The sequence below is a fragment of the Coloeus monedula genome (genome assembly GCF_965178545.1).
Source record: "Coloeus monedula genome assembly, chromosome: 4".
Classification (NCBI taxonomy): domain Eukaryota; kingdom Metazoa; phylum Chordata; class Aves; order Passeriformes; family Corvidae; genus Coloeus; species Coloeus monedula.
The window spans coordinates 38,574,475-38,715,745 of NC_138784.1; the positions used below are offsets into that span (position 1 = coordinate 38,574,475).

At 39.9% G+C, this 141,271-nt stretch overlaps 2 protein-coding genes across 2 annotated transcripts; one reads left to right on the forward strand and one right to left on the reverse strand.

The window, feature by feature from the left end:
• The first annotated feature begins 33,588 nt into the window (after positions 1-33,588).
• CSRP2 (cysteine and glycine rich protein 2) lies at positions 33,589-42,284 on the forward strand. Its single transcript, XM_082280030.1, has 6 exons — positions 33,589-33,686; positions 37,270-37,397; positions 39,323-39,491; positions 40,486-40,618; positions 41,282-41,375; positions 41,976-42,284. The coding sequence occupies exons 2-6, from the start codon at positions 37,286-37,288 to the stop codon at positions 42,050-42,052; spliced, it is 585 nt and encodes a 194-aa protein (XP_082136156.1). The 5' UTR covers positions 33,589-33,686; positions 37,270-37,285; the 3' UTR covers positions 42,053-42,284.
• Positions 42,285-44,222: 1,938 nt separating this feature from the next.
• On the reverse strand, positions 44,223-111,963 carry ZDHHC17 (zDHHC palmitoyltransferase 17). The gene is made up of 17 exons (XM_082280072.1): positions 111,880-111,963; positions 94,363-94,466; positions 85,809-85,931; positions 82,525-82,602; positions 81,023-81,167; positions 74,752-74,816; positions 73,277-73,439; positions 68,550-68,675; positions 67,138-67,280; positions 64,778-64,846; positions 57,379-57,460; positions 55,316-55,378; positions 54,083-54,176; positions 50,748-50,831; positions 50,197-50,354; positions 49,281-49,375; positions 44,223-47,330 (listed from the first exon to the last, which is right to left on the reverse strand). Exons 1-17 carry the CDS (start codon positions 111,940-111,942, stop codon positions 47,192-47,194), a joined length of 1,794 nt encoding a protein of 597 aa, XP_082136198.1. The 5' UTR covers positions 111,943-111,963; the 3' UTR covers positions 44,223-47,191.
• Between the last annotated feature and the right edge of the window lie 29,308 nt (positions 111,964-141,271).

Consider the following 141,271-nt stretch of genomic DNA (forward strand, 5'->3'; position numbering starts at 1 on the left):
TTCCTTCCACTTTTTCAAAATTTCCCTTTTTGTTTACACAAATGGATCACACGTCCAATAGATGCACAATGAAAGGAAGAAGGATTTCCTACACTTAGAGATACTTTTATACAGACACGGAGTGTACACTTTGAAACAAGGAAAGAAGGAAACTAACACTCAGCATGTGCTTGCAACTTCAAACAAGTGGGTAGCTGTATGAAACAAAAGCTAAATGTGTATTTAGACATCTGAACAGGAAAGCCAGCATCTTTTATGGGTACCAACATCTTCATAGAAACAACTCTTGAGCCTTGGGATGTGTTTTCTACATTGACAGCAGGAAAGAGGATTTCCAGGATGCAGACGACCTCCTTTAGCACTTCAGGAGTCATGGCGCAGTCCAGCCCTGATCTGGGGAAGGTGAACTGTGGAGAAAGATGGACATTTTTTGATGGAACCTGAGGCAAGCTAAAAAATACCAACTGCTGTGTCGAATTAGCTTGATTTACTGGACTCTTCAGTATAGTATTAATAAAATCTTCCCTGATGTCATTACAAAAGCTTGTGTCTGTGGTGTCCCTTTCTGTTTCTGTCCATACACTGGCAATAAATACTTTTCTTAAAGTATGACACAACTAGTATGTCCAGAAAAATTCCTGGTGAGTGTGATGAATAGAAGAGGAGACATCACTGCTTTCCTTGGAATGGGAGAAGAAAGACTGTGCCATCTTTCAGAAGTATTTGGAGATGGTGCTGAGAAATAATGATTGAATCAGCTCAGGTCCAAGATGAGTCCACGTGAGCTGCTGGTAAAGAAACCTTTAGCAGGAGGCAATCCAACCCTAACGAAAACTAAATGTTATTATCCTCAACACACTTACTGTACAAAATGCTGCACTGAAGGATGTTACCCTCACCATCTCACACCCCTTCTGAAAGAGCCAGCTGACAGGGGGCACAGGGCCAGGGAGCTGCCCATCAGCTCACACTTGGGTTGAGAAATACACGTGGTGCGGGCAGCTCGCTGCAGGTGGAGATGCAGGCTGAGGTGCAGGTTGAGCTCTGGGTGGGAGCCTAAGAAAAGAGGCCATGAACTGCCAAACCTTTGGATAACAAGGTGCTCAAAGACCAGAGGAGTCAGCCAAGTGGATGGACACTGAGGGAGAGAGCAGGAGCGCAGGTCTCAGGAGAAGAGCAAGACTTGTGCACAAGTAGACTGAGAGTATAAAAGCCATGGGGTTCCTTGGTTGGGGGGGTCTCTCTTTGGAGACACCAGCTCAGGCTGTTTCTGTGTTACTATGCCATGAATAAATGGCTTTATGGAATGAGACATCTGAGATGCTGCTGTGGGAAACCCGGGGTCGAACCGGTCAGGAAACCTGGTCTGAGTGTAAATGGGGTGTGCAGGGAGCCAAGCAGGGCACCTGTGGGCTCATTGAAGCTGCCCCCTGTGAAGAGGCTTCAGTCCCAGCAGTGAAAATCTGTCGTGTTGGGAGTGTGATGGTCAGAGAGCCATGTGCATGGTCAGACTAGGAAGTTTCCTTAACACTTGCATGTCCAGTGGGATTGGATCATCCAGAGACTGAAAGAAGACATAAGTAAAAGAAAGAGGTGGAGAAGCAAGAAGGTAAGTGCTACTAGATCTCTACGGCAGGTCTTTTCCCACGTAATTTATGTCTGAGTCTCAAACAGCTGGCAATGGAGTCATTGTATATGTATGTACAAAGAAGCTCATGGAAATCTTGGAAGTCTGTTCCCTCAATACATGCAGACCGATGCAACAAACCATACTGCTCTCACAGCCTGTCTGACACCTCCAAGAAGGAAAGAGAGGGAAGAAAATGAAGTGGGGACAGCTGCAGCATGTTGACAGTATTAGGCTGCTGTGCAGGCTCAGCTGTGGAACTATTTTCAAGTTCAGATCTTACCCTAAGCTAATCTCTTGCCTATCTGTCCAGAGCAGAGTCACTGAGGTTACTGACTCCTTCATTTCCTCTGTAACATCCTCTAGAATGGAGAGAGTAAATCAGCAGTGTGTCAGCCCTGGGCGGGCTCATAGCATCAAACCATACAACCAACAGGATTAACCACAGCTTGCAATCTTTCCATAGAAAAATAGCTAGATCCTGGCTTTCATACCAAACTGAAAGTTTTGGAGTGTCTCCCTGAGTCATCCAAGGCTTCCTGAGCATCCAGCAAGAGACAAACAGTCTGAAAGAGTAATTCAGGTTGTACGAGAACTAAATTGCATTCCAGAGTCCCTTAACGATAGGAATAAGAGAACTTAAAGCATTTAGACTCTTAATTTAGATGCCTCCTTAAGTGCCTATGATGTGATGGGGTGAATTCGGGCAAAGGTGTTCATGCCACTGCAACAACAGGACCCTGAGAGGATTTCTGTTGTGTTTTTATTTGGAGAAAGGCTAGCCCATCATTTTCCCACGAGCTTTGATCTCATCTCAGTGGCTCTGCTCAAGTCACTAATCCCCAAAAGCACAAAGCATTCATTCCATTTTCAATTTAGAAAGAGAGTGGGCGTATAAATGAGTATACCAAAATGGGTTTTGGGTGACCAGAGCAAGACGGAGAAAATAATTTCAAAACCCTGTTCTCAGCAAGGGATGTGCTCCTTTACCATCTCCCATGATTCAGAGGAGAACATCAGACTTTGTGCTGCTGCTGTAAAGGCTCAGTGTTTAACAAGACATAGTGTTCTGTTGTCTGAGGATACCTGCAATACACAGAGTGCATTTTAAGGAATCATTGCTTTTATTAACTGCAGTTATACAGGCCAGTAATGAAAACTAGAAAGGACTAATACCCAGTCCCTCCCAGCTATCAAGACTCATAACAACCAACATCAATTAACTAAGCTATAAAGCAAATGGTTTTAAGACAACCAGAAATATCCAGGGTAGGAGTGTAACCGGCCCAACTCCCAACTTTCACACACCACAGTCATAACCTTCTGCCTACCTTATGATTTCATGGTAAATGTTCTTGCCTGGGAAGGGAGATGACTCTGTGTGGAGAATTGAAGTACTGTCTAAATTCCACACTGATGTATACCTAGAGAGTGGACTCTTTCATACATATTTCCTGGGAAAAAAATTAAGTTCTTTAAAGACTAAGCTGCTGTTGATATTGAAGCTATAGGATCATGGATAAGTGGATTTAAATATACCTTTAAATGTCATCTACCCCAGTTTTCTGCTCCAAGCAGGACCGTTGCCATCCCAAGACTCTTCTTAATGGAAAGCTACATTAGGTCTTGTCTTATTTGCAAGTGAGATAGGGGTTGACTTATCTGCAATGAGAGTGCCTGGTCAGCACCCATCCCCCATAACACCCAGGACTTTTTGAGCAGGACTACCACTAGTCAGTCACTTCCCAGCCTGTGCTGATACATGGGGTTATTCTGCAGCAGATGCAAAGCTCTGCATTTCTTCTTGTCAAACTATTTGAGCTGTTTAGGTTGGCCTAGTCCTTATGTTTAGCAAAGGTGTTTTAGATTGAAGCTCTGCCACTCATCTTGTCAAATGTTTATTTTAATAAAATATCTTGTATAAATTCACTGAGGGTTCATTCTGTGTAATCATTCAGGCTTCTGATGAAAATGTTAAGCAACACCTGCAGTACTCCTCTCATAAGTGACCACCAACCATATGTGAGCCACCCTTTGTGCCCAGAAGTTCAGCTGCTCTTCAGTCCGCCAAGCATTTTGTTTCTCTAGCCCTTATTTCTTCAGCTTCCGAATGAGAATGCTGTGGATGATGGCACCAAAATCATTAATAAAGTCACGGTGTATTGCAGGCATGGCTCTCTCCTTCTCCACACAGTCACACTGTTGTAGAAGGCAAACCATGTTGGCTATTTCTGAGTAGTACCTTCTTGCCCATCTCATGTTTGTAAATGGATTCCAAGAAGACATTTCCCATAATCTTTTCAGCAACAAAAGTGAAGCTGGCCTTCACACAGTGAGGTTTCCTAGGTAATTTCTTCCCTTTTCCACTTCTTAATGATTTACTACAAGTTTTTTTGCTGTTGTCCTAGGCCTCTCCCAATCACCAGATTTGTCAGAGAGAACAGACAACATACTGTGAAATCATGTAAGCCAATTCTTTCAGCACTCAGGAAAATTTCATCCAGCCCCTCAGGTCTGGATACACCCAGGTTCTCCAGGCAGTACCGACTGTGTTGTTACCCCACTTCTGCCTGCCCTTCCAGTCTCCAAGTTGTGCTGATGTACACAGTGGTCTGGGAGCAGGTTTTTCTTGTGAAAACCAAAGCAAAAAGTTGTTTGAGTTTCTCAGCCTTTTCCATATTGTCCAAAACTAACTTGTCTCCTCCAACAGACCTGCATCCATTCTTGTAACAAGCATGCTTGTAGGATTCCTGGTATCCTTAAGATCCCTCACTAATATCAGCTCTAATATCCAGGACTTTGACCTTCCTGATTTTGTGTGTACATACTCAAGCAATGGTTTCATACAACTTCTTTGCTACCTGCCCTTCTATTGGCACCCGGTATATTCCATTTTGTGTGCAAAGAACATATTTTATTGGCTTTCATCCTGAATGCTGACATGGAACCGCTTCTAAAGCATACCCTTTTTTAATAACATAATCTGTTTGTTATCTAAACAAGCCCATTGTACCTTCATGGGTAGGATGAATACCCCAAGGAGAAGTTGTCTGCTTCTGTCTTCTGATGCTGTCTCAAGAAGGTATGACCCACGAAGATGTAACATTGTCATCTTATTACACTGCAGCTTTTGGTGCCTTGCACATTCTGTAGCCACTTATGCTTGTGCAAAGCTGACCAAATAAATGAATAAAAAAGCTGACAAACCCAAGGAGTCATTGCAGTTGTTTATTCATTTTTGTTTCTCTCTGATTTCAGTCACTGAGTAGTGCAGAATCAGGCCTCCTGTGTTAAATCTCATTCCTAAAGGATACTTATAAGGATTGATGATTTACTTGTAGAGCATACGAGAAAAATTTCTCCAGTGTAAAAAGGAGCAAGAACTTATCCTGTCTTGGGAGGGGAAGGCCATAACTATCTAGGCCTTGTGTGCAAAGACTTGGTGTGATTATAAAACAGATACAACCTTAGAGAACTCACAGAGTTTTACCAGAATCTGAAACTATCGGTATCCTGGCAGTGTCGACGTCCATCTTCCGTCTTGGTAGTTCACTCTTTCATCTTTACATAATCTGTAAAGATACAAAATACTTGCTGCTTTTTTTTTATTTTTCTTTTCTTTTTTCTATTGTGTGTGTGTGTGTGAGAGAGAGAGAGAGAGAGATTCTCAAAGAAATGTCTGGGAGGACTTACTCTGTCCTATTGTCCTACTCCTTCCCAAAAGCATATGCTTTAGCCAGAAAAATGACAGAGTATAATAGAAGTAAGGGTGTAAAGGCTCTGCCTCTGGTTACTTTTTCATTGAGAATAAAATCTTTTTTTCCTGCTTGTATCCTGCACCTCAGATTGTGAAAATCAGAATCCTGTCACCCTTGGAAGTAGGGTCTCCTGCAGTCTTAACAGCTTTTTAGATCTTCCTCCTGTCTCTTAAATCACTCTGAACACCTTTAACAGTGCTGTGTTTGTTGGCCTCTTGCCTTATCTTATACACACACAGAGTTTCTTTAACTCCTTTCAAATGGGCTTTTGAGGTTTTCTTTAGCACTTTGGGTATCAAGTTATCCATTAATACCCTTTGCTGAAGCTAAGCACTCAATGGTTATACTTAGCGTTGTTTCTCCAGCCTCCCTCCCTAACCAGGATGTTTATTTTCTGTAAGACTCTTACAAGTTTAATCTCCTCACTGGAATTTGCATTTGTGTAGTGAACACAGATTCCCTGCCACTGGCACCTGCTAGCCTCTAACAAGGTAAGCCGTTCTTACAGGATGTCAAGCTCCCCAGCAATAAACAAAATCTCTTCTACCCAAGATCCCTTCGGCTTTTGCAATATGCTGGCTCTGAAAACATATTGATGGGGGTGCTTTCTGAAGGGCCTTGAGGGTGCTTAGTTTGAAGAAACAGTACCAGCTATGTTAGCCTGCTTCAGCCAACTGGCCATGACTCTTGCCAAGTGGAACTGCTGTTTACCAAGATTTACCCTTCTTAGCAGAATTTTTGTAAGGACTTACCAATAATGGGGATTAGTCCTGATTTAAGCTCTCAGGAGACCAGACATCAGTACAGGCACATCCATGCAGTCCCCAGTGCACAGGAAGAACCAGCTCCTTCTGCACCCAAAGCTTGTCCCTGTTTGAAGGTGCAACCTGCTCCACCAGTGGGAACCACAGGTTTCTGGGGCTGTGCTCTGGACAGCGGCAGCAGCAGCCACCATCCCCTGGCAGGTGTGCTGGCCCCAGTTCAGAGACAATAACTCCTCCTCCAAGGCCTCAGCTCTGCAGCTTGCACAGGAGGTTCTAGTTCAATTCCCCAAACAGATGCCAAGCACTGGACAGGGAGTCTGTGGCTGTTATACCTTGTATGCACTGTGCTGGCAGGAGCACTTGTGTTAGCATGCCTGCCTCTACACTACAGCCGCTGCTGGCACTGATCTTCTGTATAAAACACATGCCTCTGCCCCAGCCAACATTCCTACTGCAGCCAACATTTCCAGGGTAAGCTGGAGCTCCCAGGAGGCTGCAATCATACGCAACTGGCAGCGTCTGTCTGCTCTTTGGTGGAAGCTTCGTCCTGGAGCACGACGTGCTACCAACAGCTCAGCAGTAATGCTTAACCAGGCAAGGGAATGCCTCTGGGTTTTTCCATCTTTCAGCCTATAGAAATGATCTCAGAGCAATGGTAGATTTACACTCATTATATCACTATGAGGATTCCTGCCTCACTGTAAACCTTTCCTGGACCTCAGAGAGAATGGAAAGTTTGGAGGAGAGTTGATTTTAAAGCAAAACCATTCCAAAATACCCACCTCCAGCCCAACAATAGAGGTTTGGCACCATCTGTCACAGTAACCAGCTTCCAGCTGCATCTGAGCATGCTTGTGAGAAAGAGCCATGCTGAGAGACAGATACTGTCACATACAGCTAAGGAAAATGAAATACAGCGAAACGCTCTGCTTCTCACCTCCCACTGATTCCCCCATGATAAATACTTCCAGAAAATTAATTAAAGTTCTTTGTGTTTTGAATTCTATATTTGGCTGAATTCTTTGCACTTGACATATTCTCTAAGTGCCACAGGGAAGAAAAGTGTTACAAATTGTTGCATGTTAAGTTGCAGAAACCATTTCTTCCCAAGGCAGTAAAATACGCTCGCTTGAGCCTAATCAAGCTATCTCCTAGGGCTTGCACAAACAGAAAACTTCCTGAGGCTAAGCAAATGTTCTAAAGAGATTAAATATGTGCTGCAGTGATGGTTATAGACAGTCAGTGTGAACAAGTCCAGCTACCTGAAGCTCAAGGACACCCCTCTGAGGGGGTGCCCACTTCAGATGACAAGGACAAGCAGATAGATCAAGCAACAGCAACTCCCAACACAGTCAGGCCAGGAGTAAGAAAGACTGGGAACTACCTGTCTTAGAAGGTCTCCAGCTGCTCCACTCATGCCGGCCTCAAGGCAGGTCTTCTCCAAGTGAAGATGATAACTTTTGGGGGCCAGTCTTTAAACCAAGTGCACGAGAGCTCAGCCTAAGTTGTAATTTATGGCTGCTTTATGTTATTGCCAAAGAGCTGCCACCAAATTCACAGGTGCAAGGACAAACTGTTGTACACGTCCATAGGAAGGAAGACTTTGTGATGAAGAGGAAGCACAGGTGCTAAATGGCAGTGATGTCCATGGAAAATGGAAGGGAACCCATCCATTTATCGCTCAGGATATAAGACAATAAATCCCCTAAGGGAATTTTGCTTCACATCCCCAGGATTTTCTCAGCTTTTTCTTTTTAGATAGTCTCTTAGTTCCTGCCCAGTGATAGTGTGCATAACACCATTCACCTAATTCTGGCAAGGATTTAGCTTTTTTCAAAAAAACTGGGCTTGTGGGCCACAGTACATAGAGCAGAGCTGCCAGTAGTGTCTTCTGAACAGGCAAACAGACCTAAAACCACAACAAGCTGCTGCAGTAGTGACCAGCTTTCAGCTGGCTGCCTTCCCAAGAGGGATTTACAGCCCTTGACTATGCCAGCATTGGAGGTTAAGAGGCAGAAACCTGAGCTAGCCAAAAGGAAATGCTTAAAGGAAGGGTGTAATATAACCTAACCCTGTCACACTCATCCTCAGCCTGGATGTTTTCCTGCAAACTCCTGGAGCTGGACTTCCAGCCGAAGCCCCTCCTGGCCTGCTGTCTGGCCAGGAGTGTGTACCCTTCTCTCAGACACACTGCTTGCTGTGCACCAGGGATGTTACCTCCTCTTTCCGAACCATGGCCAAGTAACTCATGCATTCAGCTCTGACCTTCTTTTCATTTCTTCTGCACCTACTGCTCACAATTGGTACTTTGTTCTCCCCTCCTTGGTAGCACTCTGGTGATGCACTTTTGGGAGAAGCTGCTCCATGCTTGGGGTGGTACTTCAGAGGAATCACGACCCACATCAGGGCAGGGACACTCCTGCAGCTGGTGAACCAATGAAAAAAGTAAGAAGGAACTAGTAGCTGAAAGAAACTCTTATGCACAGGTCCACCTTCCAGTGGTGCCTATCACCTCACTACAGGAGCTGGAAGGGGCTGGGTGTGAGGGCTGGCAGAAACAAAGGAATCTGAGGCTTGGAAGGTTTCTGGCTTCAGCTGAGTTAGGAGAATGGGGAGGAAAGGTGTTTCCCTGTTTGTTAAATCATCTTCATTTCCTCAAAATACAAATCAGTAATAAAAAATTTATGTTAATGTGCCAAAAATTCACTAATTTCCAAAGTCAAAGCTATTTTGTCAGTGTCACATTGAAAACTGCCCTTGGACTTGAGACAGATTTGAAAAACAGTTACAAGACCCTCATGCAACTTAATTCCTCCAAAAAGCCCTTTATCCCCTTTACCTACTTCTCCTCTCTAGAGACCTTTCAGTTTCTGAGTCCATAAATATTCCCCTTGAAATGTATAGTTCACTTTCTTTGATATTGCATGCTGCCTCAATCTTAACAGCTTGAGGCACAGAGTTTGGAGTCAGCTCAGCCTACACACACATCCACATGCTCAGTGACTGCAGTAGCAGGTCTTTTCTTATTCTCTTTTTTGGGGAAAAAGCTATCTGGCTGTTGGACAGACCAAACCCCATCACTTCCAATGGACATCTTTGCATGTTAAAGCTTGTTGCCTTCTACATGTTCACTCCTCCCATACCCTCACCTGTTGCAGAGCGCTGGATGTACAGCCCAGCCAGGCAGGTTTTCTAGTGTGTGCAAAGAACAGCATCACCATGTACAGCAATGCTTCATTTTATGCAGCAAACGGGGAAATAGTTGTGCAAACCAGTCATACATATGGAAACTATCATACCCAAACCTTGGCTAGCTTCACTGGAATTCCAAAAGTCTTGTCACCTCTCCAAGGACTATTTTCCTATACTATTTCAGTCTTTACTTGCTCCAACCCATTTTGACACCAAAGCTGTTCTAAACAATCTATCACTTTCTTCTTTTTTCCTTCAGATGACGGGGGATTTTCCCTGCCTACACGAATAGCTGTTCTTTGTTAACTACACATCTAAATGAAATTAAACTGAGGTAGAAACCTGGCCTGGAAATCTTAAGGTCAGAGGCCCAAATTTTCAGCAGGTAATTATCATCTGAAAATAGAGCTGTTAAACAGGAACAAACATACATCCCAATTAAGAATGCGGGGAAGAAGCACTCTGTTCCAGGCTGAGCACAGATACCTATCCCAGTGGAGAACTGGGGGGAAGGGGAGTCTCTAGTGAATAATGCCACTTTATTGTAAGTCCAAGCCTGGGGAAGGACTGTGCCAGCAACAGATCCGGCAGTCCTTAGTTGGTGGATCTTAAGTACTTCTTGCCTTTCATTTCTACTGTTGAACCACTCCTCCCTCTTCAGCATACTTAGCATATCTGAAGCAGAAAGTATTTTTTCCCCCTTCAAAGATAGAGCACTCTATGACAGGAATACTGAGATGCGAACCCTCAAAGGTATTTTGGTTCCTAATTCCAAGGAGATTCAACAACTCAAATGCATGTAAAGGTTTGGGATTAACTAACCTTCAAAGGCTGTGTACCCACTGCATGGCCCCAAATCACAATGAGTTTCCTGAGTCCTGGGAACACCTAGAGATGTTTTGTTGTGTTACAACAACTGTTCCTGAGTTCAGAATGCTTTCCGGATAAATAAGGGAGTGGGACCAGTGCACACACGATGTGGACAGACGGCACAAGGAACTGCTCCACTGCAGGTTTCTGTACTTGATGCTTTGACCATGACCCTGTATCAACTCCTCATGCAACGTCTCTTTGCCCGGGAAACAGGGGCAAGCAGGTGGACACAGACCCTGCCTTCACCCTGCTGGTGAGGTGGTGTTGTTCTTGCCTGACCATAACCTCACATCACAAATAAAATTTGGCATTCATTCCTCAAACCTTCTTCTTCCTCCCTGTGAGGCCCAAAAACAGAGGAAAGAGCTGTACTTCATGAGAGCTATTTTATGAAAGCCTTCAGCAACCACAGTTAGACCCAATGGCAGCAGGTTTTCAGAGAATTAGTTCAGGTGTTTTGGAGCTGAGCCCTTTGTAGATATTGAAACTCCACAGATTCATTCCTAAAGTTGGTTCCTGAAAATCACACCTTCAACCTCCAAAGTGCAAAAATGTCTCTTTTGTTAGAGGATTTAACTAATGCTTAGATTCATTAGTGAAGGTAATTTTGGCCTAATTAGTCTTCTAATTTCTGTGTTATCCCTTGTAGGAATATGCCTTCAAAAACTAATAAAATTACTTATAATATATGCTAATCACCATAATCTGATTTGTCTTTAATTATACATGTAATGGGGAAACTAATTGGAAGATAAAGGGTATTTGGAAGGGCCAAAACATGTAAATCAGGAAAAGGATAGAATGTTATCATTAAGCAACAAAAAAAATATGCTTTTGAGTATGTGGAAGACTATTTGTTTCCTATAGCAGAAATATCAGATTGCTTCACTTCTTTTAGAGCTCCTTACTGTAGCAAAAACTGATTCATAAATCTAATGACAGCTGAGGTTTTGGCCTTACAACATCTGTCTGGCCTCAAATGGAACACCTAATACAAGGACAAAAACAGGGAAAACTTATTTGCAGAGTAGAAGGCAAAGTATAAATAAACTTACAATTTATATTAGTGGTTTCTAAATGAAATTTTCTTAGTTCTAGAATTTCCTGCTTGCAGAAAACATCACTGAAGTTTCCTCTGTGTTTAAAAACCAGATTGAGCTGGTGGGTCTTTTACCAACTTCGCAGTGTATTTTTCACCCTTTCCATGGATTTAATGGACAATAACAGTAAAAATAGCAATTTCCTGGGCATTTATTATTTTTGTTCCTGAAAAGTACATTTGGTATGAAGTACTGTCAAATTCTGTCCATGGTTCAAATGTTGCAGTGTAATGTGACTTTACAAAGCACAGCAAAATAGGGAGAAAAGAAATTATAGCTCTTCAATAAATTTATCAAAAGGGTATCATTTAAAGATATCTTCTTACACAAAAGGACATAAATCAGCAAAAATGAAGATACTAGAGCTATCCATGTCCTTTTGCATAAATATTTGAAAGGATAAGCATTTTGTCATCTTAGTGCTTTCTGACTATAGAAGAATTGAGACGCAGATTTGTAATTTGGCTTGATGAAAACCAGTTTTTTGTTTAATAGTGGGTGTTATTATGGCATATTGTTTGGCTGTTTTTCCCCTGTTGTTAGACTAAAGTTGACAAATTGCACTTTGACTATTCCAGTTCAATAAATATGCCAGTGACTACTGTCTTTTGAAGCAGAGCCTACTCAGAGGCTGAGATTGAAGGGGGGAAGCCGATGTACATGCTCTGACCCTCTCAGCCCTTTGCCAGGACTTGTCTCACGGTCCTACCTGTGCATCTTTACTTTGTGCCTGCCCCAGAATTGTATCCATAATAGATTTTCTATTTAAAAAGACCAGCTGCAAACATTTGCAATTCAGTCCTTTTTTTTGCTGATCCCATGGGTAAGATACACACGTTTGATCAAGTATGTGGAAAGCATCCACACCAGATTTTTAGGAAGCTTGATTTATCATTTAATTGAATGTACAAGTGCACAGTTAAATCCAGCACATCCTTTTAGGAAGAAGCTTCCAGAAACCAGACAGACACCCTGGCTCTTCAGCTGTACCCCACAAACCAGCTTCTGTAACTTAATGCAGAGGGAAAACTGCTGTCCCCAGGAAAAGCACACTGTCCTCTCTTGGTACAGCCTGCTGCTCTGCCTGGTCACATTCTCATCAACAAAAAATATAGACCAACATGTCACAGCAAAGTGTCAGTGCTTTGCTTGGGTACAAGCCATTTTCTTTCACACAAAAGTTCTTGAGGAGGCTTCATTGAATAGCAAGCTGCATGTTATTTTTCAGGAAAAAAATACATCAGCATCTAACAGTGTTCTACATTTTAAATCAGAGTACATTTAAATTATAAGAGACTCATACAAAATTTCTCTTTGGTATCTTCAGACTGACAAATAGCTGGCAAGAGTGGCGGCCACATAAAGTCACGAGTGGGAGAGGAAACCTTAAAGCAGAACACAGACAAGAAATCTTACCTACGTGCTCAGCAAGAGCAACGTATCATACAAAGAATCTCATCTGCACTGGCCCTTAGTATTTAAACCAAAATGATGATAGCTCGTATTTTTATTTTGAAATAAAAAGCTTTGTGCTAAAGGTCTTTCTAGATCTTTAGAGTCAGTTGCATCTCTTTCTGTGGCTTTATGTCAGCAAAGAATTTGAACTAATGACTATCATGCATATCTCCCCGTTTAGGCAATATCAGAATCTCTGATAATTTAGGCAACTTACAATATCAACAACTATGTTTTTTAATGACTTGTGCATCCCAACCTTTCAGCCACGGGCAGTTGGGATCACAGCACAGCTAGAATTGTCTGCTAATCTTCTTAGGAGAACTAACCACACAGCAGGATGTGCCTTAAAGCTTGTTTTTAATTTTTTAATAAGTTATATTAAATAGGGAATTGGGGAATCAGAACACATTCATACATTTTTTACTTCCTCTATCAATAGAACAAAACCAGGCCAGCTACACAGAAGAAATAAAACATGAGTCAGTTGAAATATTAATTTAAAATAATATTCTGCATAGACATAGATCTTTCATTATGACACAATATTCAAATGTTCTATTTGTCCGAGAACTTGCAGTATTTGCGGAATAATTTGAACAATTAACTTTCCCATGAGGTATTACAAATTGTTTCAACCATCCATCAGTCTTCTTGTTTGGCTGGTAACTTAAGTCATCTAGTATTGATTACTGCTATTGGAAGTTTAAATGGCAACAAGCCTAAGCAGAACCAACCTGTACCTTGTACCAAGCTCACAACAATGAAACAGCATTACTAGAACTGGGAAGCCTTCAGCACAGCCTCACAGATAGCTGGCAATTTTCTGAACATTTACAGCAATCAAACAATATCAGCAGCACTAGCCAAGCATATCAGCAGCACTAGCCAAGCATGAAGAGGTCTGGGGTTTTTCTCAACAAGCATGTCCTGTTATTTAGCACGCCCTCGCACAGTGCTGCAGACAGTGCCACAAAGCCATCCCTGCGCGGTTCACCGTGCCATCAAATGCCATCGCTGCTCGTGACTTTGTTCATGTCAAGGAAATATCGACTGCGCCTTCATGTGGGGAGAGGTCCATGCAGATGCAATCTGTCTACAAATGAAGCCACAGGCTAGAAGGTAACTTTGGTACTTTTAAAGAAGAGTCAAATGGGAAAGATAATCACCATCCCTGTGGGCTACCTTTGACCTTAATCTGATGTTTTTCCCTGGGTCTATAACTGAGCGACCCCAAATGTGGCCGCACATCATAAATTATGAGAATGTGCCTAGAAAAGATGCAGTGCAGAGGAGAATGATATGAACAAATCTGGATGACATTTAACATACAAGTTAATGGTCATATTGTTTTTGGGTTTTACTGAAAGTTACCAGGCAGCCTCTGGAAAATGTGTGCTGTTGGGAATCTGTTCAGAGTTTTTATCAAAGATTCTTTGCAATTAGTGGTAAATAATTGTTCATTCCTCTGGAATTCCTTGAAATAAGATCACCCTGATTTCAGCCTTTTACTTTTCACAGCCTTGCAATCTGCAGCTCTATAGGAAATGTGTTTTCATAATAAATGTAATAGCAAGTATTTGTGCAGCAAGCAGCAGCGATAAAGGGTTAGCGCAATTCAATAGCATTTTCACTGTCAAGGGACTTGACTTGCCAACCTCAGTCTTTGCAGCTCCTAGTGAGGCGAGTGTGTGATCAGTTTATCTCAGTAACTACAGTGATAGGAGTGGCTAATCTCTCCATCCCAAGGCTGGTGGGTCACACCCTGTCCGGCAGCTCGCTCTGGCGTCGTGGAGGTAGGCTCGGCTGGATTTAGGTGCTGTTCAAATATGCTGCTCTCTTCTTGTTCAAGTACTTCACAGCCCTGTGAGTTAAATATTAACATTTCTGGCCTGAGTGAAGGCACACAGATGGGAGTTGCTTGCCTAAAGCCGAGGTGTTAGAGCTAATCCAGTCGCCAGTTTAGGAAGCCGCCGTCTTTTTCCTCCCAGTGCTTGCAAAGGTTCCACTGTTAACCTGACAGCTTCTGGGCTGCTTCTCTATCGTGCCTCAGAAAGGGGAAATATTTGACTCTAAGTCCAGTTTCTCCCACGTGGTCACCCTAAGTTCTAGGTGGGACTGGAAGTACAGGAATGGTTTAGTACAGCCTGGCCAAGCTACAGAGGGTGAAGGTCCTTTATGGAGATGTGGTGTATCCCAGCTGCAGCTCTGCTCAACCCTTACTCCTTTCTTCCCACCACCATTGCTATCCAGGCTGGCAGGCAAACGTGTGGAGAAAGGAAAGCAGAGATACCTGGCCAGCCTTTCTCCCCAAGGGAAGGTTTCCGTCCCATGTCATCCATGGGTTGTCTTTCTAAGGGGACACTGCAAAGTCACTTCAGTGGAAGAGAAAATTGGAATTAAACATTCCTCTACTGAGGAGCTGCACAAAGTCTTGATGAAGCAACATCTACCTCATCTACAGGCATGGTGGTGATGGGCCACAAGGGTACAATAATAGAAAAATAGATTATTATTAGCTACACCACTGAGAAAAAGCTGGCATTAAAAGTACTATTAATATCTGGGTTTTTTTCTTTTTTTCAAAGCCATGAGGTAAGAGGCAAAGAAAATTAACCATGAGGGAAATAGTTGGAGTGGTGTCACTACTTTCATGTTTATTCCTAGCAGCATAATTGCCAATAGCATGAACAATGGGAGAGCATTGTTAATTTAAACTGAAAAATATTTTCAAGCAATTTATGCAACAAAAAAGCAGCCAGAGTGAAGGCATGCAAGGATTTTAAAGGCAAAGATGCAACTAAGAGTTCTGTTAAAAACATACTGTTTCTTTTTCTCAAATGACAAAAAATGTTACTAATTTGATTAATTAGGAACTTTCAGAAATAAAAAATGCAGTATGAAAATCTTGATTAGCAATCATTGCTACCCAAAGTTAATGACTGCTAATGATTAATTAACAATTGCTCAAATGAGTTCCTGCAGCAGTTGGATGAAATTATATAGGAAATTACTGTGCCATGGTACACTAGACAAATGATTCCCCTAGTGTGTATTTATAGAAGTAAATTGCACAAAGCAAGCAGCAGAACAATTATGAAAACTAATCACTCCTGGAACTTCTGATGTTGTTTATCCTTTATCTGGGGCTGTGAAACAGTCAGATAATAACCATGAAAGCCATATCACCTGTGGCAAGACTTAGCATCTGGTGATGAATGCTCACCCAGAGCACAAGCATTACAACAACATACGTTTTTCATGTCCCCTTGTAACCTTCTAGTTTTGAAGGAAAGTAAAAAAAAATTGTGGAGATTTCTTCAGGGATCAGGGTCAGGAACTGTAATGATGGCTTTGTTTCTCTTTAAGGGCTTTATCCAGCAGAGAAATGCAGTCAGGCAACTTCATATACAGCTGTGTGACCATTGGTTTCAAGGAACACTACAGTCCAATTTGCATTCATCTTGCTGCAGGATCAGTTCTTGGTCACTGATTTTACTGAGCTGTGCTTGCAACAAAGCGAGGCTGGAAACTGCTTTATATTACATTGAAAAGAAAAGGAGGAGGGGTAAAGAGGAAAAATAATGCAATCATCAGAAAATTATTTGAAGCAGCAAAAAAATATTGATAAGCTAATGAAAAGGAGAGAGAAACCTACAAAACTTGTCACATGATTGTATTTTGTTTAATAAGAGAATTTATTTTTAAGTGAATGCATGATTCACATGGAAAAATATGTCCTAAGTATCCATCATCTGTGGGAGAGTACTGTTACAACATGCATAATGCGGTTTCAGAGAGAACAGTTTGGCTTTGTAATAAAGATGTGGGTTTCAGTGGTAAGAAATGTCTATGTAACTTTAAAAATCTGTCAAAGTTCCAGAAATTAAACTTTTGTTAATGGAAAAAAGTACCAGCATTATTCCTAAGCTGTTATTACAACTTAGTCTTGTCATGCAGAGAAATCTGCAGTTAGTTATCCATGCTACTGGATCATTTGATATCTCCTTGAAAGATACCGTCCCATCCATTTTATAACATTACAGCAACACAGCTATGGTTAATCATCTTCCCTTTCACGATATAAGAGAGTTGTAACAGTGTGGAAAAACCCCCACATCCTAAAACTTTCATTGCTCCTTCTGGGCTATTAACTCCTTAGCTACATCTGCTGTTGTACTTAGTTCTCCTTACTTCCTGCATTCATTTGTTCAGCATGGAAATCTACTGGCAAATAAGCTTCTTAGTCAGTTTTCCAAAATCAAAAGCTGGTTTCATGGATACAAAGGGAGGCCCAAGTTCATCGCCCCATCCAAAACCAGTTCTGTCAATGACTGCATTTGATTGGAACCCTTGGGCCGGTGTTTATTCACCACAGAGTGCTTGTACACAGTACATGGGGAATACTACGTGTGGTCCTGGGCATAAATCAACATACTCATATGGTATAACCCCCCCGTTGCCTTCAGCTGAGGTGACTTGATGAAATGGGTACCAGAGACACAAGTAGGATGCAATTTCTGCATATCTCAGAACAGAATCCAGGTAAGTACTCAATTGAAAATAAATTTATGAATTCTTTTTTTAACAGCCCTTTCTGAGGAAAAAAACTATAAAAGGATCACATTTATCACTTTGGTTGCTCATTCATTCAAAACATTGCAAATGAAGTGATTTTCTGTAGCAGAAGTACACTTACTGCTTGTACAGCATAACCTGGGCCAATCTGAATTTCCATTCCTAAATATACTACTATCTGGAAACAAACAACTTCTCCGTTTTTCAATTAAACCTAGTTACAAGGACTTAGAGAAATTGACAGATATATTTGAAACAAATAGGTGAGCTGGGAAAAGGAAAAAAGAGAGAAGGAATCTGTTACTGCAAAACAGCCATTACTAGATCCATGCATTTCAGGCTGCCAGAGCCCAGGACAGGAGAAAATAACTTGTTTAATTCATTAAGAAAAAAAGCAAAGATGAAGCATCATTTCTGCTTTTTGATCCTAACTTCCTGAGCAGTGTGCTGGTTTTGGCTGGGGTAGAGCTAATTATTTTCACAGCAGCTGGTATGGGGCCGTGTTTTGGATTTGTGCTGAACACAGAGTTGATAACATAGAGATGTTTTTGTTATTGCCAGGCAGGGCTTACACAGAGCCAAGGCCTTTCCTGCTTTTCGTACTGCCACGCTGGTGAGGGGACTGGGGGTGCGTGGGAGGCTGGGAGGAGACACAGCCAGGACAGGTGACCCCAGCTGACCAAAGGGATATTCCAGACCATAGGACATCATGCTCAGTTATAGAAAATGAGGGGGGAAGAAGAAAGAAGGGGGGGATATTTGGAGTGATGGTGTTTGTCTTCCCAAGTCACTGTTACACCTGATGGGGCTCTCCTGGAGATGGCTGAACACCTGCCTGCCCATGGGAAGTCATGAATTCATTCCTTGTTTTGCTTTGCTTGTGTGCACAGCTTTTGCTTTCCCTATTAAACTTTCTTTATCTCAATCCATGGGTTTTCTGGCTTTCACCCTTCCAATTCTCTCCCCAGTCCTGCTGGTGGGGGAATGAATGAGCGGTTATGTGGAGTTCAGCTCCTGGCTGGGGTAACTGCAATTAAAATGTCCATGTACCTCTCTTCTCAGCTAAAAATCTAATATGTTTCATTTCCTCACATGAGATGTGATGCTAAAAAATCTTCCAAGTAGGAGAATGCATCCACTGCCAGGTACTGTAGGATGGTGACTATATTTCCTCAATATTACTTTCCTGTCCAAAGATGTTAGGAATGCACACTTGCAATTTTGCAGTGCTTTTGACCCAGGCTGTAGCTTTGTTCAATAAACTTCACTGACCACACCATAAAATATCTATCTAGCCAAATACACATTAATTGTGTATTTTTAGTAAGTAACAGTCAGGAAAAAAATATGAAACTGAAAACTCCAGAGCACTAGAAGCCATGCTAAAGGAGAAAAATGAACCTTTTAGTAATGTTTATATTAGTGAATTGTATCAACAATCCTGATGCAAACTGAAGTAAAATCTCAGCAGCCAAGTCTAATACATGCTGCATAGAATTTGGAAAGATCAATATTTTGCCACCTTTCCTTTGGCTAAACTCAAATTAAGACCCAAACCCTATGCCTTACAAAATGTTCTCATACCCTATGGAGTGCTCCCAGTAATTCAAAGGCCCCTTTATGGCAGATGTTTGTGCAGACCTATTTAAAATAAAAGAAACATGGGTTCCAGTTCCCTCTTGGGTATCATTCTAGGCCTGGGGAAATTCAAGTCAGGTAGAAAACTTTTCTTCTGCTGACAGGAGAAATCCCAGCTCCACAAAATGAAGCTGCACACAAGTCCCCAAACATGGGATAGCTGCACCAGATCTGGCAAGTAACCAGAATGCACAAACTGAGCACTGTCTCTAATGATGAAGTTCAAGGAAATGGCCTTAATTGGTCCCTTTGAAAATGCCAAAGAATTGAGTAAAGCTGAAGAGCCAACAATGACCATGGGAACAAGCCACTACAGCCACTCAACCAAAAACAAGCAAAGCGATGAGTTGGCCAAAACACTGCATCAAAAAGCAGCTGAGTCTTCTCATACTTGCAATTCTCTTCTGTGTTAAAACCCATTCTAGCTATAAGCCAAGAGACATGCCTTCCTGTCCAACCCCTCACCCTCCTTTTGCCCTTCAAATTGTTTTTTAAAGCATATTCTTTACTTGTGGAGTTTTACAGTTCCCTCCCTCACTGTAAGACATCAAATACTGATGCTCTTACTCTGTTTATACCTCATGTCATACAGACAGTCTCTCTGATGATAACAGCCTGATGGAGCAAATAGTAGTATGAGGACTTCAGGGTCTGGCCAGCAATAGCACACTTGTACCTTTCAAGCCCTCATCACTGCTGCTCACCAGCCTGCCCCCATCAGCTAAGCGCTGCTCTCTTTGGATGACCTCCCTTCTTGGCATCCAGCACTCCCTGTCCTGTCACTTCACATGAATTACAAAAACCAGCTGACATTTCTGAGACTTCAAAGCCTTGATTCCAGATGTAGGAGGCTATATACAAGGATGTTGGGGCATGTCCTTCCTCTCAGGCCCCCTAAAAAGTGGCGGTACAGCCAGAAGCCCAGGTCTCAGGAAAACAGGGACATTGGGGGTGCTGCACATACATGTGACACAGCACTGTCCACATCAGCTCCTCCAGCTGAGTTTCAGAAGATCCAGATGCCTAAGCCTCAAGTAACCACTGAAAGACTATGAAGTACAGCCCTACATTTTAAGCAACACTGCAAGCTGACATTTAACCATCTAAATTGTGCAGACCGGGCATGTGTTGGATAAAAATTAACCAAGTGTTGAAACATTTTTTCATCCCCTAAAAATAATTTAAAGTGTTGTTATCAGAGCACGTGCAGCACAGGGCATCAGTGACACCCACCTGCTGCTCTCCTGAGGGCTGGAGTGAGATCCACACACTACTGGAGTGACATTTCCAAATAAATGCTGTCAAACCATCATAAATATTTCCAATATCTGGTCTCTGTGTTCAGACTTTTCAAACACATGCTAATGCAAGCCAGAATTGTACCCAGCAAGGTTCCCTTGGGACATAAGGTAAATTTGTGGGTTTATGTTTGCTGAATCGGGCTTTTTGCAGTGTAACTTGGAACTCATGATGGATGAGGAGCCGTCTCCTGGAAAACTGAATTCCTGGAGATATTTTCACTGATTGGCATTTTAATAAGTGCCCTGAGAAAATATGGAAGTGCTTCAATTCAAAAGGCTGAGGAGTGAAAGATATTTTATGAGCCTCAAATGAAAAAATGTTTTAAGTGTACCACCTCTCCTGAACTCTCTAGAAAACATGCTGCGGCAGGAGAGTACAGAAAGACAGCACAGTGCCATTTCTGTGCTATACATCCAAAGGGGTGGTCATGTCTTCTACTAAGAATCAAAGCCTGAAACCCTCACTTATCTCCAAGACCTGAGCCATGGCATGGCAATACCAGGCCCTTCATCCCACCAACTACAATGCCTGAGCAGGGACAGTGAAATCGGGTCCCGTGGGTCACAGCTCTGTTCTGCAAAGAAACTATAGGGAGCCTACTTAAGATTCACTCAAGCACTTAAGTATGTCCTTAAGTGGGCATTTTATCAGGGAGCTTACTTCATCCCCCTCCAAACAAAAGGCATTGCTAGGAAGTTCTGCAATAAAAATAGCGTAAGTACAGAGCCTGAATCCAGCAAACTGCTCTGGACTGTAAATCAGTGGAGCCCACTGACCTCCCAAGCTTCACAAGGGTCTGTCTCAACTGTGTAACAGGATGAAAGCATCAGCTGGGATCAAGCCCACAGACCTGGGAGCAGAACAGATGCTCAGACCCCTACAGATGCTCTTCCAGGGTGCAGTCCCTTAGTGATGAACTAAAGCAGCCCTGGGCATAAGGAAGAGCAGGGTGGATAAGCCCTTTTTCCAACAGCGTGGGCCCCTTCTGCACCCACAAGTGACAGTCCTACTCCCACAGAGCAGCTCGGAGCCTGGCAAGGGGACTTCTGGCATCTTTTCTGTCTGGAAAGAGAACTAAATCCAGGTTTCCCAGACTCTTGTTAACTGCTCTAATTGCAAGGTTGTCGCACACAATAGCACCACAAGCTGCCTTCAGGGAAGCTGGCAATGGTATTTCTGTGAGAACAATCCTGCCTGTGTACTAAGCACGGCAATGGCTGCGGGGCAGGAACATTTTGCTTAGGATCCCAGCTAGTCTCAGGTATCCTCCACCCCCCAAGGTAACATCTGTGCCAGAGCTGGAGCAGGTCTGGGTCTGTGTAAACATGCAGGTCCAGCCATCTTAAAATCAGGAACTGAGGAAGTTTTGCCATTAGGTAAAAATCCCCACACTTTAACTGTGCAAGTCCTCTACTGGATTTGACTCCAAATTGTACACAATGAGGTAGCACTTATATGTGGAAAAAAATATGATTCAACTTCCCCAGGTGCTATTGTATAATATAAAAATCATATCTGACATCTAGTGAACGTCAGCAACGATAGCTGCTGGTTTTAGACAAATGCTGGAGTGCTGACACTGCAACGTACAAGTACAGTATTGTACAGTATCTGCTCGTGTTCCTCTCCCACCCACCTGAAACTGAGCCTTCTGGGAAGACATCCAAGAAAGAGTACACCTAATACTCAGGCCTCTTGTCTCCTTTGACAAAACCCCATAGACCAGAGTAGATTTAAGAGGAACAGAAAACCTTAGCAAAACAAAGAAAACCATTTTTAAGATCTGCACTGAGTGCCAGAAGGCTAAACAAAGTCTTTATCTACTCCCAAAATAACAAATTGGTCTAGTGCCATGAGTATCCTAGCAGTTCTAGAAAGCATATCACTTAATGCCAACAATAACAGACACCTTCGGTCAAATATGACCCCTTTAGAGAAATTTACCATATATGACTAATTCAGACAGACAGTAGTAAATCAAGTCTGTTCCCCATCTATACATGAAATTATTTATAGCACAGTGAAATTCAAACATTAGAGTATATTGCATGATATATTCATATATTAGTGGTATATTGCACAATAATTTTATTTCATATATATTTATTTCTTCCAACCTTTCTTCCCTGAAGTACAGTTGAACTACAGAAAAAAGACTCAGACTATAAAATACTATATAAATTCAACTGCAAACTTGCTACTAAGACAAACTAAAATAACACTGAAACTTCACATGAGTTATTTGAAAAGGTCAGGGCAACAGACATGAAGTGATGTAAACCATGTTGTCCTCCCAGCCCACATGAAAATAAGACATTTGTATATAGATATGTGTACATGTGCACATGCATCTGGGCACGTGTGTGCATTCCGTACCAACTGGAGGGCTGCTCTCAGGCAAGGAGGAGTAAAAGAAGTCAGATGAAGGCTTTGGGCTAAAGGTGGCAAAAAAAGACTGCCAGGCAAAGGGGAAAATAAAGGATTAGGCAAAATGGTATGTCCTGCATTTTCCATACAAAGAGAGCAGGAAGAGCAAAAAGGCAATGAAAGCAAAATGAATATCAGGAAATGTTTGTATAAGTTAGTGAATACACATTACTAAGGTGATTAGCATGGAAAACACAAGGATTACATTCACACAGATTTGAATATCATATGAAGTCACAGTAGCTAAAATAAACAGCTCCAAGAATCACTGGCTTTCCTTATTTAAGAAGGACTTTGGTTGTACAAGCCTGAAACAACAAGAGCAGTGTCCTGATGGCAGGCAAGCTGTCAGTGGTCTCCACTTGCATGACCAGGCAACCCACTATTTCCTCATTTATACAAATTCATTTCAAACAAGGCCCCAGTGATGTGCTGACCCCCACAAACATCCACAGGCAAGTGCAGGGTCTCCATCCTCAGCGGTGAAAGCCTCACTGAGCTGGCACAGGCTTGAGCACATATAATCGGATCCCAGCACAATGAACAAAACATGGTCAAACAGGCTAAAAAATGTCTGGCTGGTGCCATGCCAGCCTTGTGCTTATTGCTGGGCTGTGGAACAGTGGGCTGGAAGCAAGGAAAGAAACTGATAGAAATCTCCAACACCTTCAAGTCTCCAAGGCAGCCAGGTACCCTATAGTAAATAGGATTTGGTGTCTAATCTGCATGACGAAAAACTGGTTTAGTATCTAGCCAGCCTCCCTGCCATCTCTCCAAACAAGAGGTGTTCTCCTGAAGCTCACCTGAAGCTCTTGGGGAATATTTTCCTGAAATACCAAATGGGTATTTCACCAGGTGGGGTGAGAGAGGAGGCAATATGTGCATGAGAGGTCTTCTGCTGTGTGCCCTAAATTTGGGAAGTCCTCTGCTCAAGCAAAATGGCTGGTAGAAACTACCAGCATTGGGTACCCCAAATTATCAGCAAGAGTCTCTCCAATGGTTAAATGCTCATCTCTCAGCTGATTTCCATACTGGCTTTGGCACCACACTCCAAATGCACCACAGGCAATGAAATTGCTCCATTCCCTTCTCTGATTTTTAAAGAGCATCAAAAGTATCACCAAACAGTAAAAATTGTGCTAACCTGCAAAGCAGTTTTATTTCACCTTATATCTTCCGCAAAAATAAAAATCCTCTTCTGTTTGGCATAAAATGGCTTCTTTTTTAGGAGACCTAATTACTTTTGATTTCTGTTAACCCTCTTGCTTGGAACATAATGCCTAATTGAAAACAGTATCTGGTTGCCTGACAACAATTACATGTAAACAAATCAAAACAAATTTTAGCTGTGAATTTCGGGCCTGCATAATTACTCTTAAAACACTAAAAGCCAGGTTTGGAACAATGCATACAATGCCAAGGGGCCTTTACAAGGCCTAATTCACACCAAATAATCATGGGCTGGAAACAAAAGTCTTTTATTTCTCTTGTAAAGCAAACACAACAGTTAGATTTTGGAGTGAAAAATTAATAAGCTTTTAATGCTGCAATACCTGCTGAAATTTTTCAGTGTTTGTTGCATTTTTGTTGCACTGCTGTTTCTGCAGGGTTTGGCCTGAATTGTGCTGAAAATTTGCTGTTGGACAAAGAGAAGTTGTGGCTCACTGCAGGACCAAGACTGAAACCATGTATAGTGTAGGAGAGACAGACAGCAGGCTGCTTGCTAAATGACAAGCACCATAACAGTATTGCCTAATGTTTCATCTTCAGGCTACTATGTTGACCTTTAATTAGTGACCTTTAACTGTAGTTGCAACCAGCTGTGATAGGGATATGGCTCTTTAAAACTTACTGCCCCTGCTCAGTGATCACAATGTTAGCTGCCATCCTCACTTGACAGGGGTAAGATGGCCAAGGAAAAGGAGTGAAAAACCATCCAAAACTTACTGAAATCCATGGGCCTCTTATAGCTACCACAGGAGGGGGGTTGGAACTAGGTGAACTTCCAATCCAAACCATTCTATGATTCTGTGATTAGTGGTTTCTTTATTTGGCCTCAGCCTTGGCTAGACAAGGGCATCGCCTACTCTTAGGAGGGTTTTGCAGCCCAGCACAGCCAACAGCCAGCAGCCAGTGCTGCTCTAGCATGGCCTACACCAGCCCCTGGGAGACAGAAATGCCAAAAACCTTTTGCTGTTCCTCCCACTCTGAACCATGTCACCAAGGCTGTTATGTGCACACAAAGCATAGTGTTAAACTGCAGGGTACAACATGATAACTTACTGGTTTTCAATTGAGAACAGAAATTTTTAAGTGATTTACATTGAACTGATTGTCTGTTCTCAATGTGTATAGCTTAGGATGAAGAGAACCCAGAGACATCACTACTATAGAATCATAGAATAGTTTGAGTTGGAATGAACCTTTAAAGGCCATCTAGTCCAACATCCCTTGCAGTGAGTAGCGACATCTTTTACTAGACCAGGTTGCTCAAAGCCCCAGCCAATATGACCTTGAACACTTCCAGGGATGAGGCATCCACTTCTCTTGCAACCTGTTCCAGTGCATCGCCACCCTCATAGTAAAGAATTTCTTTCTAATACCTAAACTAAGCCTATCTTCTTTCAGTTTGAGGCCATTCCCCTTGTCCTATCACCACATGCCCTTGCAAAAAGTCCCTCTCCAGCTTTCTTGTCAGCCCCCTTTAGGCACTGAAAAGTGCTACAAGGTGTCCCTGGAGTCTTCTCCTCTCTAGGCTGAACAACCACAACTCTCTCAGCCTGCCTTCATAGAAGAGGTGCTCCAGACCACTGACATTGTTGTGGCTTCCTCTGGACCCATTCCAGCAGGTATACATCTGTATCCTGATAGATAGATAGATAGATAGATAGATAGATAGATAGATAGACAGATAGACAGATAGATATGGTTATATATATTTCTGACTTAAAATTCAGTCTCTGACAAAATGTGGAAATTATTTTCAGTTAAGAGAACAAGACTTTTAAATTCCAATTAATGTGTTGTTTATTAAAGCTCTTGAACATCTGGACTGCTGCAGAAAAAAAATCTTAGGACAAAAAAATAAATCAGAGATAAATCTAACTGTACAAGCAGTAACATAACTTGCAAGGAATACAGAAAATACACATATTCCTGCATCTCATAGCCAGTTTGGAGTTAATAAACTTCTGAATTTCAAAATATTTTTTTAACCTAATACTTAAACCTCTCTCATGCTGATGACTGTCTCCCTAGGTCAGTCTTCAGTCTCAAACAGCATTAAATGTTGGTTCTTTGTCCTCCTCCAGAATGTTTTCCACTAGGATCTTGCATGTTATCTTCCTACCTATCTCTGTTCCAGTTCCCTTAATACCAGTCATCTTGTTTCCCCTATTTACACATTTACCCTGTTTACTCTCTTTGCTTCCTATGCTCACTCCAAGCTTGACACTTTCTCTTCTGCCTGACACAGTCTCCCCCCTTATGCCTATTAAACAATCTCCAGAACATTCCTTTTTTAAATCCTTTTTTAATCCCTACAGTTTAGATATTAAATCTCAGCCACCTCCCCTTCAATCTTTGTTAGTACATCTTCTCTTGGGGTTGGGTTAAGCAGCTTGTCTTCCTAACCCCCATACCATCTCTTTTATGGTGTAATGTGTCTTTTAATTAAATATGCAAGAATATAGACCACAAGGAAGACCAGAAATGACTCTGTGGTAGACAATGGCAATTCTTTACTTTTTAAAGTTTGTGCAGATAGTTATCTCATCTGTGCTAGAAAAGAAAACTGTTTACTGTGGCCTAACATCTAGAAAGATAAACTGACTTCGAACACAAAGCAGAATCAATAAGAAACACACCAGCCTCATTTCATTGCCTTGCTTAATGAAGTGTAAAAAACAAACTGACAGCACAACAAAGAGAAAAGAATAATTGATTTCTAAATGGATTCCAAAGGTGACATTTGTAATCCAATTAAGGAAAATATTGGAAATTGTTTGGGCTTTTTCCTGACCATGGATTTCATGGTTGTTGATGCTGGATCTTCTTTCCAACTGACAAAATTTCTGTAGGAATCCTTTCAGCTCTTTCATTGCTTTTTTACACCCACATTTCTCAGCAAAAGAGACCTGTACTTTACAGGCACTGGTCTATCGTAGCAGGATGGTGTGTGGCTGTCACAGACCATGCATTACATGACAGTGGTTGTCATAATTTGAACGCAGCATTAACGATAATGACTAAGCCAAGCACTGAAAACTGACCATCGGCGCCGTGCAGACGAGGTTCTGACACCCTCAGCCTCCTAGAGCTTCTGTATTTGTGCCAAGAAAAAAGGGATCGCTGCCAAGACTGTGTGATGTGCAAGAGCTGGCCAAAGTGCTCTTCCTAAGAACAGTTGTTTTCACTCGCTGTGTGTGGAAGGGGTCATAAATTGCTATCAAAGAAACCACAGGAAAGTGGAGTGCCTTACAATGATTTGTTCCTGATGATGCAGCATTGCTGCTAGGTAGGATTTTTGCACAGTCGGTTTTAAATGGGAACTGTTGAGCACCCTGATTAATTCTGTGGCCAATAAGAGGGATAAAGTATGAGCAGGAATGGGAGTAGGAAAGAGCACTGGGGCTAAGGGACCAGGGGAGTTCCAGTGTCAGTGCTGGTTGATGGATATATCTGCTGATGGGGGAAAGCAGCATACCAGATGAGCAGTTTCTGCTGGGCAGCTCACATCGGGTGCTCACGGTGCACTACAATGGCTTTTATGTTAATACAATCACAAACACATCTCCAAGCACTCAGTCCTGACATCCTCTCCTTGCTGAAACCCTTGCATATAATCAGCATTTCTGTGGTACTATTATTACCTGGTTTTACCAGTTCAAATAATTATTTAGTGATAGAGGTAATTAAAATACTCCAACCAGTGATGATAACTAAATTAATTAATAACCAGATTAGCTGATTGCACTGATGAGGTATCCTCAGATGGCACTGAGGTGAGCAGCTCAGCTTCAAAATGCAGATGTGAGGTATTACTGTTGTGTCACGCAGTCACAATAATTTGGAGCGAGGGGCTGTCTTTCCATTCCAGGAAGGTTTCCACCTTCCTTGGCAGATATTTGTCTTTTAAACCAAGAGAGCCACTCAGCTGCTGCCATAGATCCTGCACACCAGGGATATGTCAGAGACAGAAATGGGTCCACCCAGAGCTTAATGGAAGCTCACTTTGATGGCAGGAGCTAATGCTGCCGCACATGTATCTGGTATCCACTGGAGAAAGGCACCACACAAACGCAGTGCTGCTGTTGGTTCACCACAGGGGCTCAGACTCACAGCTGCTGCACACCAAACCAGGAACTCTGCAGGCTGGGAATAGCTCCCAGGCACAGGTCTCCGTTGGCAAGCTGTCTGCAGCCAGAATACCCTTGCTTTTTTACACAGAGCCTGCTTCAGGTGCTTAGTTTTCAGGCAAAGAAATCAGAGCACAGCTATATCTTATGCCTGGCTCTTGTTGCTGCTGCCACACCCAGTCTTAGCAGCACCACGAAGGTGATGACCAGTACCACCTATTCCCCTTCAGTGGGCTGTTAATGGAGTACAATCATATTCATGAAGAGTCCTGCCTTTTTCCCACCAGGAGACTCAATGTGAGATGAGGTATACCTACCCTTTCCTTTTCTACTGCTGGAGAAAAACAGGCTTCATAGCACGCTCATGCACTCCCGAATGACACATGCTTGTCACTGGCATTACAGTCAGTAAAAAGGAGTCTGATGCTCACATTTTGTTCAGATGAGAACAGATGAGAAAATCCCACCAAGCCCCACTGCAGAGAGGGTAATTAAAGCACTGCTGGCTGCAAGGAGACATGCTGGAGACTACCAGCCCCACCACAATCAATAGCTTACTCTCCTTCAGGGGGACAGGTTTTCTGCCAAATTTTCCACTTCCTTTCTCTACATCTGATGTTCCTAGACTGGAAAAGGTAAAGCATCATTGTGTCTTAGCATGTTGTGCTGCCAGGGGCAGGGACAGCTTTTGTAGCAATGGTTTGCAGCAAGCATCAGCACGTTGCTGGGTTTACTGCTGACCCCCCCATAGCTGTTTCTGTGGAGTCTGAAATGCCTTTCCTTTGATGTAAGGATGCTGGAAACTTCACGTAATGGCAACACAATGCAACTTGGAAACCATCCGCCCTCTTCTTTCTCACAACACTTAGCAGGGAGCTCTGGCACAGGACTGCCAGTGGCTCTGAGGAAGGCTGCTCACAGGTGATGTAACGCCCTGGCATGACTTGCCTTTGAGCTTCTTCTTATCAGGACAAGAAGCTACATGCAGAGGTTCTGGCATGGTGCAGAAGGGTTTAGAGTCTTAAGAATTACTGGGAAAGGGGGCAGTGGGGAAAAAAAAAATCACACGGGCTCTTTTTTTTAGCCCAACCACTGCTTTTTGACATTATGGATTTAGAGAAACTGCTATCTACTCTCCAGATAATTTCCTCAGCAGCCTGATGGGGGTGGGAAGTGTTCCGAAAACAGCAGAGTCAGACAGTTGCACCTGGCTGTCCCCTCTGTGCCTTATATCTAATATTAAACACATTTCCCTGCCCTCCTCAAAATCAGTAACAGTATTATTGGAACGAGCTGTGTGGGTCCTCAAATTCTGTCCTGTGCTAATGATATCCTGTCAGTCAGCAACAGAACTTGTACATGGCTGAGATTTCTGAAGCTCTTGCCTGCAGGTTTTTCCATGGCACAATGCAAGCAATAACCCAGCCTTGTGAGTGAAAAAATCAAGCTTTATTAAAGAAATCAATACTTTCAGCCTAGATTATGCCTCCTGCCAGGGAGGTGACATCATTACTAGCCCAGGTATTCGTATTCTGCTGAGCTGGCATCTGAAATAGAGCTCATGTTTCACCGGCCTTTTCAGAAACCTCTGTTCAAACCCCTAGAACTTCAATATAGTAACTTCAATGTTTTGCTGAGTTTTTACAGTGCTGTGATCTGATAACTTCATCACTGGCAGCCTACACTGTGCTTTACCTCATTAATTGGATTTAAGATTAGATGCAAACCGTGTGTTTCATTTAGATAAGCCTCACATCAGGCTGAAGTGTTGCATGCAGGACCCTCAGAATGAATGGATCCATCTCCCTGGGGGACCAGGAACACACTGAGTCCCAAAAACTTTGCTGAGCTGGAGAGGAATCTGAGAGCCTCCGAGTCAAAACCCACTGCTCAATCTCCTTAAAATCCCACCAGCACTCATACCCCTAACAGTGAGCAGCTCTGCAGCTGCCTCCATTTCTGCTTGGAGTGCCTAAAGCAAAATAAAATAAAAACATGACCAATAATAAAGAAATCAATAACCTTAAAAAGCACAATCTTCTCATACTGAGAATGTTTCCCATATCTGTACATTGGACTTGCAGAGACAATTAAAAAACAAAAATCACAGCTCTGGTAAACTCTAGAATTGTCTGTTGTATTTTCATTAATTTGTGAAAATTTCACTAATTTATCATCATATTTATAGTAGAATAAATGTATAGCACTCTTGAGATGCATGAATGTTTAGACAAGGAAATTAGCTAAACACATAGTCCCTTCTAGGACAAATGTGGGTAATGCTGGGCACAAATTAATTATTCACTAGCTGATATTGTATATAAGTCACTTGAAAATCCCTTTCATTGGGGCAAGTTTGGGGGATGGCCAGTGAGAAATTAACCAAGGTACCACAGGAACCACTGCAAAGTTCTGACCTCCCAGGCTGGTAAACAATAAATTCTAATGCTAGCTTCAAAACCCCTTTCCTAATAGGAAAAATAGCTAAAAATTTTGCTCTTATAAGAACAAACTTAAGGGAGCTCTATCAGTAGTAACTGTATTTGGATAAAAATAGGTCTGACAAAAACACAGTGCCAGAATATGAATACACCCACCGCCTGCAAAGTAAAATAGAGACTAACTAGAACAACAGCAAAGATTACCAGCAGAGCAGATTGACTCTGCCATAAGCAGACAAGGGGCCATGCTTACAAGATCAAACGAGGATAAAATAATCCTAGGTGAGTGGAAGGTACTTAGTGGATGTAAAAGGCCTGAGCACACTGATGTGTGACAAGTCTTTTGAGAAGTAACTAGGTCAAACAAGCTGATGATTTACTCAGCTTTTCAAAACATGGAAAACAACTCTTGCATGCAATTATGGCATAGCTAAAACCTCGAAAATTTTGTTCTGAGGTGATAAATGTGCTTCAGGTGAATTTTACAAGTGAAGGGAGAACTAGTTTTGTGTAGAGCCTGTGGGTTTTCCCATGGCCAAGGAAACAGAAGAAGAGAGAGGAAACACACACACCCCACCCCCCGCCCCTGAGCTGAATCATCAGGGGAAAGGAAGAGGAGTTGTGAATACACTTGAACACTGTTTTTCAGAAATAAACTGTCCTAATTATAATCTGCTGAACTCAAAATGGCAAAAGCCAGACAAAAAACTGGTAGACTGCAGGAGCCAGGCTGCTTACAGGGGCCTGCCACGGTGGTTAGGTGGGAAATCCTCCCCAGGCCAGTGAGAAGAGGCATCATCTGAAATTTTGGGGGCGTCAGAAAGAGTAGTTTACAGCAGGTGTTATGCAGGAACACAGGGAAGGATAGGATCAGGCCAGGAGGGTGCCGAGGAAGGTGAAGGGGGCAGTGGGGCTGCTTGGGCAATGGCAGGCATGTTCAGGGTGACAGGTTGAAGGAGTGCAGGACAGCAAGGAGGAATGCAGCAGGGTGGGATTCAGGCTTTATCTTAAATAAATTCTGAACTATGCTCTCAGGAAAGAAACAGAGAAAGAGACCTGCAGAGGAGATAGAATAGGTATGTTTATAAATAAAATAACTATGTATTTACAGATAATAAATATACATGTGCATACTTATATTTCTAAAATTTATTGATAAAAATAGTCCATATCAATAAAAATAAAGTATGTGGTAAAAGTTTTCATTCTTTCTTTTGTTCTCTTTCATTACAAGGTATTATTCCCAAGTGTTGCAGTAATGTACTCCTTAATATTGTTCCTATAGTAATGGACTTACTCGATATACATAGTGTCTGACCCTCATAGTTACTCTGTTTCTGACAGACTGACAAATTACTAAACATGAGAAAATTAAATATTGGATGTCAGACTGTCTTCTAGCTCACTCAGCAGCACCTCACCACTAAGGAGCATTTTATTTCATACCAGCATGGCCCCTTAGTCACAGTGAGAATTTCCTTTCTTTGCGTATGGTCAGACCTTGCTAGGTCTGCAAAGCCTCTCTCTTCCCATTGGGATCTCTGCTGTTTATTTTTTATAGTCTGTAGGAAATGTTATCAAAAGAGAAAATCTATTAGGTCTGGAGGCTACCCGAGGAGACATGGTAAATACCTTAGCATCATCACACACAGTTCCAGCAGTGCTGGGAGCAGGACAGGTTGGACAAGAGAGCACAGGCATTTCTTGCAGCAAATGGAGTCAGCCTGCTCTGACTCACAGCCTCTTTACTTGTCCGACTATGAGAGATCCTCTCCCTTCATGCAACCTCCAATTCAAGAAACAACAGTTGCTAACACTTCTGCTTCTCCTAGTGCTTGCTTCCCACAAAGCCTAGGCTAAAGTTTTTTCTATGATGCTTGAGGTCAGACTCTTGGTCTTGCTCACAGGGAACACCAACTTGTTCCACAGGAACCGATACTGGCTTTGCTTATGGAGCAGGACTCCGAGATGCACATAAATCATGCAAAATCTGGTCATTCAAAACTCATTACAAACAAAAAAATTAAAAACTGAAAGGCAAAAAAAATCTCAGCAAGTTGCAGCTGCCAGCACGCAGGCTGCAGCACACGGGAAGAACGTTTTAAGGGGAGAGAACAGGTAACCTTTCTCATTCTCTCACCGGCTAAGGAAGTAATTTTCAGCCATCTCACAGTACAGGCATTTTGGGCCCAGCTGCTGGACAAGGCAGGCTGCATGTCCCCCTGTGACAACGGCCCTGTGGGACCTGTTTCACCCCAGCCAGCACACAGCCCATCTCACTGTACAGCGCTTGTGCTGGAGGGTTTGTAGGTGCTGCCTCCACACAGCTCGCTGGGCTCCAGCTCTGGTGCGCATGAAGAGGTCGCTCCTGTGCTGCCTGGCACTCCTGTGGGCAACAAGTAGGCGATTCGGCATTGCATTAATCACGAGGAGGGGCTAAACCCACATCTCCCACTAGACACAGGGAGCCCTGTGCATAAGCCTGAACCGATAGAGCCAATGTGCAATAGCCCTGGGAAACTGGGAGATGGGGACACTTATAAAAAGCAGCAGAAGCCTCGGGCAGTTTTCTGCACCTTGGTGTAGGCAGCCCTAATTGCTGGTCTTTTGTGAAAGCCCCTCCTAATCACTCCCCACTGGAGCAGTGGTTCAGCGGCAGCTGCGGTGCCGAGTCCCCCGAAGCTCCCACGAATCGGGCACGGGCTCCTGCCTTGGCCCGCTCCTCACGTCCTGGGAAACCTCTCGGGGAGCCCTGCGTCCCTTCCCCTTGCTCCGGGAAACACGGCCACGGAGCCTGCAAGAATGTAAAGCAGAATCCTAAAACTGGGCAAAACCACAGGCTGAAGTCCTGCGGTCCGAGGCTGCAGCTGGGACATCTCCTGCTGCCTCCCGGGGTGGCCGGAGAGGAGCAGGGCAGGGCCGAACCCTCCCGTCCCTCGGCCTCGGCCGGCCCAGCGCGGGCAGCGCCGCGCCAGGAGCGGGGCCGGGCCCCTCATGGCTCCGCCCTGGCTCTTTAAGCCGCCGCGGGGCCGCGCCGCGCTGAGACGCGCCGCGCCGAGCCGAGCCGAGCCGAGCCGAGCCGAGCCGAGCCGAGCCGAGCCGAGCCGAGCCGAGCCGAGCCGAGCCGAGCCGAGCCGAGCCGAGCCGAGCCGAGCCGAGCCGAGCCGAGCCGAGGTGAGTGCCGGGGCAGCCGCTGGGGCGGGCGGAGCCCGGGCCGGGCAGGGGTCGGCGGTGGCGAGCGGCGCAGCGCGAGCCGGTGCCGGCGCGGGGGAGGCGAGGCGCGCCCGCTCCTGCTGCTGGGCTGCTCTAATGACGGAGCTGCCACGCACCGGGCTCCCCCGACGGGCCGCCGAGAAAGCCGTCCGGGATAACTGGCTAGCCTGGAATTCCTGTGTGTCTGCCTTGCGGCTGGCTTAGGTCTCTTGAATTAGAGCTGCTGTTAACAAACGGGTCGGAAAGGACTTGGCGGCTGCCGTGGCTTGTCCGGGTGACGTGCTGGGTACAAGCAGCTGCCATCAAGCCGCAGCCGACAGCCAAAATTGTTGGTGCTGGCAGCGAGATCACCTGGGTATTTGATTGCTGCTCTTGAGCTCCCCGGAGGCCTGCATGAACCAGCCAGAGAGTCTCGAGGGAGCAGGGCAGGCTTGAGGCGGCACTGGAGGTGTGAGCCTGCTCCCTGTGGAGCTCTGGAAGGAGCCCTGGGCAGCAGGACGGGCCGGTGCTGCCCGGGGCTGCTGCAGGGCTCCAGCCCCTCGCCCCTGAGGCGCCTCCGGGACAGCGCTGCCAGGAGAGAGCTCCTGCTGCTGAGTAACTGAGGAAATATTGCCGTTGTTCCCACGCAAGCCTTCATGAGAACATCATGGGGAGGATAAATGGAAATACCTTCTCTGGAAGAGCATATGGTCACCTTGAAGTACCGACTTCAGTTCCTTTTTGGTTTTCATTTAATGAATTCCCAAAGTCCTTATCAGAAGATTTTAGTTTAGCTAATGGTTGTCGGGTCGTCTAGTATTTTGTCTCTCTCAGGAAGAAAGGGTGGAGCTGCACCCTGGGTTGCCCAATATTGTATGTGAAATCTGGGGCAAAGCTGGGGAAACCTGATTCAGGGCCTCAGCTCTAGTGTGCATGAAAACTAAATTATTGTTTGTTAACAAAATGATTAAAATAATGTAGGCTCATGTCAATGCACAAAAGAACATGAGCATGGTTGTGATGAGAGGAAAAGACAGAAGTAGTTCTTGTACCAAATACCATTTACATTTTGGAAAGCATACAGAGTGAAAAGGAATCTATTCTCCTCCTTTTTTTTCTTTTTTTTTTTCCAGTCCATGCATTCCTTTTCCAAAGCGTTGTGCAGCCTATATTCCCTTTAACTAAGGACGCTCTTTGCTGTGATTGATGTCAGCTGCTGTGTGGTAGCACAGCCAAGCACTTGAATAAAAGAAATGGAATCTTGATTTTTAGACTGTACCGTTGTGCCAAGAATGACAAAAGCAAAGTAGGAAATGTCATAAAACTAATTTTATGAGCTAGGTCAGGGTATTAGTGCTAAACCATGGAGCAGTAATGATGCTAATCCCATGGAAGTATTAAACAAAGGGCCATCTCAGTAACTGGTGTCAGTGTGCAAATGGCACTGCTCAGCCACTCTGAGGACGTTTCCTAAGCTGTTGCTTAGGAATGTACCTAAGGTGCCCCAATTGAGTTTAATAAACTAATCTTATTTTCCCACATGCCATGAATGGCTGTCTGCTTGTCTTGGACAAAGGTCTTGTAGCAGCTACCTGGCAGCATGTCTTACTTGGGAACCACACATCCTACCCTGCATCCCTAAAACTGCTGAACTGCTGCTCATGCTGCTGGGGCAGGAGGCTTGTTTTACCAAGCAAGATGGGTCACTTAATTCAGGTTTAGCCAAAACTGCTGCTCTCAGTTGTGATTTGCGAGTCTGCTCTACCTTGCTTGGGGCACGAGGTGGCTCGCTCTGCACTGAGGCCTGTCCCACACGTTGGGAGAGGGGCCCCTCAGAGAAAGGAGCTCTTGAAGAAAAGTGCTCCTGTCTGGCACCCCGTGGTGGCACTTCCAGTTCCTCCCTGTTGGCCAGGGAGGCAACTGGAGATTGGTAGTCTTCTGCTTCTGGCTCAGAGGGATGAGTGCAAAGTTAACTCAAGGCAGCAGGCTGTGGGCTTTGAGTGGGGATGCTGTTGTGTGTATCTTCTTGTCAGGCCTAGCAGAGCTTCTAAGCATAACTGAAGGTGAGTTTTGCAGAGAAAAGTCAGAAGCTCCCAGGAAATTCCTTCCCAGCCTCCCTCCTTGGTAGTTGACTTGTGCTGCTGTGGGGACTCTACAGGGAGGGAATGGCATTGCTGGTGGCTTAGGGTGGCAGGAGGTGCCCTCTGGGCTTCCAGTGGGCAAACCATGCTCCTCGCCCAAAAACCCTGTGTGAAATGAGCATCAGTAAGGAGCAGTGGGGGTGATGAGTGCAGCTCTGGTAGGTTAAGCTTGCCGAGGCAGTAACCCTGTCTGGCTGTGTTGGCCTCTGTGCTGGTGAGAGCAAACCAGCATTGAACAGCAGTGACAAGCCAAGAGCAGTTCAGGGCTGACTGAGAGATGAGCCTTCAGCAAACACGGCTGTGTTAGCTCGTGGTGGTGGTGGCGGGAAGGAAGAAAGCCTCAGAAATCCCGAAGATGATGGGCAGGGCTCCGCTTTGGAACTTTAACCCCAGGCAGTTAATAGGAGGAGCCGGGGAGCTCCTAGTCGAGCTGGGGGGGAACTGCTGGCCGTGGTGACAGGGAGTGCAGGGGAGTTCAGGAGGGGGCAGATCAGCCTGAGATGGGGCAGCCACTGCTTCTGGCTTAATGTAAGAGACTGTTCCCAGGGGTACAGGTTGACACAATGAGTGAGGTGCCTGTCCCCATGGTTTTCTGAGTGTCCATTGCAAAGTAATGCATGAGAGGGGTTTCACTTCCTTTTAAATCAGCTGTGGCTACTTGAGCAGTTGGGTTTGGTTGATATACCTGTCTGGTAAAGGTGCAGTTCATGTAGTCGGGGTGGAGTCCCTGGAAAATAATCCCCCTTAAACTTCTTTGAGGTGCAGGTGTGATCTCAGAGGAATTCAGAATGTTCCTACAGCCCTAATAAGTGGTTTTCTGGTGAAGTGAACTTTGGCTTGTACCACATCCCAAATGACAGGCCCTTCAGTAAAACAAAATGCCATTGTTGGCACAATTGGTTTGCTTCTATCAGATGAGAGGCCCAGCATTAATGAAGCATAGAAACTGAAGTTATATCCATCTGGGGGGGCATTTGCTCCAGGTGCAGTAAAGCTCTTGTGCATAAAACTGTAATTTGTGCATATCCAATTTACGTAACTTTCAAAATCCCCAGGCAGGGACAGAGGACATGGCTCATGAAGACCGTGTCTCTGTTTTTCTTGCTGTTCAGCAGCCGCAGTCTCTGTTCCCCTTGCCAGTTCGTCTGCTTTTACAAATAGCCGTAGAGAGCCTGCCTAAGCCTTTAAGTCTGGTCTGGCATCTGAAGAGCAGGGAAGTTGAACTGATCCCAAAAACTTCTCACACAGTGGAAGGTCACGTTTTCGAACAGTTGATGAAATTGCAGGGTTGTGTTCTGATGCCACACAAACTTCACAGATCTGGTTTAAAGGAAGGAGCCTGTAGCCCCAGCTGTCCTGGGGCCAGGGTGGTGGAGGACACTGTGTTTAACAAATCTCTCCCCTTCTCCCCTCCTGCCTGGCAGAGCACACAGAACCACCATGCCGAACTGGGGAGGTGGCAACAAATGTGGTGCCTGTGGCCGCACTGTCTACCATGCTGAGGAGGTGCAGTGCGATGGGAGGAGCTTCCACCGGTGCTGCTTCCTCTGCAGTAAGTATTCCCCTCCAAAATCTCTCCTGGCTGCAGGGATCACAGCAGCAAGGTGCTGGTTCACAGGAGATATCCCAGACTCTGCTGGTACCTGTCCACTGGGGGTGGCAGCTTTGTCCATCATGTGTTGGGGTTGGTTCCTGCTTCCCCACATGCTTCCTGGGCTTGGCAGTCCCAAGGGGAGAGCTCACCTCCTGCAGAGGTTTTATCATACCAAGGGGTAGGATGTATGTCTCAGAGCAGAGCACATCCATTTGCACTCTGGCCAGCCTTTTCCTCAGAAGTCTAAGGGATCCCTAGGTTGGAAACCTGGCTTAAGTGTTGCTCATGCAGAGGAGAAAGCCCAGTGGCAGAGCCCTGTTTGCACTGATCTGAGCTCAGCTGGGCTTCTCCCTGTGGTCCTGGGGCTGGCAGAAGCTGAAGGAGCAGTTATCAAACTGCTGCCCTGGAGTCCTGCACAGACCAGGGCACTGGTGCGCCTGAGCACAGCTGAGTTGTTGATGCTTTAGCGCAGCCAAAAAACTAAATTTTCTTGGCACAGGGGCCTGTGGTTTATTTCAGATGAAAGGAGTCCAAAGCATTATTTTCCAGTCCAACCAACAAGCCCAGTGAGGCATTGAAAATCACTTTCTCTGCTGAAAATACCTCTGCTTAGATGACGGGAACAAAGGGTCCCTGTGAATTGGAGGCTCCTACTTTGCAAGCAGACAGCCTGTCTGAATCAGAGAATTTTACCTTATTGCAAGCATTAGGTTTTGCCCCACTTGTTGGTGATTAATACATATGGGCAGAGCTAGGGTTTAGCCCTCTTATATTGGCTGCAGTTACAGCTGGGCCCCTCAAACAAGTTTGCTGTTAAGTCTGCTGCCTAACCTTGCTGTGCTGTGCTGTGCTATGCTGGCATTGAGAGCCTCAGCACACCTACGCTCCTTTCCTTGAGCTCTACAGTGGTCACAAAAACCGAAGATTAGATGCATCGTCTGCCTCATTTTCAGCCTTTTATGGGAGTTACTATTAAAAGAAACCTGGAACTTACAGTCAAACAATGGCTCTAGTGTGTCTGAATACATGCTTTTCCTTAGTGCATACTTCTGTTGCGGTTAAAGTCTGTAGACTTAACAAACATGCATTAATTGATTTACTTATTGGATATTAGTGTCTTACAAAAAGAACCTTGGAGCTAGTGAATGTCATAAGCAAAGGTCACCCAGTGGTTTGAAGACATTAAAATCTTTAAACAAAAAATTCATAAGGGTGTTTCTTTTTTTCTCCCCAAATTCTTTCTCATGGGCATAATGCTGTTGCAGATGGAAAGAGTGTGCCAGTTGGCATACAAAAGGAGGTTTAAGAAGGAAATAGTTCTCCCTTCTACTGTAACCTTGAGTAGAGGGCTTGCATTGTGCTGAAGGACAATGTAGGAAGGCCAGAAAAGCACAGCCCCTCCGGTGACAGCTGTGAACCAGCCCCAGCTCTGCCCTGAAGCAGTACTGAGGTGGGGGGGAGGGGAGGAACCTTGAAGGTTTGGAATTTTACCCAGCCCCACCCTGGCCAAAAGGGCAGGACAGGGGCTCCTCTGTACTGATAGGCTTTTGCTTCATGCTGTATGGCATCTATCAAGGGAAACTGCTGACTGCCCTCTCTGGGTTTCTGAGCAGCCTCATTCATCAAACCACAGCAAGTTTCCAGGCTTTAAATGTCACGGTCATGAAGAGGTGGGAAGGAATAGAGCCCTTTACGGGGCTAAGCATAAATCACAAATTCAAACAGCAACTTCCTCCCTCTAATCTCTGGTGGTCCCACAGCCTAATGGGAAGGATTTTGGATAGGGAAACCCATAACATCACTTCTCACTTGATTTTTGGCTTACTATGTGTGCTGATGGAAATAGTCCCTCAAGGCAGTTTAACTTTTTTTTTTACCTCCAGTGGTCTGCCGGAAAAACTTGGACAGCACAACTGTAGCAATTCATGATGCTGAAGTTTACTGCAAATCTTGCTATGGGAAAAAGTATGGCCCAAAAGGTTACGGATATGGCCAAGGGGCAGGCACGCTGAACATGGACCGGGGAGAGAGACTAGGCATCAAGCCTGAGAGGTGAGTAAACTGAGTTGGGGGGGCGCATGGCCCTTGTCCTTCAGTTTCAGGGGAGTCTTTCAGGCTGGGTTTTGTTTATGTTCATGTTTGGAATAGACATATTGCAAAACATCCCAGTCTAGTTGAATGCAGGGCATTGAACCTGCATTGCACAAAGCTCCCACTGGTGACCATGTGAGTCGGAAGAGCAGAAGCAGGAGTTCGTGCAAGCAAGGACACGCTCATCCTATGAATGAGCCATAGGGGATTGGATTATGGAACTGCTGATGGCGTTGCATGAGCTCACAGAGGTGACTGTGGGTCTCACACTGCTCTCCTAAATAAGCTGGAAATGTTCAACAGGTTCTTGCTGGGATGGATTTGGACAGCTGAGAATCTGGGGCTACAAGCAGAATGAATTTTTAACTAGCAGATGAAGAACTTAATTATGCTTAATTATAGCCAAAACCAAAAGTCACATTAAATAATAAACATTCCTAGTCTGATTAAGTTCTTGCTGTAAAACAAAGCATGTGGAAAGAAGCTGAGGTATGTCTCACAGCTTGCTTCATGCAAGTTCCTAAATTATTGCTTAACGTTTATATGATGTATGCTCTCCAGCCATGTTCAGTGATCCATTCAGGTTCCTGATTATAATCAGTGGACAGGAACTTGACAGAATTATTTGTAGCTTACTATCTGAAAAATCCATGTCCTGATAGAGTTCAGCTCTTCTAGTTAAGTAAAAAGGGGAAGGCTTCTCAGGAAATTAGCCTTTACAGTAGCTTCTTTTTATCCTTTAAAGCACGGCCTTTCCCTTTTTGTTGTTGTGGCTTTGTTTTTTTCCCTACCAAGTGTAATTGGATAGCCCTGCTGGTAACTTACTTCTCTTACAGTTTTGCAGCAGTACTGTATTCTGTACCATGTGTTGGATGCTGGTCTGTTCATGTTGCTAAGAAGAGCAAGAGATCATGTAGTAAAAGAGTAGAGAAAACAAATGTCCTGTTTCTTTCAGCACGCCTTCTCCTCACCGGCCCACCACAAATCCAAACCCTTCCAAGTTTGCTCAGAAGTTTGGAGGGACAGAGAAATGCTCCAGGTGTGGTGATTCTGTTTATGCAGCAGAGAAAGTAATAGGAGCTGGAAAGGTAAGGAACTGCATGTGCTGTTTTGTACCTGTTACGTGGACTTTAAATTGAGCAAAGTGTGTTATGTCATTCGCAGCAGGGAACCAACAGCAGGGCAGTTACTTTAGAATTGCATTTCTTTGCACTGGAAATAGTCAAATCAATCAACTTAATTGAAAAAAAAAAAGCACTTGAAATGCAGGGTGATGAATAATCACCTTAGACTTCAGGGGTGAAGATTCAGTATCATCTCATGCTAGAGACTTGAAGCAGACTACAGAAGCCCTCACCCAGAAGAGGAAACTTGTGGCGTGCAGCTTGTGAGGGAGGCTGAATGTTTCAGCAAAAAGGGGATGGTCTCTGGAAATAGCATGTAAAACTGCATGTCAGTCTGCCAGCTGTCTGACTCACTCGCTACAGAGAGCCACGATGTGTTCTGAATTGATCAGAGCAGCCCAAACCTTTCAAAATGCTGCTCTGAGCAGGATGCTGGGTGGAATCTGGAGCTTTGTGCTGCTCACAGAAATACAGATGCTCTTGTGCGCTACTGATGCACTTCAGCTGGTTTTCATTGCACCAGTCTGTAATCAACACTGATGCAGATACCTGCAGTTAATGTGGGTTTTTACCAACTTGGGCATCCTGTGTATTAATACTATATTTTTATTTTTATTTTTTATCTAGCCATGGCACAAGAACTGCTTCCGATGTGCCAAGTGTGGAAAAAGCCTAGAATCTACAACCCTAACTGAAAAAGAGGGAGAAATCTATTGTAAAGGTGAGAAAAGAAGCAAAGATCATTTGTTTATGGTTCAAGGTAATGTCTTACAAGGACAGACGGTCAATATATTGCTGATATAAGAAACTTTCAGGCTCATGTTAACATGGAAGTGCTCTGTAAGCCATAGGAATAGAGTAAAAAAATGAAATAGGTATTACTGAAGCTGCTGGTGTAGTTGAGATCTGCATCAAGCAAAACATCACATACTGAGAAATGCAGCAGCAGCCTGTACCCTCTGCCTGAACAGAGTAAGGAAACAAGCCAGCAAGCATCCTGCCATGCCTTCTTGCGTGGTTGTAGATACAAACTCGATCCACACAGTGGTTTGATGATAAAAAATGCCTTAACAGATACCAAGCCACAGAACCGACGTGTGAGTTGCTCTCACAGAGTGAGCTGGGAGCTACATGGACTGACCAGTCCTGGCTACTGAGTTCAGTCCTGGCAGTTATGCAGCTTAACAGAATGTTTCTAAGCATTGCTTCCCAGGGGGATATTCTAGTGACTAAGGAGAAGCAGCCGAGTCTTAGCCTAGACAGTGCTGTTCTCAATTAATGTGCCAGAAGACTCAGCTACTGCGTTTCATCTTTCTCACAGGTTGTTACGCGAAGAACTTTGGCCCCAAGGGATTTGGGTACGGCCAGGGAGCAGGTGCCCTTGTTCACGCCCAGTGAGGGGGCTAAAAATGCCCTTCAGCTCTGCTGAGACCCTGCTAGAAGGAACAAGAGAGTTTCCTAAATGTTACTAACTACTGTGAAACAGATACTAGTTACTGTAGTCTACCTTCAGCCGATGATTTGAAAAACAAACACACACACTGCTTTTTTCCTTGCTTTGTGTATCACACTGTAACACTTTTAATACTTAGTAACAATTCAATAAAGCTTTGCTTGTTGATATACCCTAGATCCAAGTGTTGCCTACTTTGTCAGCAATAAAAGTGAGGGGAGTGTTGCTGGGGTACTTCAGGGGTGGAAAAACGGTGCCTATAGACTTGATGCAGAGCTTTGCTGAAAGCTGGACATAACATAGTCATGGCCTTCAGAGCTGAATCACTCTCCTCCAGTATCATACCATCATATATGTGTGTACAAGGCAGCGAGCTGCTCACTGCACAGAAGCAGTAAATCTTAATCTACTGCTCTGTACACAGCCTGAAAGTGACAGATCAGGGGTAACTGTGTGCCTAAATGGCTGCCTGTCTCTGCTACAGAGTCTCTAGTAAATGAAAACCAAACCATTTTCACTGGAATATTCTGGGGGGCTGCACGTGCTTTGATATTGAGGTGCTGTTATGCACAGAACTTACTGCGCAGGAATACTCCACCGAGACAGCTGCAGATTAAGAAGTTAGGTTAAAAAAAAAAAGAACTTTGAAACTCTTGTCTGGTTTGCGAAGCAGGCTGATACTTTTTTGGGATAAAAGAATCCTTCACAACACTGACTTTATGGAAACACATTCAAGACTGGGAATGCTGCAACAAAATATTAAGCAAGTGTGTCAGCACGTTCTAAAGCAGTTTCAAGCAAGATCTGTGACTGTGGTCTGAGGCAGTGAAGCAGTTCAAGCCAAAAGACTAATTAGAAAAATATGTACTACTCAAAATAATACACAAAGAGCATTTTGTACAGGTCATAAAGGAACCATGTGGATAGGAGGAAAAACAAGCCAGCTCAAAATGTAACCCAAGAGCTTGTCCAGTTCACAGAGCAGGAAAGATTAGAGCTGGAAAACACAACAGTAACTCGGAAGCAGCACATTTCAGGTGGGAGTGAGGCAGCAAGTAATCGCACAGCCTAGAAAACCTGGGGAAAAACTCTCAGTCCTGCTAACTCCTACCATAGACATTGCTTTCATAGCAAAAAAGTCTGATTTTACTAAAAGGCAGCTAATGGGAGGTGCAAGCCACTGAATCTAGTCAAGGCATAATGAGGGTGCAGAGGGCTGGCTTCTTTCCAAAAAAAACCAAACCCAGGAACCAGCTTTTAAATCATGAAGACTCCCAAGCACAGCAATTCCTCTGATGGAGCACTGCAAATCTTGGATGGAGATCTTCAGCACAGAAGGTCGACAGTCATTCTTTCTGGAATAAAGTACCTTCCCTGGTCTTCACCTGACAAGCCACAGGGTGTTAGCCTGGACACAGCCTCACCAGGAACATTGCTTGGGGAAGGGGAGAACACCACCACCAATTCTCAGTTGCCAATACCAAACCAACACTCAGTAGAAAGCACTTTTTCTTCCCTTTAGATGTGCTCCTAAGTCCTAGCCTTATACTTTTCACATACATACTGCTGGTTATAAGTATCCTGATTAAATTCCATTGGATTGTTACCTTGTTTCTACTCAAACTTTAACCTTTAGCATGGAGCAGAAGAGTCAAGGTAGTCTGTCTCCTGCAAGTGCCACCCAGAAGCACACATCTTGGTGACACATCCTAGCCCTACGTAGATGTCTGGTTGACCCTTAGAATACCTCAAATGTCATTATATAAGTACACTAGGCCACATGAAACATTCCCCAGATGGAATTCTCCCCTAAGAAATGTTACCTTGCCAGCATGCTTCGCTCAAAAGACAGGAATATTTAATTAGTGAATGCTAACTTTAATTAGTAGTGCAAATGTGTAATTTACCAAAACAGTGTAGTAACTCACAGGATTTCACATCTGTACAGATTTGGGTGCATGCCATCTGTAAGACACCTGCACATCTTTCCAGAAAGGCTTCTAAAACTGGACAGAAACTACACTGTATGAAATCACACCCCAAGTCAATACAAACACTGCATCTAAGAGTCAATATTTATTTGATTAATAACTTACAAAATTTAACAGATTTAATTTATGTAAGGAGAGCTAGTTTATTAAACATTTTACAGATTTTTTTTTTTGTTCACAATGTAATACACATCAAGATCTCGACAGTATTAAAATAATACTTGGCACAGTTATAAATAATATACAAAAAATCCACAGCTTAAAATGTAGTGATGCTGTTTTACACATTAATTGAAAAAAAAAAATCTGGTGGACATCAAAGAATACAAAAACCTGCAAAGAAACAGCACATGTTTAGGGCCAAGACAAAATTCCTATTTATTCTACCTATGTCAGATTAAGTTGGTCTGATCTGCTGTTGGTCTGGATCAGCTTAAGTTTCAGAAGCAATGCAGTTTTGGTTCAACAAGTGAATTTTAAGTCTGATAACTTGACAGAAAAATGCTGCATAGTTGGCTCCCCCCTGCTTGCTTTATGATTTCACATCAACAATTCAGTGTTACTCAAGACAAGTTACATTTTGCACTGGAAACTTCATACATCCCAAATCCATATAAGCGTGTTAATCTTCACAACTACCTACTACCGCTCACATTCTGCAGGTCTCAACAAAACTGTCACCAGAGAGCTACTGACACGTAAATAGTGCAGAACTCACTACGTGCTACCAAGGATCACCTCTTCTTTTGCAAACATTTTTGACACAGAGTGCATGATGCAATTCATGGCAGTTAATGCTACTGGGAAACTATGACCAAAACTTGCATCACACACTGAACTGCTCTTCTGGTGGCTGGGTGATATTTAATGAAGTGTATTGAAACTCCTCAAGTCAACCGACCCCCAACTAAAATGTGGGGAAAAAAAAAAAAAAAAAAAAAAAGAACAAAATTGAAGAATGTCATTGGTGATTAAAACAAACCATACTGTAAAGCTTTCATGCTTTTTTCTGATTAGAAAAAATATGGATGACTGAAGTCAATTGTTTTCACAGAAATAGAGCATGTTTTTGTTAGGATTACAAATTTTGTCTGACAACAGTAGCCAAAGCTTCTTGCCACCCCTATACCCAAACCTCTCCTCTTAAAAGTGTCCAAGACAATGTTGATTTTTCCAGTATTAAACATTCAAGGGCTCTAATGCTGCACTTCTGTAAATCCTGATATCTGGTACTTGCAAACTAAGTGTGTGTCTTGAGATCAATGAACAACTACAGGAAAAATGTTTACTTGCAAATACTGAACATCAACTATTTACAGTTTCACTGCTCCTCTTACTAAGGCAAGGGCCGGGAATACCACTAGATTGCTTTATTACCTGTAATCTGCGTATTACAGAAAATGCTAATTTTGCCAAGCATCAAACATGCAGTGAATTTGCAGGGCATAATGCCTATTAACAGCAATATTTAACATCACTAAAAGCTCATTAGATATCTTCCTACACTTTTTTGGTTGAATAAAATGAAAATGAGCAGCTTTAAATACACTAAACACACACTCACAGAGAGAAAAGTATTTGATAAATTATTTATATACAGATACACATTCTTTACACTGGTCTCAGACATCTGCTTTCAGGTCCCTCCCCAAACTCCCCTCACAGGTTCCTTGAACCACTGGGTTGCTACAGCACTTAGAAGAGAACTAACCTGATTTTCAGTCTCTCTGTAAACAATAGTTAAGGAAGCAGTGAACAATTCACTATGAGTATATGAAAACACCATAACAAAAATCAGTGCATCACATTCAAGAAAAGCCCCTTTGGAATGCAATTTCAGATCATTCCTTACCTTCCAAACACATCTGTAGCATGAGAACTTAAAAACAGAAATTAAGGGCCATTTCCACGTGCCAATACACCATCTTCTTCAGAACACTGCTCTGCATTTTCTGTGCGCACGTGCTATTATGGGGATTCTTAATTTTTTGGTTTTGTTAAAGTTTGGGTTCCATTATTTCACATCCAAATGAAATAAGCATTTCAGGCAGCTTTGGGTTCTTCTTCTGCAATTGCATTCAATTTAAATCTATCTTGTCTTTTAATAACTGAGACTTTTGCTTTCACATCTGTGGTATCCCCCATGTAATTTCTCATCCAACATGTCTCCAAATACACTACACTGTACTGCATGAGGACCAAACCTAATACTAAAACATTGCTAGTTTGTAAGTTGCTTATACAATTACTTCAAAGATAATTATTTTTCCCCACTTTTTTTTCCCCCTGAACATTATATACTGTAAACTAATTTTACAGGTGTATCATGCATTTAAGCAGGGCTTTGACAGAAAAGCTTTCCTTATTGGTGCAGTTGTTTATTTCAGACTACATTATTTCAGAACAGGATTATTACAAGTATTTAGCTGTACCACTAACTGGTGGCAAAAACAATCACCAAAAAACGTGGGCAACATATTTTTACTCAACATTACCTGACGTGCCCTACTGCTATAACTTAACATGTTACAGGGGATCCCCACCATAGGATGTTTACGACAGTACTGAAAAGCACATTTTTCAATGTACATCTTACTACAGAAAATCTGTATTAAAAAAATCCCATTACAGGAACTACAACATAGCGATCAGTGAACTCTGTATCATGAAATTTAGTTTTATATTCTAGATTCTTGTTTCAATGGAATTATTGATACTGGGATACAAATTTTTCTGCTGAGCACAATATAACTACTTATGTCAATACTTCAGTAATCTCATGCTCCATTGTGAAAGACCTTAAAAAAAAAAACCGATAACAAATACTGTGAATATGTTGTCATGAATAATTCTCATGTTAAGAACTGTTAAAATCCCTTTTTGATCTTCCTCCTCTTCCTTATCAGGTTTGGCAGTTTATTCTGTCCATTTTTACTTTTGTTAATAAAATTCTGATGAAGAGAAGGTACCTTTATGATTCATCATCAGCCCTACACACAGCATGCTACTCTTCAAGGGATGCGGAGTTGAGAGAGAGAGAGAAAATTTTTCAGGCACCACTCAGTATGATATGCTCACAGGATGAAGGTGGTGCTACACTAGCTGGTAGCCTGATCCTGAAGTTTGGTCATATTCTATTGTATACTGCCTTGTCCAGTCCACAATAACAGGCCGAAAAAGACCACAGCATCTGAATTCAAAGAAGTCTATAATGTTCCTTATACATCCATGGCTAAAAACAAAAAAAAATACATGTTAGCAAGCAGTATCATAGCTCATCTAATGAAGTACAACATTTTTTCCCTACCTACAAATTTGCTTCTTCACCCTTAAAGTTTCTAACTTTAGAAAATCAACTCTTTTCAGAATTATTCCAGACTGGTGAATGTTTGATCCTTGGGCATAACCAAGACACCAGTTTTTTTCCACTGTCTACCAAAACGTGTTACTAGGAGTCCACCACCATGTAGCACAGCATGGTAATTCAGATCCTATTCTAAGAGGACAGTTGCATTGTACAGATGTATGCAAGACAAAGTGGCATGAAGTGAATGTCTTCCTAGAATAATTTCCATCTTTATTGATATCTGTTTCTGCATACATACTGGTTCACCAGCTGCAGGTCTAGGATCAACCAGGTCCCTTGACAACACAAAATTAAGAAACATTATCTTAATTAAATGAACTATTCAAGTACTTTCTGTGGCTGAATCAATTAACTGTCAAATATTTAAGAAACCTACATAAAATCTCCCAACATGCCAGGGGTTTTTAACTTAATTAGACACAGGCTGAACAGATCACAGTTTTCTGGAAGAGAAGCTCATGCTATGATACATGTGAGAGCAGGTCTAAGCAAAAAGGAGATGAAACTATTTGATGTCAATGCTTCATGTGACAGGTGATGCTAAGTCAGTTATTTCAGACATCTGGTGTTATTTTCAGGAGTAATTTTTATAATAGCAGCTATTTCAGTTAAAATGGTTTGCGAATGTGACAGTAATTTGGGATCAAACTAGCAGGTTTTTCCTACTCTGTGCACCTCCCTGTGTTTTTCAGGCAATTATCTGTTTTTGTTACAACTCTACTCTGTAGGAACACTGCAACCATACAGAGATGCTTGTCTGCTTCTCACTACAAGTTTTGTACGAAGAGATACTAAAAAAAACCCAGGTAAATTTCTAGCACAGAAATCCATCTGCTACACAACAGAATCACAGGATGGGTAAGGTTGAAACGGACCACAGTGGGTCATCTGGTTCAGCCAGGGTCATCCTAGAGCACATTGAACAGGATTGTGTGAATCCCTGCTGACTGCTCCTGATCACAATTCCCATCTCCTATCTCCTTTTCCCTGTGTGGCACCTAAAAGAGCAGCAGCTCTCACAGGAGACACAGCAAAAGCAGCAGGATGAGACATGCTTTTGCCACATGCTCTCAACCCATCAATAACCAGGCTCATGCCTTCAATTATGTCTTGCTTTGGCTCCACAAGCTGCTCCATGCCCCTGTATTCCCATCCCAGTACTATTCATCCCTGAGCCCCCATCTTTGATCTTGCACCCTCATCACTACAAAAACCAGAATCCCAACCTACCCTTTTACATACTGATGCCCAAAAGCTGTATGCAACAGCTTGCTCTCACCCATGAAACACCCACTTCATTTCCCGGGACATCCTGCTCCCTTCCCCACAAATAGCTTTGCCCATGCTCTTCCTCATGAACAGGAAGAAAGCAAAGCCTCTTTTCTCACAGTAGAGAGAAAGGGGAGCTACTGTGCAGAGCAGATTCAACAGCACATTAAGTATTACTCAGGAGAAAGTGCCCGGTGTGGAAATGGATGTCCAGGTCAACATCAACATGCTGCAGTACCAGCTACCTCTGGTTTGAGCATCTGCTTTATAAAGAGGATATTTATTTCCACATAAACTCTACAGTAAAATACAACCACTGCTGGAAAGCATTTTTTTCTGTGTTTATGCACCCTACACTACAAAACATTAATTACTTCCTTTAACTGGATAGAATGTGTGACTGTGAAAATAGCTGACAAGATTCAGCACTGCAAGTAGAGAAAATACTCTAAAAGTATTTAAGTGTGTTCTGTTTCAACAAGCAGCATGATTCAAATGTATGCAAGGCTACACAAATAAGAAATTTGTATATGCTTTAAAACTTACTTGAATGGGCTTTCAATAGATGTGGTTGTAACTTTAAAGTGCTTGTATCTTCTTGCATTCATTCTTTCATTTGTTGTGATACCCAAGCAAGATATCTTAAAACAGGAAGAATAAGTAATTTAGTTCACATAAAAACATGCAACCAAGTAGTGCATGAGAGACAGACTGAAAAAGGACCAAATTTACTGGTTTGAAGTCCTTCTTTTCACAAACAAGTTTTTTGACTGGGGAAATTATCAGGTACAAACATAAACCATAAGATTTTGAAATTGATGTATGTAGTAAGTAAGGAATATTATACAAATGGAGGACAAAACCTAAAACTTACTGAGAAGTTTTACCTAAGCATTAGAGGATAATTTCTACTTCCAGGAAATCTTTCTGGAAAGATTAAGTCTCATGTCAAGTCATACTACATTAATGACAAGTCATACTTCAAAGCTTTCAGTATGACTTTTCTTAGAAAGGGTAAAGAAAACTTGGGTTTGGTCAGATTAGAATACAATAATGTGGCCGCAACTCACACCGAAGCAGTGTAAGAAATTGCTGCATCCTCTTTCAAGCTACCACTCCCTTTCTGTTAATGACACACAGCATTATTATAAGTTGATCCCACAGTTCTTATCCTCTATTAGTCTTTATTGCCTTTTTCTGGTCTGTTTTACCTTTTTGTCATTCTGAGAATGGAAAGCAGGAGGCAGGTATTTTAACCTCTTGCACAAAAAAAAGGCCACGTGAATGAGAACTGAATGATGCCTAATACTGAGAGACAGCAGATGCTTGCCTCCTCCAGCAAGGCTGAGAGACTAAACACTTGGTCTAGCACAATGAAAACGAAAATTTAAATGACAGGACTATTTGATATTCTTATGACACTCCCAAGACACAGCATTATGACTGAAGTGCTCTTCCATACCTGATACATCTGACACATGAGTAACACAGCCACCCACATGAAGTGAAACACACTGTTTAAAAACATCCAAAACATCCACGGAGAACAGGTAGCAATCTGTGTAACATAGGTCCAAAATCCATCCTTTGTGTAACTTGTCTCACAGTGGAAACCCCAGTCTAGAGAAAAAAAAAGTCAAAAAATATATGGAAGATTTAAGGTATGTTTATTGTACAGCAAGATATAATGCCCACATTAGAATGCATTAAATTAAATAAGAAAATGACAGTGTGCCAGAGGAGCTTTACTTGCTCTTTCTTCCTTTCCCAACTCCTTCAATACACGATATATGCACACACTTGGCTATGATGAAGAAAAAAAGGATCTAGGACAAGAAAAATGTCATCCTCTAAATTAAAATACCCAATATAGTCAAATATTAATGTCCAGCTCAATTTTGGGATAAAAATACCCAAAACTCTGGTAAGGCAAAGATCTATAAAAATCCATACAAGGAGATAAAGTATTTAGAAGCAATTAAAAAAAACAAAACAAAAATCACATTTACTCACAAGAGATACAGCCATAGATCATCCAGCAGATCATAAAAAGCAGAAAGAACAGGTATCCCATAAAATAGCGATGGTTCCCTGCTCCTAAAGTTGCACAACAGGGACCAAATTACTACACTTTCACCAGAAAGACAACATTACACCAGAAAGTTTAAATGCTTCCTTAGAAGTACTGCTTATTATTGTACATAGAAACATTACTCTACAATATTAAGCCAATATAACTTCAAGACAGTGAAATTAGCAGGTTTATGATTTTTTTTTTTTTTACTTCCCAGACAACAAAGCCATTTTTCTTTAATTTTCTGTCATGTTACAACTGTAATTTACTAATTCATTGGTAACCTCTTCCATGAGCTAATAAAATTACTGATAAACAATATTTAGAGCAATGTTGGTGACAGCTGTTGCAGAACCCTTAACAGCCAAGAACTACACATTAATAAGTATTTTTTAAAAGCCATTGAAATATTATCAAACTGCAGTGTTCCTTTCTTAAAAGTAACAGAAATATGAACAAATATACAACCTTCCTTGATAATAAGCTAACTCACATCTTAGGCTTGGCTGCTTGATGAAGCTAGCTAAAAGTAAAGTATCTAGTAAAACTTGTAAAACAAATACATGTAACTGAACAGACAAGGCCTAAGAACCTGGCTGTAATAATGAATGGAATAAAAACTACTCTGCTTTAGACATAATTCTAATGCAAGAAAATTCAGTTACTATGACTGATCTATTTTTAACATTAGTAGAGCTAAAACTGTGCCTCTTGAGTACATCATAATTCTGAAGTACTCAGCCTTCCTTCTGTTTGTAAAATATGTCCAGTGTTGTAACCTTCCAACAGCTCCAGGCTGTAAACTAAACCGACAGAGATGATAATGGGCTACAAAAGATTTGGCTGTCATCATTTACCAGCACAGCATTTACTTCTTTATTATGTCAAATGTTTTCCCTGCTAAAACAAGAGCATCCTCTGGAGGCAGAAAATAATCAAGTGCTTTTAGCAAGTGAGCTGAAAGACTGTATAAATAAGAGATGAGGAGAAACATGCGTGCAACACAAGCTAGACTAAACATAAGACATTTCCTTGAAAATCAAACAAGTTCCTGAAAACACAAAATTACGTTGCAATATTGCCTTCAATCACCTAAGGGCATATGAGAAAGCCTTGGGAATGTCCCTAAGGTATCACTTCCATTTGCATTCTAAATTTCACAACTGTTAAGTTTCATAAAAGGAAGTTAAATAGTGACCTAGAAGTCCATCTGAGAGGCATCTGATGGAATGCTTCTTTCAGCAACATCTTTAAAGATACTAAAGCAAATTCTGCCAAACAGGAAATCCATATGTGTGAGGTAAAAACATAGGTGTAGCTTTTAAAACTATAAATGAAATAGTACAATCTTGATTGGAGTTTAAAAAGAAAAAAAAAAATCTGTGAAAAAAGAAACTAGAGAAACTGTATTTTGAATAAGATTGGGCAAAACACAGTACTGTGCTCTACAGTTGCCTCCTGGACTGGCAGGAACAAAGTTATCCTCTTCAGTTAAAACAAAAAAATAACTGTAAAAAAATATAATGGTATTTTGATACTTCATTTAAAAGATAAATATAATCACTTCTAGAAACTTGCTTGCTGTATTTTAACTAAAATTTTGAGGCAAAGGAGTTGCCCTAGTTGCTGATTAATTTATTTTTCAAATAGTCTCCACTTTTTGTCAACCTCTTCAAAATGGTAAAAATATTCAAAGTCTCCTTATGTGCCAAGTTTTATTCCCAAAGGATTTACTTCAGAGTGTCTGTAAACACTCTTAAAAGATTTCTCAGTTCTATCTTTAGCAACATTCTTATCCTTTTAACACATTCCACACACATCCAAATTTTACCTTTCCAGAAAGGCATGATTCATGTTTCCCTTTTTGGCAAACATACCATGAATGCTGTTTTAAGAATGAATTCTGTTTTGCAATCCCATGCTTAGAGTGACCACGTACCAGTCTGAGACAGAGAAGCCATATAAGGTTGTTCAGACCATCATTCCCTTCAGTTCAGCTCCAGCTCCCACACCGTGATTTCTAATGCTTTTTCCCAGCATACTTTCAAGGGCCTAATGTTTACTTTTACCTCCAGTTACCTCACTCTGTACACCACCACTAGAAGATAGATTCTACTTTTCCATCATCACTGTTACCTAAAAACCATTTCTTCCACCTACCCTAACCCCATCACTCACACACTCTCTCAATACACACGAACTAAGGTCTTTCCTCCACCGCTTTTTTGTTATTTTCCAGTTACTGATTAAAATACTGGATCTTTCTGTCCCATTGACATGTACTCCTCAGTACTCTTGCAAAACCTGAGCCATGCTCCCCTGCATTTGTCTGAATCAAAAATTTCTTAGTTTTTCATTGTAAAACATTTAAAATAAAAACCAAAAATATCTCAGATAGTAACATCTGTAGGAAACATAAAATAAAAGAGGGTGATATAAGTTGACCTCAATGAGACTTTAGAGATGTTATATTACAATTTAAATGCCCAGATTGACTATTTTACTCTTGATTTTTAGACCAAACTACTCTGATTATTCATTATTATACGTATGTGAAAGGACTATAATGAAGCATTTATGGGCTGTCAGCTGTCAGTGAACCGAGGTCCTAATTCCTCCCCAAGATTAAAGTTACGTCTGCTTGTGTCCTAAAAAATTAAACATGTGAAGCAAGCTGCACTCATTTCCTAGCTAACAGGTCTTCAGTGCTCCCTGCATAATAATGGTTTTCAAATAAGTTTCTCAAAAAGTATGACTGGGAATAGCAGCATTTAGAGACTTTACTTCTGTTCTATATCCATGCCTTTCATAATCACTGGGGAGAATAAAAGACAACCTGGATGATCAAAAAGAGGAGAATACCTCAATAGGAAGTCATTCTGTATCTAACTTCTACAATCATAACAATTTTAAATATGTACACTTTACTATTAAATTACTGAATATTATTGGTCAAAATAAAAAATTTCATCTTACATAATGGATAATAATCAGTTGTGGATTTGGCCCATGCCTTTTCAGCAGTTAAGCTTCGCATCTTTTCATTACTAGGGTTTATGTTAATAAAAATACATAAGTAGCGAACTGAATTAGACACAGAACAATTCTGAGGATGGGTATATAATAGACAATACAAATGAGAACAATGCAGAGAATCACATGTAGGAAAAGAATTAAGCTCAATACTGAAAAGCTTTTCTTAAGCAGCTAAGTCACTTACACCGTGAAATAAGAACAGGCAAAACCTTGCAGAGCATTTTAGCAAATTACTCACCTACACAGTTCCCCACCCATGGGCAGTGGTGATCAAACTTCGCTATACATCGATTGCAAACACCACAGTGTTTGGACCTCACTGGCTTCCGTATCTGTAACAGATAATAAACTTTTGTTCACAAAAGCAACTTACCCTGATATATTTTAAACAGAAAAGCCCTCGATTTAAATGTATATTGATTGTGCTACTGTTAATTCCTCAGAGAACTTAAAATTTGATGCTAATTCTTAAGGCAATCTTAGCTATTAAGCTTGATCTACACACTGTTTAACACAAACATCCTTACAACCGCACTGAAATTATTTTCACACTATTTTTCTTATACAGAGAATTTTTTTTTTCATACAAAGTTCTTCTATCACCTCCAGCTACTGAGCTTTGTATAGCAACCAGCTTCATTTCAGCTTTTAACAATGAAAATACAGAATGAGCTTGAGTTCCATGATTCTGTATCATTCATAACAGAGCTCTACTGTAAACTTCTTAGTTTCTTTTCCAAAGACAGAAATATGACTCAACAAGCAGAACTCGATGGAACTTAAAATGCTAAATTACTCCCAGAAATTTTTCTGGAGAGGTTATGTCTTGAAAGAAGTGGTCTGAGATATATCTGTATATACACACATAATTTTTAAGGTGCCACATTTGTATATCATTTTCCAGCTTCAAATTGGGAAATATTAACATCATTCATGTTCCACATACATCAGAGCTTTGCAGTGTTAACACTGATAACCTTGAGAATTTTGCATTTGCTAGTTAACTTCCAAAAAAAAGCATGTTGTATTTACTTTACAGAAATTAAGATTTTTTTTCTCCCTCCTGACTACTGCCAGATAGAGAAATACAATTGGTTTTTGAAAAAAAGTATTTTACCAGAAGCACAACATAATTTTACTGTGAGTTACAGAGGTGGTAGAACGTCACATATGATTTTCATAACTTGTTAGGTGTATAACCAACTAATTTGGCAGACATACTGGATATACTTGAATTTTGACACTGGCAAGTTATTTCCACAGTGATATTTTTTTTCCCCCTCACTGTTGCAGTTTTTTTGTGTACCTATTATGTATTGAAAACACTGTGTAAATTAAATATTACAAATAAATTCTGCCTTTGAAACTGCAATATTAAGGTCAAACGTGTCCATTACAGGAACACTAATTCTGGCTTAGCATTAAAGGAAAAAAAATAATAAGTGGTGAAGTTGATTAAAAAATATACTACCAAGCAGGTACTGCAGAATATACTGAGGTCCAGACTTCCTGTCTCTGCAAGTTCTACTATTGTCTGCAGGAAAAATAAAAAGTATAATTTAGCATATAAACAAATGGTGACAAACATTTTCAGACCTGTGGCTGTGAGCCCTTTATTTCAGGTACTTTCTACACACAGGAACAAATTAAATTCAGATGAAACTTGATTTTGAATCTACTTTATTAAAACAATATGCATATTTACTTCTAAATTAGTTCTAGTTTATACTTATTCCTAGTCACCTACTGTGATTTCAGTGCTGCTGGTGTGACTTTTGATACCCTGGACAATTTCATATAATACATTTTGGACAATTTCATAAACAGTCCCTCTGATTTCAGTGGGAGTGTAACACTACACTACAGACTAACGAAAGGATGCAAAAAGGAATGTACATGGTCTGACACTCAACACTGGAGTTCAGTATTGTCCACAAGCAAAATCCCAAACCTCAGGAGAACAGAACTGAACAACAGCAGATGAATAGCTTTTAAATGGAAGTCTTGTGCAGACCCAGGATCACTTCAGTTAGATCCAACGTCATTGTGCTTTGTAAACCTTTGTCTACCTTCTATGCTTTTGAACTATAGCAAAATTTTATTTATTTATTCCTTCACTTGCTTTAAGAGTGACTTGGGTTATTTTGTAACACAGAAGAAAGGACATGACATATTAAAACAACAAACATCTGAAATTGTTGCTTACTACACATTTCCAAACATACTTAACTTGGTCACCTGAAATGAAAAGAATTTTCTTCCTTAGTTATTTCAAAACTAAAGGCTAACTCAGCATTAAATACTTGAAGACAAATTATTAAAATGTCAGGAAGTGCTACACTGCATGAAGGCAAGACACACATCCTACAGTGGTTCATACCCCTGCTAACAGAACATTTTACCATGTGGTTAGATGCAATCCAAAACATTCACAGCCATATGCATCTGCCTCAAGAAGTTGTATCTTGCAATTCCTGCCCAGTTCAACAAGGCTTTTGGAACCACACTTGCCTATTTAAGTAAGTAGATCAAATGAACTGCATATTTGTGCAATTTGCTGAATCCAATCCAAAGTGTCATTGTTGACTATTCTATTTAATTTAGTCCAGTTGAAGGAGAAGAATTTAGTTTGGAGTTTACTTTGGCAAACTGGCAATAACAGAAACAGAATACTCAGAGTAAATCCAAATCTGCACATTGACTAAGAACTCAGCTATAACCTATTGCAGAATACAAGAATTACTTCATCTATGCCATCCTTTTAATGGCTATTGTATTTTCATTCCTGCATAAGGACAAAACTCCAAGTGGTCTGATGTTGATCCACACAGGTCTTTTCATAAGCAACCATGAAGTAGAAGCTCAAAGTTCATTTTAGATGGCTTCTAGGAAACCTAAGCAAAACAAAACAAATGCTTCTGCCGCTTGTTGGCATATTCAATGCTCAGTTTGGCTGCTGAGAATAATGCACTTAACTTCTTTAAAAAATTTGAAATACTAATAATGATATAATGTCTTAGATATCATTAGATCACCCATATTTTCTCTGACATTTATGCCAAAATATAGGCTCACCCCAAACTGCCTGGGGTTTTGGCTGTTTTAGCCTCAAAGTGTTTGTCAGTCTAATACTTTTAGGCACAAAGGTAAAGAAAATTAGAGGTGCTTAAAAGTCTGTAAAGTTTTCATAAAATTCACTAACACTTTTCCCATCAGGGGCTATTTGTTTCAGTACGGCAAAAGTCTGAAACCTCACATTTTCTTTTTCACTTAACTGCTTTTCAAACTTTTAAAATTGAAAATTCAGGTTACAATTTTATTTTGCTACTTAAAATTATCAATATACAATTTTGCACCAATTAGACTTGAAATGCACTACACATGGTAAAAAAAAAGAAATCTGGAAGACTTTTCAACATTTTAAACCTTCTGTTATACAACTTACGGAAATTTAATGAACTGAACAGTAAACCAACTATTCTGATCAGCTGGTGGAAGGCTGTTGAAGAACAAGTTCATATCTCTTGGGTTTACCTTTTTCTTTTGTTCTTCCGTGGCTTTGATGATTCCCGGATCAGATTTCCAAGATTTTCCAAAATTGTAGAAAAGTGCAACACTATTAGCAAGGAATGGAAGATGTATAAAGAAAAAATTGAGATGTGTTTACAGTCAAGGAATCTCAAGTGTAAAACTGAATTTCCTCTTGAACATTCTCACTGATAATTCTGAAATAAAATTTAACTAAACTTAAATTTTACTAATGGCCTGGAGTCACTGTCCTCAGAATTAACAAAATTCAGCACTGCTGTAAGAAGTAGCTTGGTACTCAGCATTTTCTACTGCTCAACCTTCAAAACTAACTTTTAAGAATGGTCTATTCCATAAGGTATTTCTAAAGCATTTATCCTTCTAAAGGATGAATAACCATAGTTCAGTTTTTGTAACTGCTCTCCCCTTTAATTAAATTAAGTCCCATGAAATTTATCTTCTTAATAACTATTTCCTGTTTTCAGAATCAACATTTTGGAGCTCTATTTTTAAGACAGACATTTGACTGCCTATGTCTTCAGCAGCTTGACATTCCTGTGATATCACAGGAGGGGCTGTTTCTAGCCATAGAAGGAATTTTCTGCAATGGCCACTGCTGCATGGCAATCATGTCCCAACACCACTTATCTCCAAGAAAGGTAGTGTCTGAAACCTGGTCCTGTAATAAGGCAATACACATATTTTGCATCACTGAAAGTTATTTTTAACATACTAATATGTCTAATACTTTAAAAACCACAGGATTTATTATTCTCTGGAAATGTTTATAAAATCACTTACCATAAAGACAGAAAGTAACCACTTGTTTTAAAATACATTTCCTGCATTCAATGTCTTGCCATGTAACATGTCTAGTCTAACAGCACTTGACATTTCTCCAGAGAATTAAAACGTTTTTAGCAGTGACGTTGAAAAACCAAATACTTCAGATGTTTCTTTTCCACAAAAGAAAAATTATTTATTCTCATAAACGTACAAAAGACCTGACGAAACTGACTAAACACACTTGCTGTCAGCTGCCAGTTACAACTGCAAGGAGATGCCCTACCTGACAAATCTGTGGTGCCAGAAGCCTCTACAGCATTATCCAAACAAAAAGGACACCTATCACTCAGGCACAAAGCACTACACACCCCAAATTACACTATATTTTGAGTAACTTAGATACATACAGATGTAAGCAACTTGCAACGCAGAAGAACCCTGAAATGCAAACAAATACAGGTTGGCCTCTTTATGACTTCTGAAATGCTAACAAAGGCTCATTGTTCATGTGAAGTGTATCCCAAATAATTTTTGTTGTCCACCTGTTGGGGCAAGGAATTGGCTGTGAATTTCTAATTAAAAAAAAAATTGGCAAGCTAAATTAAAGTTTAAATAATGTATCTTATATAGTAGAATACTAGTATTAGCTCACTTTAAAGGGAATTAATCTTTCCAGTAACAAGACGTTTCCTGCAAGTTTATAACCGGGGAAAAAACATCAGCTATACTATAACTTAAACACTCACAGTTCTATTTTATACATTAGAGATGAAAAGCTCTGACTTCAAAATTTATACAATCCAACTTCTTCCTATTTTTTTTCTAAAGCCACCTGCTGCCAAAAATAAGCTGGTGCAACTGCATTGCTTACCTAGAGAGAGATTACATTTTCTTTAGAATACTAAAATTTTTTTTTATAACAGTGAAAACTGGTTTTTCATTAAATGTACCCTAATCAGACAACTGTTACAAACAATAAAGGTACAACTGAAACCAATTTTACGACCCATTTCTAATTACCACACATCATGTCTAGACTCTTAAAGAAGATGTGGGAAAAGATGACGAGGGTTTTTATAACCTTAAAGCTTTGGAATAGTTTTTCTACTAACTAAAATTTGGATAACCTGTAACACAGCAGCTGTCCATTGTCTCAACTTACTCTTCCCCCATTTTACTCCCTCAAATACAGAGAGAACATAAGAGATGCCCCACAGAGCCTGTTTTGCCTGTCCTTTTATCATGGTGGTGTCAGATAAGTGCAATGCTGACAATATAAATTGTGGCAGATAAGGCACCTTTGTGCTGCAGTTGGGAGACTACATGAGAAATTAAAAGTTTTCTTCTCCAGGATATTTCCAGCATGTAATGTAGATATAGAACTTCAGCTGTAAGGTTCATCTCACCCACTTTAAATCAAGCAGTATACCTTCACAGACATCAGAAAGGAAAAAAAGCCATGTCCAGTCTATCTTCGGTATCAAGATATTTAAATTAGGTAAGAGAAGCAGAGCCTTACAAGTGGTTATTTTTTGTCACTGGCTATGAAGAGTGCTTAAACTTCAATACAGATGTCCACACTAGAGGTATCTAAAATCATGCTGAACTCCCCCCTGAAGCTTACTTCCAAAGACATCTTAGCAACTTGCATCCCAGACATCTCTCAAAACTCTTCACGTGTAAGAAACCCTTGTAGGTTTGCAATAGCTTCAGAGTAGGGAATTGGTTCTCTAGAGAGTGTCTCATTTTGTGTTAATATCCTCATTTACAGCTACATGAGGAAAAAGGACATTACCATATTATTAAGGGCTGCGAAATGTATAATATACCAGGCATTCACACCTCCTGCCTTGCCACCAGTTTGCTCTCTTTTATGCAGTTTCCCCAGCTTCCATTGAGAGACAAAGCAGAAACACCCAAGAAACACTTCCCACTTTTAGTCCTAATCAATATCCTTTAATTATTAGAACAAATACAAGAGGCTGAAAATTATTCCAGGAATTGGAACCAAAAAAGTCATTTCATTAAAAAGAAAATTAAAACCAAACAAGCACCACACAACCCCTAAGTGAGGTAAACATGGGATAGGTTAATTTTTCATCGTGAACTGTAGTCTATTTAAAAGGCCCCAAATACATGCAGCTTCCTGCTATCAGACATCATACAAGTCTGAAATCAAGCCAAAATGCACATTATAGACCCAGATGTGCCCTTTCACTAACCAAAAATCCTTTTCTCCTACACAGAAAAATCTGCAGCCAGTGTAAGCTGTCAAGAGATCAAATACATGCTAATAAACCTGCCAATTCCCAGAATCACAGCATCACAGAATGGGTCAGGCTGGAAGAGACCACAGTGGGTCAGCTGGTCCAACCTCCCTGCTCAAGCAGGGTCATACCAGAGCACACAGCACAGGACTGTGTCCAGACAGTTCTGGAATTATGGAGGGAGACTCCATAACCCCTCTGGGCAATCTGTTCCAGTGCATGCTCACCCCCACAGTAAAGAAGTTCCTTCTCATATTCAGGTGGAACTTTCTGTGCATCGGTTTCTGCGCATTGCCTCTTGTCCTATTGCTTGGCACCAGTGAGCAAAGCCTGGAAACACCCTCTGACACCCTCCCTTCAGATTCTTAGAGACATTGATGAGATCCCCTCCCAGTCATCTCTTCTTGAGTCTCAACAGGCCCAACTCCCTCAGCCTTTCCTTGTAAGAAGGATGCTCCAAATCCCCAATTCATAACAGCTGTACATCTGGATCTAAGAGTCCAGGCAGGTAACAGCAGATAGCTACATGAGAAGCTTCATTTGATTAGGCATTTATTAGACAAAATCCATTTGTAATTAACTGAAGTTCTGCAAAAGCCCCCTACCTTCATTTCTATCTGACATAAAAGAATCCCTTAGCTTGCAAATAAATTCAGTTAGCATCTCCTCCACCCCAGAATTCTTTTTTTAACTTTTTTTTAAACTTTTTTGAAGAAGCATTTAGACTTTATATGGGAACAGAAGTTCTGGCTAGCTGGGCCCAGAGTTTGGATTTTTGGGGTCTTTGGGTCCTGTAGAAACATGGCTGCTGACTTTTTTTTCTGCATGCAAGGCTTTTTTCTCTTTTCCTGAAACTAATTTTGGTAATATGAATTTTTTTTAACTGCTTAACTGTACCAACTAGCTTGTTACAGTTTTTAAAATCCTATGGTATTGTATTGCCTTTGTGAAAGAATGAAAATCATCATAAATTCTCTTACACCCTGTTCTAAAATCCCTAATTTAAAAAGTGTGCAATGTTTGTTTTCTTTAACCTAGACCCCATGAATTGGTGAAGTATATTTCAAATAAGATAATCAATACAGTATTAGTCAATGATGAATTTTTAAAAAAAACATAAATTGCCTTATACAATCTCATTATCTCAGCACTGCAAAATATTGCTATTTTAAGGCAATAATCATAAAAGCTTGCTTAATTAAAACTGCACACTCCCATTTGCAACAAATGGAAGCAGAAGAAACAAAACAAAAAAAAATACTGTGAATATTTTGGGTTACAGCAAACTGTCATCTTAGAAAGAGCAGTGTAAGAACCTCTTGACATAACAGGCAGTATTTGTTCAGCTGGAACTGAAAAGACTGCAGGAACAACTGAGATATGATCTTGGTATCTGCCCTGGACATTTACAGGACACAAGAGAATGTTCTACCTATAAATACTAATGAAAAAGAACGAAATGTGAAATTCTAGTCCCACATTATTAAGTGTAATTTTAAATAAGTTCTTTTCTTTTAAAAATAAAACTAAATTAAAATGTAGTGACTTAGTGCGTAGGATTTTTGAGGGCATTTTTTTTCCTACTCTGCAAACACTAGAAAACTAGAATATACTAATGGAGCAAGACATAACTACCCTTTGTTACAGGCAAAACATAGTTACAGGGATGCAGCAAAACAGTGTCAGGGAGGCATAGGACCATAAACTCATATATAGACTCATAAATACACAGATCATATTCCTCATTCCCTGCAAAAATAGGATTTCTACTTTAACAAATACATCAGACTCAGAAGCTGCTGAGAAAAATCCAACAGAATGGAGACATTTACAAAAAATTCAGTACATTTTCAATATTGGCTTTTTGAAAGACACATCATTAAGCCTTAGAATTTAGAGACTTATTTTTCACGTGACCACACTGAAATTCAAGAAAATGCACTGCAAATCCTTGGTTTTATTTTTCTTTATGATACATTGCATTAACTGCCCTTTTCTGTCCCATTAGGATAAAACACAAAAGAATTGATGATCTTCCAGACACCTTCAACATACCTACAAGAAAAGAAAATTCTTACAAACACCTAAATATTAAAGTAGCACTTGCAGCAATTAAGATCTTTACGTTATTTAAAATACAAAGTTCCAGTAAGGCAATTCCTGATAGTTGTTTAAGGTTAAAAACTCTCTTCCCTGAGCAAAAGACAGTCAATTTGTGAAAACTTCCAGGACAGGTTTTATCACTTGAACACTACAGAGTGTAAAGTAGTACTCTAGTCTGCTGTAAGCAATCATATAAAGCTGTAAAAATACAGGAATTCTTTATCCAACCACAATGCTGTGCCTCGTGCTATAAAAATAGAGCAGGCATGCAATTTCTTTTTTTGCAATAAAGCTACAGGGCAATTTTCCAGAAGAAGAATGAATTTGGAATCTTATTACAAAGACTTCCAATTAAAAATCACCAATTAAAGGAAGATGGCCTCAAGCACTTGGTCTCTAAAACTGCTTGTCAGAGAATTGTGTCAGCTCTAATGAAAGTAATTAGTAACTGAAGGTCTTAGACCACTACTTCTGTGATAAAAAGACTGTTGCAAAGGTTGTGAGACACCCACTTGGGACAGAAGCAGGACAGTATTTTATTGACATTCTGAAGTCAGGTTTCCTTACGATAATTAATTGTCTATACTTCTAGTGAACAATTAACATTATTCTGTGACAAAAAAAATATGCCAAACTTCAAACTACTTAATGAGAATGACTAACAGAAATAAAAACCTAAGCAAGATGGTAGACAAGGAAGTATGAGCTTCAGGATAAAAACCTCACAATTTGCCAGCTTTAAGGGACAGCTTTCTACATCAAGAGATAGGCCATCATCAAGTTGTGTTGGTTGTGCAGCCATTTTAATGTGGTCAAGGACTTTAAATCAAAGTTGGACACATTCTTAGATTTGGTCCAAGCTGATGTCATGTTGGCACAAGAAAGCATTTCACAGTAGCTCAACATTTGCAACCAAAACCACGTAATAGCATTGGCTAACATGAGCTTCTATTTCTAACTACTGTTTTTGAAAATCTTTTTCATAGTCATTTTGTACTCACTTTTCTCATTCTGCAGTCAAGAGTAAATTGGAGTAAAAACATAAAAAAATCAGGCCAGGCAGAGAGACTGGTAGTAGGACCAGCATTTCTAAATAACTGTTTCAAGACATACCAATATTGGCATCATTCTTTTTAACTTAACACCAACTAGATATTAATTTTTAAGCTGTTGGGCTTTTTTATTTTTAACATGCCGTAACAGTCATTTCCAGCTGCATGGGACTGCTATGAACAGCAGCATCTTTGCAAACACTGCCAGAATGGAAGCCAAAGGTAGCATGGAAGCAGGGTCTCCTCTCTATTCTCAACCCAAAAATACACATCTGATTTAGTTAGGCTTGCAGAACATATCAAGAAGATGCCAAAACAAAAGCACTGCTACTATCCTATTTCATGGCAATTCTTTTCAGGATGAAAAGAAAACCAGTTTCTACAAAAGCCACACCAGCATCCTCATAAAATTCACTGCAACTATTTACAACCATAAGAACTGTATTAAACATCTAATCTCTACTTTGTTTTCTTGGCTACTGAAATTACAATACCCAAGAAAGTTGTTTAAAAATTTGAATCTATTTCCTTGCCATGGAAAACTAACATTCCCCACTGAACTCTGAATCAATTTCTACCTCCATGAGTAAGGGAAATTCATATCTAGACAGACAATCAAAACCACAAAAGATAGCAATATTTTGAATCTCTGTAATCTAATATGGTTAATACACATTTTCAAAATAACTTAAAATATAGTTATCAAATGTATCTAAAGCTTGTATGAAATGGAATTTCCAAAATATTTACGAAGATCTAACTGTGAAACCAATTCCACTGAAATTGATACAGACCATGAAGTGGCCTACAGCTTTTCAGAAAAGTAGTGTCTAAAAAATGCAGTTAATTACATTGTGTCACCTCACAGCCAGAGAATAATTTACAAAGCTGCTAACATTTCCTCCTCATAAGAAGCTGGTAAAGCATAGGAAATTTACTGTAAGTAAATTTTGAGGAAAATCTTTTACTTACCAAAGCACAGCAATAGCGTGCACATTTTTAAAGCAATAAAATAATCACCATTAATATAGAAAGCAATGTTTGGTGGCGATTCCCTTTTTAAAATTTTTATTAAGTTTACTTACTATTATATGCAGGATATAGCTGTGTAATTCCTCATACTATGAACATGAAAAAAATACTACTATACACAAAAAAAGGATATCGTTCCAAAACCAGAAGAACCACGTCACATACATCCAGAATTTTGTTGCCAAATATATTCCAAGAGGCAGTGCACTGTGCATGGAGTGATCAAAGAATGACCTGTAATGTAGAACAATGTCACACGGTAAGTTTCGATGTATAAAATGTAAATCCTGAACTACTGCTTCAGGAAAACACTTCCTATTAAAATATGTACTATATGGGATATTGCAAAATATGCCATAAATACATTGTCCTCCCTTTTCTTTTCAAAGTTCACGAGAAATTCCCTTTTTCAACCTGCCAAGACAGGCAGAATGAGTAAATACTCATGCTAAAACTACACTGTGAAAGCAGTTAGGAACCTGTAAGACTCTTAGCCACATGAACAGTGGTTGCAAATTGTATTAACTTTTGAGATTCCAGTGCTAAAGACGTTTTGGAAACCCATACAATGAAAACTGCACATTAAAATTACTTCACTAAGAAAAAAGCTTAAGAGACCTTGGTGTTACCAGCCTATATACTTGAAATATTTCAGATTATTGAATATTTTGCTTCTGCTACAGCTGCCAATAGAAAGTTGGAAAAAAAATCCAGATTAATTCAGTTCCTGTATCACTACATTTGCAAGTTCTAAGATAAAATGCTGCTACGTTAATTTAAAAAAAAAAAAAGATTAAGCCATCAGAATTATTTTCACTTTCTTACACTCTCGCATTTTAAAGCCTCTTCTGAATGAAGCTGAATACAGTTGAGACAAACTAGGTGAATGACTAGGCTACTCCATATTCAAGAAGAAATTGCTGTGAAACCTGTGGAAAGCAACACTCTAAACAACTAACCTCCCTGAAATAAAGCTTCTGCATGATCTGCCTAAACACCCTGATATTGATTCATTTTGCTTTTTGTGCTGGTGGCTCCCTCAGGGCAGCCACAGACAAATGTGTGCAGGGAGTAGTTTTTCCATTTCACTTCTTTACTCCCTTACAGGATTGCTCTCTTCTGTAGTGGAAGTTCCTTAGGTCTTTGGAGAAAACCCTGTAAGGAACATGAGCTCATTTGATGAATAAGTGGCTACACATTTGGACACACAGTAGTTACTCTGCACAAATCTTTCTTTCAGTGACTTCTGTGCATTTTTGTGTGTGTGAAAAGGAAGGAGGGAGGAAAACACAGCTAAGCAGATTAGCTAAAAATTCTACAGAAAGAAGGAGAACACTATTAGAATAACAGCACAAGTTTAATTCAGCTGGACTTTGTGAAAAACACTTCAGAAACGATTTATACTAAACATTAAGCAATGGATAAGAGAAAATACGAATGTTAATCCTGAACACATGTCAGGTAGGCCAAAAATATAAAACTTGATAAAACACAGATCTTGAAAGATTGGAAGAAATCTTGTCCTTCCTTTCTGTAGGAGGCACAGTTGAGGATCTGCATTGTCAAACAGTTTTTTTCTGTGAGAGGAGGCCAGCAAATTGCACAGCCTTAGAGGTGACAAAAAGACTAAACAGATCATCTCCAAGATCCTGCAAAAGCCTGATAACCTTCCACTGCCCTCCCAGTCTTCTAAGTTCACTAAAATCTTCTGAACTTGGTTTAAGGAGCAGATATATTTTCCTCTTCAAACAGAAAGAAAAGAGAAGCAAGTGGTTCTAAATAAACATGACATCCAACCGCAGAAAAGTGGAAAGCTCCTAAGCATGGGGATACATCAAGTTCTTCTATCTTGGCCACACATGATAATGATAGGAAAGGAGAGATGATGTAGTCTACAGATCTTGAAAATCCACTGGAGCATGACTAGGGGGGTGTGTGTGTGTGTGTATTTGTAGGTGCATTAACAGAAATTTAAAGTAATCATAAATACAACCGAAAGTCTTTATTTTCAGGTAACAAGATGTATAAAAAATACTATTAGAAAGCAGGCTTTTTCTTTAGTCACTTCTTTCCACAATAACAAAAGCTATGAAATCTGATTCTGACTTAATTTCTCTATAAATCTCTTTAGATGCCTTTATGCATTTAAATAACTAAAAACCCCAGTTTTAATGGTACACTTGCACATTGTCTTTATTACTTTATAGTAACTTTTCCATTGCCTGCTTTCTGTAATATTCATGCTGATAACTCTTTGTAGACAGACATTCAGCACCCTCCTCTGGATAACGACTGAATTTCTGTTCTGCTGTTAGCTTCTGTTAGCTCAGTGGTATTCACCCAAGATAATTCCAAGTTTCGCAAGACAAAAGAGCATTACAGGAGCTACAGTTGCACAAGATCTTTCCCAGAAATAAAGACCAATTCCAACAAATGGAAATTTAAGGTTATCTATCCAATAAAGATGCCAGCAAAATACTTCTTGCATGCACACTAAACAGACAGTGTCCCAGTAAAACACTTACTTTGAAAGAAACTGCACCATAGCCCAAACGCCACCATACATCAGCCCTTTAATGAGCCAAGAATCAATGTCTAGGTCTGCTATAAACCCAACCAGCCAAATAACTAGGAAAGGAGTTCCCAGCATCACCTTCTGACGGAATTCCTATGTAGAAACAAACACCAGTAAGTAATTATATTTTCAGGAACAGATTGCATAATATTCTCTGATAAACAGAACAGTCATGAAAACTTAAATTCTCAGGAAGCTTTACACTGGGGCATAAATCTTCATAAATTTTTCTCATTTCCTGTATTTACATACCTCCAATGAATTTGCAAGGAAAAGAAACCTTCCTAAAATAATATTATGAATAAGTAACTTTGTTTGTTTTAGAACTGTCTTCTAGAGACTTTGCTGCTAATCCAGAATCAAGGTAACATTAGCACTTCTTAAAGAATCCCTAAGTGTATAAACTGCAGCACAGCACATGACAATCTCAGTGAACTTTTACTACTCACGTAACTGCAGTCTTTAAGTCATACTGAAGCATCTACAAATAAAGATAGGACCTTTTTTATCTTACATTATGTGTGTACATCTCCTGATGAGAGCACTAAACTCTTTCCAGATAATCAAAGCACAGTGACAATGAAATGTACAAAACACTTCAGGTCAATAATCGCTGCACTGTTATAGTGCCACAGGGTTAAAGCACAGATTGTAGCAGTACTTTGAGCATCTTGATGCAATACATCTTTAAATCAAAAAATTATAACAAATCAGTTGTACCAATACTTAATATCCAGCACAACACTCTGCCTGAGTGTTGATGGATACTAGGAAGAAAGCATTAATTCTTTTTAAGTTATCAAACAATAGGCAGGAGGACAGTTCTTCATGCTAGAGCAGTATGTTAACCCTTACACCCTCATTTCCTGCCTCTTCCTATCTGCAGTATTAAACAATACCCTGAGAAGCAAAAGGCCTCCACGTTAGAGATTTATATATTACATTATACTACTAAGACTGACTGCTTCTTTCATTCAACCAATAACAATAAACAATACATAATTAGAGAGGAGATCAAAGCTCAGGATACCCAAAATGCTTCTTTCCTCAGCTACCTGAGAGTCAGTTTTGGAAAGCCTTGGCTTACCCCAACAATACGAGACCACTCAATACTTTCCTAATATTGCGTTAGCACAAAAACTAAAAGTAAGGGTATGGAATCTTAGGGTTTTATTTCCTCCTGCTCTAAATAAAGCACATTTTTTTTTCTTTTGCAATTACTTTTTCCATAATAAAAAGACATTCCTTAAAGTTGAAATGTGGGGAAACCACAGTCCTGAACTTCCTATAAACAAACACACAGGTCCCCAAACCAAGAGCAGTGGTAAGATTGATCTACACACGTGTTATACTACTACTTACCTTATCTGCTTTTAGTTTTCTCAGAAACGATGGACTATCATACCCCTTTGCCTGTCTTGCTTCTTGTAGATGATTGATCATCCAAACATTCTTCCTTTGTTTTGCAAGATCAAGTGGTGATTCTCCCTGTCAAGAGTATAAACATGGGAAACATCCAATTTAAAAATAAAATGCATTTGAAGTACTTTTGAAACAGAAGACTGGCTGTTAAAAACAATACATCTTAAATCAGTTTAACTACATTCTGGCATACTTTTTGCTCTGCAGCTTACTTGACACCAAACATCATTCATTCCTTTTGGTTTTTCACTCTCTCATAACTATAAAAGTGTGGACAAGTCAAATATTAAATGTATGATCCTGACAAGATGTACGTCCTGACAGTAGTAATTGTTGCCTTTGGCATATAACAAATCTGTGTTCCACTATTCTATACACAGTCTATTAGCCTGTAAATGAAAGACTGTGCTTCCCCCTCAGCTATTGACAGGCAGCAGAAATCAAGCAAAGAATAAGAACTTGTGACCCACTGGATCATGGAAAGTCTCCGAAGTCTAAAGCCTGACTTCTTAGTTAATTCTCTGCCTTTTGGCAGAGTGAAGTTACTAATATTATGGAATGCTTCTAGGATTTTTTTTTTCCACAAGCTTAATGTTCTTAGGTTCATTTCAGCTACTGAAGTCCTAGGAAGAAAACATGGAAGAATAAACTGAGTGCTCATGTCCAACTTATTTCAAAACTCTGAGCTTTTACTCTGAGCTTGTGTTTCATGTATTTTGGGTGCTAAGCCAGCAATGGCCCATGTTTTTATTTCTGTAATTTCAGAAAGGACTAACAGACGAAGCAAAAGAGAAACACAGAGCAGAAGATACACGGACCAGAGGTGCCTACCAAACTGATTTGATTTTATTGCTTTTTAAACATTTAGGAAGAGAGCTAAATGAAAAAGTTACTGACTTGGTCTAAAATTATAGAGGAGGCAAGAGACAACCAATTGCAGGTACCTCCAGCTTCAGTTTTGCATTTGACTCTTCCTCTCTTCTACTGGAGTTAACTCCCCTCCTAAACAAATCATTCATGGAGGCTTGAAAAATGGCTGAATCCTCCATCGCTCGGCCCCCTCCTAAAAAAAAAGTGAGACAGGTACTAGAAACTGAAACTACCCAGAAAGGGCAATAATTACTATAGACAGAAGCGATTTCAAAGATTAAAAACTACAGTTAGCTATCTGTATCCCATAGAAAGACAATGGGAATTGAGTACTTAACTGTCATCTTTGCCTTTGAAATCTTGCTCCAAATCTTTAGGAGAGTAAATAGCACAGACTACAAATTACGAGGTGAAGCTTTTTGCTACTTAACAGGACCTTTCACACCTTCTGTGCGAGAAGTATAACTAGCAAAATCAGTTAAAAAAGAATAACCTTCTGAGTTAACTTGGCTTCAAAGTTATTTAGCCATATGTTTTTTTAAACAGATTAAATGAACTCCATTCTCAACAGAAATGCCTGAAATCAAACTATTGGTGCCTGTTTCATCACAAGTTTAATAGCACCTTGAATTACTTGTATCTGGGAAACTCCAGAGATGCTGTTGTTTTAGTATCACCTTATATAGCCAGACTGTAAAGATTACCTGTGGACAAGCAATCCCCTCTGGGAGTTGATCTCCCAAGTAAATCCTGAAGTTGTCTTGGGGTCCAGCTGAGCATCCCTTCCACTAGAGGGCCATGAGACACCTAGGAACTGCCTAGATAAAAAAATTGAGGGAGCTTTAAAGAAGTCTTTGACTATACTTCTCATCATCTGGCCATTTTAATATTTTCCTTGTCTTTACAGGAGTAGTGGATGGCTGACTTGCTTAAAAATTTAAGAAAAAAATATATTGGGGAACTTAATCTAGTAACACACTTAAGATTGTCAGCAAGCAATAAGGCTTCAATAATATATATTTAAAGTATTTAGATAGAAAGAATAATCTGAAGAGTCATTATGATAGGGAAATGTACACGTAGACTTCTACGGACAAGCCTAAGATACACTGCATAATCAAGAACTACATTTAAAGTTCAAGAAATGATTCACTTACAGATTAAAAAAAAAAAAAAAAAATCTTTCTTAGACCTTAAGAGCTCTTTTAGGTCTTTATATCTCTCTACTAAAAAAAGGAGTCTCTGCTCATGCTTAAATAAAATTTACAAGTTTTCCCCAATGATAAAATTTACAAGTTTTCCCCAGTGATAACCCGGCTCCCTGGGAAATCCTGTCCTCATCTGCCCAATCTGTCTACTGGTGTGGCAAGATAATTTCCTCAAGAAAAAAAATCAACCAAACAAAAAAACTCACTCTACTTTGATTACTGAAAAGCAGCTTCTAACTCTAACATTAATCTAGTTCTCAAAAAGAAAAAAAGAAAGTATCTTACTACTGAAAGGAAAATGTTAATTTCTTGTGCAGTGTAATAAAAGGAGGGTACATAACAAAACAGGACTAACTCACTGCTTGTATCAAGCTTTGCTCCAGAATAGGAGTGCTATTGTTCAAGTGCTTCACAAACTGTCATGCAAAGTAAAGAACACCTTCCTGAGATGACTGGTCCCGGTTTGTTCCAATCCTAGGCAGCCAGCAGCATGTGCCTTCCTAATACAGACTAACTGGAGCTGATAACAATAAAGTCAAACCTCGCATCTAATATTTCAGTCACTTCATCATTTGAAGATTAACAGCTTTCAGCCAATGTATTCCTTTAATCTCAGCTGTTTTACCACCATTCTTGGTGAATTCCGTGGGGTATCTGAGAAAAGGACTTCACAAGATAGCGCTGCAGAAATCTGAAAGTGACTGCATTAGAAAGAAGCCTTTCACAATTCCTTTTAATTCTGAGGAAACACGAGCCAAACACTTAACAATTAGTTTTCGGCTCAAAGAAAACTTTTTTGCTAAACAGTCAAAGGAGGGGCACCAAACTGAGTTTCTATATGCCTTTACGAATCCACCAAATTTTCATATTTCCTATATATTTACTACCACTTATCAGCATCCGTTATAAAGTCACCGGCTGGATGGCAAAACTGACATTGCTCAAACTATTTTGATACTCTGAAGATTCTAAAAACCTGGGAAGGCATGCAAGAAACCTAGACTCCACTGCATAAGATAGGCAGTGGTCAGTGAAACCAGACACATGTCTTCTGGCATGACTGGAAAGATTATCATGATCCAGCAGGTTCAAAAACCTATTTTTCTACTGACTGCTGCTGTCTGTCAATAAAGAAGGCAAGACCATGAACTAGCAGGCTAGCAGATACTTCTTCATATAGCCAAACACAGAAATTTTTGTTACAGATTTCATAAGAGTCCAGAAATGCAGGTAAGGTGATGACTTCAGAACTCTAATCACATTAATCAGTCTGTCAAGACAAGCAAGGTATGACATACTGATTTTTTTTCCACAAAAATACCTTAATTTTTTACCATAGGTGGCATAGGAAAATAGCTTTTCAACACAAGAAGTGAGACTAAAAGCATAATTTATCCACACAACTGACCTTACAGACCAGGTATAATATATATTCACACCTCAGTGCATGCAAGAGGCTAGCTGATTTGTTTTAAACATGTAAAAAGAAATGATTTCTTCCAGTGAGTTTTCATTCATGATTATGAACCTTTCTGATATTCTGAAGTGGATGTAGGAGCTAAAAAGCTGCCAGCAAAATTTGGCTGCACCCTTAAAAAGGCTGTTCCATGCTCTTCAAGAAAACTGATGCATACTTTTTTTTTTTTTTTAATATAGTTCTATCACTTGTGGCCAAGCAAAATAGGCCCTGGCCATCTTAATCAGTACAAAAAATGGTGAAAGGACAAACAAATTAAATTATGTGTTAACACATTAAAGCTGTGTTTTCAAGTGTAACCACTCTGCTTGTAGCACTCTTTAAGTGGAAAATACAAATATTTGAAGAGAAATTGAGTAGAGAATTCTTTTTCTGAAAGTGAATTCTCTGACACCACAGATGAAACAGTTTGGGCAGCAAAATGCATCTAATTTGATATACAGAGCATCTGGAGGTAATGGACAAAACCACATCCCAAAGGCACACCTTCCAAGGCTGGAGAAGCTCCAAGTCTATGGCAGAAATTCTAAGAGCTGTTTTGCTGGTCTAACATATGCTGGAGATGGGCTCTGTTAGTACAGAATCTAGATTCATTGTTAAGAAATTCTAGTAATCAGGCAAGTTAAGTTCACATGCAAAAAAAGAGCCCCTTTGCTTATTTTACTCCTACTGGCATTTTCAGGCTTCCAGTTTGCTTACTAGCACTGGGAGACCGACTAGAGAGAGAATTTGTCAGCTCTCTGGAAGAGAACAGAGATGTCTCACATCTCACTCCAACAGTCACCTCAGAACTTCACTAGAAGATAGTCAGGTTTCCAGTTTTGCATCCAAATACACCGGTCTTCACACATGCAGTCTAACTGCACACCCCACTCGCCTATATTTACACATAATAATTGTTACATTATTTACTTGAGTATTTTTCATGGTGCAAAACTAGTGGTTATAAATCACTGTTAGGAAAGAAACTGCCAAATGACACATTAGTGGCATTGGTTTTGCTCCATCTTCATGATCCCACTATACCCACAATGACCTATCCTTGAGATTTATCATAGGCTCTGTTATTTCTGCCTCAAACCACTTCCAGTTAAAACAGACCAAATGTTTACCTTAATATTTTGAGCATCAACATTAGCTCCAGCTTCTAACAGAAGACTAATAACTGTAGTATTTCCTGCTAGCACAGCCCAGTGCAATGCTGTGTTTTTGTGGTATTTGTCTCCCAGATTAACCGAAACATTAAATGTAAGTAGCAATCGCGTTGGATCCACACTAGGAAAGAAAATTCTTGTTAGATCTACAGATGAACTCAAATACATCCCAACTTATTGCTGAAGCATTCAATTTCTATGAAGATCATTAATCAGGTATACTATGTAATAGCAAAGTGACATTTTTTGCTGCCAATTATGAATGACCCAAAAATCTCTTCCCACCAAAACCAACCACCATTCTGATGACTTTTAAAGGATCTCCCTAAGACAGCTCATTCTGGGATATCACAAAACATTTGTTCTACAATTCTAGTTTTGTGTTTACCAAAATCTAATAATACTAACAGATTTGTAAAAATATGCACATGATTATATACTTGAAAAACGGAAGTTCAAAACATGTTATGTTTCCACTTCACAATCCAGAAGATGAAGATAAAATAGGATGAGAATGTTGGTAATGGCAGGTATTGGTAAGAGCTAGTTTGTGCTCCTCCCAGCAATCGAAGGAGATGGGCCCTTCCAAACAGGAATCTAATCCGAACGTTTGTTCTTTGGAGAAGTGTTATTTTTCATCAATTTTTTCCAATCATCTCCACAGGAAGGAATAGTGAATACCTCTTCACAGTACCTTCTCTCTTGAAAAAGTCATTGCACTGGGTTTGGATGAAATCAAGTTAATCTTCTCCATAGTAGCTCCTATGGTGCTGTTTTGGATTTGTGATCAAAGCAGGATGGTAACACAGGGATGCTTTAACTATTGCTGAGCAGTGCTTACACAGAGTCAGGGCCTTTGCTGTTCCTCATGCTGCCTGCCAGTGAACAGGCTGCGGGTGCACAAGAAATTGGGAGGAGACACAGCTGGGACAGCCGACCCCAACTGACCAAAGAGATATTCAATACTGCATGGCAGTGTGCTCAGCAATAAAAGCTGGGGAAGAGGAGTAGGAAGCAGAGAACATTCAGAGTTACAGCACCTGCCTTGCCAAGTAACTGTTACAGGTGAGAGAGCCTTGCTGACCTGGAAATGGCTGAACTTCTGCCTACTGATGGAAAGTAACAAATTAATTCCTTATTTTGCTTTATCTATTCAACTGTGTTTATTGCAATGCATGAGTTTTCTCACTTTTACCCTCCTGATTCTCCTCCTCATCCCACTTGGTGGGAGTGAGGAAGCGGCTGTGTGGGGCTGAGCTACCAAGTGGGATGAATTCACAATAACCATAAATGAAGAAAGATAAAAAGGCAACTGTGGAAAGAACACTGACTAGTTAACAACAGAAAAAATACTTGCCAAAAAACCCCAAAACAAGTCACTACTATATGCCACTTGGTTAACATTAAGATAAAGTCAAAACTGCACATATTACCTATGTGTTCTGTAAGCTGCCCACATTAAAGGTGTCATTCCATTTTGATCCATCATATCTACATCCTAAAAAAAATGAAAAAAACCAAAACTTGGTGAGATAAGTAAGCATACTCAAGATCCAGCAGATACAAGGTTTGCAATGAGAAGCAGTGTTCTAAGACTAATCATCTGAATAGGAAGAAAAACTAGCAAGCTTTTAGCAAATAGAATTTAAAAAGTGAAAATAAACATTAACGCCACCATTGCCAAAATACAACCATTCCAATCTATTTTGGAAACTATGAAATAGTCATGCTGTGTAAGACCAGTAATTTCTAATTTACTATTAATCTGCAACATTAAAGATATATATAGATGGTGTATTACTACATTCAAAATATACAGAAGAAAAGTAAAATAATGGACCTATATTTAAAAAGATACTTGACAAATTACTAGAAATACCACTGTCCGGATCCTACATCATACTACATGCTAGTCGCATCAATTTTTGCACTTCCAAGCAATTTTCCTTAGTTCATAGAGTTCCAAAGGTATTAATGTATCTGGATACCAAGTTAATGGATGCCAGAGAATTTTAAAGTTGAAAAAAAGACATCAATAAAAACAACCTGCTCAGAAATAAAAATGATCTATAATCAAGTGGTGACTAAACCAATGGCTAAAAATAAATAAATAAATAAAACCATTATTACATTTAACAGAAGGTAGCCACAGAAAGACAAAAATGCACCACCCAGACAGTTCTTTTATACTCGTCAGAAAGGATTAATATCTAAGCATTTTTCCCTCTTTCCTCACCTGCCTAGGGAAGTTGGCAATTCCTAAACACTCCGAGGCAGATTAGACTCTCAAGCACATTTGGGCAGGTTTCACAGATCAGCACTAACAAAATCACTGCAAGTTAACATAATGCAGGACATGAAGAGTTTTCCTTACAGGCAACAGAGCTATGACAGCATTTCCTATGCCACTTCCCCCAGTTCTTACAAGGAAAATTAGATTGAAAGTGTTTCAATGAAGTCTTCTGCTAGAGGAATTCCTGACAAAAACCCAGAAAGTGAACGATGTTGCTTTCTGTCATCCCTAGAACCTTCCCTGCTCCAGTAGTCTGCGAAATGCCCAGCACCCGGGGATCCTGACTCACGCTGCTGCTAGCCTGACCCAAGCAGTTGTTTCCCAGAAAATCCAACTTCGTTCCTCCAAAGAATTGCTTTCAAAACACCTCTAGCCTGCAGATAACTTTATATTTCTGAGTTTTTACTCTGTCACCTAATTTAAGAAAAAAATAAAGGAAATTTAAAAAACGAAGTTGATGGAGGAAAAGAACAGTTACTTGATTTACTTGCTTGTACTGTTTGTTCAGAAGAGTTACATGGTTGGAGATCAGGATCCAACTCTGTCTGCCCACAGGACTTGTCTAGGTTAGATCCTTTTGAGCCTACCAGGACCACATAACTGCTGGCATTGCCTTTAACCCCCTGTGGTTGAGATCATGAAGGAAATTAGAACCACTGCCCAATCTCAAGTTCATTCATCCTTGAGAAGCACGACTGATTCACAGCTCACACTGTGTGAACTACATTCTTGGAAGACTGCACAAATTACCACAACATGAACGATCATTCTTTCATCTTTAGATTTCGTATAGAAAAGCACCTCTCTGTGACAGGAGGAACATGTTTGGGTGTAAGCAGAACAATTCCTTCAATGATTCCACCTGACAAATCCAAACTACACTTTGACACTCAGCTAAAAGAAAAAACCCAAACCCATGAGCTCCAGACTATTCCCTGCACATAAGTCACCTGGACAGGCTACAGCTATTACTCATATTCAACTACTACATTGGCTGAGGCAGACCCCTTTTCAAAGGAACTTTAATGAGAAGCAAAGCAACTAAGATCGACTTGCGCACTGCTGTATAGACGTAACAAACATGATGCAGCTGTGGATAGCAAACACGTGCTCTAACAAACCTCTCATGAAAAATTCCTTGTTATTTCTTCATATCATTACCATAACCATAGAACAAGTGAGACATTTTAGAAAGAAAGCTCTGTTCCTGCTTTTTACCAAAGAGAGGACTGAGGCAAAAAAGTAAACCTTCAGAAGCTGGTACCTACCAAGAGACTGTTTTTCTATTCTGGTGTGTACCAACAGGCACTTTAGCATTAATTTCTTGTTTAACTCTAGGTGACAGATCAGTACTCATGAAGGGGCGTGCCTGTGCTGTTAGGACACGGTGCAAGCATTGCAAGAATCAAAGATTCCAACAGTAAGTGATGCAATGATCAAAAATTGCACATACTGCTGCCCTCTGCATGTGGTTCAAGTGTGAACACTGTGGACCACAACTGGCAAAATCTCCTCTTGTTTCTAAGGTACAACTCTGGTTCTGAAAGAAAAGAAACTTTGCACATGCAAAGATAACCAGACTCAATCCTAGGACACTAATATGAGATTGCAAAAAAGCTTTCAGAGAGGCAAAAATAGTGGGGAGAAAGAGCTTTCTGCATGAAAAGGAGTTGCAGCAACTCCTCTGCTGCTTAATACTACTTTCTGAAAGCAAGGGTTGACAAGGAAGGATTCTGAAGGGCTGCTAGAGATCAGCATTAAGCTGACCAGGACATTTAACAAGCAATGGTCAAACCAGTACTGTGACGTGGTACAGCCTTTCCAAAAGCACAGAATGCATCAAGAGATCCTACTCAGAATTACATCCAATTACACAGAAAGGAATCAGGAATGTGCTCCTCTTTAGAACCATTACTGCTTATTTCACAAAACACAGACCTTCACAGAAAAGACCCATCACATCCTTGCTCAGAATCCTATTCTCCATAAGGAAAAGATCCCTTTCACATGAACTGCTGCCCAGGGAAAGGAAAACAGACTTTAAAAGCATATCGTAAAGAAGATTTATCAGTAAGGGTGATATAAGCCTGACAGTATTTCTTAATTTAGGAAAGACATGCTAGTTACTACTGACTGGCAGCAGAGATTTTGTAGGATTCCTATGGAATGAACAGAGCACAGACCAACAAGAAAGATAACACACAGAACTAAACCTACCTCATTCCTTCAAACAGAAGCTCTGTTCTGAATATCCTAGTCCATCAAACACACAGTCAGTCTTGACAGTCATAAAGAAGAACACAACTGGACTTACAATTCTGTAAGTAATGTGCTCTGAGTTGGTTAGGAAATAAAATACTTGGTTCAGAGTCTTAATGCTGGCCTGAGCTTGGTGGAGAGAAGGAGCCTCAGTGGCAACTGAGGTGACAACGCTTAGGAACACTGCTCATGGACCACAGCACCAAAGTAACCAAGGCTGCTGGTACCACACTGGTATCTCCTAACCTAGATGCCACCTACTTCTAAGCCATAGCTCAGAAGGTGACCCTACACAGCTCGAGACATTAGTTAACATACAAAGTTGCAACTCTGAGAATAAACAAAAAATGCACTTGATGAGTAAGTTCTAGTTAAACTATGAAAATGATAGTTGAACTATGAGTAAGATATAGTTAAACTATAATTTTAGAACTAGAATATTTCTTACATGATTTTACTCTACGAGCAACTTTATAGTCACTCATCTGTGATTAAGTTACCTCACACATGCACAGGATGAGAACACATTATTCAACCATTCGTATACCACATCCATATCTTAACTTATTCTAGGTGAATGTTTGTGTATGCAAGGTCCTGATATGCCTCTGGCATTTTAGGTAGTGTAAGCACAATATCAAGCAGTCAAATTATACATTGAACATTTTTAAGTGCCTTCAAGATCTTTTCCAATTTTTCTTTCTCACATTTTTTTAAAATAAAGATCTTACCTAAACTTGAACTGTGCTACAGATTCTATTATTTGATTTCTGATTATGTTTATATCAGGTACTTGTCCCAGGCTTGATTTTGACCCAGGCTGACACAAACAACATGTGTAAATTCTGATACAGCCAGGTATCAGTCTCTCAGAATTCAGTGAGAGACATGACTAAATAAAAAGCAACAGCTGTCTGCTGCCCCTTGGCTGAGTAGTACTTGCTGGCATGAAAGTTGGTTCACTTCCAATCAAAGCCAGAGGGCATTTGACCAAGAGCTCCTCCCCTTCACCATGCTCCAGAAGCTAGAGGACTGGACTCAAGCCTCAGATTGCAAATTTGACCATTGGCTGCTGCAGCCCAGAAGAGAGTGAAACAGCAACGCTGAAGCTGGATTCCAGCTGTCTCAAAAACAGACAAGTTAGAAATTAGGAGCAATTTCTTAATCCACCTGTCAGTTCTCTATTCAGTTATGAAAGCTGGCTCTTCTCTGACCACACTCATCCACAAAGGCATCAGGATCAGAACTAACACAGCACAACAGTCTACACTGATCCTTATTTTGATGTTTATTTAGTTGTCATTTGCCACACAGGTATTACAATTAGGTTCAGAACAAGGGCTAGCCTACTCTTGGATATAAGGGAACCCGGTCTCTGTAAAGACAAAAGGCAATTAAGTAGTAGTATATAGGGCAAGCCCACAGAAGCAAAAGCAGTTGAAGTTTCCAAATCCAAATCTCAGCACTACAAAGAAGGTGGGGAAAGAAATAGAGATTAATGACCTCAGTACTAATTAAAGGAAGATTAAGAAACAGAATCATGTATTTCCCATAGCTTCTAGGCAAGCCACGTAGTTTCTGTAGTTGTATGCAATACAGCTAGAGAACTATGATTTTAGGGATTGTTATTACAATGCTATTGATAGTACTAGATTTTAAACATGCAAATCAATACATGATTTTTAAAGTTCAATATTTTGACGTGCTGTGAAAAATCACTGTTAAAATTAATTTACATTTACATCATGGAAAGAATACCAAAATCCTACTTGATAATATTTGAGGGATTTAATAAAAATCAGTGTTTTTAAAACTATTGATAAGTAGAACTGTTTTCAAAGTAACAGGTTTTCATTTTTAAGGCGATTTTTGTGTCTTTATGTATGTACTCATGTAAAGACATACAGCTTCTTTTGAATTGAAGCATTATATGTTCAAATAAACAGGACAAATTTGTATATAAACATGAAGACAAACAAAGGGAGACTTCATAATCACAGTAGAATATTTTAAAGGCTATTAGTACTTTATTAATGCTATGCTTTAAACAAGTTCACACTTGTATAATATCAGCAAGATTTTTCTGGTAACATAAAACCCCCATATAATTATATGTAATTTGAGAAGAAAATACAAAACTTGCTCCTCATGCAAACACATTCCTCTCCAATCATCATTTCTTACAAAACAGCAGTTATACAAAATAAGATCAGACTCTTCTTTTCCCTAGCTTACTCTTTACCATACACTAAGTACTGTTTTACCAAACAGATACAAACTGAATACTGCCTGGAGCAATAGCTTGGGGTTTTTTACATATACAGGTATAAGTAATTTTCTGCAGCAAATTTAGTATTTGTTTTATACAGACCAAACTCACTGATTTCATATTCTACATGACTCACTGGATCATATCTCACTTGGTATTTGAAAGAATAAGCAGAATACAGAAGTGTGAACAGCTTTAGTAGTACTGTCATACAAGAGATGGGCTTTGACTTTTCTATATGGTTTACACAGTAAATCAAATTTGTGCTTCAGGCACATGCCTATGGGTGAGTAAATCTACAAATTACAGTGCAGGGTGCATAGCTAAAACAGGATCAAGTTTTTGAGCAGACAGAATGACAGATGGGACACAACAGGAACAGTAATGAATACACATTATATACACACTTTACAGATCTAGAAGTAATGTAAGGGGCTAGCAAGAAGGTCTGGGGTCGTTTGGTTTTCTATTTACACAAGGAAGTAATTAGGAACAGCAATAAATTAAAAGTTGTTGACTGATATGCCACTAGATTCTTTATCCATGTATAACTGGTGATTCTACGAAGAATTCTGCAACACTTGCTACCATTGTCACAGTTACATTTAAAGATTAAATTCATTAGAAATAAAGAATTAGAATTTCCATATACTACATTAGACAGGTGTGAATTAAAGCCAAAGTACTCAGACCACTGTTGCAGGAAATTAATTTAATAGGTGGCACATCAACATTGCAGTCTACAAAAAAGGACATGGAATTATTTTTATATTTATTCAAGTAAATATTTTGCATTTCCTTAATGACATGTATAAGTTTCAATTGTGTTCCTACTCTAAATTTTAGCAGAATCTATGTAAATATGGTATTACTTAAAATTTACCTGTCCCTTTGCTATCAGGTAAGCAACAATTGAAGTATGTCCAAACTGGGCAGCCAAATGAATACAGCTACATCCTTCTCCATCAATTAGCGACGGGTCTGCCCCATATTTCATCAGCTGTACAACCATGGATAAGTGACCCTGTCTAAATGTAACAAAACACAAAAAACAAACAGCTGAATAACTATATGCAGGAAAACTATTAAAATTTGAATACTGAAATACAACAAAGATGTTTAGCAGTTAATTACTCTATCAGAACTCCCACACTAACTCATACTTTAAAAACAGCAACTGTCATGATCTGATTCTCCAACTGAGTAAGCAAATTCATTTATATGAGAAATTCTATGCATATAGTGCATTCATCACATGCAATTTGCTTAACTGTACTGCATAGCAAAAAAGACAGTCAACAAAAAAAAGTTACTTTTTAGAAATCTAATGTTTAAAAATCTAATCTGTGACTTCTTCCATACCATGTATGAAACCTGCTATTTTAAGAGATGTCAAACTGGCTAGATACTCTCACTTTTTGTGGGGCTTAAAAACTGTGGTAAAACAAAAATAGGGGGAAAAGAGAAAATTGAAGGTCTACATTTCCTCCACCCTGTGTTGAAAGCTTATGTGTCTTTATGGCATAATGAGCATAGACAAATCATTCTTTTAGACACGGTGCCTAAGTGTCAGTACGCAGCTTCTGACATGAGCAAAAGATCTTTTCAATTTTTCAGAAGCACCTTCAAACAATGCTTCATAGAACAGATTGCAGGTATGAATGAACACCAGGAAATTTAGTCAAGATTTTGTGCTATTTACACAATCACATACTGTGATATGTAACAAAAAGAATATAGAAGATGAAGTCTTTAATTGAGGCTAACAACCAAGTCCTCACCTTTAGCAAACAGATTATTTTGATACATTAAATCTTCTAAAAGCTGATTTTCCAAGTCTCTTTTTGCCATTTACAGTTAAAAATATTAATATGGACACTGTTTCTTTCCCACCTATTTCTAGGTGGTTGTCTGAAGGAGCAGGTACTGCTTGAAGGCTGTCTTCAATTTTTTCCAGCCATATATCGTTCTCTGACCATCTTCTAGATAAGAAACCTGATTTTAAGCGTATCTTTAAAAAAATCCACACATGCAATAGAACACTGCAAGGACAGTGTCACACGAAATCATCCCGAGACCCATCTGCAAAAGTGCCACTGAACTCCAGACAACTTGACAAAAACAAGATCTCAGAAGTAAGAGCAAGATAAGTTGCCTATACTTTGCTTGTTGTTCTATTGTAGCAATCATCTTCCTCTACATCAGAAAAAACCACATGCTGAAAGCTCCTTTATTTCAAACATGCAACATTCACAGTGAACTCAGTTACTAAAGACTGAATTAATTCTAGTACGAAGTATTCCCATAAAATACAACCATTTCATAAAACTATCAGTACTCCATGTTAAGCAAAGAAACAGAAAATTTCAGAAGACTTTTTCCTACCTTGTTGCCCAGTGAAGTGGGGTAGAATTTAAATCTCCCCCAAGCTGATCAACAATAGCACCTTTTGATATATAGTATCTAGAATAACAGAAAGAGTAAACATTATTGCTTGTTTTGGTTAAATAGGACACAAGTGAACGTGTTTGATATAATGCAAAACAGGCAGTTAGAGATCAGAAGACCAGAACCTTTTCTTGCCTTCTTATAACATTCCTTTTTAGAGGTCAAGCATATAATTTCAATTTTTTTGCATTTCTGACAAGGGTTGGGAGACTAGGGATGTCTCCTACTGTGTTTTAAACATTACACTATTTCCTAGTTTTATTCTATAAACTAACTGCTATATCCAGTTGTACAAACTGTGCTACTACAGAAGCATTATGGGGCTGTTGCATTAAATACAATTCTGAATTACTGGTAGAAGATTATGATGCTAGAAGACTATAATTTTTAGAGAATTTTGGCTAAATAACAAAAGTATATACCATTAGACTTGCAGCTTGTACAATCATTGGAATAACCCTGCTGAAGTCATTGATCTCAGAGATCACACTTAAATTTAAGTTACACATTTAGTAAAGGACTAAGATTTTTACATACTTCTCAATCATTATTAATCAAAGGAAAAAAACCATCTGAGTATTTTAAAAATATTTCTAAATGATGGACTAGAAATTATTTTTCCCTTGAGAACATTTATGGAAAGATAGCTATCTGTAAGAACAAAAGAAGTTACCTATTTTTAACTGCAACAATTCACATTCATAGTCATTTGCAATGTTTCTGTGAACTGTTTTCATTGCTGTTTTATCTGGGACACTAAGCTAGCAATATTATTTTTCCTTTGTGAAAGAAAATGCATGCTGTAGAAAGGTATCAGTGTTTCTAAACACAGGCCTTACCAGAAGGCTTCTAGTTTTTCATTCACCACTGTCTAACCTTTGAAAAGTACTACCTAGCTGTAGATTTAAGTGTTTGCACATTTCAAATACCTGTGCCTACAGACTTTCCACTTCGAAAATACCTGTCAGGTATATATGAACACTGCTCTCCCACCCACACAAGCTGTCCTTCAAATCCTCAGCATTGAAGTTCTGGCACCACAAACTCTGCTAAGTGTTTCATGACACAGCAAGAAGAAGGGCAACAAACAGAACAACTTGAAAAACATTACTCTGAAGTAACTACCTTCATTTTCTAGAGTGCTTATGGATTCAGAGAATGAAATTTCAAAAACAGCCCTTCTAGGAACCTTTAGGAACAGAAACTGAAAAATGCACGTCACTCTAAACACAACTATAGAAAAAGTTCTTTTACACAGTTGCTTTAGAGCCATCAGACACAATGGAGTACTTCAACAGACTTGCCAAAGAAAAAAACCAGTGTGTAAGACAAATAAGATCTGCTCTGATTGATGCAGGACAGTCCACTCCACTGGTCTCCAACACTAAAAGAACAAAATTTTAACATCTCTGCAGAAGCTAAGTTCTTTAATTTCTCCATGAGAAAAAACGAAGATCTTGTCGAAGTCTTGGTCCCATCTAGGTGCAAACACAAAGCACATATATGGTAAAGAAACAAAGTAATTTTGTTACAGTGAAGTATCAGCTACTGACAGGAGCTATTTAGTCCCCCTTGGGAAGGAGCTACAAAGGAAATCTTGTCTAGATAAAAAGACAGCACAGAGAAATTCACAGTCAAAGCTTGGATTCATCTCTCTGATGTGACAGCCACTCATAGGGAGGTGAACACTAAACAGATTGTCTTCATTCAAACACTGGTCCTTGCAGAAAAGCAGAATATGTTCAGATTATACTGACAGCAGAACTGCTTACTGGTTAGTAGGTTTTATTTAGAAGGAAGAACTTGCAGTTTGACAACTGGGAAAAGACAAGGCGACAATCTCCTGCCAGATGGTGCATTGAAGTAACATTTTATGTTTCTTTAAGGGTGTTTTAAGACTTAGTTGAGATTTATCACTGCATTTTGGTTTCAGTACACAAAAATGGTAAGATTTTTCTGCAAAACCAGACTGAGAACTTAATCTCCTTGTCTAAGCAGATCTTGCAGAAGGAAATTTGTGCTAGATGAGAAGATCCCTGAAGAAAGAAAGAACTGGGCAATCCCACTCTCAGTGAGTCATCTCCACTAGAAGATGCCAGGCATTCAAGTCCTATTTAAGCAAGCTACTCACACTCAAAGCAAGCAGATCTCAAAAGAGGTCGCCTTAAGAAGAAAATACATCCACTGATCTCCACATTAGGATCACTAAGTCTTTGGCAGGCATTTGAAAACTACCTCAGCTTGCATTTGGTGCTTGAGGAATCAAAGTGCATGCAGTCACTTACTAGAAGAAGGAAAAGTAGAAGAGAAATCTTTGTCTGGAGAAAGCTCGACACAGGGGATGGGGACATACAGGCAGTAAGTAACTGTAGAGACATAAGGCCATTTTTTGCATTTTTACAAAACCAAGTTGAAGACATACCAAGACATCAGTGACATGATGAAAACACAACAGTGTTGTAGACACTTATCCCTGGTTCTACAAAAATATGAAAAGGTTCTGTTGTTTTCCGTATCAATAGGTCCCACTGTTACCTACACTGGAACACAAGTCTCAATAGATGGGATGAAGAAATACTAAAAAGAAGAGAAGACTAATTTCAAGCCTGAACTCCCCACAGACAAGCTGCTAAGCTACTTCATTGGAAAGAACTTAAATAGTCAACACCCACTAAGCCAGACACTGAGATCTGGTATCACAAGAGTAGACAACTTTATCTCTGTAGTACCAAGCTTGGTAGCCAACATATTTAATGAAATTATCCACTGCACATAATGAGGGAATAGAGAACACTTGGGGAAAGATATGATAGGCTTGAAAACAAATAAAAACCACTAAATAATATAATTCTAAGGAAATAAAATTAAGTAGTGTCTTGCAAAAAAGAGAGTGAGAGAGCACATAATAAGGTGAGTGATATAAATCAAGATCCCCAAAAGACAGAGGAACCTGAAGTGCAAGAACTGCATCAAGAAAAGGGAATTTTAGATACAGTTAGACACATCAGTAGGCACATGCACTCTAGTAAACAGCAGGAAGAAAATGCAATGCTGTATGTCACAGTGGGAGAGATGCATTAATGGACAAGAGCTCTGACATACTGTCAAGGAAAAAAGGACAAATTGGACACATTAAATTTAAAGACATTCGGTTGTCCTAAAAAAAGAAATCAACATTTTTAAGGACATTAATTTTTGTTTAACAAAAGTGTAATACATACTTCACCAGATCTATCCTGTTGTTGATTGCAGCCCAGTGGAGAAGCGTTACGTTTTCTTTGTCTGGTTGTCGTACATCATAACCAGCTTCCACCAACTCTCTACATCGTTCATATATTCCATACCTTGAAGAATAAAACAAGATATGTCAAAATGCTTACCTTAGATGAAAATGCATTCAGCAAACACCATACTTTTGGTCACAATACAAAATCTTCAACAGAAGAGAAATGAAGAAGAAACTTTTCTATAGGATAACCAATTTCTTGGAACAAGAAGCTTCCACTGGAAAGTTACATTAATCGAATCAGGATATTGCAGAAGACTTGTGTCCACAGAAAACCGTACTGCAGAGCAAGGCAAAATATCTACCAGCAGCATACTAAATTAAAGTAACCGTTCACTTCCCAGGGACTCCACTACATTTGCTTCTCCCACTTCTGTTCTCCCTCCCTTTCCAGCTCTTGACGACCAAAAAAAGCTTAGTCAGCTGATTTGACAGTATCTTCCTAAAATGCAGGAGAAGATAAGTTCATCAAGCCAACTACAAACACTAGCAGCTGAAATATTTCCCATTCTTCTCAAGACAACAAATAGCAATCTTCCTGATAGAAGTTAGTATCATTTTCTTTTTTAGGCCACTTCAGAATTCTGCACATTAATACGAAATCTATTATTTTATTAAAGAGAACTATTAAATGTGATGTACCACCATTTGAAAAAAAATTATGCACATATTTGAAAGTTGAAGCAAATCAGGAAGCATAAATATCACTTAGGCATTTAATGTAGGAGTAACTCCACCATTAAATAATGTTTGCCTTGATGCTTACACTGTTTTACCACCTATTTTTGGGTCAAAAAAAAACAACGCAGAAAAGGAAGTAAAGATTACATTTTGAAAATCTGTACATCCCGTAGGGATTTCTCAAGTGTCAAGGAGGAGAATGTGGGAATGCCTTGCAATCAAGGTCAATGCCTTGTGACATCTGACTTCTGCTAAAACAGAATTTTAACAGCCTCTCAAAGTTGGGATTTAACTAAGTTTTTCATGTGCTGCTTCTATGTTCTACTTTCTGCAGAAGAGATAGCCTTAGAAAAGGCTCTTCTGCTTCTCATCAGCTTGCATAACTGATGCAGAGACCTCCTTCTTAGGGTAGTTACCATTCTTACTTTTTCTTTAATGTATTTGAATCTGGAACCTCAATCTGGATCAATGTTCAAATTACTCAAGCCAACAAAACTCAGGAATGCTTTCTAAGCCTATCACAGATTTGAAACACAAAAATTAGTTGGACGCTATTAAAAAGTACTAGACGTAACAGCCTACTTAGATCATGTTGTTTTCAATTTCTTAGGAAAGTTGCATGAGAAATTATGAAAAATGCTGGAAATTGTCATACTAATTATCTTTTCAAACACTACAAGAGATGAGAACAAAGACTATTGCATGCAGTACATACCAAGTGGCAACACACGTATAAAATGTGGTCCTTCAGACTGAGTAGAAAAAGCAGCAGTCATGAATAATTTTGACAACAAAGCCTTTTTTTAAATCCGTTGGAGGAGGCGGAAAGACGTTTGGGTTACAATGACTTAAAAATGTGCAACCAGCTAGACAAGATACACATGCTCAGACAAACATAACTGCTAGGAAAACTGGTAAGGTTCTAAGTCAACCCAGTCTTTAGGCACACTTGATCTACCAAGTCCTAGTTTAGATCAGTAGAGTGGCCTGATGAGCTTGTACAAATGGCTTAACACATACATACCATTCCTGACTTCTCATCTCAGCTGGAAGGGCCACTGAAACAGGTTAGGACTACAAAAGGCAGGTCAGCCAAGAACAAGGAGTCAAGAGACAGTAGGAGAGACGGGGGAAAGAAGGACTTCCAAAAGCAGGACAGCAAATTCTGATCTTCCTACAGTACAGTATCACACTGCCATATTACAGTGTCTGAATGCAGCCTGGAAAGTGATTCATATAGAATGGCAATGCAACCATTTGTTGACAAGCTGTTCTACTCCAATTAGCTGTTATGACACCCCTTCCTGCTCAAGATAGCCTGCTGTCTTCACTTAAAGTACAAACTGAAAACATAATGTAAGAAATTATTGACCTAAGCACTACTATTAGGTTTAACAGTCACCAGCAAAAAAAAAAATGTATTGCCTAAAGCTGAGTTTAGCTGACTCTCCTCCTGTTTAAGTAAGCAGTACAAAAGCAGTACAAAACAATTTTTAAAATAAATTATTCTAAGTTATCAGAAAGATACAAAGAACACAAGGATACAACAATGTTAACTTCCTATAAAGTGTAAGAAGCAATCATGTAAAGCTTTCATGCAACAGATTAGGATTTTCCTCACATGTATTTGTTTCGGGTGGGATCAAGTTACTCTTCTTCAGAGTGGTTTCTATCAGGCTATGTTTAGTATCTGTGAGCAAAACAGTGTTGATTAACACCAATATTTTAGCTGTTGCTGAGCAGTGCTTACACAGAGTCAAGGCCTTTGCTGTTCCTCATTCCTTGTTTTGCTTTGCTTGTGTGTGCAGCTTTTGCTTTATCTATTAAACTCTGTTTATCCTTAGCCTTTTGGTCAATTTCTCTATCCCACCAGAGGGAAGCAAGTGAGCAGCTGTGTGGGATTCAGCTGCCCAGCAGTTAAACCACTACATCACTATTGGCCAGCTATGGCAAACTGCACATATGCTTTAAGATGAGTGTCCTACCAAGTTGACTACACAACACAAAATGAACCTCCTGAAAGTAACCTTTGATTCCTACCCAAGTTTTTGTTAGACCATGCTGCCAAGATAGGTATAACCAAGAAGCACTATACAGTCTTGGGGGAAGGGGGCAGAGGGGTGATTATTCTTTGGGGTTTTTTGTGGGGGGAGGGCTGGAAGGGTTATTTGTTGGGTTATTTTATTAAAAGCAGAACTATAGTCCTACAGAAAATGTGATGCTATTTTCTGAAGAACTTGGCTTAAGAGGTATAAAAACAAAGGAAATCTGTCACAAGTGATCCTGCAGCCTGTTGAGGCAGAATGCTGTTGCCAGTGCCTCGGCAGAAGTTCCCACAGAATGCTCCAATTATGCTCCGCTGATGTTTACAAGTACCTCTTTCTAGAATTCACCCGAACACTGTGGTGAGGCCCTGAGCAAAGACTGATGGCATGGCTTCAGATACAAGAAGGAATAGTATGAACAGATTCCTTCTTTGGGCTTAGCATCATAGACTTCCCGTTCTTCCCACCAGAAGGCAAACTACAAGTCACAGTACATGGTACTACTTGGCTACAAAACAGAACACAAAATTCTGCAATACATCAGTTGCCTTTACAGTAAAACAAAGCTCTTTCCAAAAGTGATACTGAGTATGAGGTATACAGCAATTTTTTAATTTAAGTCACCCTCAGTTTGTCTATTCCTAGCCATTTACTTTTGGTACCTTGAACTCAATCATAACTGTTTACTAAAGATGCAGCACACAAGGTATAATTTTATGAATCTTCAATTTATTAAATTGTCAGAAGAGGACTTAAGGATCTTGACAGACAAAATCTGCCTGGCAAAAAAAAAAAAGTTAGGAATTTACAACAATTTGCTCCTCTTCCTGGAAACAGCAGGCTCTCTACTATTAAATAGAACACTGAATCTGCTGCAGTTATGGTTTCCTTGAGCTCTGTCGCAGAAGTGAAGCATTCTTCTCTCACATACAACCTACAGTCTTCCACCACCAATTTGCTGCAGCTGACTTCAAGGTTCATGATGCACTGTTTGGTTAGAAAATGACAAAGTCACCTATTTCAGACACTCAGTGTAATCACACTTGTAATGTTGTTATAAAGGGCTCTACACCCTTCAAGAGTAATGGAGAGAAAGATTCAAATCCTCACAGGAAACTGATATATTCATCTAACAAATACTCAGCAGCTGAGTGAATTCTAGAGGGTGATGCTGTAAACATCAATATGGAACATAATTAAAGCATATTATTGAGCCTGTCTTGTTCTGAAAGAAACAGGATTAGTCCAGGGCAAGAATACCATTGTGCAAGCTCATTTTGCGATCACAGTCTCTAAGCTATTTCAGTAACTAACCTGTAACATTTTATTTGTCATCGCAGGTTAAAGATATTCTGACCTTAATACTTTGAAAAACAGTACCCTACTGCCTTCTGCATTTTAAATATGTAATCCATTTTCTATTCTTTTGCCTACAAACACATAGACTCTTCAAAATAGACAATGCCAGCTTTACAGCACGATTAACATTAAATTTGGCCACAATAATAGGAAGGAATCTCTCTACACTGAGCACATCACCATGCCAACAAAGAGTAGGTAAACCAGGAGCTCACTCCCTCATCTTGCTATCACTGTAACTCAAATCAAAGCAACTGAAATTAACTGAAAATGCAATTAACAGAAAATGGATCTTTTTTCTCTTTTCAAATCTCATTCCCATGAATAATGATAAATACTAACAAAGCCTTTAACACATTCTCAAGGTTTTTGTGTTAACAGTAAGACAATTTTGTTTTCAACAGAAAAGGTTTAACTCGAGCTGCTTAATGGACTATTAACAGCAGTGTTGAAAGACAAAAGAAATTCAGCTCTTACTGAATACTGTTCCAAAGCCCTAAATTGTCTCGACAGTTGTGGCCATATTACTAATGTGGTTAAAAAAGTCCCACTCTTCCACGAAAACATCAGGGACATTTCACTTTCAGCAATATAATCAACCCCATGGGCACAAATAATCAGGAATAATGGAAGTGTATCTGTGTCACGGTCTGTCCATTCTCTCCTGTGAGTAGCTGAAAAGAGCCAGGAGTAACTCTTCCTCTGGCCAACCCTTACCAATTTTAATCATTCAATATATAGCTTTATTTTTATCAGTTACCCTATGACTGATGAGAAATAGTCATGAAAAAAGCATGAATCCAACAATTTTTTCCTTTGCGAGACTCAACATAATTCATATTTTATGCTGCACTATCTCACAACGCACAGAACTTCATTTTGAATGATCTCATTGAATAAAACGTAACAGAAAAGTTAATCTTGTGATAATGAAATCGTAACACTTGAGTACAAGGAATCAATCTTCCAGATGTCACAAAAGCACTTATTAGTATCATTAATCTTTAATACCCATGTTCATAATGGTCATTTAACTTACTTTCAACAAAGCTGGAATTTGATAAAACTCCCTAAAAGCCAAAAGTGTCTATTCACTCTCAAGAGAACTGAAGAACACAATGAGAGGTTTAATGTGTCTCAGATTTTGTTCTCCTACTGACAGCCCACCACATGCTTCTCTACTTGTGAACTTCATCTATCTCTCAGTTTCTCAGTCTAAAGATTTAAAACAAAATGAACAGCAACTTTGTCACATTAACACAGGACGTTTCCCAAGACATCATATTAAAAGTTATGACTGCTGCCCTGGATGACAGAGGGCTACTGGTGCCAGACAACAGAAATAAATGTACCCAATACACCATTAAATTTCACCTTGAAATCACTTATGACAGTTTTGGTTTTGTTTTTTTTTTTTTTTTTAAACAAGACTCCATTCCCTCCCTGGAGCTCCAGTGAGAACTCTGAATATCACAGAGGAACAAAACCAAAGGCAAGCATGGATGATTTTTTTACTATTCCTTTGAAAACAGTTTTTCAAATACAGATGAGTGGCCTGCTTCTGCTTTCAGAAGCGGAGACTTTCTATGAACCAAACAATTCTGCTATAGCCAAATATAATATGGCAAAAAATTACATACACATTCTAACATCTGAAACATGAAGGGCCACAACAGTGCTACTTTGAAAGCTACCTAGATGCTCTTGGACATGTTTACAACAAAGTCAGTGAAAAGTGCTCTTTGTATGAACAGGTACTAAAACCAAACACTGTGATTTTTACTCCAGCAAAATTTTCTGCAAAATAAAAACAGAGACTGACTATTTTTGATACAAAGCATGCCAAGGGTCCCCAGGTCTTCCAGAGAACTCATGAGGAGCATAATGGGGAAAAAATACAAATACCAACAAACTCTCTTCAATGAGCCAAACCACTGTTTTCTATATGAAATCTTAATGTGATTATAAGAAGTTATTATAATTGTAGCTCATACCATATGAGCGTGTTAATTTGAGTCCAATCTACAGATTAAGAAGATATATCACTGAAACAGTTCAATAAGATATGATGCAACATACAAATACTTATGGAAAAATGTGAGGAGTTTGCAAGGTCGTATTTTTCCTTGCTGAAAAACAAAATTGAGCACAGTAATTTACTAACACTGTTTTATTTCTGTGTAATCCAGTGTCAATAAAAACATGTCAAAATAGAATTCTACATTCAAACAGCATACATGAAATATAGATGAGTTTTAGATTTTTTCATCCCATTTTTCTCACCATCACCTTTAAGGTTTAAGGAACTATACTCTCAATTTTCATGTATGTTGGAACAATAACATAACAAATTATTTTTTCCAGGAGAAACTGGAGTTGGGAAAAACCCCACCCAAACCAAGAGACTGAAAAATCTTACTATATTTTAATTCTTATTATATTTTGCTACATCTTGCTTCAACTTACTGAACTGCTTATGGGAAGCGTTCTAGGAGACTGACGGGTGGTCCTTTTTTACAAAAACTTTGTGGTATCTTACTTACTTAGCACTGAACTAAAAAGTAAGGAAAGTCAGCAGATATTTTAATCTCAGTGAGTACTAATTTTAGAGGACAAAGGGAAGAAGATAAGATCACCTATTTTTTTATACATAGATGTGATAGGTTATGCTTTTACAAGTGCAAATAACTACACCATTTTAGTAGAAAAAGCGTATCCTTTCAAGAACACTGAATTAATGTATCAGCAGCATTATTTTACTGCAAATCTTATAATACTTGGTGGGTTTATTTTCTACCTTAAATTTCAGACATATTTCCCTTTATGACAGACATTTTTTATAACATGGCCTTCAAAACCTAGTAAATGCTTAAATAAAAGCATGTCTGAGAGGACACAGCCTCAAGCTGTGCCAGGGGAAGCTTAGGCTAGATATCAGAAAAAAATTCTTCACAGAAAGAGTGGTTTGGCATTGGAATGGCCTGCCCAGGGAGGTGGTTGAGTCACCAACCCTGGAGGTGTTTTAAAAAGCTTTGATGAGGCACTCAGTGCCATGGTTTAGCTGATAAGGTAATGTTAGGTCACAGGTGGGACTCGATGATCTCAAAGGTCTTTTCCAACCTAGTTCATTCTGTGATTCTGTGAATTCTCCTCCTAATCAGGGAAGTGCTGCCTGGATACCACAACTTGATCATGTTGACAGTCCTCCTTCCCTGCAATATTAACCATTAGGGCTACAATATGAAACTGCAGTCCTCGTGGTGAGATGTCAACTCAGACCAGTTGGTTCTTGTATGAGGAGACTAGAAAAGACTTGTAACAACTCAGCTGAAAGCACAGATCAGCCTGAACCTGAGGGTTAACAGGGACAAAGGTATTTTAGGTTTCCAAATACGCAATGAGCATACAAGAATAGAAGTAGGTAACTTGTAAAACCACTTCTGCTGTCAAACACACTTCCATACTTTTATAAGAAACAGCTAGTTTGATATTGTGCCAGTATTGTAATTTCTAAAAATACCCTAATATGAGTATTATAGGTTGCAGTGCTACCATTAAAGTACTTAGAGCAACAATAGCAGTCTGAAACAGATGTCTATCTGTTTCAGGGAGCTAAACTCCTTACAACTCCAAAAATGAAGGAAAGTACATACTTCCTACTCCTAAACTGGGCCTGTGTCACATGCAGAGCTGCAAAGCTGCTTTCTTATAGGAAAAAAATGCAAGAAAAATTTTGGCTTGAGAAGAAAAAGGCAAATAGCTCTGCAAGATCCATAATGGCTCAAGCATTCAAATTGAAAATACAATATTAAAAATACAAATCTTACAAAACTATCTCAGCTCATTGAAGAAAAGTGATGGTGGTAACAGTTTCTGAATGGCAAACAGTAGCAAACTAAAAAACAGCATCATGACAACTCTCCCGAAAGTCTTGTAGATTAGTATCTGCTACAGGACTGTGGAACAAACAAATTTGTATAATACATCTGCATAAAGAGGGCAATTAAATCTCCACTCAGTTTACTCCTACAGTCCTCCATGAAAGTTAGAGACACATTCTTTCTAACCTATAAATCGATCAAACCCTTATGTTTGCATATAAATGTTGCCTGCTTACCTGTAAATTATCACTGACAGAAAATAAACAACAGTACCATTCTCTCTTCCAGCAATCTGTCCAGCAACCACCTATATTTACAACTCACCACAATTCCTCCCGGTTTTTTTATACAATGATCAAAAGTTTGTCCTAACAGTAATTTTGCAGAGGTTACTTCTGAAATCTTCCACTACTGGATTGAAAAAATACAGTTTACCTTCCACTTTACACAAATAAAGCAACTCATTTTACTGTTTCTAACTGATAAAGACACAGACAAATCTAACATTCAAAAATAAACTTACTGTGTGGCTTTGACAATGTCCCAAGTGCTGTAATCATCAATGTGGCTTTTCCGTCCAAGAGATTCACTGTATCCATGGTTGAAATGGCTTTGAGGTTTTATTTCCTAAAAAAAGACAAACTTGCTTTTAGAACACCCAAATTAGGAAGTTTCTGAGGAAAAAAAAAAGGTAATTTTATAAGCAAAATTAAAACCAGTACCCAGTTCAATGTACTATAAAGCTACCTAAGTGTAACAGGGGTACATTTCTACATTTTGGAAAGCAGGCTACCATATTCCCCAGTATAGTTTTCAAACACTTTACAGAAAACACGACTTGCAATCACAGGGTCCTGCCAAATCCTACACTTTTTTCCCTACCTGTGTTTTTACAGAATGCTAACAAAAACTAAGAACAAATTTCTTTGGTTACTATTGGGCTTGGGTTTTTATTTTTTGTTTTGCTTTACTTTGCTTTTACAAATGCAACATAACACAGCTAGAAAAGCTATTTGCCATAAACTGACAAAGTCTCAGTATGTTTCTACGAATTAATGTTGCATTTCAAATAGCAGAGGTGTTATCTGTGTATGTTTAAGCTGTGGCTCTCAAAAGTAAATGGCATGACCATGACTTGTGCTTCGACAGATACAGCTCCCTGACTTAATTCTGTTGATGAAGGGCAACACTTTCAGGCTCAGTGCTTCCTCTGTTGGAATCTATACTCAAACACTGTATTAACAGATCACTAGGGCAGCAAGACACCATTTTTCTTTACAACACTCAGTGTTGCAAAGTGCAAGCTGAAACTGAACAATTAATTTTATACATCTTCTGGACAATTTCCTATGCATTGCCGATACTATAGCTGATTGCCTCTGCGCACCAGCCATGCAATTCAGCATAGCTACATAAAAAACTATGAAAACTGCAATATGGTGAAAAAGCAAAAAAAAAGGAACAAGCTCTCTGCACGTTCTAAAGATACATCTCAGCTGATTTCATTAAAGTGTATTATCTACGTTCAGTTTTCCCCAACATATACTTCCATGAGAAGAATTTTTATCTTTAATCTAAATCTGGAAAAACTTTTAAAAACCCCATGAAAGGTTGTTTAATTAAACAGTTTCAACTCCCACTTAGTTACTACAATGAGCTACCAACTTGTTCATTATTATACTAGACAGATTTTTAATTTTTTTTTTTAAATAAAGAGAAATGAGTCAAGACAATGATCATGTCGTGCACCTAACCTTAAGAAGGATTCATAATCACAAAGCTCCACTACTACCTCTCCTTAGAGGCATACGCTGCCCTGTTAGCTTAACTGACTAAGAGATATATTAGGGTTAGGGAGAGTTCCTATTGCCAGCATGAGCATGAGCAGGCCTTCCTATTTCTCATGTTCTCTCAGCTGAGCAGTAATTTCTGCAAAAGGAGCTGGTGGGCACAATGAGAAATAACTGCTTACTGTGCCCAGTTGGGGCTAGTGAGCCAAAGTGTTTTCTTGCTTCCTGGGACATTAACCCGCTCCCCACTGAATGAATGGGAGTTTAAGTTAACTGCCCTCTAGCGCTCAGATGTTAATTCATCTTGGCTGTTATTTCACAATAACTATTTCTACTCTAAAATTATTACATACATTATCTATATCTTTTAAAGACGCTAGAAAAAAAAAAAAAAAAAAAAAAGATTGAAGTCTGAAACCCACATTTTAAGTATTTCCAGATTTCAACATGCTGAAGTACCACTTAGGCAGAAGTCTAAAAACTCTGGATACCAGTTATAACTTCAGAGTAAACTATCAAGAAATTAGTCTAGTTGCAAAGCTGAAAACTCTCAGTATTTACTTAAAAACTGAGTAACTTCAGTTGAGCATGTTTGTATTTGTTACATACAATATACCTATTTCAGACAGGAGGAAAAAATCCAAGTAAGAATTTCTAATGCATTAAGTACATTTTGTAGCACTAAATTAATATAGTAATTTATATAGTTAGAAAAACTGTTGCAGCGGCAGGGGAGGGACCCCAACAAAAAACTATGAAAATTTATACTCTAAAAAAAAATCTTTCACAAAATTGAATCATTTAGAGCTTTAGAACCAGAACACAGTTACCACTGATGACTAGTGCAGCAAGTCTTTATTTTCAAAATAGACTTATTCTTACGCACAGCTTTTCTTCAGAAAAACAATTTTTTCCGTTTCCACAGTACCTAAGTGATCAGCAGATTATATCTTTTCTTGACCACAATGTTATTCTGCAGCATTTAATTTTTCTTTCCAAGCCTGAAAAATTACCTAGATGAACCAATTAAGCATAGCCGGCCCAGCAGGAAGGTTGCTCTGTTGCCATCTCTACAGGAGAGACAACCTAAAAATGTAACAGGGCATCTGCTGTCATCCAAGTCATATGTTACAAACAATCCTCTTATAATTCAGAAACATAGCTTTGCTTTGTATCTGAAGAAGGCAACAGCTTAACCAAGCCTTTTTTCCCTCAGCTACCAGATAAGCCAGAGTGTTATCTGGAGTAAAAGATGCTGGAAAAGATACCAGAGATCATTACAATTTAAAAGAGAAAGTAAAATATAAGAGAAGGCTATATTCATTAGTTTGTTCCACATTATTTTTTTTCTTTTCAGTCATATTAGAAAAAAAACAGGATTTACACTATCTCTGTTACCCCATTATTACACCACACATCTGCAGCAGGATTTTACATACCAACTTGTAATGCTCAGACCCTGAAAAGCTAGAAGGATAAGTAGGCAGAGACCTGAACAAAAAAATATTCACTGTCCTGGAGCATCTTGATGAGGAGACAGTAGTCTGATGTATTTTTGAGCCTCCCACAGCTACTGGAAGGGGGGAAAGTCTCTCATCTAACAATTATTAAAAACAAACTGAGAAACTCTGGCTGTCTTTCAGTCATATATTAGTGTACCAGAGAACACTATTTTTACTAACCTGCATTTTCCTGACCACTTCAAGCATGCAAACGTGGTTTCTGTTCCCTTGAGCCTACCAGTAGCCAGTCAAGAGAGCATTCTCAAGCAGTGTACATTAATGTCAGCCTAGAGTGATCATGAAATCGCAGCCTTATGATACTAATGTTTCCACAAAAAGGTTTAAGAGAATACAACAAAACTTCAGCTATTAACTAATAACCATGTAAATTTTAAAAAGTGAGAGGTGGTATTAACTCCTGCTATACTAGTTTCCTAATGACTTAAAGCTAATGACAGTGCCTTTAAAAATATATATATTTCTTTTGTACTGATAGCATCTCTGAACTACTCTTTTTAACAGAATTTGTAAGTTTCAATATACATCAATACAAAATAGTTGAAGTCAAAAAACATTTGAGGTGATCACAAGTGATGCATGAGACACAACTAAGCAAGAAACAGTTCTCCCCTTTTTTTCCCCCCAGTACATACCTGAGCAGCTACAATCCATTTGTTTAATATAAAGACTCACAACAAATATAAACTTAAAGTGAACCCTATGTTTTATAATTTATTAAGAGAGTTGAGTTCATATTTTACATTTAGGAATAGCTGAAACAATTCCTAAAATCCTCAAAGTTTTATGAGCATCACAGCCTCCAAAATCATACCACGGAGTCTTCTATAGCAGTGTAAACTGTGGAAAAAAGGATGACTTCAGATGTGCCTGAAAAGAACCTGCAGACACAGCTCATTTTGGAAGTAAATCTTTAACAGTACATCACAGGAAAGCATATAAAATCTGAATTCGCAGCCAATACAGTCAATTCTCTGCAGCCCAGACACAGACTCCCAATCTTAGACTCAAAATTTGTCAGTCATTATTATCTATCCAACTTGGCAGTTGCATGCTGGCTCACAGTAGCATGCTGGCTACTGCAAGAGCCACTCTGCTGGGGATAGCTCTTACCTGGCATTATGAGTGCCTAGTTTACGACTGTAATCTGCAGAGTAACCTCTGGGTTCCTAAGTCAAAAAGCTATCAGGAATCAGGAGAAAAGAAAACCTGGATTTTGTGAATCGCAGTCATAGTTGATTCACCTGCTGATAGGTGATTTGGACCAAGTCAATGCAAATAATGCTGTTACACACTGTGCTTGGCTGATAAGGCAAAAAGAAAAGAAGCAAGGTAGCAGCTAGAAACTGAAAATAATTGTTTTCAAGGTTCTGAAATTCCTGTGCAGGGCTAGGGCACCAGAATATAAATGCAGAAGAGTAGTTTCTCCTAATTATTCTAGAAAGAATGATTTAGAAAGAAATAATCAAAGACTAATATTAAGAGAATGCAACATAGGTTTACGCCACTAACTGGGCAAGCTACCAATAACAGGAAAACAACTGACAGCCTGAGGTAGGAGACCTTTCGAAGACCTACAATGAATGAATGCAAACCAGGTACCTGCTCAAGGTGGCACATTTCCCATTTCTAAATGGTTCGCATAGCAATTTAAAAGACTGCAATTTAAAAACCTGGTGATATTAAACACAATCTCTTTTTACATGCATTGTTCCCACAGACAACAGCTTCAGCGCAGGCACGACCATCAGATGCTGCCGTAACACGCCCAGGCACATCTCTAAGTGGACGGCAGGCTGCTTGAACAAAGCTGGCTGTGCCCAGGCATCACACAGGCTGCTCAGCCCCAGCAGGACCACCCGCAGTGCTGCTACATCGGGGGCAATCTGCCCAGTGTGGGTCATTCTGCAGCAGCTAAGATAGAGAGAAATCACACTTATGACATTTACATAGTATCTCTTTTCAGAGTTAACAAAAAATAGTAACACACAAAATAGCGATTACTTCCTCCAACTTGCTGGACAGAAGAGAAAGCTTAACTTTTAAATCCTACAATGATCTAGATTACCTGACTCCCACTACTAAAGGAACAGAAATAAGCATTAAAAAGTGAAAAATAATGAGTTTAGGCTTTTAAGTTCCCACCTAAAAGAATGAACCTCCCCTAAATTCACACGCCCTCACACAAATTTTAGGAATATACTTTAAATTCTTGAAACTACTATGATTTTTTTAAACATATGATATGACAGATTGATAATAAAGTAGCAACATAACATTTTGAGCCTAGAGTATAAACTGCATTCACAAATGGCTTCAACAACATTTCCCAAGTGTTAAAATATTTTCCCTTTTTTGATGAAAATATTTATTCCAGGAAAATTTAATTTTTCAATGATGATCAGCTGTTAAAAAACCCTAACAGCCAATTAAAAGATGAAAACCTAATTGAAACCCAAATGCACTTGATTTTTGCTACTTTGATCTTTAGTGACAATGGCTCTTCCCCAGCTGAGAGTCAGGAAAACTAGTAAGAAGGTAGTAGAGCAGAGGCCTGATGTCACTGATATAAAATAAGTAAGTTGCAAACAGTAGTCTCTAGTTATTTCATCCTGTTTCAAGGAGCCATTTCCAAGTAGGACTTGAGCCAAAGTTGTTACCTTTGCTAAAAGAGAAAGGTCATTCCTCTGCCCACTCTTTCCCACTGCTCTTGGTTCCATGCTCCTGCTGCCTAACTCAAGCCAGCTTTGGTATTTGGAGCTATGGTCACACCACGCCCACTCCACTCCATTACAGGAAAGGGGAAGGGGGGAACAACAAGAAATAGAAAACTCTATCTTTTAGTAGGACAGCAAGCTGAATCTGTTTCTCCTGTGAAAACACAGGCTCCAGAGCCACTCAGAAAGGAAAAGCAAGTCAACAGAAGGTAGCAGGAACGTTTCCACAGCTGCTAATTGTTAATTTGACTAAGCAATCATGGAACACACCACAGCTTTTAAATACCCAAGAAGTTGGGCTGACAGGTTGAAGAAAATTATTCTGCTTAGAAATTGCTAGAGTTGGTTAGCTTAGAAGGTTGCAAGAAAGACAAATTTTGTTTACCTGTAAGAATCAAATTTGGTTCCCCCACTCCTACCAAGGATCACTACTTCTAGATGAGCTTCCCATTTCAGTGACTATCCTTTGACGAGGCCCTAATCACTCATAGGCATCTGTGATTATTTTGTCATTACTCATTAGTCACAAAATGTGCAGACTGCTTGCACAGATGCACAAGTAATGCAGTGCAGGAAAAAAAACCACAAAAGAGAATAATGCTTTAAAAACAACAACAACAAAAAAAAGACATGTTTCGGTAAAAAAAGGAACAACATAGAGAAAAAATATTTCCTCTGGAAAATAGGACCAGTAAGATGGGGAAAGAGAAGATAATGCAAAATATGAAATATAACTCCAAAGGAAAAAGCAAGAAGTACAGGGGAGATGAGGGGGGGAAAGTGTTTATTCTTGGAAGCTGTGCTGATATCGGCATTCCCAATCAGCCCTCCTCATAACCAAACACACAAGTAAAGTTATGCTCATTTCCTCTCAATACTCAAAGCTTTTAATCTTTTCCAATAAAAAAGCCTAAATGAAATAACCTTAAGGATTCTGAGAATAGTATTTACAGAAAAAAAATAGGAAGTTATGCATGAAAGAAAAAGATGACCAAGACTGAATTATTCTGAGACAGCAATTTCATAATTCACAATTATACACAGCAGGAGGATATGAATAGGTCAATATGCCTGCTTGGACATAAGGAAGGGAGGAAAGAACTGCTGCTTACAGCTGCCACACATGGCTCTGGTAGGCATTAACAGATGGCTAGGACTGCTTTTCCTTTAACATTATGCAATGTTGCTGCAAGGAAGTGATACCATGATCAAAATCAGACACTCAAATTCTGAATGGTGACCAAGATAATTGAGGCTTAAAGAGAAAATACTAACAAGTTTTAAAATAAAAACTTAGAAATAAAAGTATTACCTTCCAGAAAATATTGCATACTATTGCCTGTGCTTCTTAACAGAAACAAAATAATTTCTTTTTTAATTAATGTCAACACTGTTTTCGTATCTGGCTGCAGTCAGAGAATCATAATAAAATTAGAAGTGACTGCAACTATTTCAGGGAAGCTAAATAATAATCCTCATGTATGTGTGTTACATTTAGCAGGGAATACTGGAGGTTAGTATTAAATAATTCCTGTTCAATTTTCCTGTTCTTCATTTACTACAACCTTTTTAGTTTCCTCTCCCAGTTTTCCTCCTACTTTTAAAAAGGTGCAAGAATCTATACAGACCAATTTATACATAGTTATTTATATATTATAAACACCCACATTCATTTATATACATGAAGACCAGTCACCCATGAACTAACACTAATAGAAAAATGCTTAGAAAATAAATACAAGCAAATCAATCAAACAGAAATGACAACAACAAAAAAGAGATACTGCCGGTTATTTTAATAATTTTAATGAAAGATCCTCTTCTAAAGTTTATGGTAACTTTCCTTCCCCTACCCCTTCAACTAATTCTGCAACACACAAAGTCACAGAAACAGGCGAAAATGCCATAGTTTTAGAGAGAATCACAATCAATTCTTTACAGACATTCTTCTCTAGAATCCAGTTTCTCCCAACATTTCCTGCTGCAACAGCTAATCTAACTGTTGACTGTCATCAAGTGGAACAGTCTGATCCTTCTCATATTCACACAAAGACCCAGCCCAGAAAGTTAAGAATTCTCTAGGGCTATGTAGGTTCACAACATTGAGGAGCCAAAGTGTACAGCAGCTATGAGCTGTTAGATTGTCTGGACCAGGATGATTCACATACACCTAAAGTTAAGCTAACGCATGCTAGAAAATTTCCACCTAAACCAGACTACGTTCTCCATGGAAGAAAAAAGCATGCCATATCACTTTTTTTATTAACTGATCAAATTATGCATTTTTAAAAAAAAGTTCAGTGTCTGGCTTACAAATATATACCATCAGACTTGCCTTACTTTGGTTCTTAATCCTTGGATTCTCCCTGCCCCATTACGGCATTAAATTACACAAAATGAGTATGACATGACAAAATAAACTTCTATTCAATTTCTGTGACTGTTTTCCATTACTTTTTACATTTTACTGCATATTGTGAAGTCTGTTCAGTTTTCCTCCTACAATTCTGGTCTATTTGCACAGTTTCTTGACACACTAAAAGACAAGATTCATTTACGGAAATCCCTAAAGAAGCTAATTATAGAATACGTAAACAATGGAAATAAATCTGTACCAAATACTTAAATCTTTTTTTTTTAATCAATCTGTAGTTTGACAATGCTTTCTTTAAAAAGTGGTGAAATAGATGGAGAAAAGCCTCACCTTAAACCACCAAGGACCATGAAGTGGTCCTTTTGCTGCTACAGATTTCCACACACAAGCAAGTCAGCCATCACACAGAGAACATAATCCTGCATACTCTCCAACATAGATCTAATTTTTTACATAATGAGTTAGAGATGCTCAACTAGACCCCTTAATCCAACCACTCTATGCAGAGGTCAGAGCTCATGTGATTTAAAGGACAGCTGATAATGAGGAAGAAAACAAGCACCCACAACCAGTCAACTGCATTCTAGTCATTTCCTTGAAGATGCTCCTAAATTAAACAGTGTTATACTTTAGGAAGCCATAGCGTCACAAATAGGCTTTTCAAGAGGCTTTGTATTTGCACACACAGCATCAAAAGCAAGTGCTATTTAAAAGAGCTACATTTACTAGCATCTGTAAAGGTTAAAAAAACTAAAAGCTTAAAATGTTATGGTGTAAAGCTCACTATAAAGCTTTTGTTTAGTCAGCAACTTAGATTAACATGTACATTTATCTTTTTGGCTTTCTTTTCACAGAGTGTTGCATTGTGTTCTGAGCCAAAAATCTAAGGATTTTGGCAAAAATTAACCTATTCTTTTTCCAAGTGATTTACACAGGTCTAGATCTCACAATACACAAGCTTACACAGCCATTAATGTAAAAAAAAAAAAAAGAAATCCCTGAAAGACCTAAGTACTAAAGTGCTAAACTTCAAAAATGCACCCAAATATGTATCTAGCTCAACCCTGATACTCAACCACTTGAAGAAAAAACAGCCCTCTTTTTAAAATTCACAGAAAAGTATATTCTTAAAAGTCTTTTTCAAAGGTAAATGTCTTTTTCATTCATCAAGAATTAGAGCACCAGCAAGTGCACATGTCACAACGAGCAGTCAGCCTAGCTACAGATATTCTTTTCTCCTTGGCAGATACAGAAAAAAAGTTAGTACAAGTTGTGCTCAATCCTTACAAGAAATTTCAATTCACCATTCCCATCTCAACCTTGCAGTAGCCAATGGAGCCTTACATCAACAGCCAGCAGAGCAAACTCCCATTCCCACTTATGATAAACACATGCTGCTTAACCCACCACAACTAGGAAGTGCATGAAAGGCGCTGCTAGTCATGCTAATAGTCAATCTCCTGCAGCAAATGAGACAGCTCAGTGAATCCATGGTCTGACACTTAAGAACAGTCCCATTCTCTCCAGCTCACTTTCCAAACCAGGACTGCCAGCTCACTGTCTACCTTCTGTCAGTACTTTAGTGCACTTGATCCTTCCATGAGTAGGCTTAGCGAACTGGCAAAAAGTTATTCAGAGCGTTTTCTTTTTACTGGATGCATTTTCTACTGATTTACTTCCCTGAACTGGCTCATCCTGGGACCAGACAAGCATCACTGGCATATGAGTAAAGCCAAAAGCATCTAAACCACAATCAGCTTAAGACAAGCTAAAAGTGACCTGCCATCAGGCAGGTGATCACATTCCTGGTCCTGGCTGCACCTTCTCCATTACCTCTTACCCATTCTCACAACAGCAAAGTAACAGCGTCAGATCAGGTCAGACTCACCAAGCAAGTACTACCCCAAGTCACCTACTGGCCACACAACTGCAAGAGCTCACCCCAAGAAGGGTGAGGAGCTGTGTCTGGGTTCCACCATGGCTTGAGACCGGCTTAGACTCAATCATAAAAATCGCATCCTTCAGAGCCAGCAATGCAAATGTTCTCAGAGCACGCTCGGATGTCTTCCCCCTCTTCCTACTGCGCTCCCTCCTTCTTGAGACATCTTCTCCTGATCTTGAGGAGCTTTCCAAGTTCTGACCACAGCATTCCCACTACCCTCCATTTTTGGTACCTCCTTCCTTATAGAGAGGACCAAGGAAACGCTTCTACATACCTCAGGGCATCCTACAAGCGTAGGAAGAAATTACTAGATTTCAAAATTGCACAAGACAAATTGTAGTCTGATGTTGCACCACATACTGGGCATGACAGGCCCAAGGCTTCAATTCATCCAGACTCCCTTTGACTTCAGAAAAAGCCTTCTACTTTGCTCCACAGTCTCATTTGTAATATATCCCAGTGTTCTCTTAACTACAAGGATACCCTGAAAGTCAAATCTTTATCTCATACTGTCTTTGAAAAGCCACAGAGGACAGTGTGCATGCTGAAATATCAACTACTGAGGCTGTTCCTGTCTAAACATGTCAGTACCAATGGCAGTATTGTTCAGTTTTCAAGCAAACAGCAAACAAACATTTTCCTCCTTAATTCTGTAGACTTTCTTCCACATTCATAAAGTCCCATTACTTTCCTAGGCAAACAGGTGAACACAGTGAAACAAGCACTGTTGAAAGACTAATCTTATGTAAAATCTGAGAGAAATAAGGCCTGTGCTTAATAAGCAAAGGAAAACTGAATCAACACAAAGTTGGGTCAAACCAGATGTTTATAACTTATGCATTAAGATGGCCTGTCTGAAAACAAGTTTTTAACTTTAAAATCAATTACTGCCCAAATCAGAAGAAAATATGTATAACAAAAACTGTAAGTAGTTAAAAAACTAGTTTAAGTGTTTTACCAGATGCCCAAGAAACGACAATTTTACTGCTGAGAAAGACCAGAGCAGTGAAAAACTGCACAGTTTACAAAGAAAGTAAGAAAAACTTTGTAAGAATGGCAAGAGAAGCATTGACAATGACCATGACAAATTAGAAAAATACAAAAAAACTGAAATGCTAGCAAAAGGATACAATACATCCCTATGCCTAGAAGGGCAAGCACCATCCTAGCAATAAAAGAAATTAACAAAAGTTGTCAAGATTACAAAGTAAGAACTGATAGAACTGTCAATACAAAAACACAAACCCACAAAGTTTGAAAATATTAGGTAAGTGCAGAACAAAAAGTCTGGCCAGAAAATTTAAATTGCCACAATAAAATGCTTTCTAATAGAACAAGTATTAAACTTCTTTAAAATAAAGGTTGTTTAGGTCAACCATATAGTCCAAAAGACAAGAATATTGCTATTCATGAAGCCAGAAGAAACTCCTGCAGTCTGGATACAAGATGACATGGGTTATAAACAGTTACCATTTTAAGTTATTGCTAGCTTTTCTAGGTTTTGATACAGAACAGACAAAAAAGCAAATACTAATAATATAGCAGACTAGCAAAGACTAGTACCATGGCTTCATAGGAAATTAAAGCTGTCACTTTCATTTGATAAAGTAGTAGCAATGGTCAAACACAGTTAATGTCCAAAGTGTTCGGGTTAATGTTTGGGACTGATATTTTGATTAAAAAATTAGAATATAATGAAAGTTAATGTGGTCTATCTTGCACGTATTAAAAACTAAAGGTGAGCAAACTTCATTCTTATAATTTGCTTTGTGACTACTATACACACTCTCCTAGTTAAGGAATATGCTCCAAAAAAACCCTCTTTATCTTCTCAGTAGCTCCCATTTTTAAACCCCCAGAGAAGTGTCAATATGAAAACACTAAGCATCCTTTAGAGCCTGTACCTTGACCCCACCCTATTTCACCACTGTCTGCAACCTAGAAGTAAACAACAGTTAGAGGTAATGCTAACACGGAGGGGAGGGCACAGAGTGTGTGGAGAGAGAAAAAGTGGAACAACTAATACTCTGTTTTTGATACAACTTGGGGAATGTTGGGACAGGACAAAATCAGGGTTTTTTAAATATCAACAAAAGCTAAGTCCTATCTAAAATGAAGACACATCCTAGAAACTATTGTGAACAGATGGTCATTATCTGGGTACAAGTTTCCAGTGTAACGCAATTCCCAAGAAAACCAGTACAAATATACGTGTGGGGAACGATGAGCAGGTATCATAGGATGGCCTTGGTTGGAAGGGACCTTGAAGCCCATCTAGTTCAAACCCCTCTGTCATGGGCAAGGACACCTTTCACAAGAGCTCAGAGCCCCATCCAGCCTGGCCTTGAAAACTTCCAGGGATGGGGCATCCAGAGGTGTTTACTACCATAACTGTGTTACTGCCAGAATAGTGCTCTGTTCCCAAGTTCCTCCAACAGCTAATGCACCGAGAGCAAAGCCATGAAAACACTGGAAGGATGACTGAACATCAGAGACTCAAAAGGGTCAGGAGGACTGCAGACCGTAACAGCAGTGTAGGGATCTGATAATCATCAGCATCTTAAATAAATAGACAGACCTATGTTTGGACAGATATCTCTCAAGATGTAACTAACAGAAATAAAATTCAGACTAGAAACATGTTTAATTCTTAAACAGACTAATTATATTTGAGGGCAACTTTCCCAGCTATGCAAAATGATCTATTATGGTAAGATTTTGTTTGGGGCTTTTTTCACTTTATGGTAAGTATTCTGGTGATAAAAAGAATTCGTTAAAAAAACTTCAGCCTGCAATACAAGGTTGGATTAGATTTGCAGTCCTCTCCAGCCTCAACCTCTGAAGCTACCCAAGATACACAAGGCAAGGTTCAACCTTCAATATCAAGTATGCTAATTTGTCTGAGACATCACAGTTCTGTTCTCCTTTTTAAGCAGTATAATAAGTGATACCTGATCTTTGAATGAGCTCACAAATGCAAGACTAGTCTTTGTAGTGATCCTGACTTAACAACACAGTAAGTCCTGTATCTGTACAGGACAATTAAGAACAATCTGCACTGAAGTACAACCCCAACAACAGCTACAGAGCTCCACAGAGAATAGAGCTGGATGGTAAAGTCAGGCCTTTCACTGAAATCTTGAACAGAAAAAATTACAGCAAAGCTATCTACAGTAGGTTTACTTGTTCTGTTCAAATCACCAACAAGGAATACCAGGATACACTTCTAACTTCCTAGGTAGTTACAAACTGAACCATAAGGAGAGAAACAAAGGTAAGAATGACAGCTTCCATCTGGGAAAAATTCCTGTCAAACAGGGCCCATAACTATTAACATTGCTTTTCAACTTTGCAGGAAGATGGTTCTCAGACAAGACTTTTTTAATGCCAAAAGAAATCTGTAATAAACAGTAACTTCCATCTGTCTCAAATATATCCTATACTACCTGACACCAGTAAATGCACTACACTGAAGTAACAAACCAGATCTTCCTCCCCAGTAATAGTTTTTACCATTTAGGAAGAGATGCAGCCCTCAACAGCTGCAATACCTTTGGCAGTTAGGGCCGTACTAGGCTCACATCTAGAATATTTTTCAAATATAAAAGAGCATTACAAGCAAAATCCACTTTCTAAAATTCTCCTGCCTCCCTACCCCTTGAATTACAGAATTAAACATCCAAACCTATCATCACCCACCACAGAACAATCAGGAATTCGCTCTTATTTAGAAGATACAAGGAATTTAAAGTCAGAGGGTCTGTGGGCCTACTAAAATAACTTATTCAAAGGATAACAAACATTATCAGCATAAGCAGCACTCCCATACCAGGGCTACACTGTATAAAAGGAAGCAGAATTTGCCATTCTGTCACCAGAAACCTAAACAGTGGGAGGAAGAAACAAACCAGCAGGGACTACTTAGCCCAGTGTTACTCTGCCATCGTAAGGTGCTCTGCGTCCCTCAGGGAGCTACCATATCACACTGCAGGTCAACCAATGCCGTGTCTGCTCCAAGACCTACACCCACAAGGCTCCCTTTGGTCATCCATGCACTTCCCAACCCTGCTGAAGAATTCATGTATATGAATCAGAGTCACTCCAACAGTCTATACTCCTCTATATTCACATATTTGATACACCACTCAGTTATCCAGTTGCAGAATTAAAAAACTCGCATTTGATCTCTAGAAAGATATCTAAACTCCAGCTGAACACATCAACAGCTGGATAATCCACCACTGCCCTCCTTCCTTGATTACAATGATTATTCATCCTCAGCATTTACCACTTTGTGCTTTTCAATTTGATCCCATTCAACTTCACTTTCCAGTCATTGGATCTTGTTAAGCATAAACTGAATAAAGCACTGGATTTCAGTACGAAAATATTCACACAGGGGAAAAAAAGATACTTCTCACTTTTTTAGATAATGTGAATGGGGCTTTTGCAGGCCTTTTACCATAAAGCATTATTAAAATAATTTTTAATTATTTCCCATACTCTTCACTATTTAACAATAATTTTTAAAGACAAAACTTCATCATTAGCATTACCACATGTTCAGCCAAAAATCCTCTCCTTGTTCTTACACATTTTTAAACAAAGCATTATACTGGGAACTTCTGCTGAAGTGCTTGTTCATATTTGTATCCTATCAATCAATAACTTTTGGGATACAATCCCGTGCATATGTTCCTTACCATCAATGCACTACTTTGAATATAGCTGCACTAAGGTGTGCCTGCTTTACCAGCATAACTTCACATGAATTCTAGATGGTTTTGTACAGTTCCATCCTCCCTGCTTAGCACCCATCCATCTTGTTTGTCTGCAAGTTCTATTAATGACAACTGTGACATTACTTCCAAATCATTAATGAAAAAAGACTGAGTCTAGTAGACTAACTCCTGCAAGACTTTTAGGAATAATGACATTCAGGAATAATCCTAGCAACTATTTCCAAGATGTATTAGTTAGCCAGCAGTTCTCTGAGCATTTATCATATACTATAAGATCATTCTACAAGTATTACACGTGCAATTAATATTATTTATTGTACTTCACCACTAAAATTATCTTCATAAGCTTTGTTGTTCCACTAGTAATCTTACAGCTAGAAGAGAAGAGTGAGATCTACACTGTCATACTAAATTGAACTTCTCATAAGAAAGAATAAATATCCTTGAAAAGAAGAGTTCATTACTTAAGTTCAACTTGCATTCATGAGAGAGGGAGCAAGGGAGGCCCAAGAACCCAGTCAGCAAGATACCACACAAACCCCATAAAAAGCAGTCCCAACATAAGTTTCCTAAAGCATTCATATTTTCATCAATTTCTACCTCTTCGTACCGAAGTTACTGAATCACTTTAAACTGAGTCTTTCACAAATAAATAAATAAACAGATCTCCCAGCACGCCAGTATTTAAGTAATTTTTCACTATTTCTAAGAATCTCTCTCCTACAACATTAATATTGTATTCTAGTATTTCAGGGCAAAATGCAAAGCCTTAGAGCCCATATAAAAACAAACACATCTCTTCAAAAAAAACAAACAAAAAAAACCCCACAAAAACTTCTAACAATTTGAAAGTAATCCAAATTAGTCAATACAAAAAGACAGCAAGAAGCAAAAGCCTCATAAAAAAGGCATGGAAAAAATACCTGAAAAAGACATCTAAAATAAACAATAGCACCATGAAACAAACAAACAAACAAAAAGTGAAGATTTTGACAGTCCTATAAAAAGCATGGGTTTTAAAAGCATACAAATGTTGAAACTGATTATATGCTCCAATGTCACTACTTACATAAGGACATGGTGCTATTTTGTTGAAAAAAGTGGAAATCACCAAGTATCAAGGCCCCCGACCCTCAAAAAAAAAAGACTGAATACAGATGCACTGCATTGTTCAGAGGGCAGGTCTGTGACAATACAGCTCTGCTATGGCACAGAATCCGTAAGTTTTTAAAAGAGTATTTCTTGAGTATCTGTTAACAGTCAGTCTGTCTCACCACCAACATGAAAAACATCCTTCTCTTTTAAAGCTTATCTGTACAAAGACTTTAGGGAACAAGGAAACACTCACTGAAATCCATGTAGACACTATTTTGTGAGTACAAAAAAGATCTAGTCAGATACTCAGCATTTCTGGAAAACTCAAATAAAACTCTCTCCAAATGAGTGATAATTATTGCATATTAAAAGACTCCAGTTGATAGTACAGCATACTATATATATTAGCTTCCTTTCCCATCTTTTGTAAACCCATTTGACTTTATGCATCAAAGGAACAGCATAAAATTCTACCAGATTAACTAGCTAGACTACCAATTTAAATTGAAAGATTTTAGTCTGCTATACAGTAATTACTCAAAGTTAACAAACACAAATCTTCAATCTTTAAAACACAATGGTTTTCTGACAAGCCGTAAATGCTTTTTATTCCATTTTCCAGTCTTAAACTGCTTATCTGAAGCTTCCACAAGTTAAGAACACTTTCTTTCAAAGAACATCAACATCCGACAGAGTGTGGATCACTACTGAAAACTTGTGTCACCTCTGAAAATCATCAGACACTGCTACCGATGGTACTGCATTTAGTCTGACTCCAGTTAGGCTTGAAGAAACATGTAGCAACAGTCTACACAAATCCCTTAAAATAAAGCCCCAAAATAATAAAAAAATACAAAAACAAAAAACCAACCAACCAACCAAAAAAATCAAGACACTTGGAGTTTATTGCCTTGCTAATTACCCTTCAGAACAGACTGGTCATGAGCACAGTTTAGAGAGGCAGAGTAGGTAGATACACGATCACATACAGAGGCCTACAGAGCCTCTTCAGTCATCAAATAAACTAACACTCTTTTAAGACACTGTTTAAGAAAAAAGATACCATCTGTTTAGCAAAAACTGGAGCCTGACATATGCACTTAATCTGTTTTGTAAGCTGAAAAATCAATTCTTACAGTCCTTAACGTATCAGGTGACAAGTCCACACGTAAAAGCTTTTCTAAACTATTTAAAATACATTTCAAAACAGTCATACTAGTCCTCAAGAATACACACATGCTGCAAGGTGGGCGGCACAATAGAAGGGTAAAAAAAATGGCATGAAACGACCTCTACATGTTACCTGTAAACATTCCTCCTACCGCCAACACACTGGAAAAAACAGACCGCTTGCTCTCAAAATAAGCCCACGCCACACGGGGAGCGCTGGGCTGGATGGGGCCGGACCCGACCTGCGGGTGAGCTGCAGACCAGTGCCATCCAAACGCAAGGGGAAACATTTATTCCTTCGCCTCCGAGCCGCTTCCCCCGGGCTGCCGCTCAGGGACCGCTGCCGCGGCACCACCCGGGCGCCTCTGCCCCCGCCGCTGCTTCGCCCCCCGACTCAGGGACGGGCGGGACCGCCGGCGAGGGCGCACGGGAGGGCCAGGCGGTGGACCTTGCACTGCTCCCCGCCACCCGCACCCGCCTCCCCGCCCTGCCCGGCCCTACCCACCCCGGCCCGCCGCCGCCGCGCACACCCAGGCCGGCGGCGGGGGGCGGCGGCGCACCTCCCGCCCTCCGTGCACCCCGCCCGCCCGCCGAGCCCCACTCCCCGCCTGCCCCACGGCGGCACGCCGTCCCAGCCGCGCCCCGAGCCCCGCTCCCGCGCCCAGCTCCCGCCCGGCGGGCCGCTCGCACCTCCGGGTGCAGGATGGGGACGCAGCCCGCCTCCTTCTCGTACTCCTCTAGCGGCGCCGCCATCTTCCTGCGAGCCCCGCGCCCGCTGCATGCCGGGTAGTGCGCGCGCCCGCGGCGCCCCGGCGCGCCGCCGCTTCCCCTCACGGCCCGCGCGCGGGAGGGACGTACTGGCGTACGGCTAGCTATAGGCATAGATTATTTATATATGTATATACACACGCACAGACCATATTTTATATATGGTATATGCCTATAAGTATATACACACCCCATACTTTTGGAGATACCACTATCAGTTCTCCTGGAATCAGTATTTAGTGTAGCTTAGGTTCGCGGAGATACTCAGCCCTATAAGGTTCATTACAAGTTGGAATGTGAGCAAAAGGAGAGCCTTCCACCTTCTACATTTACTGTAGATTTGGTTCCAGACTAAGCAACTCCCATTTTTCCTTGGGAGTTATCTTCATGCCTGCTGGGGTAGCAAAGATCATGGGAAGAAAGCACAAAGGTTTTATTAAGGTTTTTTCTCTCAGCTGCAGGAATGTTTGAAACCCCCCAGCAGTCCTGAGGACTTCCTGAGGAAGCAATTCCTTCCAGCCGCTTGTGCCCTACTGGGCTGGTGGTTCCTCACATCCCAACACACACGCACTGCCCAGATGACCCTGCTGTGGATTTGGGGGCTAGTTACTAAATAGGCTTGGTACTGTTTAGCTGGTCATTTCTGTTCTCACAGGCTGCCTCATGTGCATACAGCCAAGATTAGGAATCGTAAAGCACTTTATTTCAATTTTTTAAAAATAAATTACATTTTAATCAAAAATGGTTTTACAATTACAGAATGTTATTGCTGGTTTGACTGCTGCTTTATATTGCTATATCTATGGTGCTCTCATTTGCCTTTGTGAGAAAGGGACCCTTAGATAATACATTTTGTTGTATCATAATACATTAAGCTCATAATCCTAAAACCCTACAATGATATTCTCTTTATTACTCTTTCCTATCTCATGCAAAATGTAACAGAGAAGCACTAATAAAATCTGACTGCAGCGTTATTAAAATGTTAAACCATAAATGTCTTTCTTTTCTGAATTTAAATTCAAAATTGTGAAGAAGAATGACATAAGATTTAGAAACCGGGGGTGTGAAACAGGTCTCAAAGCACATATTTGAAACCATAAGGACTGAAGTGCTAAAAGAGCAGAACAAGACACAGAGTATACAGGAGATGATCTTTTTTTAACTGTCTATATTATTAAATGTACCAGGGCTTAGATATAATTTGCAATTTGATTTGCATGAGGAAGAGGGTTTTCAACCCCCTACAAACTCCAGGAATAGAAGTCCTATCAATCACGACAGTTTATAATAAAAGCAAAGGTGATAAAATAACTGGAAATCTTTATCGTATTTTTACTAGGCAGATTATTTTTCCTTGCAACTCTGAAGAAGTTATTCTTCGTCCCTGGCTCTGAACTGGATTTTAAACATGTATTCTGACATCTGTCTAGGTATTCATAGCCTGTTCTTCACGGGTCTACACATTTTGAAACCAATTCTGTTCCCAGATACATCTATAAGGAGTATTTTTGCTGTTTAAAGTGGTGCCTCATCTGTGAATATAGTTCATGTGCAGCCTATTACATCTTTCTTCAGAATGAGTGTCCCTTTTACCGCCAAGTAACAGCAGAACAAGAATACGGGATTGTGCTACTGTGCCTCTGCATTAGAGCTCCATGTTCAAAAGCTAGCAGTGGCTCAGAAGTTTAAAGTTTTCCACACTTCAAGTATTCCCTGTCCTTTCCTGATCTACATGCAATCTGACACAATTGCATGGAAACGTGCTTCTTCATTGTTTTGCATTGTCATTAGAGAGAGGTTATGGTCTGTGGAGAGTAAGCAAATGGCAGATACAAACTCAGCAATCTGCTACAGTAACAAAGTCTACTCCTATTTCCCACAAATCTGAAAGGCTGTAAGGTTAGATATTTTTCTGGACCCTGCCAAAAAATTTACTGTCTGACCTTGAACAAGTGTTTCACTTCTCTGTGATTTACTTTAAATCAAAAAGTTTGTCATCTCGTTCAGGAGGGTACTCTGGGAATTTATTACCATTGCAAAGCAATTTTATCTCTCTGATTAAAGATGCCTTGTAAATGCAAGGAATTATTGTTGATCAGTGGCAGGAAATGCTCTTCTGTGTGATTGCATTGAATGCTCTATAGCTGATGTGTGAAGTGCACTCCATATTGACCAAAGAGGTTTTATCCAGTTCTACTTAACTAAGCATGCAAGAGGGACAAGTCTGTAATATTGGTTAAACACCACATATGCTAGAAAATTATTTTAGGTCCTATTCTCACAAAAGGAAAACAATTCACCTGTGCCACAGACACATAGATTTTCTTCCCTTTCTTTTGCTTTATGTTAATCACTGTGAAAAGGGGCATAAGACCTGGATACCTCTTAATTTTCAGGTAAGCCAAAAAACACCTAAACTGGGATGTAATTAGCACAAAGTCTTATGACTCTCTGTTCTGCAACATGAATTTTATGTTCTTTAACAAGCTATTAGGAAAGAAAAAACTTTGGCAGGAACAAAATGTATTTATGGAATACACATCTGTACACACAGTTCAGTACTGGGCATTACTGTGCAGCTTTTTTAGTTTCTATCTTCTACTAAGCTGTGAAACGTGACAGTGAAATAAGAGACGTTTAACATACATTTTTTAGTAGTAGCTTTGTATTATGCTATCAAGACTTAATAAAAAGTGTGGGTAAACAATGTTTACCTTTGCAACAAAATATTGCAATTAAAGCTAAATGTTTATTCTCATGGCAGGTCAAAACTTAAAGTGAGACTATTGGAATGTCTTAGTACAAAAACAGGTAGTAAGTCAAAAGTACCTCACCTAACCCTACAAGAATGTGTATCTTTAGAAGAGCTGTGCATGTCCTTCACTTTTCATACATAGTTTTGATTAACTATATTCCAATTAATAAATCATGAGATAGATTTGCCACCATACTGAGGTACCTCTGAAATGTTCCCTTGCATAGTGACCCAAAAAACTAGCTTCACTATCAAGGGCTAAAATATCTGAAAAAGCCATGCTGTGTTCCTGCCCTCTGAGTATGTTTGCAGAGGGGCTCTGAGTAATTATAATTCTCTATCTATGCTTCATTTTCTAATCACATTACTGTTTGAGCCTTGTGCTTTATATATTGGAAATGACACCCACTTACCTACATGTGTATGCCAAAATGAATGTATAAAATGTGTCATTCTGCATGGGTTTCTCCAAGTCTATGACTTCTCCCTGCATTCATTCTTACATGGAGAATATCCACGTCTCACAGTTTGGACCAGTTTGGGTGACTGAAAGCCTGTGAGTTTGCATGACGGCTCCACAGAATTTGTCTTTAAAAATATAATCCAGCTGAAAATGCCCTCAAAGCAAGTGCATTAAGAGAATATTAAATATACACGATTGAAAACAGAAATCAGATAGTGAAATTGTTCAATACAGTACCTCCTGTAACTGCAGGCACTGCTTCTGTTATAGTATTTCAGGGTTCTGACAGTTGCATGGATATGAATGAAACCCGCATGACTAAACCTGTTTTCAGTCCCAACTGGCTGCTTCACACACTTGAGAGGGGTGGCTGTCCTGGAAGGCAGAGCCATCAGAGCTTGCTGTGGGTCCAATCCTGAACCACTGCAGACTTCAGCCCTCTCTTCTAAGGTAATGTGAGACTACAGCATCCTGGGCTGAAAGCCATGGCAGTTCAAGAGAGGATTCATGAGGGGATCAAGTGTCCTTACTCAGAGGTGGCAGCATCTGTCAGCCGGGATGACTGGGGACAGCAGCCACTCGACCGTGTGACCATGTAATGTGCTGCCACATGTCAGTCAGTGTTGCTGGTACAAGAGAGCAGTGGGTGATGTGATTTGCCTCACTACTGAGCGTGGTCAGGTTCTTCTCTGCACAGACGGTGCAGAGGAATAGTCACAGTGGCTGTGTTAGGCAGTTTGTTCCTGAGCATCACCAAAGAGAGCCTGGAAATGCTCTTACACCAGTTTTGCAACAGTGCGTTTCTGAATTCCAGTGGTGGTCACCTTGATTTACCTTGTTGTGAAGAGATGAAGGTCAGTTGCTGTGTTTATACTATCCTTTACTATTTGCCAAATAGTACTGTATATCATGCCAGGCAGTTTCAGATATCATGAAGCAATCCTCCTAAAACAGGGGGAAAAATGTTGAAAAAATCCCAGCTGAACTATCATCCTATGTCTGGGTCCCCTCTCAATCACTGTAGCTTGTAGCATACACAGCATGGACAGGGGTCCTGAAAGGGAAAGTCACCTTCTTCTCTACTCCTCCTGAGTGTATCTGTTGGGGGCAAGATTCTTTTGATGGGATAGGAAGCCATAATATTGTCTACTGGTCTGCAAATGATAGGTGCTTTTGTGGAACATGATGACTCTGGCTGAGGAAGTCTGCTCTTTTGCTACATAGCCTCTTGCTCCACTGGAAACAATCCAGGAGTTTGCTAGTCTTAAAACAGGCCTAATGATAATGTTTGATAGGAAACGTCGGAAAAATACTATGTCTGAACTATTTCCCCCTCACTTTCCTAAGGGAACAAACTTTCCTTTTGACTACTGGAAGCTGGAAATGACCTTTCAGTGGTGAAATTGTCACCCATTTCATTTAAAGGGAACCTTCTCTACATGTATTTTCCCACAGTATAATTGGACCCCAAATTCCTGTATTAAATTCAGGGAGATTTCCCCATAGAGTTATTGAAATGTAATGCTGATGGCATATGCACATAGAGAAAACAGGGACAAACTGCAAGATGCTAGGCATCTATTAAAAAAAAAACCCACTTAAATTTGTGGAATCCTAAATGTCTTAATGAAAGTTGTGCTTTCAAAACAGCAGGCACATCAGCCTGTGAATCCAGTATCTCTTTCTGGAGAGATTCTTTCTGTCACTTTCTGTTCCTTTCAAATCGGTTTTCAGTAGAATCATTACTTAGTATTTGAACACAGTGGGGTGAGCACTAAATGTACGCTGCTACTAAGCACAGCACCCTTGCTCTTCATTTTTGGTGGTTTTGTCAGTTTATTGTGTATTTCTTTTCTGCCAAAATAATCTCATTGACATGAAATATGTATAGCCCTTGAGTGACATAAAGCAGTCATATTATTTCCCTAGGTGATTATCTTTGCTGATGCAATTCCACGTGCTGACGAATTCTGCATTGATTGAAAAGTACAGAAAATTAGTGGGGTTATCTAATTTGACTTCTTATTCCCTCTATTTTTTCCCTTTAAGGTGATGTGCTTCTATTTCCCATTTGTGTTTTAAATATCTGACCTTAAATATCATACTCATCAATGACTTTGCTGCTCTCTTAAATGTCAAAGGACCATCTCTCCTTTCTTTGTTCATTATAGTCAAAGTGGCTATTACTTAGTGTTCTCATTACACTAAGGTAATGAGACTAGGTAGATCTCATAGGTGCATTAAAATAATTTTTAACTTACCTGAGTCTCCTGTAAGTTTTCCCCCAGAGCTTGTTTTTGGCACATTCAGAAACATGCCACACATATCAGTTTGTTTTGCTAACCCATCTGCCTGTGCTCATTCTTTGAAACCCGGGACTACTGTGATGCAGCCCTGTACAACGGCTGACACTGGATTATGCTCCATATTTGTAAAGAAAAATGAACAGACTTGAAAGTGAAGACTGGATTACATTTTATGAACTTTTTTCCTTTTCTGTTTTCATTTTCATTATCTTTTGTTCTCCCAGACATCTCTTTACATCTTTTGTGTTGGGCCGATTATTCTAGCTGCCTTTGGAGAAGGTGCAGAATATATTCAAATAATGAATTTTTGAAACACAGGCAGTTGCTGAGGCAGAAACTCACTGCCAAAACGTAAACCAGTGACAAACCAATAAAATGAAATTAATAGTAATTACACTACTTTAAAAAGATACCATTGAGAATGAAGCAATAAATATTCAACAATGGTTTTATGTAAGTATTTCATCCTCAGGAATTTAGTGGGCTGAATGATAAAATAAGAAAAAAATCACAGTTAAGAGTTTAATTTACAATCTTTGGTTGAAAGCCAGTAAATGAATTATTTTCGGTACTTGCTATCGAATGAAGTAAATATTCTCCCTGCTCAGATCTAAATCAAGCTCTGAGGAACATGGTAGACTAACACCCTTCCCCTTTACAAATGAGAATTTGCTAATTGAATTAAAATAATTTTCAGAAACCAAGGGGATGTCCAAATGTAAAATAATAAGACACTTCTATAAATAGCATGGCCATAGAATACTATTGTGTTATATTCCTCTTCAGGAACTGTTGTCATCATGGTTATGGCAGTGAATATGTAGAGCTCATTGTCAAGGGAGGTGGACTGCCAGGAATGGACCTGCTCATTCATTGAGCATGAAAGGTACTTTGCCGCCATATAAGAAGAGAATAAAGGAATAGCACAGGAAAAGAGATATAAAAGAAACTTTATCAAAAGTAGTAAAAAAGAAAATGAAATATGAAACCCAGAAAGCTTGTGGTATTAGAGAAGAGCAAGAGAAGAGAAGCACTCAGTTGGAAGAGACCTACAATAATCATCTAGCACAACTGCCTTATCACCTCAGGGGTGACCCTTTGCTTTTCATGGGAGATGTTTAAATTCTCTGTGGTTGGTTTTGTTTGGGTTTTTTTGTAGAGAACAATTAATTGGTTGACTGAAGTCCTTAAAGCATGCCATGTGGGTATTTTAGATTTATTATATTATTGGAGTTCAGGACAGACAAAATAAGCCTACAGCACTTACGAAAAACTTTCAAAATTGTGATGGAAAATGTTGCATGAATGACCATCTTATTTAGATTTTTGCTGAATTTATGGTGAATTAATAATAGTTGCATAGAGGCAAGTACTCTAAGCATAGGGGCAAATATAAATTCGACTGTGCTTCAATGGGAAAGAGTGGTAACCATTTTCTGCCCTTGACTAAGGATACATAGCAGCAACCTGTTCTACTGACTCATTGATACAGTGGGGGAAAATGGTTTTAGCGTTGGATTTCCTTTATTAAATTCATATAAGGACTGCCAGAATACTGAAGTTACCAAACGAAGAACTAATCCCCACAACCAGTCTTTAAAATAATAAAGTAAGTAAAATACATCAAACATGCATAAGGTTTGGATGAAAATGGCTAATCTGAAATGCAAACTCAAACATCCCTAATATACAATACACCATGTTAAACATCATGCTGTGTGATTATAAAAAAAACAAGCTTGGAGTTCAGAAAGTTGTATGTCTAGATGGTACACTTGGGAATCATAAAACACACCAAAATGTACAGGAGGGGCATAGCTGGTATAATCAAGTCTTGAAGCTGTAGGGAATGAACCAGTGGCACTGTTTTTGGAATAAATGCAGGCGAACTGAGCTGTCACATTAAAGCTGACAGCCCTGTTACGCAGCTCTAATCTGCTGTGCAAAGATCTGGGTTAGGAGAGGATGGAAATCTACAGATGCACTATTCCAAGTCTGCCTTTCTGAGCTTGCAGATCAAAGTCAAAAACGATGCCTGATCAGAAGCATCAAAAAACGTGGGCAATGTAGATAATTCCAGAAAGAGGTGGATGATTTAACCCTCTTTCACGATTCTTTTCTAAAAAAAAGTCTCTAGATGCCAAGACATTTTCAATGCAATGACTGTGTTATCTCCCTTCAGATGCTGAGGTAACACAGTCAAAATAGCATCGATGATTCTTGCAGCTTGATGAGACAGACTTCCCTTGAATTGCTGCAAAGTTTAAGACTCTTTCATCCCCTGTTCTCAAAAGAATCACACTTAAGAGATTTCCCAGCACTCTAACTGCACGTCTTGATGGTAATGGGAACTGGCAACACTTGTGAACTTGCAGGACCTTGGTCACCTTGGGTTTCATTTACTGCTGGTGCTTTTAGTAGTCCAAAAAAAAAAAAAAAGAAGAGAAAGAAAAGCAAAAGAAAAAATGCTTGCTCATGCTTTAATACAGTGGAAGTAAAAGGTTTGGCACACAGAATGGTATTTAATAGATGAGTATATACCTGGGCTTTAAAACTGCTACAAGTGGTCATATATTGTAGCAAAAGAAATAAGCAGTTTATTATACTATATGCTGCTAATTTATAAGCTCTTTCTCTTAGGTTTCAGCATTTGCTAGAAGCACATATATGTTTCTGTCATGTCTTGGAAACAAATAACAAAACATTTCCATAGGGAAAGTTACACCATAAAATTGAATTTTAATAAAGCAGGAGAGGGCTGACAGCAAAAATAATCATTTCATCTGCGAAGTTGCAGTTCGGTGTATTGCAGCTGAGAATACTCTGGCAGTTGCATAGATGTGGGCTCCCCTGTGTAATACTAACCCAGTCCCTGCCTGTCTCACAGGGAGAAGGGTAATTCCGTGAAGGTGAAATGAAATGTAATACAGACCTAGTAGCCATATGCTTAGTTTCTTATGAATATCTTCATTTTTCTTGACAGCTGTGTCTGGCATTCTCAGTTTTTAACTCAGTCATTTTTCCTAGCACCATGTCCCACAGCTTCAAGCAAAGGAGCAGAGCTACCGCTGCCTGGGTACCCACCGGGCTGGGAGAGGGGCAGTGGGGGGACACCAGCATTGGTCACTGCCCTGGGAATGGGGACAGGACTGACAGGGTTGTAGGAAGCTGGCGCTGCTGCGGCATCTCTGGAGCAGGGGCTGATGGCCCTGGGGGACTGACATGGGGTGGGCAGTGTTGGGGGAGTCCCCGGAATGTGGGCAGGGACAGTCAGGGCTGGTGGTGCCATTGAGGTCCTCATGTACAGAGTAGATCTATAAAATCCTCTCTTCTGACTCCATTTTCCCTCAAAATTGTATGGCAGATATTTTCATACCATTTCTGCCCAAGGTAGTCTACTGAAGCAGATAAAAACATAGATACACACAATCTAAACCTTCACTTTCTGCAGACAATTGTCCATCATCACAAGGTTGGTTCTGCCACTCACAATATTAAAACTAAGTACAGAGAATCAAACCCAGCTAAACTGCCTAAAAAGCTCTCCATGCAGTACTGCGTCAAGGAGGGACAGGCAGAGCCCTGTGGGATGGAGCAGAGCACAGAGAGCCCTGGTGTGGGCTGACCTGAGCACAAGCATCCCTCTGCTGCAGCGTGGAGCCACTGTGCTGATTGAGTGGCACAAGGAGTAACTGAGAAGCACTTCTGCAGATGCCAGCTGGATAAAACCCTAAGGCTCCCAGCTCCAGAATTAGCAGAGCCAGTTCATGTGAACCCAGCTCGGGGTCGGGATCATGCAGAGCCAGCTGTGCATGTGGTAAAAGATGCACATCAGAACCAAGTCCCAAAGAATTTTACAGTATTCGTTTTACAAGAGAGACAACAAATCAAGAGATCTTCAATTTAAAGGAGAAAATGAAGAGACTTCAGACACTACGATGCAGTCGCCCCACAGAAGCACAACTCATAGCAAGCTATATTTTGTAGGTACTGTGCTGTTTGGTTGGAAACTCAGTCAGCCCTCAGAGTTTGCTCTTCACAAATATTCAGTTCCTGTCCTAAGACCTGGGTAGATCCAAAGAGAAGACAGATCAGAAATGCAAAATATAGCAAAAGGAGCCACCTGTAACTGTATTACTCTTTTAAAGAAGTACACGAAGACCCACAACATTGGGGTTGTCGTCCTTCTAAACCCAAAAGCTATCTCTTATCAGGCTTGAATACTTCAAACCTGTGGTTATGAGCTCCTTTTTTACCAAGACATGGGTTTTCCTACACACAGGCAGCTGCCAGAATTGGGAAGGAGGCAGTAGGTAACCTTTGCAAGAAATTGAGTGGAAAAAAAACCAAGAGTGAATTTGAAACGTTAAATATTTTAATATTAACCATGAGTATTTATCTCCTCAAGTTTGCTGCTTGGCAAGAATGAAGCATCTCAGAGTTTTACTGGTGAGATAGGTGATTAATGAGAGACCTGGTCCAACATCTCCCATGCACCCTAAGCAGATAAAAGCCAGTTTCTCTGGTGGTGAGAGACGCCCTACATCCTGGGAAAGCTGTAGCACTGTTCAGACATCAACCTAACAGACACTTCGGGAGAATTCGTGAGTGACCCCCAACAGAGGCCACTGCCTTTTGCACTCCACTGGAGAATGATATAATTTTACCCTATCACTCCTCTGAGGGATATTTTAAAAAATTGTTTTGCCTCCAAAGTAATGTGGGTGTTTCTGAAGATAATACACTTATGCAAAAGGATGCCAGCTTGAATCTCTGTACATTTGTTTTATAGTGGTATTTCAAGTGCTTGTCAAATGCATGGCGAAGAAGGTGTTCAGAATGAGGGAAGAGTAAATGAAAAAACTTGGCAGCAGTAGCCTCAAATTGTGAGACTTTTGCAGACATAAACCCTATATTTTTTCAGCAAAATCAGTAAAAGCATTGTAGTGATTAGCCTTTTAGTGAAAAACCTAATGCTACCCTCTTACATGCTTCAGTAAGGACTCACTGGAATTATCTTAAGAAAGTCTATTGTGATTGTCTTGCTGTTTCATTTCTCAAAGTGTTGTTGTCTTCCAGGTTCCCCCATCTTCTCCTTTGATCCTAAAGTATGTCAGGAGTCTGTAGTCTTGGCAACTTCATAGCAGCCAGCTGGTAGGAAATCTCCCAAATACTGAGACTGAGAAGTCTAGCCTGATTCCTTCACATGCTGTCCTTTCAAGTCATTAAGATATGTATTCCTTAAAATATCTATTTGGAAGTGCCCGTTATATGAATGAAACAGGTCATGTTCAATGCTTCTAAGAAGACTTATTTATCTATGACATTTCTACTGTGATGACTGGAGGAAAGACAATGGAGGTTTAGACTTAATATTAATTAGAAAGCTGATTAATAAATTTGGCACCTTTATCTGAAAGACAGGAATATATTTCTGTGTTGTTTTGCTGTGGAAAATGCAAGCACAACAGACATCTGAAATATGTTCTGGGGACAGCATTAACATGCTTTTTCAGTGGTGATCTTTTGTGGAGTTAAGACTACCTATGGTGAGTGAAGTTTTTCAGGATACGAAGAGGATGAAGTGAAAGGCATGGGCAGAAAGAACAGCAAAAATATGAAAGTTTGCAAAATTATCTGCCTCCCTGTAGCCTGTTATTCTGTGGTAAAGAGGCTGGCTAAGAGAGGAGCCTAGCCTCTCTGATGCATTATGACAGAGGAAAAAAGAGATATGTGTTCTGTTTATCTGCCATAAATCAACAAGAAAGAGGTCAGCAGGAACATGAAATGAATTTTTATGAGAATGTTGGACATCAAAAATTGCTTGCTCTCTCTTGCCTGGATTATCACTCTAGCTCTTCTTTCTGTATTTATGTTTTTGACTTCTAGTGGGAACAATTAAGAAGAAACAACAAGCCTCTGCTGTTCTGACATAAAATGTGCAATAAAATCTAGCCTCTGGAAGAAAAGCTTATAATCCATCAGGGAGAAAATACATCCCCCTGATAATTGTTTAGCAATGGCAGGGCACTGAGGACCCTCTGAGGATATGAGGCATGAGATTATAGATCTAATAAAAATGTCTGTAAAATAGAGAGTAATTGAGATATTTTAGAATATATTCAGCAACTATGAATGGACACAATAGGACAAAAAGCTATCAGTCTGCTTGAAATAACAGAATCAGCAGCCTTGCAGTGTTTCCTTCAAGGACAATAGAGTGGCTTTGGGGTTTTTTTCTGTACTATACCTTGGAGGAGTTTTCAGTTTTTAAAAGCACAATAGTGCCAGAGCAGGTTCTGTCAAACATGAATAATTGAATTTGAACAGAAATGCAGAGACTCTGAAAACACAACTGAAGACTTTGGAAAGCACTCAGAGAAAATGTACAGGCTAGGTTTGCTGCTTCTGGTCTCATATCACTAAACTTGGCCTATCCCCACTGAGAACACTGAAGTTCTGCTGGTGCAAAATTTCAGCAAAGATAGCTGTGAATCAGGCCCAGTATTTGCAGTGGGCTTTTCTTAAGTGAAAGCATCAGTGGGTATCTTTGCAAACACTGGTGTAGACAGTATGATATCATTAATATAAATGAAATTACTTAAGACTTCCATTAATCAATGCTCTGAGATCAGCATCTGCTCTTCCCTTTGACGAGTTGCCACTCTGTGATCGTGCTTATTGCATTAGGCACTAATGAACGTCAGTGCTTTCTCCAAGGGCACAGTGCAGATTACTGAAGCCTAATGACTTCTTTTGTTGTTTGTTCCTTGAAGAGCTCACCTATGGAGTCCTGCTCTCTGGCAGTAGCCTTGTCTTAAGCTAGCAGCAATCTCAATAAATAGGTTGAGAAATTAAAAGAGGAACAGACAAGGTGCAAATTAATGGGTGGGGGGGCACATGAGAAACCAGGAAAAGACTCTGGAATTGCAAGGAAAGAATATGAGTCTGTAAAGCTTTGGAGGAAAGAGAGAGAATCACAGACAAACCATTATAACAGGCAGCAAATGATAGAGAAAGAAGAGTACTAAAGAGGGGAAAGAAGGGTGGCTAGGGAAAGAATAGGGGATTTCTCACTCCTCTTGAAACGAAATTTTCTTTTTCATGAAGTGTTTGTTAATCATAAAGGCACTGCTTTGTAATTTTTCAGTTGTACTAAATCTTCTGCTACAGAATGTATACAGCCTGCAGGCTGGAGCAAGGGAGCAAGGCCATGGGGTCTCATGCATCTGAAGTGAAATACTAGCCATAATTTTTTTCTTGCTCTGTGATTAAGTAGTGTTTGACTTTTAGCTTAGCTGACTTTGAAATGTCAAGAATAGCATCAAAGCTTTGGCCTGTTTCTAGTGTTCTCAAATCCCACACATTCAAAAAATGGAAAAGAATATACTTTCTTCCCCAGGGTTTTGCAGATAAAGGATATTTCCGAAAACAATGCCTACAGAATTAGAAAATCAGGCAACTGAACTTTCTTTTTAACCAAGCAGCTGCTATTAAAACTGAAGACTGTATGCATGGTGTGCCATTAGTGCCATTGCCTGAGAAGTGCATGTTTAAGAGCAGCTTTACACTCCACATGTACCCCCTTGAAAAGAAAGCCCCACGCAGATAATTCCTCATATATATCTAAGTCTGCATTTCTTACTCTCCCACACTATGAGAACAAAACCTATTTATTTAAAGTTTAGTTTACTCCTGCTGGGTAGTCCTTATTTCACCAGGGCTGGATGATATCTGATAAGCAGTACAAAACACTTGAGATGCAGAAAACATCCTGTTGTGTCCAGAAAAAGGCCTGTGTGTTTGCCTGATTTGAAAATCCATTGACTATCGATGACTCAGGATACCTTTAAGAACAAAAATCAATGCAGTATGCCACTGGAAGGCTAATCATCCAGTCCAGCCTTCCAAAGATGTACAGCAGTTTGTTTTCTAGGCTTAGTGGTTCATGAGGATTTGAAGATAAAGATCACATTGCTTTCATTAACATCCTCTCTGCTTGCATTTATTCACTGGTTCTGACCCAATTTAAGTGGCTGCTGCCTCCAAGTGATTTATGTTTTAAACAATGCCATGTTCCATCTGAAAACATATAGTCACAGCTTCCAAGCTATATGAAGCATTCACCTCCAACTCCACCACTTTGTGGAAATACTAGCTCCAAAACTAATTCAGAAATTTAAAGATAAGGGTGAGAATTATTAGAATAGTACAATTTCCAAGGTCGCTATTATTAACCATATTCAATTATTTCAGAAATGTTCTGTTGAGACTGTGAGGTAGTCTCTTAACCATATGGAGCAGCATATATGTAAGGAAGAAAAAAATGATGAGCAGCAGATAAATAGAAAAATTAAACAGAAAGGGGGACACAGTATCTGTGAGCTCACAGTACTCACAGAGTGAGGCAGCAGGTGGGACTGGGAAAGAGCCTCTCTATCACTGAATTCAACTCCCTGCAATTGCACTGTCATGGCATCGACATTAGAATCAGATAGATCCTCAGAGTAAGTTCTCCCTCACCTAAACCTCATACCACAAAGCAATCTCTGAGACTATGTAACAGTTGCAAGACCATTACTTCAAAAGGCAAAAAACCTCAAAAATTACACCATGGCATGACTTCAAAGAGAACATAAGAGACGCACAGTACTGCCATTAGTGAAACACCCCTGGAGAATTTCTAGCAGATGGACCCAGCCCCATGTCCTATAGGAAAAGCTGCTCAGCCTCTGCCAATCTGACATGAAGGAAAAATTTAACCCTCAAATAAACACCAAAACTGACAATTAGTTTAGCCCTGAGAAGGTGAGCAAGATATTGCAGCCAGCAACCTGAGAGATTTGTCAGACTGTGGTCCTGACCAGCTCTTGTTGTGGCCAATTCTTTTACATGTCCGAGAAAGTGGATCACAGACCTTTCTCTCTGCCAATACCTGGTGGTGCAATTGCCAAATATCTCCTACAACAGAGGATATCAGGAATAAGGTGTTCAAATTTTGTGGCATATATGAGATAGCACTTTCCCTCATTTGTCCACTGCTTACTTGCTTACTTACTTACTTACTGAGAGTTCTTCTCCTAGAAGCCTAGCAAGTTACTGGGAGATTTGTGCATCAGCCCCCAAAACCTGACTCACTCACATGATCAGTGACTACCATGCTGTCCCTACAGCTGATCCATCCCAGAAGGAGCTTACCTTCTCCTCTGTAGATCCAGGGCCCTGAGGCCTTCAGCGTGTAAAACTGAAATAATAAACTTACTCTCTGTGTTCACTTACACTATTATACCCTGACAGCTGGGGACTCAAATTCATCCAAGTAGCCCATCCTCATATTCACCCAAAAGACAGTCTGAAGACCATCCATCTCAAAGATGAGAGATCTCCTACTGATCTAGCTCCAACTCCAGTCAAATTCTAGACAGATAACCTTCAACGGTAGCTAAAAGGGCCAGAGTCCCTTTTCATCTCCCTAAATTTGAAAATACAGAAGTTTAAGATTCAAAAGTCCAGCCCAATCTAGGCTACCTTCTGCTTCTCTAACTGGTGGTGTTCAAACAAGGCCAAGAGAGATGAGGCCATTGGTCATAATAATAGATAAAGAGAAGTAGGATCAGTGCACAAACAATCCAGTTTTTCAACTGCACCTGTAGTGAAATGCCAGCCCTCTTCATAGGGCCAATATTTTCACTTGTAAGGAATAGCTCAAGTAAGTCTATTTTACAATTAAGTTGCAGACAGAACCAAAGTTGAAATATTACTCAAGTAACTGAACCATGGGAAAGGATAATGCTGAAGAAGAGGATGGTTTAATTATAAGGACTCTATACATTTATATTTTATTTCAAAAATATTAGTAATGTAAAGATATGATTTCATTAACTTTCTTTGTTCAGTTTTGAATAATTTCACCATCCTATTTCCAACTAACTTGCTTGTTATTAAATAAATGTATTTAGTCTTGTTACATTGTTTGCTTTACCAAATTCACTAGGAAAATTTACTGAGTAGTCTTAATGTAGCCGTAGGAGAGTCAGTACCATGTTATCCCATTGGGGAGCAGCAAATAGCACTAGCAGGAGCTTGATACTATTTGCAAGTCTAATAAATCCCATAGCCCCAGTTGGAGGTAGCCCAGTTCCACCAGTTCTGAGTTTTAAAGAGACATGTGTGTTTGATTTGGGGATGGGGAAGAAAGGGGTAATTGATCTTGGATGGGCGAAAAAAGCTGATGCCACACTTCCTCAAGGACTTTTGTGACTGGCTCTCCCCAGACAACGACTTGTACTCAGTAGGACTACAGAAAGGACTCTGCATTGAAAAGTCTGCTAGATATACTGCCTTGTCACTGAATGGGGATGAGAATCTTAGCAATACAACAGGAAAATAGGATTGAATAAGAAAGGAGTAGGTTGTAGACTGAGAGTGAAACTTTCCATCTTAATATACTCTGGAGGACCCAAGTAAGTGCTTTCTAATTAGCTTGCATTTCACTTGACATATTTATGGCTGTCGCTGCACAAGTAGACCAATATACAGGGCTTTTTATTAAAGGGTCTCCAGAGGAAAGCATCCAAACCTGCCAGCAACCATGTTTCAAAGGTTTAACCTCTCTAACCTTTATGGTTCAGTTAAAGTTCTTCCTTCACACGTGCCAAATACACCATTCTGCCAAGTGAACTGTAAGCCTGACTAAGGCAATTACCTTCTCTATTTAACATGCAATTGCATTCCTTATTTGTGGTAAGCTTTATATGATGTGCTCATAAAACTTGCCTAATTACATAAAGACGTGGTAACAGAAATGCTAAACCTAACTATTGATTTACTGAAAGCAGATGCAGCAAGCAGACACTGTGTTCATGACCAGAGATCACTGTACATTGAGGCACAAGCGATTCACACAGCATTTAACCCAAGCAGGTTTGTAGTGCCTTGCTACAGCTTGGTTTTCTGACACATGCTGTGCTGCACAGATCCCTTTGCTGCAGGGTGAACTTGGGTGCTTGTAACGGAGGAGCCTGCAAGCAGCTCCCACCCGGTATTGGCAATCACACAACCTGCATGTCCTTGCCTTTATCTGAAACTGCAGCAGTGAGTTCTTCTGTGACTATCCTTTCTATCTGACAGCACAAATGATAAATAGAGTTTTGCTTTAAGAAAATCCTGAAAGAGCAGAAATTAACAAAAAATAAAAGGTGGTGTAACTTCTCCATGGATGGGATCTGGAGGCCTGTCTGAAGCTGCACAACACAGCATTAACAGCATCTGGAAGGACATAACATTATCTGTACTACCTGTCTTTCTCTAGAACACTGATGCTAATAAATAGCAGTGCTTGTAAGAGTCTGAATGCCTTTCTTACTGAGATCTTAAAAATCCAGCACCCTCTGGTGCAAAGCAGCAGCTAATAAAGCAGTGTCCAAGCCTGTACTCTTCTTTACCTACAGGACTGGGGTCATTGCTCCCATAGTTTTTCTCTAAGTAACAAGGTGCTTAATTAGACTGGAAAAGCTGTATCTCACTTGAATTTCTTTTTCCTCATCAACTGGGAGAACCATCCAGTTTGACTTTCATGCTTCTCATTTTGGTGGCTTTTTTTTTGCCCAGTACAGGTGGTTGAGACTTCCAAAACTACCCTAACAAACTCCCTCTTTTTTCCCCATTTTCTTAAGGTTTAGTGTCATTTGATTCTAGCAAAGAATTTTCAGGTCATCAACCTACATGTTACTGACCTCCTGGCCACACAGCCCAGCAGTTTCCTGACAGACCCTTGCCTAACTATCAATGTTCATCTTGGTTGCTCAAAAATTTCTTTAGGATTGACTAGCTACTAAGCAAATGAGTCAGCTGCATGTTTTACCATCAGAGTGAACATTTTTCAGCCTGTTTTATTTCTATTCTTCATTGAACCAGGATACAGTGATGTTAGGATATTTGTATCTGGCACTAATTCACAAGTACCACCCATCAGAGCTGCTAAACATAATCTTGGTTTTATCCTACAGGGGGATACACTGATTTTGTTTCATTTAGGCACTGTGTCTTCCTTCATGATTGTTCCTTCATTTTCTCCCTTGGAAGAGCATCATCTTTTTTATCATTTGCTTTCAGCCAGAGATCCCCTAAGGGAATTCCTCAGCTATTTCCTCAGATGTCTCCCTTGTGTCTATAAAGAACAATGGAGCGTGATGCTGCAGTGCTGACTTGGAATCAGCTGAACAGAGCTCAGCTCCCTTCCTGAAGGTGCTCACTCACTTGGCTCTGCTGAGAAACCACGAACATTAAATCCCAGGCAATAGGAACAGTGATGCCACTACCTTGTTTCTAATACCTAAAGTGTGCATTGAGTATTTTTTTTTCCCAGGACTCCTACCCTTTTTTTGCTTGCACATCCATTTTGAGCAACGGTGTATGAAAGCATGCTTTGAATATTGTAACTATTCTCAAACCTCTTTATATATATTGGACACCTCTTTCTCCAGACTGAAATCCTACTTTTTCTTAGTTTGTGTGGTGTGGTTTTTTTCTCTGTATCTCTTCATGGACTGTCCACATTAAATCTTACCCAAAATGGAATATGCCCTTCCTCTCTTGCATATCCTCAAGATGAACATGCCGAGTCATCTGAACATCCCGAGTCATCTGAAAAGGAAATTAAGAAAGTTCATAAACTTTGTTTCCACTGCATATGTTCAAGCAAAAGGGGAAATGAAAATGCTTACAAAGTATAATTGTAGTGGTTTGACCTGGCTGAAAGGACTGCTATCCATCAAACCACTCTATCACTCCCCTCCTCAGGTGCACAAGGGGGAGAAAATACAAGAAAAGGCTCATGAGTTGAGATAAGGATGGGGAGAGATTACTCACTGATTACTGTCACAGGGAAAACATACTCCATTTAGGGAAATTAGCTGAATTTATTACCAATCAAAATCAGAGTAGGATAATGAGAAGTAAAATAAATCTTAAAAACAGCTTTCCTCCACCTATCCCTCCTTTCCAGACTAAATTTTACTCCTGATTCTCTACCTTCTCCTGCTCAGTGGTGCAAGGAGATGGGGAACAGAGGTTATGGTCAGTTCATCACATGTTGTTTCTGCCACTGCTTCCTCCTCAGGAAGAGGCGTCCTTCTCCTACTCCAGCATCCTCCATGAACTTCTCCAACATGAGTTCATCCCATGGGCTACAGTTTCTCATGAACAGCTCCAGCATGCGTCCCTTTCACGGGTGCAGTCCTTCAGGAACAAGCTGCTCCAGTGTGCGTCTCCCACAGGGTCACAAGTGCTACCAGGAAACCTGCTCCAGTGTGGGATCCTCTCCCTATGGGTCTGTCCCTGCCAGGAGCCTGTTCCAGCATGGGTTCCCCACAGGGTCACAACATTCTTTTGGGCATCCATCTGTCCCAGTGTGCATCTCCTCCATGGGCTGCAGCTGGATCGCTGCTCCTCCATGGACCTCCATCGGCTGCAGAGGGACAGCCTGCCTCACCAGGGGCTGCACCACAGGCTACAGGGGAATCCCAGCTCTGGTGCTTGGAGCACCTTCTCCCTCTCCTTCCTCACCAACATTGGTATCTGCTGAGACTTTTCTTCCACAGTTTCACTCCTCCCTTCTCTGGCTGCAATTACTTCTGCACAAAAACTTTTCTATACTTCTTAAATATGTTATCACAGAGGTGCTACCTCCATCATTGATTGGTTTGGCCTTGGACAGCAGTGGGTCCATCTTGGAGCCAGCTGGTGTTGGCTCTGTTGGATATGGGCACAGCTCCTTACAGCTTCTCTCTGATGTCACCCCTGTAGCTCCTCAGGTCATAGTGTGGCCTGAGGGGAGGTGGGATGTCACTAAAGTCAGCTTCTCTGAGCCTCTACACTCCCCAGCTACCAGAGCACTTGCCACACAAATGCAATACAATAACCAAACAAAACATACCCACCCCCCCCCCCCAAAAAAAAGAAAAAAAAATTGAAAGGTAGCTTTGTTCAGTGGTGACTCAATAAAAGAAATTATAGTTGATGTATGATATCTAGATAAGATAAAAAATAATCCTTAGGCTGTGGAAGAAAATCAATGTAATCAAAATGAGTATGCTCAGAATCCATAGGTAATTAATATACCATTATTTATACAGGGTAAATATTTTTCACTTAAACAAGAAATTTCAGCCTTTTGTTGCAAGAAATGGGCAAAATCCAAATTGCTTATTGACAAGATGCAGTAGCTATATACAAACAAGAGATGAAAGATTTTTAGCTTGTCATTCATGATGTATCCTGAAAACATATAAATGAATCATTTTCAAGTAAGCCCTATGCTGATTAAAGCAAAAAGGGGAATCTAGCCTCAATTTCAATAAAATAATTTTTAAGAGGTGCCTAGAACTTTTATCTTTGGCAGTAGTTTAGTGCTTAATCCTGGTACAGGAGGTCTCAGAGATTAAGGGTTGCTTCCTTGCAACAAGGAATAATTAGGGAAGCATTTAAGTATAAATATTAATTTTTTTGGGAGGAAGAAAGGAAGAAAAATGGATTTCAGGAAAGATCATTTGTTTTGCAAATTGAAAAAGGGATTGAAAAATTTTAATAAACTTAGGATCTTGGTAGCTAAAATTAAACATATCTGTTGGTATACAGTTTGGGAAATAACCTAGCAATTGAGGTTAGATCCCATTAATAGTTCTGGAAAAATTGGATGGGTGAAACTGATATGAGACACACAAGCAGAGAGAGAAGCTGTGTGAGCACAGGGCAGCTGCAGGGTCCAGCTGCTGGTGGTGATGTCTCCATATGCAAGGGAATTGCTGGTTGAGGGGATTATTCTGCTGCTGCTGTCCTTTGGCTGTGCAACAACATGACCAAGGAAAGGAAGTGCTCTTTGTATTGATGAGGCTACACCTTTTTATGCTACCTAAATCTTGCATGACTGTGTAACTGCATGCAATAGCCAGTAATTTCCCTTTAGTTTTGCTGTCAAAAAACAGGCTGCAGCTATGAAATGTCCCCTGATATCGGGACATATTGGTTGATACAGAAGGACCTCTAGTAATAACTTGACCAAGTAGTTTACTTTTTTCTTCTTTAAAATATAGAACACAGGGATTTGGTCATATTGTTGCATATATAAATCTGGGTGATTGTGTACATACATACATGCTTACATACACACACAGACTTCTCTATATTTTGATAATGCTTTGACTACTGTAGTAAGGATGAACCAGAGACTTGTGAGTCTAGTCTATAGTCCATAAAGAGAGCATCTTAATAAATTCTAGCCTTCCAGTCCTCCACTTTGATGATTATGGTCTTCTAAATTGCACATTTGAGGTGAATTGCCTTAAAAGCACTGGAGTTTGGGAAAAAAGGGGAGAGGGGGAAAAAAAATAAAAAGAGTAATATTCCATTAAAGCTGTTATCTCAAGCCTTGGAGTAATTTTATTTTTTTGTAAAATGCTTCATTATAACTCAGAAGCAATTGTGTACCTAGGTTACAGTAATTATGTTGATTGTCATTAACCATGCAATACTGAATTGTGTTTATTAATGAAGTGCAATTCTGTAAATAACACAGGCATAGCTCATGAATACTGTATACTTAATTGGGGTCTCAGCTTGAAATATCCCCCAGCTGACAGTGAAAGATAGACAACATCATCCTAGATGTAACCCCACTGAAGTGGTACACCACTAATATCTTACTCTTCCATGCATTTAAGGGAATTGGAAATGGTATCCTGAAAATGATCTAAAGAATATGCAAGTCTTTCACGCTTTCAAACTTGTGTCATCGATTCTCATAATGGCCTTGGACTCCAAATAACTTTCACTGCATGCTCTAAAGCAATTCCAGCCTGAGTACTGTTATTAAAATGCCGACAATTTCTTAAAGAAACTCATTTGCTATTTTCCTTATTACGTTAGATAGCTTAGGACATAAACACTTGCATGCCCGGGTAAAGAAGAAAATTGGAAAAGCTAGCACCCTCCTGCAGCACAGAGTTTAAATTAAACAATATATATGGATGGTGTGTCTCAAAGACCTCCATTACCTCCTCAGTGGGATCAAACAAGTACAGACACTGTTGAGAGTTACAGTAACAAGAAACCAAATATATTTCCAACAAGTAAGGCAATAAAAGCATCTTTTATTAGCTATTCACAAATACTGTAAATTCCTATATATGACCCAGTAGAGAGGAATTTTCTGCCAAGATCACAGAATCATAGAATAATTCAAGCTAGAAGGGCCCTCTGGAGGTCACCTTTTCCATTTGCCTGCTCCACGAAGGCATGGCTAGAACAGATTGTTCAGAATCCCATCAAGAGACAGTTAAACATCTCCAAGGAAGGAGAGTCTGTAATCTCTGAGGATCCCTTTTCCAGCACCTGACCACCTTGATCCCCAGCCTCAGAATCAAGCTTTTCAAAGCCTCTGAGTGACTGTGGCCTTTCTGTGTTACAGTGATGGTTTGAAAGTCATTTTATGCACAGTGGTCTCTACAAAACCAGAGAAGTCTCCAGTGATGCAGTGGGTAGAGGTGGCTTGCTCCTGCATCACCTCTCTCAGCAGTGCTCCAAAGGTGCTGTAGCACTTTGAGGCTCCAGGGAACTGCTGTAGTTTAGGTTAATGAGAGACTACTCCTGGGGAAGGCAAGTGCAGAACCACCACTGCTTACACGTGGATGTTTCTACTAACAAAATTAAGAATATAAAAAGCCAGATATTTGTAGTGGAGATTTTAAAAAAGAAAACTTCATTTCTCAACCTTTTCTATAGCATAAAAATTATCTGTATAAGTTTTGGAACTAGCTTAATATTTACATTTATGCAGTGCCTCAATGTCAAAATACAAACACAGGGTTTATAAATACAATACATAAAATATAAATATCTAAATATATTTAATATTTATATGGTACTTTCAATTCTCTAGATTTTCAGCTTGACTCTTTTGCCTTCATACATATAAACAAGTAAAACCTTAATAAAATGAACCAAAGTCCTACCCAATCGCTTCTGCTAAGGATGTGAGTTCATGGGTATCATGAAAATCTCAATAGTTATCATGGCTCTTTCTCTTCTGGTACACATTTCACCAGAAACATGCAGACATTGATCATGCAGGGACTGAGGGCCTGTAGAAGGGCTTCTAGAGACTTCACTCCACTGTGCCTACAGCAAACCTGTTGACAAAGAAATTGCTTTTCACCAGCTGATAATAGCTAATCTTTGTACGACTTCACATAGCAGCCCTTTTCCTCTTGAGCCTGGGTGCTGACAAGAAAATTCACTGATTCTGAAGAACAACTCATCTCCTAGCACAAGGATTTGAACATGGTTCTCTCTCCTGGTTACTCCTGAGGCTGAATGATGTAGCATTCCAGTCCAAACCCTCCTCTTCACAAGAGCACCTGGGTTATGGCTAATATCTGGATAATTGGAGTGGTACAAACATCTGATGCTTTCTCTGTATGTCAAGCCACTGCTTTCATCCCTAAAGATGGTTTGTTTCCAGCATAGATCTATCAGGCCACACCTTTCACACGGGGGTGAAAATGGACTGTGGCAGACCTCAATATCATCACTATTGAGCAACAGCATGAACTCTAGTGGAAGCTGAGCAATGAGCAGCCACCGACCCAGGGATTTGGCTTGTTCCCTATTCAGCATGCACACAGACCTCAGCAGCAAGCTGAAGAGTGCTCTCCCAGCCTACCAGCATTCTCAGCCACAGTGAGTATTTCTCAGCTTTTATCCACCAAGAAAGTTCTCTGCTTGATACTACTTCATCTCTGTAAGGAGCAACGACATTCTGCAGGTTATTCACAAAAATAAGCTGGACATTTCATCCCACCTGCCCTGCAGTCTCCCAGGGTGAAATATAAACAAGTTCAGCAAGCCATTTTATCACTGGTCACTTGTTTAATTTCTTGGGGAAAGTGGTAGAAATCTCCCAACCCTTGCTCTGATTCCACACATTTCTCCCTGGGTCCAAGATAGTTTAAGAAACCAGCTACTTACTCCAGGCTAATCTGGTTCCCTAGAACTTTAGCTACTGTTCTCACAGAGTTTTCCAGGAGAAGATAAACACTGATGAAGAAGAGTAAAGAAAAACCACAGTCTTAAACCCAGCATAGTGGGGTTTTGATTGGACAAGTTGCAATACTGAGAGAAAGGAGCATCACCTTCTGCATTGGAAGGTGCCATCTCCTGGTGATCACCTGCAGGTGTATGCAGGACTTCCTACCTCGTCTGCAATCTCTAGTTCACCCCTCTAAAGGGGGAAAAAAAATAGAAAGATAACGAGAGAGGCTACAACAAACACAGAATAAGGTCAATTCACTGAAATCCACCCCGGCAGAAACCCATCCTGAGAGACCTTCTCAGACTCTCCCTGCTTCCACACTTGGCTCCAGGCAGACCCCTCTCCACTGTGTATCCCACATAGTCACTTTTCTGCCCAGGTGGCTTTTATCCTGGGATGTCCCACTGCAGCCACTCCCTTTCCTGCCACTGGAGGCTCATGTAGCCCCAGAAGGGAGCAGGTTATGCAGGCTTCCACGGAGAAGTACAATGAGCCCTTTTCATCCCGATGTTCCTGCAGGATAATGTTCCTCCATTATCCTCTGCTTTTTGGCACAAGTGAACCTCTGGTCCTTTTCTGTAAGCAATACTTTCCAGAAAATTAGAGCGACTTCTCTTGCAGTAATCTAGTGGCCAAAGGGGACAGCTGAAATATGACATGGCAACATCCCCTGGTGAAAAGAAATGCCTACAGGCACTAAATTTAAAGCTGCATCTGACTGAGTTATCAGATTGTGATGAACAGCACCAATGGTACTTGCAGTAGACAGGAGGTTTTGGAGCAGATACTGTTGTAACAGAACAATTTGCATTTGATACTGTGTGCATGAATACAAAGTCTAAATTCAGTTCTCCACCAGTTAAAAAGAGTGGATCAAGATTAAAATCATTACTATTAAGACCACTGTCTCCCAGGCTGTCTTTGGAAATGCTCCAGCAAGAGGCTAAGGACTCACCCCATGCAGTATGACTTCTCTGCTATGTTAGCCACCCAACATTTCATTAATGACTTTTCCTTCTCCAGTCTCTTCTTCTTCTCTTCCTATTTCATAGAATCAAAAAACAGTTTGGGTTGGGAGGACCTTTAAAGGTCATCTAGTCAAATCTCCCTGCAATGAGCAGGGAGAGCTTCAAGTAGATCAGGCTGCTGCTATTTGGGAAATATAAATTAAATATCTCCGCTCTTACTTACATTTATCACAGCTTTGCTCCTTTATAAAGAGGAGATCACCATGAGGCTCTTAAATACAACAATCTAGCATTTTGTTTAAGATTAATATAGTTATTTCTGTGAACTGTTCTCTGTGGGACTTCTGTGGTGCTAAGGAGGTCCTGTAGGTCAAAAATTCCACTTGTAACACAGGCCATATGCATCACAAACAGAACCAAACCCATCCACTTATTACGATCTAACCAATAATATTTAGTAGCACAAAGATAAATTTGCCTAAATAGTATTTTGTACCTTTCCAGAAAGATAAAGCAAAATTCAGACTTCCAGAAAATCAAGTAATCAAAAAGTAAATGTGAAGGCCTAAGTCTGATAGACTCCAGACTCCTCTTTCAACATAGGAGGAACAGATGGAACACTAGAAAAATACAGAGGCCCCAGTTCTTTATACAGTTACATCAATAGCTTATATTAGCTTCCTTCAAACAGCACAATGCTGTCATAAAACCAGTATCATATTGGTTGGTTTGATAAAAATCATTAATTTCAAGAAAATTTTCAATGGAAACCTTCTTTGTATCAGCTGGGTAAATACTACTAAGTTTTGCTGTCTGACCACAAACTTGATTTTAGCTCTTGAATTACAGATTTGCCCAGTTGAGCCCCAGCTTGCAATGACCAGCAAAGTGGCTACGAAGCGTCCTTCCCTCAAAGCCATAGGCTGCCATAGGAGATCCTGCCAAGCTCCCATTAACTGCCTGTGTAATTACAGCTCTTTAGTTCAGTGGGGTGTGATTAGCTCAAGCTGTAACTCATTTAGTGCACTATAATTACAATGCACTCAGCTTCACAGTTGGTTTTGACCTAGAAAGGGTGTGTTCCTGGGGTTATTTTAACAATCTATTGGCAGTGCTCATAGGCACTACCAAGCCTTGCAAGGAAAACATCTGAAATTTGACAGGCACTTGACAGTCTTGTTAGTGGCTGCCAGTGTCAAATGTGTCTGGATATTTCTGAGTGTTCTGCATGTTGGTCTCATTCCTGTGTCTTTACCTAAAATTTCAAGATTGTCTCTTCTTCTAGCAACAGATGCCCAGTGGAAAAAAAAACCAAACTGGTTTGTTTATTTATTAACTACGAGATTGTTAATTTCTCAATACAATAATCAAAAATATAAATATGCAGTAAGTGCTGGAGTTATAAAAGGCAGTAAAATTACAAGCTGTGCACAGGAGAAGTCTGATTTTATGACGAGGAATTATATCTTAGTGCAATTAGGGCAGCAGATGCTTAATGCCTGGCCTGAAAAAAAAAACAGTTTCCACTAAAAATCTTTTATGACATTTTACCATTACAGATGCATATAAAAGAGCAGTAGTATAGCCATCTTCAAAAGATTGTCCTCCATTTTTTGCATTTCTTTTTTACATTTTATTTGAATTAATGTTGCTAGGTATCATTACACCAACTTAACCACACCCATGTAGAAAAGCTGCAAATTCATTTCCATTACGGTGGTGGCCTGGTGACACAAAACCTTACCCGCCAGTCACATCAAATATTCTCTCCTTTTTTCTGTGTTAAAAAGAGTCCTCCTGAAAATCTCTCTCTCCTCTGTTTTGCTTTCAACAGGTGTTGCTTTCACCAGTTGTTTCTGGACATACGAGTGCTGATAAACTACTCTGCAAGACCAGAATTTCTTTTCACTTATTAAGAAGCCAGAACTGATCACATAAACTATAGAGTAAAACCAAAATTAAATTGGACATTTCTTTGATCAGTAGGGAAGGAGAATTTTCCATTCAAAAAAAGTGTGGAGGATAGGCCAATGTTTTTAAACCACACATGATTAAGCACAGTGGCCTGCAATATTGTGACAGTTTTGTATGACCTTCTCTCGGCATTTTATACCTTCAGGTGGCAGAGAGGGATGCGGAGAAGCAGCACTGGTATGAACGTGACTGCGAATAGCCTGTAGTATAATAGATAGGCTATACTATTGTGGCAGAAAACAAACTTTTCAGCTTTGATTCTATAAAAATACCCCTGTCCTGCAAGAAATTATGTTCCCATGAGGGAAGCATAGTGGAAGAGCTCAGAAGCATTTCTGCTTGCAAGGAAAAGTGGCTGCCAAAGATGTAACAGGCAGATTTTTCTTAACAGCAGGGTAACTTCACTGTTTCGCGTGCAAGACTGAGCTCTCTGAATCACTCTGAAGTTCCGCTGTCACTTATGCCTCACTGATCTGGTCTTTTAACCCAAAGGCCTCCGAGGCACCCCCAGCCAAAGCATGAAGAACATCCCTCCCCTCTGAATGATGAAGGTGTCCCAGCAGATTAGCAGAGCACTGCTTGTGGCAGGTGATATCTGTGTGAACAATGGATTACAAAGCCAAGTCACTGTGCTTTCTTACACAGAGAAATTGAAAGAAAACTATCAGCCAGGCCTGCTGAAGGAATCTGAAAGAGATGAAACCCAAGCACCTTCAAGAACTCCTTTTCTTTAGGCTCTGCATGCCAGTGCAGGTTGTACGGCCTCCATGGCTAAACAATGCTGGTAAAAAGCAAGAGGAAGATCATGTAATCCTTCTGAAGGGACGTTATTACAGATGGCAACTGTGATAAAGGGATTCGTTTACCGGCCATTATAAACACAGTGGCTACTCTTTACACATCACAAGGCTTTTTTTACATGTCCCAAAGGGCTGTGTAATTCTAACAAAAGCTTCTGCTGCTCTAGCCCAGGATAGTTGGCATTTGAGGAAGTTATCCTAAGGTCTCTTCTGGTTAAATGCACATTCTATTAGAAGCCCAAGTCTGCTACTGTTTGCCACGTGGAGAGATGTTGTGGGCAGTCAGGACAAAGGAAAATTAGGCAATGGAAATTTTATAGATTGACACACTTGACTCAAAGTAAAAATACATTAGGTCTTTCTTTTGTTCTTTCTGGTTTTTTCCCCTGTCACTTTTCTAAGAAATTATTTCACAAATTCAGTTTCTACAACCAGAAAACTGGTTATAAAAGCAGTTACTTCTTCATGGAATATTGCCCAGAGGATTTTATTACTAGAGGTCCTGCTAAAATAAATGAATAATTGTGCAGAGATGGAGTATTTTCTTCCAAGCAGAGGGTAGAACATATGTCCTTATTAAATGCCAGTTATTAAAATAACAATGAGCACTAATACAGACAGATTGACCAATCAAGTGGTATTTCGATGACTTTACTAACACTTTATTTTATTATTATTTTCATTGGGGTATTTTAACTGTTCTAGATATCAAGTTTGAAAAAAGAAATCAATCTTGTGTATTAGAATTCCATAGATGTATTCTTCAAAGAAAACTAATTTAAATAGGAGTTTTATCTTTGTACAAGTGGGTGCACTGGAGTCAGCAGAAGTTTTGCAAGAGTGAAATCAGCTTCTCAAATGTTTAGGGCATGTCTAGTGAAGTGGTTTCTGCAATTCAGTTGCTGGGGCAGCAGAGTAGGATGTGTGCAACTTGATTCAAGACTCTGTCTTGGTGTTCCCCCACAGAATCACAGAATCATCAAGGTTGGAAAATACCTTTAATATCATTAAGTCCAACCATCCACCCAGCACTGCCACTGTAACCACTAAACCATCACCCAGTGCCACATCCAGATGCCTCTTAAGCACTTTGAGGGATCGTGACTCCAGCACCTCCCTGGGCAACCTCCTCCAATGCCTGACCACCCTAACAGTTAAAATTTTTTTCTATTATCTATCATGATACTGACAGCAAAGAAGATAAGAAAAAAGAAAAGATAATACAGTCTGCCTGTTAAAGCTGAGCCAGCATACAGCAGAGAAGATTTCCAAGGCAGGGAAACCAGAGAGCAAGAGGCAACATGAACCTGCAGCCCAGTGAAAAGAGAACTTGATTTTATTCGGAACTCATTTCCCACCCTGCCTTTCTCTCCTCACTAAGCTATGTGAAAGCTCTTCCTTGTACCGAAAATGTCAAATTTCTTTCTCTGCTGTGCCCCTCTAAAAGGCAGAGTGGAGAGGGAGGGCACCCATAAGTCTGACTCGGTGCCTAAGAGAAAAAGGGAGTCCATCCTGGCATTAGGAGAGAGCTGAATTCGGGAACATCCCCTGCAGTATGCTTTCTTCATGGCTGTGTTTCCCTCAGCCCATCTTATCCGCAGATGGGCTTGTTTTCGTCCCATTTCTGACTCACCACACAGAGAGAAGTTGTTGCTAACTTCCATGTATGGATTTGAGGATCTGGCTCCAGAAGTAAAGTTCTGTGGATCCAAATCAGTAAGAAGTAGTACATCAAAGAGGATATACTACTTAGTTACTGCGGTATCAGGGGCCATTTTCATGCCCTTCGGTCATCTGCCAAAAGTAACACTGCATCAAGGCCCTCAGCATAAAGCAACTACTGACAGCCACTCTTGCCCACCTGAGAGCAGAGAGTCATCTCAAACCTTCCTGGTCTGTTCTAGTTCCCACATTTTTTTTCCTTTATGTGACTATATCCATATTGAACTTATAAGGG

What these genes read in the sequence shown, in the direction of transcription:
- CSRP2 (XM_082280030.1), top strand. Translation starts at nt 37,286, where the DNA reads ATGCCGAACTGGGGAGGTGGCAACAAATGTGGTGCCTGTGGCCGCACT. An exon ending in CTAGGCATCAAGCCTGAGAG is followed by an intron (nt 39,492 to 40,485) that starts GTGAGTAAACTG and finishes TGTTTCTTTCAG; the next exon opens with CACGCCTTCTCCTCACCGGC. An exon ending in AAGTAATAGGAGCTGGAAAG is followed by an intron (nt 40,619 to 41,281) that starts GTAAGGAACTGC and finishes TTTTTTATCTAG; the next exon opens with CCATGGCACAAGAACTGCTT.
- ZDHHC17 (XM_082280072.1), bottom strand. Translation starts at nt 111,942, where the DNA reads ATGGCGGCGCCGCTAGAGGAGTACGAGAAGGAGGCGGGCTGCGTCCCC. An exon ending in AACAGGATAGATCTGGTGAA is followed by an intron (nt 82,603 to 85,808) that starts GTATGTATTACA and finishes CTGTTATTCTAG; the next exon opens with ATACTATATATCAAAAGGTG. An exon ending in ATGGTGCAGTTTCTTTCAAA is followed by an intron (nt 64,847 to 67,137) that starts GTAAGTGTTTTA and finishes TCTACATTACAG; the next exon opens with GTCATTCTTTGATCACTCCA.